The sequence below is a fragment of the Dermacentor silvarum genome, chromosome 10 (assembly GCF_013339745.2).
Source record: "Dermacentor silvarum isolate Dsil-2018 chromosome 10, BIME_Dsil_1.4, whole genome shotgun sequence".
NCBI classification, from domain to species: domain Eukaryota; kingdom Metazoa; phylum Arthropoda; class Arachnida; order Ixodida; family Ixodidae; genus Dermacentor; species Dermacentor silvarum.
This window is the reverse complement of record NC_051163.1, coordinates 19582823-19727001: the sequence shown is the minus strand read 5'-3', so window position 1 is coordinate 19727001 and position 144179 is coordinate 19582823. Positions and strand designations below refer to the sequence as shown.

The 144179-nt window shown below is 46.5% G+C and overlaps 3 protein-coding genes across 5 annotated transcripts; 2 read left to right on the top strand and 1 right to left on the bottom strand.

The window, feature by feature from the left end:
* Positions 1-27172: 27172 nt before the first annotated feature.
* Positions 27173-30802, bottom strand: LOC119430905 (probable phosphorylase b kinase regulatory subunit alpha). The gene is given in 4 exon segments (XM_037698370.2): positions 27173-28685; positions 28744-29984; positions 29986-30114; positions 30116-30802. Coding segments are annotated over 4 exon segments (3486 nt in total). The 5' UTR covers positions 30719-30802.
* Positions 30803-85153: 54351 nt separating this feature from the next.
* LOC119430904 (CUB and sushi domain-containing protein 3-like) lies at positions 85154-90365 on the top strand. The gene is made up of 2 exons (XM_037698369.1): positions 85154-85552; positions 90051-90365. Exons 1-2 carry the CDS (start codon positions 85154-85156, stop codon positions 90363-90365), a joined length of 714 nt encoding a protein of 237 aa, XP_037554297.1.
* A 7817-nt stretch (positions 90366-98182) lies between these two features.
* LOC119466058 (uncharacterized) lies at positions 98183-139236 on the top strand. 3 transcript variants are annotated; one of them, XM_037726553.2, is made up of 25 exons: positions 98183-98277; positions 100189-100303; positions 101707-101813; positions 102683-102744; positions 103607-103752; positions 104605-104858; positions 105459-105804; positions 106819-107033; positions 107402-107596; positions 109045-109107; positions 111357-111456; positions 111945-112073; positions 114280-114364; positions 117293-117398; positions 117962-118008; positions 119604-119721; positions 122278-122399; positions 123716-123972; positions 125907-126058; positions 129597-129685; positions 131789-131921; positions 132093-132137; positions 132819-132864; positions 135181-135308; positions 136061-139236. In XM_037726553.2, the coding sequence occupies exons 2-25, from the start codon at positions 100273-100275 to the stop codon at positions 136136-136138; spliced, it is 3054 nt and encodes a 1017-aa protein (XP_037582481.1). In that variant the 5' UTR covers positions 98183-98277; positions 100189-100272; the 3' UTR covers positions 136139-139236. The 3 variants fall into 3 exon arrangements, with proteins under 3 accessions (XP_037582481.1, XP_037582480.1, XP_049513276.1); XM_037726552.2 differs by having other exon boundaries at positions 119601-119721; XM_049657319.1 differs by lacking the exon at positions 136061-139236 and having other exon boundaries at positions 119601-119721; positions 135113-135201.
* Positions 139237-144179: the final 4943 nt, after the last annotated feature.

The following is a 144179-nucleotide window of genomic DNA, read 5'->3' as shown; positions in this document are numbered from 1 at the left end:
GTATCTCGGGGTATATTTGTACAGCCAGCAACCGCGCTCGTCGCTCGCTCGCACCGTCGCTTATCTCCACACGGCTCTGACCTTTATGCGCCGTGCATTCGCCGCTCAGTTTCCGTTGAAGCGATAGACCGCACGTACCTTCGCCCGCTGCTTGCTGCCAGCGTTTTGACAGTCGTTGTCTGCAGTCATTCAGTGTGATCTATTCATGTTTGTTTGTGCGCGCTCACACCACGCTTGTTCATTCAGTTAGTAATATTCGGGCCACATTTTCGAACGCACGCTACACATGCAATGCTGCCCGGATCGGCAGTGCAGCGCTACAGGTGTGTCCCTTCGCACGCGCTGCCCACGGGAAGCGCTTCTCATGAACACCACCGTTTCACAGGCGCCTTCTCGTGGTCATCGAGTCTCTCTTCATGTCGGTCTACTTACGGCGCAGCACACCTGGTTACTTAATCAGCTCATGTTTACTACAATTCATATTGCTACCAAAGCCGCTAACCTTACTTCGTATGGCATTGCTGGTACACGGGCGAGGGTCAGGCAAAACGACTCGACGCCCGATACTGCCTACAGTACACGGAAGCGGCAATGCAAAAGTCACCCAAGTGTGGCTTCTGTAAACAAGCCCGCGTTGCAAGTGCAGTGCCATGTAAGACATGAGTCGCATAGGGTTGGTAATATCGAGGAATGATTAATCGATTAGTCGATTAGATGCATCCCGCAACACGACTAATCTTCATCGATGTACACCTTTCAGTTAATCGACTTAATCGATTAGGCCTGTTCGACTAATCGTTTTCGAAAGTACTACAAGAGTGGCGAGAAAATTTCAAAATCGTACGGTAACGGCGGTGCACGAACAGTGACTATGCGGCTGCGGCACAGCGACTGTCCACTGTTTTTCCGAGTCCCGAGTGATGCCGAGCGCTTCCCCTCTTTTCCCCCACACGACACACGCCACCGCGCCGCCCGAATCCGGAGGCTTGAAATGCCCTCGCAGTTCAAGGCGTTCATAGCAACCCAGTCGTTGATCGACTCCTAGTCCACTAAAGACGTGGCACAGCATGCGCGCCGGTTTGGAGCATGTGTATATTTGACATATATCGATGGAGTTCGTGTCGATTCCAGCAAATCTATAGCTCCCGAGCGTCTATTCTCGCATGCTGGTTGTGTGTGGCCATTCAGTGAAGGTGTCGGTTCCACCCAAACGTCCCAGCAAATTGACATGCCTTCGCTCTGTAGAAAAGAGCATGTCGTTTAAGACCCTAAACCAGTAGTGTTATTTTCCACCGTGGAAATTGCAATTACTTGCATATTTCAGTTGGACTTCACATTTCCACGTTGCCATTTCTCGTATTTCTTGTTTAACTGTACCGTACAGGGATTCACTAGTGCCGTGTATCTTATTTAATTTTGCCCTAATTCAGTGACATTTTATAACACATATTGTTTATCTTTCATGCAAAAGCCACTAGTGTCAACGATATTTAGCCTTTAACAATAAGTTAACATCATCCTTCATCAAATGTTTATACTCTTGATGTTCAAACTTGGTTGCACCTCTCAAACATTAAAATAGGGTCCTATACGAAAGTAGGTAACTGTGTTTCAACCTTTTTTAAAAGTGCCCGTCAAAAAATTTTGATAAATCAATTAATCGATGAAAAGCCCTCCATCGAAACTGAATAATAGATTAAAGGCTAAAATGATTAATGATTAATCATTAATTGAATAGAAAAAATTATCGAGCATCCCTATAGAGTCGAAGTTTGCTTCGGCGTGCGCTTTCGGACCACCATGGCAGCGTCGGCCGGCCTGAAGCGTCTCCGTCAACGCCTTGACACAGGCGCGTGGCTGGCGTGAAACACTGCAAAAGGACACCGGCGGGGCAGCGGCCGCTGTTTACACCGCGAACGGCGCGCATCCCCTGCTTACGACCTCGAGGTCCTGCAGAGTGCGCGCAACGGACTACGACTCGATAACCGAGCTCGACGGCCCGACGACTCCGGTGGTGTTTACATCACGACGGGCGGATACGTTTCCCTGTGCCGTGCTCGGACAGTGGGAGCACACGTTCGCTCGACACAGCTGTGTACACGAACTATACGAAAGACCCCGCGTGCAAGGAGAAATGCAAAATGCAATAGTGCAAGCGGGTTTTGTTAAGCAAACCTAAGGAGAAGGTCCGGGGAGGCCGAATTCGATCAGTACGCGTCGAGAGGGCGTCTTGAAATAAACCAGCTGCATTCATCCTCGGTTTAAGTGTCCTCTTATCAGAAGGGTGGTTTGCTGGGCCAGTTGGTAATGCATCCTCGACTTAGGCAGCGCGAAATACTAACATAGACGAAGGGAAAGAGAACAGACACTGCGCTGTGCCTGTGCCTGTCCCTCCTATGTTATTTCGCGCAGCGTAAGTCAATAAGGGTCCTTTTATCAGCAGTCTGCCAGAGCTGGATGAGCGGCGTGGCTCCAAACGTTACTACTGTGCAGCAAAACCGTGTCAGAACCTGCGTTGTTCGCAGAACCACGGGCTTCGCCTTTATACACAGAAAGCGTCGATTTTATGCGTGCACACTTGCAATATAAAGTGCTCACAACAACAACCGACAGCGTTACAAGAGGTAATAAATATGCAATCTACATAGTAAATATACTAGGGTACGTGATGCCACCTGTGCAGGCATTCATAAGACGCAGACTATACGGAAAAGGAGGCAAACGGCTGCCTTCAACTAATTCTCCGCCCCTTAAGCCCAGTTGCCCACTGCTGCCGGCGTATACATAGTATATACGTACAGTTGACAGCGAAAGTATATATAGAGACCATGGCATCACCAAAAAAAGTTCTCTTTTTTTTTCTAGCCCAGTCGTGCGACGTGAAATCGTATTAATGCATTATTACGCTGGTCAAAAGGTGCACGTAAGCATTATATACCACTTGATTTCAGCCTTTATGCCTATAGGCTGTGAAGAAAAACAAAATTTTAGCGGCACTTCTGGTCCCCAAACCTTTGTTCTCGGCAGTATAAATATATGCATGCACTTGGTTGGCGGTGTCCTCGTGCGCGTTTTTTTTTTTTTCTTCTTCTTTTTGAGTGTAACGCGGCTGAAAAACAAGTGGAAAAGAGAGAGAGAGATAAATAAGAGAGGCACGCAGCGTTCTCAATTGTACACGTATAACGCGCAGGCCGGCACAGAACAAGTAATCTTGCTTTCTTTCTTTCCTTACATAAAAAAAGGTTGGTAATCCACTGTCTACTGTCGTAAGATGGAGCGCACTTTGCAGACGTCGTCGTCTCGGCAGATTGTGCGGCACGCACATTCATTGTGCACGAAGGTCGCGTATACACAAAAGAGAGCGCCGCGATCCGTCGGCGTTGTGTACCCCAGTGCCCTCGGAGTGGACGATAATCGTCCGTCGGCGCGCAGCGCGCGTTTATACGAAGCTCTCCTGAACCCGGGAAAATGGAGTCTACAGCGAACGCCAGAGTCTTCCTTCCCATAGCTCCATATCTGTTCCGCCACTCAGATATCTGCCCCGCTCGCGCCCCCATGTTGTGCCTCGATCACGTGAGACCAATAAGAAATACGGTCAGATAGTGCGGCAGCCCTCTTATCCGCACGTGACGCAACAAGCGCCCTTTTGTATCGTCTTCCCCCTTAATGCGTTCATGCATCGTTGCGGAAGCCGTAGGCAAGCTGCGTGTTTGTGAAAGTTTTGAGCCGGAAGGCTACGACGCATGACGTAGCGAAGCGCCTTGTCCGAACGCCGCGTGATGCAGTTACGTATATAGGCTGGAAGAGCATACTGTTGCGCAAACACTCCCATCTGCATCCTCTTTACTATAATGCCGATCGCTCCTGGAGATCGCACTTGGCAGGAAACATCAAAAAGAAAAAAACTTAGCACCCAATGTTTATTTTCTTCCTTTGAAGACAATGTCTTCCTTGGCGAGTTACCACCACTTTTCCGTGTCGGGTCTCTTTCTAGCCTGTTTCTAGCGTCTTTCGTGGGCCGATCCCGAAGATAGTGCAGACTAAATGTAAGTGCCCCCGGGGCCACTAAGTATGAGCCAGTGGGTATGGGCAACTGAGGCGACCGTGTATGTGATGGCTATGATGATGATGATCATGGTGATGTCGATGATTGTGATGCTGCTGATGGTGATAATTGTGATGCCGATAACAGATGACGAAACATTTTGAAGGCGATTCAACTTCTAGTTCACCTCGATCAAACGTTCTCGCTTCAGCTCGCCTCTCACAATAAATCACACGGTTCGTACAGCCCATTCTCACTCCCAACTTGCCCAGGAAGACATTGTCTTTCATCGACTTTAATTAGACGTTGAATCGCCTTCCAAATCTTTTTTTTTTTCTCGTCCCAAACAGCACAGCAGGTCAGGAGGTACGCCGTAGTGAACGGATCTGGATTAAATATGACCACCTGGGGTTCTTGAAGTCACACTTAAATGGAAGTACGCGCGCGTCTCCTTTTTATCTTTTCATTTCTTCCGGTTTCAGAGCGGAGCTGTATATGTCTACCCTCCCGTACATTTTTCAATGTCCGCGCCTCACAACTCCCGCGCCCTCTATGAGGAGGCAAAGCAAACCAGTAAGGCATGTGCTGGTAACTGGCGTTGCAAGAGGAAAGCTAAGAAATCACCCAACAAATAGTTTCATACAATAAATATACTATAGGCAACTCTGGAGCCAGCATGGGAATTATGCGATGTACGTGGATTTGCCTTAACTCCGTCCTTCTGGCTTTAAACGTCTCTTCGACTTTGTAATGTCGCCATTTTCAACAAAGTATTTGTGTAATAAACAATTTAAAAAATTTGGCGGATCCCACGCGCTGTGGGAATCGATGTAAGCGAAGCTTTGCATGCCGTTTGCCTTGATTGACGATAATCAGCGGTTATGTTGGGGGCGAATGTAGAATTTCTGTGAGCGTATGGTCCAATACAAGAGTGGTGAGTTGATGTACCTTGCGTGCACCACTGCTGTTTGTCTGTATAGTCCACAGAACACACAGGGAGACGTGTTTGCTTGAGGCGTTGTTGTGCATCATTGTTCACAATCTCTGAGAGGAGCGGGCATTATCATTGCCTTACATGGAACATTGCATCGTGACAGAAGTGTTCAACTTAAATTGTATTACGGGGCTGTACGTAACTCAATTAATTATTATAATTGTACGTATACATTGTACACATACATTCGCGGTCTGCACCACGTTTCGCTTCGTAGCCAACACGCTCCTTTTCCGCGCGACGCTTCTTTCGGGCCTGGGTGTCCTCGACGCTGAGTGCGCGCTTTGGAGCGATTTTGCTGGCGCGTGTATACGTGCTGCTTCTGCATAGTGTGGCCAGCAGGCTGGTGAGACGGCAGCTCAAAGCGCTCTCTTCAGGCTAGGACGATTGTAATGTTTACACTATCACAGCCCAGCGCGCGAACATCACAGCCCAGCATTTTTGTCACATAGGAAAGCAAGCAGAGCACGTGCAATATGCACAAACTGCGAAACGCTGGCGCGGCGGCGCCTGCCGGGATGTATATTATGAGCGTCCACTTTGAAAGGGGGTGGTGGGTTGCACCACCAAGCTCTAATTATTTTGCGTAATGTTCTGCCTATATTTTAACCTCGGAGCTGTTGGTTGGCCGAGGTTGAACCGTGCCGAGCGTTGATCAGTTTTGCGTAGCGCGCGTCAGTCACAGCTAGGTGGTCCGAGTAGAGCACTGCACGGGCCGGGCCGTCCGAAGCGTTTGTCGGCGGGCTCGGGCCGGGCCCGGGCTTAAAGCCGCGGGCCCGGGCCGGGCTCGGGCTTGAGGCCACGGGCCCGGGCCAGACTCGGGCCCGCTCATTGAAGGGCCTAAGTAGGCCTTCGAGCACACGCGCCCGTTATGTATTGCATGGTTCAGCCTATATTTATGTCCACTGCAGGACGAAGGCCTCTCCCTGTGATCTCCAATAACCCCTGTCTTGCGCTAGCGTATTCCAACTTGAGCCTGCAAATTCCCTAACTTCATCATCCCATCTGGTTTTCTGCCGACCTCGACTGCGCTTCCCTTCTCTTGGTATCCATTCTGTAACCCTAATGGTCCACCGGTTATCCATCCTACGCATTACATGGCCTGCCCAGCTCCATTTCTTCAGCTTAATGTCAACTAGAATATCGGCTATCCCTGTTTCTTCTCTGATCCACACCGCTCTTCCTGCTTCTTAACGTTAGTCCTAAGTTTTTTCGTTCCATCGCTCTTTGTGCGGTCCTTAACTTTTTCTCGAGCTTCTTTGTTAACCTCCAAGTTTCTGCCCCATATGTTAGCAACGGTAGAATGCAATGATTGTACACTTTTCTTTTCAACGACAGTGGTAAGCTCCCAGTCAGGATTTGGTAATGCCTAACGTATGTACTCCAACCCAATTTTATTCTTCTGTAAATTTCTTTCTCGTGATCAGGGTCCCCTGTGAGTAATTGACCTAGATAAACGTACTCCTTTACAGACTCTAGAGGCTGACTGGCGATCCTGAATTCTTGTTCCCTTGCCAGACTACTGAACATTATCTATGTCTTCTGCATATTCATCTACAACCCAATTCTCACACTTTCTCGATTAAGGTCTTCAATCATTTGTTGTAATTCGTCTCCATTGTTGCTGAATAGGACAATGTCATCTGCAAACCGAAGGTTGCTGAGATATTCGCCGTTGATCCTCACTCCTAAGCCTTCCCAGTCTAAGAGCTTGAATACTTCTCCTAAGCATGCAGTGAATAGCATTGGAGAGATTGTGTCTCCTTGCCTGACCCCTTTCTTGATAGGTAACTTTCTACTTTTCTTGTGGAGAACCAAGGTAGCTGTGGAATCTTTGTAAATGTTTGCTAAGATATTCACGTATGCCTCCTGTACTCCTTGATTACGCAATGCCTCTATGATTGCTGGTATCTCTACTATAGTTATAATTATAGAACAAGCTAACTGACTCACCAACTAGCTTACTAAAGCAAGCTGGTATGCTAACCTTACAAAATCGAGCAAATTAACTAGCCCGACTGAAGTTCTTGTATCAATTAATCCATGGCGAAATAAACATTGACACATCTAAAGTTATCTCTTTCTGCCGTACAGGACCTACATGTCATAAACATGCTCATACCCTTGTTGAACGCAGGTACAACTCAAACTGTTTGAAATACTCTTATTTTAACCGTGCAATCAGACTCGGAATGGAACCAACTGGACCCTTCAGTCACGAGCACTCAGACTTTAGGAAATTTTCTAGCATTGGTCGAGGAAATAATACGTTTATAGCTGTTCATCACTAATCTTACACCTCATTATGTACATTTTTGAACTGTATTACGTTCTATGTATTCTGATTTCGCACTTGCGTCACAGGTGTGCTCCCTTTCTTTTTGCGGACTTAGATTTGTTTTACTTACTTTTACTGTGTTCCAAGTACTTTCGTCCTTTATATTGTTACAGTTGACTTGATGAATAATTATTGTAACCCTGTATTGCATTGTGTTCTACACAGGCGCGGATCCAGGGGGGATGTCCGGATGTCCTGACCCCCCCTCAGATTTCCGCATCGGCCCCTCGCTGACAGGGGGACGGCCCTGTCGCAAAAAAATATGGCCACCAGCATTCTTCAAAATTATTTTCGCGAGTACCAGTGATATCAGCCATGTATAGAAGTAAAGCTAGCTCGCTCACAAGCTTAGTTGTATTCCGTCGGGTGTGGTGTTGCGAAGTTGCCGTAGTTATTTTTTCTCATGAACACCTCGACCTCCTGGCGCCGGCGGTGCCTTACTCGTCCCGTCGGTGGCGTCGAATGAACGAGGAGACGTCCCTTTTGCCAAGCACGCCGATGTCCGCGCGAGTGCCTTCGCGCCTGATCAACTTAGTTGCCCCTTGGGGTGTCAACGGTTGCCTCATTGGCTGTCATCAGTTCCGCGACCAACCTGCTTGATGAAAGAGATCACTCGCTGAAGTGTTCATATACAGGGTTTGTCCGAAAAGTAATGTCAGTGATTATATTGTGAAGCGACTATACGTCGCAGCGCGCTAAGACCAGTTGGGATTGGTGTAGGGGGAAGTTAGCTTACGCACGCGCGGTCGCTCAGTCGTCTGCGACCATCAGGAGAGTAAGGACAAGGTTTTACAGCGTAAGCTGTTATGGGCTCATTCCAATAGCCGTTTCGGGTCGCGATGATGCCGCCGGCGATGGAACGCGTCGGCTTGCACGCGCGACGTAGTCCCAAGCAGGCCGCGTCGGGCGCGTTGCAGTGCACATGGGAGCGAATGTGACAGCCGTAGTTGCATTGTCCGCCGCTTGGCTGGGCCGAACGGCGCTAGCCATCGGCGATGGAACGCGTCGGCTTGCACGCGCGACGGCGTCCCAAGCGCGTTCCTGACGCATTCACTCAAATTACTAGGCAGTAACGCTCCTCTAGCTTATGCTGTGACTGTGCTGCGTGTGCCGCGCAGGCCTGGCATTTTTTCGTCAACTCATTTTCATTTACCGTGCAAGCCGTAATGCAGCGCTCGTTGGAACAAAGGACCGCCATCGAGTTTTGTGTGAAACTCGGCAAGTCTGCAGAGGAAACTGTTCCTATTATAAATACAGCTTTTGATGATAATTGTTTGTCACAACGTCAAGTTTACCGGGGGTACAGGGTCTTTTTAGAAGGTTGTGAAGAGGTCAGCGATGAAGCCCGCGCTGTAACGCCATCAACGACCATCACCGACGAAAATGTGATGCCCGCGAGAGATCTTTTGTACTCAGACCCTCGTTTGAGTGTCCGTTTAGTGGCACAGACAGTAAACATTCCAAAAAGTACCGTTCACAAGATTTTGACGAATAATTTTCAGATGCGAATGTGTGCGCGAAGATCTCGCGCAAAATGTTAATATTGGACGACCAACAATCAAACCGAGTTGAAACGTGCCAGGAGGTTTGGAACTTGTGCGAATGTGACCCCCACGTTTTGCACAATGTCATCACAGGTGACAAGACTTGGGTGTTTGAATACGACCCCGAAACAAAAAGGCTAAGTGCCAAGTGGCACAGCTCGGCGTCCCCTCACCCCAAGAAGGCCAGAATTAGCAAGTCAAAGGTCAAAAGTGCTCAAGCGAGTCAATCGAAGGATTCATCGCACCTGGCCTGATATCGTGGGCGATTGGAAACTTCACCATGACAATGCACCATGCAGCCTGCACCGCCTTCCTCGTGACCCGCTTCCTGGCCGATTGAAAGATGCCAATGGTTCCCCAGCCGCCCTACAGTCCTGACGTGGCTCTCCCAGGCTTCTTCTTCTTTATGCGCTTGAAAATTCCCGTGAAAGGACAACATTTCGTGACAGTTGGCAAAGTCGAAGAGGCTTGCAACAAGGCTATAAAGGACATTCCTAAGGAGGCCTACCGTTAGTGACGCCTTCGATGGTTGGAAATCTCGCTAGAAGCAATGTAACGACGCAGGAGGAGCCTATTTTGAAACATTTTATTGTGTTGTACCAATCTGATCAATAGTTTCTTTTTAATCAACATTACTGACATTACTTTTCGGACAAACCCTGTATAAATAATAACAACTAACAGCTAAACTAAGAACTACGCATGGGCAACTTTTTTTTAATTGTAGCACTCTTGTGATCACAGTCACACGTTTAAGTACGAGCGCAGTACGCTACAAGTTTTTCATTGTAACTTCGCAGTTTTATTGTCGTACATTAAGCATAGGAGGCTCAAACCAGCCGGATCCGTTTATCTGAGTGGGCGTTCTTGCGGAGCGGGGCGAAGCCTCGAGCAGCGGCTGCGAAGTGGCGGAGCGTGACGGCCAACGCCAGCGCGCGGGCCTAGGATGGCGTCGCGTGGTTAGAGAAACGGGAGCAGATGCGCGCCTTGTGTAAAAGGATGGCGTCGCGTGGGAAACAAAACATGAAGATGCTGGCTCGCGCTCTCGGCTACTACGCCGCATCTTTCTTCTTGTAGGTGGCGTCGTGAGTCTTCATACGCGGTGATTCGCATATCGTAAACAACCAGCGTAGTGGTTGCCGCGTTGGAGCTCCAAAGCAAACGAAGGTGTCTCAGCCGAACACATAGCATCTCCTTAAAGAAAACAAGGTGTCCCAACAGAACTACAAAGACGGACCCGTGCTTACGCATTTATAACGAACCTGCAACAGATCATCCCAAATTTTATTTTAAGAAACATTACAGGCTAGATATACCAGGTGTTCAAAATTAAGCTTTATGGTTTTCTTAAAATGAAGCACTGGGAGGCACGTGAAGACCACCTGCGCAAATAAGTCATGTGGCCAGGGGCGCACAAAGTGAGATCATAATTATCGCTGTCAGCAGCCGAACTGACTAAAATTGAATAATAAGCTTTTTATTGACTGCAGTAATAAACACGACTGCCTCTAAGTTTTCAATACAAACATACCCACTTACTGCAGTCGACAAAAATAATTGTTCAATTTTAGTTAATTGTGCTGCTCACAGCGATAATTATCATCTCACTTTGTGCCCCCCTGGCCACATAACTTATTTGCACAGGTGGTCTTCGTGTGCCTCCCAGTGCCGAATTTTAAGAAAAGCATAAAGCTTAGTTTTGAACACCCGGTATTATCAGGCGCAGCCGCCAAGCGCATGGCTGTATTGGGTAACGTCCTTTTCCTATAAGCTCGGAGAAACCGATACCTGGTTTCGCTACAGGTCTTCTTCCTCTTTCTGGGGTTTTATGTGCCAAAACCAGTTCTGATTATGAGGCACGCCGTAGTGGAAGGATCCGGATTAATTTTGACCACCTGGGGTTCTTTAACGCGCACTACAACGCAAGCACACGGGCATTTTTGCATTTCGCCTCCATCGAAATGCGGCCGCCGCAAATCCCGCGATCTCGCGCTCAGCAGCGCAACGCTGTCTGAGCCATCACGGTGGGCTACAGGTGTTGCTCTAGCCGTATAAAACGCGGTTTTATCGTGAGCAGAAACGGTGAATTTCGGTAAATAAGAAAGGCTACTATCATCATCATCATCATTGACAGAAGCTGACCCCCCCCCCCCCCCCCCCGCCTTAGAAAAAACCTGGATCCGCCCCTGGTTCTACATACCTGTCTTATTTATCTTTTACACTGTACTCATGTATGTGCCCTCCCTGCTATGATCTCGTGTGAGATCAGCAGTATTGTTAAATAAATAATAAATAATAATAGTAATGGATAATTATAGTAATGATAAAAAATGGGTATATAGAGTGGTGAATTAAAGGTCGATGATCATGCCACAGAACACTTATGATACCCAATGAGAGGACACGGTTCTACTGCGCCTTCCACCGTGGAGCCAAGAATAGGTAAGAAGTATGTACAAGAAATCGATACCTCAAAAAGATCATTACAAACCCCATAACGTTATACTTCAATCGATAGGTAATTACATGATGAATATAAATAGCGATAGAGGATCATGATAGTCATTAAATTAATTCTGATAATTAGCATAACCAAACGGGAAATAGTTCGAAAGACCCGAAAAGTGGCCAAGAACCAAGAATTAATTATAGAAATGGGTAAATATGGTAAGGATAAAAAAATGGGTATACAGAGTGGTGAATTAAAAGTGAACTGATGGTGAATTAAAGGGGTAATTAGTTGGGAGATATGAGTCAAACGAAAGGTAATGATGAGATAGTGAGCTAAGATAACCAATAGTAAATGAGAGGGAATGAAGGTGAATCAAGTGGTGATAGGGTGAATCAAGAGGGATGAAAATTGGAAATTTGGAGCACTAGAGCGAACCAAGTGTGATGAAAGTAAAACCGAGATGATAGAATGAACGAAGGTGAACCAAGCAGTGATAGGGTGAATCAAGAGTGAATCAAGTGTGAATTAAGAGTGAGTCAAGGGCTTATGGAGTGGGAAAGTGACTTGCAAAGAATATATGCGAGATTTGAGGGTCCAAGTGAGAGTGGCCCAGCAGAAAAAAAAAAAAAGGTGCTGAGACACGGTTCGAATTTGGTGAATCATAGGAAGGGTGACTGGGAAAAACATGATGACTTGCAAAACTTTTTGGGACTACACCGTGCTGCAGCCATGTGTGTAGTCCAAGTGTGCTTCATAAATGACTGCATAATATGGCTTCAGAGTGACGATGACTCAGCAAGAATAAGTGCTGAGTCACGGTCCGAGTTTGGTGAAATAAGGATGACGTGCAAAATTGACTTTGCAAAATATGGGTTCCGAGTGAAGATCACTCAGCAAAAAAGTGGTCGTCCTGTAACTGAGTTAGCGACGCTCGGGCTTTCGCCTTCAGATTTTTCAAGTTCGCCTTGAAATTTTTTCGCAGGCATTCCATACCTCCACGAATCAAAGTACGCAGCGTAGAGTTCCTCACACGACCAACCTCGTTTAATTATTAGCTTATTAAATAAATCAGTCAGTCACCTTTATTTCCAACTTCAGACATACACGACACTGATGTTAAATGAGTGGTTTGTGAGTGGTGGCGCTGGCTAACACTCCCAGGGTTAGTTCTAGTTGTAAAACATAAAATACCCCAGAAAGTGGATGGGAAAACGGCTCCGCGGAAGAGCATCGCACGCGTAGCGAAAACGTGGGATCGTTCCCTACCCGCGGACAGTTGTTTTTTCATCCATTTTCATTTTCCATTAATTTATAATTTCTTTAATTCAATTAGTAAATACAAGTAATTTCCCCTATGTTGTCCTTGGTGTCATTGTTTGTTGGCTTCTTATGATATGTTTAATAAAAATCGGGCCCCTCGGTTCCCCTTCTTCTTGATGTTAAATGAGGTGCATAGACAAAAAGCCTCAGAAGGCTTCCCATACTGTCGTAATCAATAAACAACAAAGGTTTGGCTAAGGCCTGCACACGGCGTACAGACACAAGGGCATCGTGGAAAAGTTTACCCTAACTCTGTGTTTCTCCTAGCTCCGAAAACTTATGCGGTCGGCTGTGCATCAGCGATACCGCGTGCAAGAATGACTTGAACTTGCTTTCGCAAGTCCTTTCAAGTTCAGTTTTATGCAATGCGACAAGCTTTTTGTTTTGTATTTCATTTAGATTTCTCTCTCTCTTGTTTTTGTCCTGAAGTAAATGTGCCAAATAAAAAAAAAAAGTAAAGTACACATGAAAAGAATGCATGAACGTTGGCAAGGTGCAGGGTTATATTTCTCTCCGTACTTTTATGTCTAGCTGCATACGAGAGTGTCCAGAATGCCCAGAACACCAAAGCCTCTCGAACCGCGGCGCCGGCTGCTTCCCGCACATGTGGTCGCTCCGGGGCTCGCGCACTGCGGTTCTCTCTCGGCGAGGCACCCAGATGGCGGTTGGCCTTGCCTCAGCGGGGAGACGTTGAAAGCCGGAGAGAGAGAGAGGAGGGGTGGTGGGCTGTGGAATCGTGCGCGTGCGTAAAGTACGGGCTAGAAGAATAACGGAAGCAGGCGCGCCGGACAAATACGTGCTCAGGCACGCGCGGCGTCGCCTGTCTGTGACGGCTGTCGGAAAGCCGCACGGCTTGCCGCATCAGGCAGGGTGGGGGGGAGCTCTGACCGAGGATAGCGCGTCTTTGCCGCGTCTCGTGCGGCGACACACGCACGCACGCGAGCTAGGAAGCGGAGGCTATTTCGTGGTTTTTTGTTGTTGTTGGTGGTGGTGGTGGCCTTGCTGCGCCGACGTTGTACTGTTCGTTGCGGTTTCCGTTGTTGTTCTCTGTTCTTTTCGGCTCCCTGAAAATGCTGAATTGTCGTACAGGAATCCTAAACACCATAATTTGGTTGCCATATAAACAACTCACTCACTCACTCGGTCGGTGGGTCGGTCGGCCCGCCCACCTGTTAGCCGGTGGGTCAGTCAATTAGGCTAGTCTAGTCAACTTAGAGAGTCAGTCAAGTCAACTCAGAGAGTCAGTCAAGTCAAGTCAGTCAGTCAGTCCGCCAGGTCAATCAAATCAGTCAGTCAATCAGTCAAGAATGCAAAACTTGGCCGCTGAAAGGGCCGAGTATACCAAAATCAGGGCCAACTAAACCAACACAAAACGAGGTGACAAAGTGGCAAAAAGTGGCAAAGAATTCAGAATCATATGCAGTCAATTCGTCCGTCCGTCCGCCTTGTATGACATGCAGACATCCGCCTGTCTGTCTATTTGTTTATATCTTTATTCATTTGTTTTGTTGCACTAGCTCCGGTGAAAACGTAGCGCTCGTCACCTCCTTCAACCACACAATGCGCGCACCACATTTCTGAGTACTCACCGAAAGCTCGCACAGTTGGTGCACCTGAACGAACAGAACATCGCATAACTCTGGTACTACTACACATTCAGGCTGCTCCCGCCGTATGGCTGAAAAGGGAAGTAATATCGCACTAGTGGGAATAAGACGTGCTTTTCTTCGCTGCTGCCTCATCCACCGGCGTGAATAAGATCCCACGCCTCCCACATACGACGCGCAGTAAAGTGGGCGTAATGGAGTGAGACTGCTTGAAAGCGCGCCGAGTCTCGGGAGACAAGCTCTCACAGTAAAGCTATACAGCTTACGTAACAAACTGCATGCAGGGCCGTCTTGCAAACGAAAGAAAACTGGCGACCCCGACCTTCGCTCGACCTTCTCTCCGTGTGCCACGAGGCCGTGCGCTCACGTTGGATACCGAGTGCCTCGTAAGCGCTTACTTACGCAAGCGTCGAGCGGGCTTACGTAAGTAAGCCTGTAGGCTTGAATGGCCGTTGCGTTTATTCTTCTCCGGGGAGGAATCTGAATGCGAAGAAGCGCCGTAGGATGTGGCTCATCATCCGGGGGCCCCCGTTTCACCAACTCCAGGCTAGCGTACTCAGCCTCACCAATTCCGTGCAGTGCAACGAATGTGAACCTGTCGGCCAATAAGTAACGAGATCCCGCTGCAAGTTTCAGAGCAGAAAGGGCAAGTTTCAGAGTAGAAAGAGCATCGCCCATTGCGCGTCACTAAGTCCTTACGTGAAGCTTAATCCAGTCGGCGTCGCGCGGAGGTAGATTGGTAGCGTGCGACGGAGGACACGCTTCTGGTGGTTTCGGATTGGCTGGGCGCGACCCACAGCCTTGGCTGTACTGCACGTTATTTCGTGAGATGGAGTACAGTTGCATGAAGGATGCATGCTGTTCTTTTGTGCGCTTAACATATATGTACTGGATGACGGAGAAGACGGTGATAAAGAAGTGGAAAGGGGTGAGGGTGTGGCATGATGCCTTCATTTCTCGTAAGACGCGCGGGATATCGCAAGAGTTTGGCACGCACGTGCAGGAGGCGGTACGGGCGAAAGACCGGGTGATAGACGGGATTCCTTCGTTTTCTCGAGGCCACGTTGTTATTTGGGCTTAGTTGGTTTTCCGTACGTAAGTGCGCGGCGCTGCGCAAGACGAACGAGAAAAGACAGGCCAACATGAGTGCTCACGCAATATGCGGTATTTTCGGAGGTGTACAAACAGTATGCCGCGCATTTTTCGCTCTCGGAAGAGGGATGACATTTAGCATATGAAGGTTAGGAATAACTATTATAAGGTGTTTTAATTGGGTATTAAAGTTGGTCTCGAAATATATAGCACCTGGCGTAATCGGCATTCAAGTGACGTCGTGTAGCAATAAGGCTAAGTATGACGCTGTTGCTCATTTAACAAATATACGTATGCTAAGCGAGAGTGCGGTACACGCAGCAATTGCACGAACTGATTGAGCCGCGTATTATGACGTCATGATGCATCAACAACCCGGGTACTAAAATCGAAATTGGTTTAAGTATTTCTTTAAAAATTATTCTACTATTTATGGTCAAATTATTCAGGGCTCTCTGTTGTTTTACAGTATATTTTCTAAGATTTAAAGCGTTTGGGCCTTCATACAGCAAAAATAAATAAATAAATAAATAAATAAATAAATAAATAAATAAATAAATAAATAAATAAGTCCGAAGTGTTATGTCAGTACACTCAAAGCCACCGTGAAAGCCTCTACACTCCGCTTTATGACGTCATGCTAATAGGGCCTACCGCCGTAGCATCTAATGGGAATGCTGCCGAGTAAACAGCGGTGATTTTGACGTCGCCGCTCTCGTCACGTCAGGCATGGCAATGGAAATTTCGGCCGTGACGTCATAAAGAAGAGTGCACAGGCCTTGTGCTATCTAGGTGGCATTGGTATATCCCCTTAAACGTCGTGGTGGGTGAGTGCATGTGCATGACGAAGAGGGGAAATATAATATTTTTTCGAAAGACGGGAAGAAGAGTTTATGATATATATATATATATATATATATATATATATATATATACAAGGGCACATGCTGCAAATTTAACGAACAATATAGACACGGCTGACGTTGGCGAGATGCCGTGGCCGAATCACCAGTAAGGAAAGCGAAATAACCTTCTATGTATGTGCGTGTGTCTGTTTTGTCAATGTGCGAGCGCGTATGTGTTGTTCGTTTCATCCCTTATATTACACCATGCAGCAGCATTCCAGGCCGGGCTAACCTCTCAATCTATCAATAAGCTTCCTTTGTTTCGTTCTTTGTGCGCGAAAGATACAATAGGGCAAACTGAGACGATCACCATTGACAGATATACGAACGCAGTAATCTGGGCCTGTTGGTATACCGTGGTGAAGGATTTCGAAATGCGCAAGTACGTGAGAAGAATACAACGAGAAGAACATAGCGCTCTGTCTTTCCTCGTATTCTTCTCACGCACTTGCGCTAATCAACATCCTTTACCAAGCTATACGACATTAGGAGCGGAGTGGCTCTTCTAAATTTTTTTCTTTCTTTTAAATTACTATTTTTTGTACGTGATCGTATCAGTTTTCGCTTTTATGTCTTACCTATATGCACATAAACTAGCGCGCCCAGCAACGAGTTATATTAAACTGTCGTTTCTATGCACCGGACGAATAGCGCTCTGCCTTTCCTTGTATTCTTCTCATGTACTTGCGCTAATCGAAAGCTTTTACCAAGAGAAACGACATTAGGTGCCGAGTGGCTCTCCTATGTTTTTTTTTTCTTTTAAGTTATATATATTTTTTTACATGATTGGCTCAGTTTTCGCTATTATATCCTTGCCTAATATACACACGAACTAGCGGGCCCAGCAACAAGTTACATTAAACGTTCGTTTTTTATGGGTTACGTTTCAGGATCTCGGATGATGAGAAACGCGGTTTTTTTGGCAGCTGCGACGCGACGAAGCGGATCCACGGAACGAGTTATAAGCAGAGAATGGAGGCCTCGATCGCTTATCGCGAAAGCGCCATCCGGGGACATTCAAATACGGACCCAGTCTGGCGGCGGTCCCGAACACCGAGTATACGAATTTAGCTCCTCAACGAACCCGGACGCTTCCTCGGCATTTCAGCCGCTTTGCCAGGCATTACGCCGGAACCACGTGTTCAAAACGTTTCATCTTTTTATTTCACGTAACCATGGTCCGTCCGGATTTCCAGAAAACATTATTTGGACGGCGCATAAGAGCTTCCCGGTTAACGCACATAAGGAGAGAGAGAGAGAGAGACAGAAGAAAGGGGAAAGGCAGGGAGGTTAGGCGGAGGGGAAGAACCGGTTTGCTACCCTACGTTCGGAAGAGAGGGGAGGGGGAGGTTAAGTGATAGGAAAGTAGAGAGAGATAGAAAGAAAGGGAGCGCAGATACACAGTCGCAGTCACTGTCACCGCATGCTATGACCGCACAGTACATAAAGAATCACGCAGAGTAAACGGGGCCCTGTTTGACAATAAAGGTGTGTCACCTTATTTCGAATACATACGTATGTAGAATTAGTCAACACTGCTGTTCGTAGTCTCCCGCTGACTCCTTGTCTGCACAATAATTGTAATTGTGACTTGTAATTTACCCTCATAGTTACAAGCGGTGAACGAAAGTGCCGGGAGCCGACGTTTGCTTCAGGAGATCGGTGCAAATCTGAATCGCGACCATGATAGCCATGACGTTCGAGATAAATTACGGCTTGATCACCTTCCTTGCAGAATAATTAATAAGTTAGTCATTAAAATACAGTACATAATTATTCAAATATTCAATGGTCAACTACTTTATTTGTCATTTAATTCAATAATTATTTGCCCTCTTGCTTGTTATCTAATATAATTAAACCAGCAGCGCCGTTTCCATTAACATTCTTGTGAATGTTAACCGGGCACGAGATTGGTTAAACCCCCCTGATTTTTTTTATTATATACATCTCTATCACTCTCTCTCTCTCTCTCTCACGCGCTATAAAAGATAGAATTTATATGGGAACTGGCCTCACGTGGAAAAGAGGACGCTCCGAAATTACTTGCGTATAGCTGCTTCCGAGTCTCATTAGCATTTTAAGTCAATTAGGTATGCGCATATACGCGCAAGCGCGCACAGGCGAGCCAAAGTGCGGACACTCATCGCAAGTTTCGCAACGGCAAAAGAAAGAAGAAGAAAAAAATCGAAAGCAGGAAAGTGTCAGAACGAATGGCCCCGCATCATCACACACCCGCGGGCTCCTGCCTCAAGATGAGTTACAAAAAAAAAAAAAAAGGGGGGGGGGGGGACAGAAAGAATGAAAGAAAAGGAAAGAAAGAAGAGAGAGGGGGGGGGGGAAAGGACGATGAAAAAAACACGGCGCCGGCAGCATTTCAGAAGCGTGAGATCAACTCGACGCGAGTTGGGCAGGCGAGTCAAATATTCAGCAGCAAACGGTTCGCTTCGCGCTCGCTAAATATATGTCCGGTCGTTGAGCACAATCTGAAGCCGTCGGCGAGCCGTCCCTACGTTCTCGCAGACTATCCCACAAGAAACGGTGCAGTATGATAGAGGCTACATATACGGCGGGCGTCAAAAAAACGCAATGAGAACGTGTAGTAGCGTAGATCAGATATATATACTTCTCTGCAGCGCGAAATGACGTATTTTTGCCGTCCACTTCTGGACGAGTCTCACACGCACCTACTTCTCCACTGACGTCATCGACAGCACGTTTCCATTCCTTTTTGCGCACGTTCTGCCATTTTAACTATAGACAATTGGTCGTACACTTTACGCATTGCGTATACAAACTTCACTATAGATGTGAAAACCAGCTCTGCTATAGCCGTGAATTCAAGCACCACGGGGGTGGTGATGGCAAGTTCAGGCCTCGCACATATATAGACGACATCTTGACGATGTTGAGCTTCGGACGATAGGATTCAATTTGCCGGTTCAGCGAGTCCAGTTTTCTTGTTTAAAAATGGGGAGGAGGAGGTAATTTCGCTGCTCCATATAGTGGGAGCTCGATGGTTTTGTGTAGCCGGCATGAACTTGCGCAAAAGTTGTCGCTCGGGAATTCTGGTTCTATATATATAATGCTCCTTGCGACACAATCTCGTAACGGTATATATCCGTATAGCGCCGCCGCCAACGATACATTCGCCGTCATCGCGCAACAGCGGACAGTTTTCATTACCCAAGAGTCCAAAGCCTATAGAACTCCTCGGTGCGTTTCTAACCGTTGCCCAACGACCGTAATGGGAGAATGTTTCATTAGCGTGTTGTCGCGGGTCGTCAGAAAAGAAAGTTACGCAACTGTTGTCGGCAACGCCAGAGCTAAGTCATAAGCCGAGCTGAGCTGAACGAGACCCCCCCTATATTCGCATATGTATGTAGATCAGTCGGGCCATGCCTGTTGCAAAATAGCGCCAATGAACAGCCCACGTAAAAAGAGCCAGTAAAAATACCGGTACGCATAGCAACACTTTCTTTATCGGTCAATGAGGGTGTGTGCTGGCCAATCGCAGTGGGGAAACTTACATTTTGAACTGCATTAGGATAGAAAACTGAGCGAGTTGGTAAGCGTTCACGGTGAATTTCTGTGCAGCGCTCACAATTAGGACGAACAACAAAATACAATTACGTATTGAAGTAGCTTAGTTGGTTTTCTATATGTATTTTATTCCCACCCGGGAGCTTCAACAGATCTATCAAACTTAGAAACCGTAAAGCAGTCAGCCAAATCTGTTGGTGGAAGATATTTTAATGCGAAGCGTTCTTTGCCTCATTTCCTGACACTTTGCAGCGCGTAGGTAGCTATAAAAGATGGCGCGCTCATTGGTGGAGGCTCGTGTGCATCCGGGTTGGAGGGGCAAATGTCGCTGCCTTCTAAAGTTGTACCCTACTACAGGTGGGTTCCTGTCTCGAACATAGTGCGTGACCGACGGTGGAGTCGAACTCTTACATCGAGTGCACAATCCGGGTGCTCTAACCATTAGGCCATGATCGCTTGTTTTCTTTCTTTCGTGGTATTCATTACAAATTAAAACAAACATGCATAAGGCATTTACATAGTGGTCAGAACAGCCATAGCCGCGTCTACAAGCACCAAACACTTCACAGTACAATTATTAGAGCAATCAGTTCTCTAAAAGGGAGGCAAAAGGATACACTTTATCAACAATTGATACCAGTCCGGTTGGAAGTTTCTTTGTTCATAAAATATCTTCCAGGTGGGAAATCATCTGAATGAAATGTGACTGCAAAGATACAAATTGGTTCTGTGCGCATTCTGATCTAACATACGAGTTTCCCGTAAACTGTGCAACGCCATAAGTAGCAGCATGTCAAAAGGCACATCTTCGTATTTAGGTGTCATAAGATATCGTATGGTATGATGATTTACATAAAAAAACTTGGGCAAGGCTTAAGCTTCGCTTTAAGAGTAGAAAGCGATAGCATTGAAATGTCCCTGGCTGCTTCTCACGCTTCCCGGCAACTGCAGCTCATGCAACCGTAATCGTTACCGGGAAATGCTTGTGGCGAACACTATGCACGAAGGCGAGCTTTCTGGTTCTTTTTATTCCCGCACGGCCGGCGCCGCCGCTGCCACGGATGCGCGAAGGCGAGCGCCATCTGGTGGTGCTGCAAGAAACCGAGCGGCGCGCGCCGTGGTGTGATTGGTAGAACATTTTCGCTGACAATCAACGCACGGTCGACGCCGGATTTTCTGCTTAAGGGGGCCCTTAAAGCTGGGGATTTAATATCCTTTGTAAATGTCCCCCATTAGGCCACGATTGCAGGCATACTTCTCTCGTTTCAAAGCCAGCCAGCTCTCTGAAACGCTGGCTGGCTTCCTATATTATGGCGCGTACCCACCACGGGGGATTGGCCAAGACGCCGGTGGTTAAATGAGTGAGCGGAGATAAAACTTCATAATCTTTTTCTGACAGCTCACGCTTTGAGGCGCCATGTTATACTTCGCTATCTCCGGGACCGGCCCACTTACCTCCGCACTTTTTCTCACCGACTTCGTGATCGGCCATGTTAATCATGCGTCAACATTTCTTCGTCACAGTACAAATGCCATCGTCGTTTTAACATACAGCGCATCACATAGCCGTGCATACATACAGCGCATCACATATGTACGTGCGATTGCATAACACCCAGTCGCTGATGACGTCACAATCCGTGTTTCTCTCGCTTACGCACGTCCACTACTTATATGTAGAAACCACCATTTCCCGTGTCGTATAAGCTCACGTCGAATGGCCGGCGTAGAAGTCATGCCGTTGTCGCCATGAGATCGTCTTCAACTTGGTTGTCGCCGTGCTGCTGTGGCCACAGACCCGTACGCTCGTCACCCGCACACATAACTACTCAATTTTCACAAACACGTTGGTCCACCTGGTATCGCTTTGCGGTACACTAAACAATGCTGGATATCCAGGTATACCTGCAAAATGCTTGGCATAACATCTATTCCCACAGTGCTTGGGATCCACAAATTTTCTTTTTCTTTTTGTCTCGCATTTGATATCAGCCTATCGCTAATATCAGTCAAACGGATAATCACGTAACTGTGGCAAATTTTCGCGATGCTTTGCTTTTCTAAATGTAGCCGTATCAAACTTGCTAACAAGAATTGTACTCGTATAGTCATTGCGCTCTGAACACAAGGCGTTTTCTTTTTACTCGCACTATAAGGCATTCAATTGCGCTTTTATTCCGCGTACAACAATAGCTTTGAAATTCACTATCCTGTATTGTCCGCTCCTGACCGTTCGCTGCGTTTTCAGCAGCCATGGGTGAACACATTTCGCATTTGTGAGTTGCTTTGCCAGTATTGACCTCATTTTTTTTTCTTTGCTTGCGTTCACTAGCCTAAGTCGATTTTCTTCTGTTATTGAGTGCGATTGCATCGTTATATACATTTGCGGGTCTTGCTGCACATTTGTTACATGCACTTTCTCCCACTCCTAGCATAACCCTAATATACGCGTTTGCAGCGTGTACAGATAACTAAGCAAAAAATAAGTAAACGAATAAGTCAGTGAATAATGGGCCGCTGTGCAAATGTGCGCTTTAGCAAACTTCGAAAAAATTCAAAAACGTTATGCCGCGTGGCAACCCGAGCGAAAAATTGAAAGAAAAAAAACATTTCAAGCACATCGTCTGCCACGTTTCACAATAACTTAGTACCCCCAGTATGTTACTCTCGCCGTTTTCAGGTTTCAAACTAAATAAGAAATGGTACCACGACGACAAAACGCCGATCACATGACCTTTCGTATCGCGTAAGGACATCCGCGCGAACCTCGGTATCAGCTGGCGCCTGCAGCCCTCAGCTTTTCACAACGGTGCACATATTTCTCGAGGCGCAAGCGAGCTTTCGCGCCGGCAGGAACGAGCAGCGATATCAGCGACGCCTTCCGCTATAATATAGCGTCAACAAAACAGAGATAGATGCACCGCTCCACTCAGCGACTAGATCAGCCTCCCGGATCGCATTATATATCTACAAGTACATCTCACCTCACTGCTCTTCTCCTTCGTCTCACCCGAACAAACACACAAACACACACCGTCGATTGCGTGTCGTCCGTTATTTTTTTTTTTTTTTTTTTCCGCTCGCAATGTGCTGGGCTGTCGTCTGGCGGGCATCCTGCGCTGCAACTTTGAGCGCCTTCCTTCCGCTTTCTCTCCATTTTTCTTTTATCCTTTTTTTTTTCTGTCTGTTGTTCCTTCTCTGCGCTCGCGATGCTGGCAATGCTGCAGGCAGGCGAAACAGGTCGCCGCTCGGGGAGGCCTCCCGTTCTTTATGAAGTGTATTTTTGAACGGCACCAAAGGAGCGCGTCATAGCATACGCCAGGAGAGTGGCAAGACCGTTGCTCCGTTTTGTCTGACGGAATGAGGCTGCTAGGGAAACGCGTTTCCTCTTGCCACGAACCCTCCCGGCGTTTGCTCGCTGTGGCTGCTGCTGTTTTGCCAAAACCCTCACACGCACTAATGAACAAAAAAAACGAAAAAAAAAACGTGTCCGATGATGGTATCTAATCTCGGTCTCCCAGCGCAACAACCCGATGCTCTTATACCACTGGACCACACTATACAACGTGACAATATGCGCAGGGCTGGCTCACACTCTGCAATTCCGGCGCAGTATACAGAGCACAGCCAATCGACTTCGCGCGCATGCATGGAACGTTGTCGCAGTTGTGACGTCGCCTGACCTCCGTTAATGTGACGTCGTCGGGTGTAAGCGTAAGATCAGCTCAAAATTATTTGACTTTGATCGAGGGGCAAACACCTTGCGATGACGGTCAGAACTTGCACAACCGCCTGGATAAGCCTGCGGTACGTGTCTCCTGTGTTCTGATTGGGTACGGACTAATTAACAATCTTCTTTATTTATTAATGTAATGGTCGCGGTGTTAATACGTAGTTTGTAGGGCACGTTTTGAGAACGTCACTTTCAATTGTTTGAGACGCGTTTCGTAGCCATGTGGTTTGGCGAGTGAGTGCATATTTAGAAAGTGGGAACGAGCACAAAATTCAACAGAGAAGAGCTAGGACACACGAGGATAGGTGTTCCGTTTACGGAGCTCTTTTCTTTCTTTCTTTTTTATTTCTTTTTTTTTTATTTCGTGCTTAAAAGAAAGCTGTCTTTCAAAGCTAATATGCTCATGGGGTCTTGGGGTCTCAGGGATATGTACTACCGGTTCGGTTCGGCAACACCTATTCAACGGTTCACCAGTTCACATATTCACCAATTCAGCAGTTCACCAACACCGACGCTACAGTGAAAAGGTAGCTGAATGGGCTAGTGATTGGACTGACAGCTCGGAATCCACAATACGCCAAATAGCGCCTGCTAAGGAACCGCGGCTGCGCTTACAAAGCGATGAGCGGTTTTCGGTCAGGGGCTCCCATTTCACCTCCCCTCGTCATCTTCTAAGTATAAACACGCTGTCGTCAGCGCCTGCCGGGTTCCCTTCCTCGAGGAGGGGAAACCCCCGAGACCGCCCCGCAGTCGAGTGACGTCATTGTTTCGCCTCCTCTCCTGACGCGTATAGCAGCATAGGCATTCTTCGAGCGTCGCTTAGCGCCGGGCCAGGAAATAAATATCCCCGTTAGCGTCTTTGTGACAGAGAGAATAGCGTTGCGGATCTTGCCTTTGGCTCTGAGCCGTGCCCCCTCAAAGGCTGCGGAAGATAGCGCCAACCTTTCCCTTCTTCATAAAGAGCCACTTCTCTCTCGACAATGACGTCATCTTAGTCGTCAAACACCGTCCACACACCCCTAGCATTATGGCGGAGAAAAGCAAATCTTCGCCCATCCTCAACATTGATAATCGAACTGGAAACCCACGGCAACGTGCGGTTGAGAGTATAGGGCTGCCAAGCGTCCCGAATTCAGCGGCACAGTCTCGACTTTTGAGTGAATGTCCCGAGTCCCGACTTGACCCAGTCGGGACATGGCTAGATGTCCCGACTGTTGCTTTCTTTTCCCGCTGAATAACAAGAGACCAGATTTCCTTTTCATAGTGACTGACAGTTTGGTTGCGCATTCTTCTCTTTATGTCTCCTGTTGCATTTTCATAAACGTAAAGGCGATTTCATTTTTTGTCGGTGGTCTTACTTCGCCGTAACAGTACGTAGCACCTGTATCAGTATTGGTAGGCGCGTTAGCCAGGCAACTACTGCACCTTTCTTGTTGTAAATCACGACATGGTAGGACTAAAAAAAAAAAAAAAAAGATGGTTAATCTTTTTTCCACGTACGGACTACAGCTGCTGGCCCTGACAGGGTCGTTCGACGCCAGCCGCCCCACTCTGTAACGCGGATTGAAGTGCTTGCGCGCAAAGTTTCAACTTCAACCGCAAACACAACTAGTCTATAACCTTCGCTATATCTCTGCTATTATTTGCAGCTGTTCACGCAGCAGCTAATCTACTACGTGAACAGTAGTAGATTAGCTAAATCTCTACTATGATTTGCAGCTGTTCACGCAGCAGCTTATCTACTACGTGAACAGTCGTAGTTTTCAGATTCTGCATCGAATTACCATCGGCACAAACTGAGACGAGAACAGAAACATCCTGATAAGAACAACTATTAGCGCGTAATTGCATATAGGAGTTCTCGAAAGAAAATATATAGAGAGAGAGCCTTAGGTGCCAGAACAACGGTCTTATTATGAGTCACGCCGTAGCGGGAGACTCCGGATTAATTTTCACCACCAGGTGTTCTTTGGCGTTCACCTAAATCTAAGCACACGATCGTTCTTGCATTTCGGCCCTATCGAAATGCGGCCGCCACGGCTATATGTTCGAACCCATGACACTGAGCTCAGCAGCGCAACAGCATAGCCACTAAGCTATCGCGGCGGGTTATTACATATACGAGCGCGAAATGCAAGCACTCTGTATCCGATTTCTAAACATGGTGTTCTCCCAGGGGTTTGGAACCTATATTGAGCAAAATTAACATGTTCTCGTTTTAGACTTGCTCGCTTTTGAATTCATACTGACAGTACGATTCCGATGCCGCGTAAATGCATTGCAACGAACGCGTGGTGCAAGTAATATTACTGAGAAAAGAAGAGACTGCAATGTATTAAAGGCCTTGACCTGAAGGTAATCTAAACGCGGATCGAGGAGACGGTTTCAACTTCATTTCAAGATGCGAATTTTGTGTTGCTACAAAAATAGGTTCACAATATTTGGAAAGGGAATATTTAGCATTACATAAGAGCGTATTTGAGCATATTTAGCATATATTTGTAAGCAAATTATTTTTTAAGTTAGAAAATCCACCGCACTAGACTTGCAATCTAAATGCAGTGAAGCTTTTGTAGTGAATAGGTTAGATAAGTTTTATACATCAATGAATATGTCAGTTCTGGGTGAAAATAAATCCTGCAATTAGCGCCGGTGACGGTAAAGTTCAGATCATAAAGCGCTTGGGTTTTATTTTGCGGTACAAAAATATATCAGTACAACGCAGATTCAAACGCACTCGCCATATCTCAAAGCTTACTAACAGCGAAATCAACTTTAGACCGCTAACATTACAATAGCCCTCGCTAGGTTCACTAACATTTGCAACTGTTTAATGACTCCTGAAAAGCCACACTAAAGCATAGTCAGCATTAACACGCGCACCTGCATGAGCGTATAGTGCAAGCCTGCATGCGCACGTTTACATACATGCCAATCCGGCGCTACCTTTCGTAAACGCGAAATATACAAGTCTGCCGTCATCACCCGTCACTTCACTTAGCGTTAATCCGTCTATACAGACTCCGTTATTTGGTTTTAAGTGGTTAGACATACAAAGAGCTAATAAGGAAACTAATTTCTCGGCCCGCACAAAAGATGGATCTAGCTCGCCGACCCAAAGCTCCCAATGGCCACCATGAATCATGGGCCAGTTCTGTGCCTATACGCATGGTGCATGTTGTTGCGGGTCGCCATTATACAATTGGCGACTTGTAATGATAGGCGTAGTTTAGCGCAATGCATTCACGAGTTGGCGCACATGAGATGCCCGTCGGGTTACGTTTTTACCTCATCAATTAGCGTGCGCGGTACATTTCAAATCCCGTGGCGCAACCACAATGCATTCGGACGAGAAATCCGCGGTAACCACGTTATACAAAGCGAATTAAGAGCCGGCTAGCCCTTCTATACTCTGACGCATTCGTGTCCTCCTCGGTCATCGTGATGGTGTAGGGATCAAAAGCAAATCGCGGAGGTGCGTCGTGGCCGGTTCTGTCAAACAAGAGGTAGTGAAGTCCTGGTAAGGGTGTTCTCAAAATATACCTCCATCGTCCTGCGCAAAAGGTGGTCAGTGCTTCAAGAACAGAAGGGCGAGACGGCTAGGACATGGTGCAGTCCGTCAGACCCGTCAGCTCGTGCAACGTCCACGCCAACGCGCGCACCAAGTACGTCATGGTGCCGAAGCAGCCACTGGGCGCAGAGTCGTAGAAGCGCTCGCAGATCCCCACAGTGGCCTGACAGGGGACCACGGGCGGGGACACGCAGCAGCAGAGCGTCGAGTCTCCCGTGCACAGCCGCTGGTCCTCGAGGTACAGCGCGTGAGCTCTCTGCACGATCCCCTCGATGTCCAGGGGCTCGTGGAACTTCTCCACGGTCTCGTTCTCGACGACGAGGCTCAGCACCATGAGCGCCTCGACCAGGAGCTGCCGGTACTCGGGCTCCGGAATCCTGTTGAGCATCTCCTCGACCCGCAGCGCGAACTTGAACTCGCCCGGAGTCATCTCCCTGGTCAGAGCCCACGGCAAGCACTGGCCCCGGATCCAGACGCCGGGACAGCGCTCGAGGATGGCCCAGACGCGGGAGTAGAAACCCACTGGGACGCGGTTTAGCGCGCCGTCAAGCCGCCTCCTGCGCAGCCACTGGCCGTGCTGGTGATCGGCCGGCGCTTCAAATTCGCCCTCGACCATCTCGGGTCCGTACACGAACGTCTGCGCGACGGAGTGCTTGTACTTGTAGGTTGCGAAGCTCGCGTGGCTCGAGTCTGGTGCCGAGATGGACCGACAGCCCAAGAGCTCGCGGCCGCTCAGGATGGCCAGCAGCAGGGTCTGCGTCTCGTAGGGGCTCAGGTTGAGCAGCAGTTCGGCGGTGTCCGCGTCCTTCTTTCCCACGGTGCGCGCCAGTTCGGACGCCATCAGCTGGATGATGAGGCCCACGCGCAGGCGCAGCATCTCGTGGAACAGGTGTGGGTCCGTTTGGATGAACATGGCCAGGTAGGCGAGCAGCTCCTGCGTGAGCATGGCCATGCTCTGGTCTCCCCTGTGCGCCTCGCTGATGATGTTGCGGAGCTCCTTGTTGGAGAGCGGCCTCGTGATGACGTGCTCGTTCTGGGGCGGCATGCCTACCGTCACCTGCTTCTGTCGCACGAGCAGGTCGGTCACGGACTTGGCGAGGTCCTCGACTCGCTTGCCGAGGGCGCCCGCGAAGTGGCGCACCAGGCCCCAGCGATGGTCCAGGCAAGCGCGCTCGTAGAAGTCCTGGAAGAGGTTCCAAACGGTGACCACCGATTGGGGATGCCCCAGACCGGTGTCCCAGTAGAAGCCCTTGTGGATGGACAGATAGTGGAGGATGTCGCCCTGCTCCTCCATCGAGTCCGTCTCCTGGAGGGTGGTCAGCAGCTCACAGTCGGTGACCTGTTCGAGTCGGAGCTCGGAGACGGCACGGAACGGCACGGGGCCGTCGTCGTACGAAGACCGGCGTGAAATCATCCGCGAAGGCGACTCAGAGGACAGATCGCTGTGAGCCATCGCGAACATGAATTCGCTGCCGGGTGTGTCCTGGCCCGTCAGCGATCGCGACCGCCGAATGAGACCCGAGGCGGGCGACTTGCGTCGACTACCGCCGGGGGTGCCGGCAGAAGCCGCCGCCGTACAGTGTCGTCGACGTCGCCTGCCCCAAGAGCGACGACTTGCGAGGGCTGCTCGAGTGCGCGGAGCGCATCATCTCACTGTCCAGGTAGTCGCGGATTGGTACGGGCACAGTGTCCGGCTCGCCGTCCTCGTAACTGGCGAGGAAATCCAAGCTGGCCACGCACGACGTGCTGATGAACTCGCCAATGCGGCTCACGCAGACGCGTGTACCGTGCACGTAGCCGCCCAAAAGCTTCTTTAGAGTCTGGCGCAGGCTGACGGGAACCTTGCCTTGGATGAGCTGCCGCGTACCGAGAGTCACCACCATGGTGGGTCGTCCGGGCACGTTCCAGTCGGCGCGCAGCATGGCCACGTCCGATCGAAGCGTGCTGGCGAACAGGTCCACGTCGTTGACCAGGTGGAATTCTTTACTATCCAGGTTCTGCGGCATGAAGACGCACGTGCGGTCCTGCAGCTGGTATATCTTGCTGGTGGCCACTAGTCCGACGTCCTTGGACAGGCGACCGGAGAAGTTCATCTTGCGGTTCTGTCCGAGGTACGAGTACAGTTCACCAAGCACGCGAGCCGGATGGATCTCGAAGGGGTAAACTTCGGCCACCGTCTCGATGTTCGGGTAGATGCTAGCAAATTTCTCCTTCACGTCGGAGTTCTCGGCCAACAAAACTATCTGGACAACCAGTTCGGGCCTCCGCAGCGACTTGAAGCGCCGGTTGAGCGGGTCGAGCTCTCCGGGTGCCAGAAAGCCTTCTTCCAGCAGCTTGCCTAAAACGTAAAGTGACTGGGCCCACATGAAAGGAATCTCCCCGACGGGTATCCTGGTCTGAGTGTGGGGATTCTCGAACTCCCGGCTGACCGCATCTTCCGGAACTGCGTACATCTCGGGAACCAGCCTGAGGCCATCGTCGGTCTTGATCAGCACTCGGTCGAGAAGCTCAGAGTACTCGTCGACGGTGTTCCGGTCCTCGCGGAAGCAGGCGTCGATAATGAAGTAACAGAAGAAGAGCGGCCACTCGCACTCGATGTTGTCGAACACCTGCAGCTCCCACGGCTCGTAGTGCAGCCTCCGAGAGTCCTCGCGCGGCGTCTTGTAGCCGTCCCGGAGGAAACGCTTGCAGCCGTACTGTCCCTGCAACTTCTCCGTGATGGTCACTCGGGTCTTCTGTATGAGATCGGGGTCGTCCACGGCGAACGCGGGGAAGCCCACTACCGTGAGAAGAGCCGCGTCCACCTCCTTGGAGTTGGACTCTCGCGGAAGCATGGAACGGCAGCACGGCGTTGCACTTCTGCGTCTCGTCAGAGAGAACGTGGATCACGGAGGCCGGCCCTCCCCGGACACCGAACAGGTCCAGCTCGCTCATGGCCTCGAGCGCGGCCTTGGCGGCGCCCACCGAACTTCGCGTTCAGCTCCCGGATTCCCTGGTTGGTCTTGTCGCCCCGTTCCCAGACGCCGTAGTCCGGTATGCAGTACGCGTTCTCGATGTAAAAGACCAAATTCTGGATGAAGGCCACTTCGTCCAGGTTGAATATGATCTGCTGCCCCGCGGCGGTGAGCTGGGCTAGTACGAGCAGAAAGAGCGACGTGGCGTCGATCTGCAGGTGGCCCCAGTCCTGGTCGCCGACGCAAACGCCGCCCGTGGCCGCGTCGTACTTGGCGTGCAAGCTGTCGCTCGCGTTCTGCGTCTCCTTGAAGCGCTCGATCTTGTCCTTCTGGTTAATCATGGCGACGAGCAGACCTCGCATGAGCTTGACCGACCGGTGCTCCAGCTCGTACGCCGTGGCCCGGTCGTCGTCGAGTTCGGCGTGCTTCTTGTACGCCATGGACAGGGCCCACATGGCGAGCACGCAGTAGACGTTGTCGCGCACCCAGGCGTGGTGGTCGGAGAACTTGTGGCCCGGTATCAGCCCGGTCACGGGGTTCTGGTGCTCGATCACGGTGCGGTACAAGAGGTTGTGGTAGTAGTCGAGCCGCCTGCCCCTGAAGCGCTCCCGTCGGTACATGGCGAAAGGCGGCGAGGATCGGCTGTCGGGCCAGGGCAGCTTCGAGACTGGGACGTGAGACGGCCTAAAGTACACGTCGGGAGCGCCAGGTTGAGCGACTGAGGGCCTGCCTCGTCCAGGCGCTGCTCGAGCAGGCGCGGGCCGAATGCGCGAGGTGCGTGCTTGCGATCTTCGTCTCTTCTTAAGCGTGAAGCAGTCTCATCATCCTTTGGTTACAGACGAAGTCGACGTCACGCAGGAACGGCAGTAATCTAAATTCATTTGACAGATAATGAAGGGATGCGCGGACAGGAATGTGTATGTCGATTATATATGTACTATGACACATAATTTCGGCTGAAGTTGTGATAACGAACTTGCTGAAACCGCAAGAGAAGAGGAAATCAAGATATAGTGTAAGCAGTCAGATTTCAAAACCGTTCAGCTTTTCGTAGTGTTCCTCGGAGGCTACAGCATAGAGTGAAGACAACACAGTGCTATAGTTTTCAGGAGTATACGAGGACATGTTTCTTTTCTCCTTTCTTTTTTTTTTCTTTTTGCACAGGAGGCATAGGTAAAATCACATGGCTCATTGTGATTCTTCTTCTTCTAGGTGTTCCCTCTAGGTGTATACACTAAGCTATTTCGCGTGATGAATTCTTTCCCATTCATTCATTTCCCACGAAAAATTGGTTTTCAGCATCACGAAAAGGAATTTTGTTTTCCGCCGAACTATATGACCTTTTAAGCACGAAATGCTTTTATCTCCGGTTGCCGGCGACCTTCAAGAGACCTTGAGCCAAAATTAAGAGCCGTTATCCGGGCACTCAAGACGAAAATGAAGCGAGAACACCTGGGCATCGTTGCGAGATCAAAACGAGATCATCCGGGCAACCAGTCAAAACTTAAAATGCGGTCTCTATACCCTAATCCCTTGTACAGGACCGCATTACATACGCTAGTTACTGCCCAAACAAGTTTTTAAAAATATTGTTTCCGATTTCTTCATTATGTTCGCTCACAAAATCACTCAAGCTGTAACGTCTAGTACGCTGAAGTTTAATTTGTCATCTCCCTGGCAGCGTTCGAAAGGCAGATACAGTGCACCATACACTTGATTGCCATCTTTTGGCGCTGAGGAAGGGTTGCCTGTGCTCTTTTCAACGCCAGTGGTCCGTGAGTTCCGCGGCGCGGGTTTTGCGTCGCCTGCTTCGAGAGATGGCGCCACGCTGCGTGACCAGGCCGGCAGCGTCCGGCGCGCTGCGGATGGTTGTTTGGCCTAAAGTCCCTCCATCCAAACGTGTATGGAGCGGCTTTATTTTTGCCGAGACGAGGCTTGCAACGAGGTTCAGTTCGAAACAGGTTAATTTCGGCTCGGTAAGCTTTCAGTCCTGCGTCGCGCCACCAATCTGTTTTGCCGGTAGTCATTTCATGCTTACATCTACTCTCGATTACGGTAGAGCCAGAATTTTCTTTTCTACAAATGCCAAGGTTTTCTTCAGAAACCTCTGTTACTTTGTCGCGGTGCGCAATACAGCTGGGGCGCCGTAACGCAAAGCTATTCCCAAACTGTTTTTATTCCAATCTCCTGACGTCAAATTTACGTAACCACCGACGCAAGCATCGGACGGTGACCCGCAGCGTTGTCTGAACGACCCGATCAAACACTCTCCTCGTTTATGGGAGGTCACCTTTGTTCGCTTTCAAAACGAACAATTACATTGCCTGCACTGAGAGGTGTTTGTTATCTAATTGGCTGACAAGAGGCGAGGAGAACGCTCTAGTGGAGAGGGTTTCGATGGACCGAGCCAGCACAGTGAAAATAGATAACCGCATGAAGACGGTGGTGCCGGCTTCTCCGATTGGTCCGCTTCGCCTTACTTAGCTTGCGGTGGCTGCAGTCGAAAATCGCGGCGGCGGGCAACGGAACGATAAGAATGCCGCTAAAACAGATCCTCAGCAAGGAAGAGTTGGCAGAGCGATGTCGTATACGTGCCGAAAGGGCTTGATAACGTTTTATTGCCACGCGAAAAGGTTTATCATGCGCAAATAAAGGCATGCTCACCGGCAGGTGCGAGTAGCGAGGGCCTGAGCGATCGGCAGGCAGCCATCTTCTATTCCTTTCGGAAGGGGCAGTCTCTGGTATAGGTAGGTAGGTAAAAACTTTATTTTTGCCCGGCAAGGTTAATAGGGTGGTCTTCACCCTGCCTAGGTGTCTTATTCAGAAAAAAATGTCAGTTTTGTTCGGCATATTAATGCGTTTTTTTCGTGTACACGTCACATTGATGCGGTGAGTTTTCGTGGTTTTGTGAGGTTGAGTGAGAGACAGGCGAAGTGGGCGCAGCCCGAAAACATTGGACCAATAGCAGAGGGCTAATGGTGAAAAGGCATCGAATCACAAATAATTATTTTCCTTTTGTGCAGTTTAATCATGCATAATCAGTGTGTACACGTTATATCAGATGGAGAGCTATCGCGGTTTTCGTGACGTCGCGTGACAGACAGGCGAAATTGTGAGTGGTCCGAAATTTGTTTTGACCAATCGTGGTGGGCTGATTGCAGAATTGAAATAGAAAAGTTTGGAATAACTTTACGTTATAGCGCCCCTGGAACATAAGTTTTCGGCTTAGTTACACCGGCGCATTACTTTTTTTCATACACTCAAACCTCGATATAGCGAAATTGAATATTACGGAATTTTTTTTATTTATCGAGCTGTTTTCGATTACCCCCGCATATTCGAAGAGCGTAATGCGTTGAAAATCTCGAAGCACGAAGTCAACTAAATGTCTCACCCAAATCGACTTAACAAAAGTTTCGTGGAAAATTTTCGCCAGGTAACATGGTCACACGAACCTAGTTGCGTCCAAGATGCCTCGAAACGTAACCGACGTATTGCTGCCGCAAACTCATTGCCAGCATCGCAGTCTCAGTTGCAGCCGGGTTAAGGCGCGAGTTTGTTTTTAAGAACCAGCTCTTGTCTCTTGTTCCACGCGGCGCGCGCAGAGTGCTGTCTGCACCAATGCTCAGCCAGCATGACGTGGTCGCAATTCGCATTTACGATTCAATTTGCGAGTGTCGCATGCCGCGTGTATTTTAATTGGGCTTGTCGACACCGCATTCGGATCAGTTTCGCGTGTACTAAGTACTTAGCTGTCTAAAATTAGATGTGTAGGAGCGCCACCGTGTCCTGGGTGAAACGTACAGGAAGACACATATTCCGCTTCATCTGCGTCTGCACGCTATTCACATCATAAAGAACATCCCTAATGTCTGCACTAAATATGCATAAAATACTGTCCTGCCTTCAGTTACAACACGCGTACGCTGGGCCATGGACTAACGTTGCTTGTGCGTCTCGCGTAAAGAACGTTCACCACGAAGACACTGGTGTTAATTAGATACTTTAGATTGTTGCGTGTTGCGGTTTGTTTGTTTTGGGTATGTTGTGTATCTGTGACATATGCAACTGTTCATACTAATTTCTTGTCATAATTATCTGCAGTAGCAAGATATAGGCATGGCGCCAGGCAAACCTCTCCCGGATACATTACAGAATTCTATTTCTCTCTCTCTCTCTCTCTCTCTCTCTCTCTCTCTTTATGTTCTCAGTGCAACCTTTGTGCGCAATTATTTAGTCCGACAAAGCCAACTCAGGCAAAAATCGCATATTTTTGTCGCTGTTGCATAACTATTGCGCCATCGTACGTATGAGCATACTAAGTGTTTATTTTTAAATTTATTTAACTATGTTCTCGATATAACGAAATAATTATCGGATCCCATCGGCTTCCTTGAATCAAAGTTCATCTGTATAGCTTACATAAAGTGTTAGTCGTCATTCCCAAAGTATCGAAGAATAATGTATTTTCTCGTGAGACACCTTGCACATTATAATGCTCATCGCGTTCAATCCGGGTCAAGATTTACTCGGAAACGATTACGCAATTAATATATTCTTCCCAAGTATTAAGTCAGATGTATCCGGACCTGCATGGAAGCCGTTCAATCATAATGTTGCCGTCAGATTTCGCAAAAAAATATGTATATGTGCTGATTTAATGGAGACCGTTGTGTCGTCACAGACGACGAAAATCACCCGTGAATTGCGTTTGGAATACGGCGATATTACATGAATATTCAGGACGCAGCATACCAACCTTGACGACGGGAATGCAACGGCGCATTGACGATGTCTGAGGAATCGGAGAATATCGCGGCCGTCTAGCCGTGCGAGGGGTGCGTGATCCCCTGCGTGCCGAGCCATGGCCTCAGAGATTGGAACGGCGCGCACGCGCCGCCAGATCTCTGAGGCCAAGCCCGATCGATATTCATCATCGTAGCCAGCACATTAACGGTGGCGCTACTGCTTATAACGCCTTCATGATTCAAAATAGCTCTCGCGTTTTCTGAAGTGTCAGGAGCGTCACGGGAACCGCACCACACAGCCGAACGACATATGCAGTGAAGCCCGTATACGTTCGACAAAGACTGTACACGGACCCCCCAGGGATTCCGCAACGAGAGAAGTTTCCTTTTCCGGCTAGGAAGGTAACTTGAAATTGAGAACTGCACTCAAAACTTGGCAGAGAGAGAATGATACTTGAAGGGCACGGAGGTTAGCCAGTACTGAGCCTGGTTGGCTACCTTTCATTAGGGGAAGGAAAAAGGGGTGAGAAAGATTATGAGAAGAAGAGAAAGTCCGCAGTGCATATCGCGGACGCGGTAGCAGTTCTCTGCTCTATATCATAGACGGTCACTCAGTTCGGATCCCAAACGGTCACTCAATCCGGTAGCTTTCAAAAAATCGCAGCAGCGCTTTTGTGACCATTTGTAGCTGTGATACGCGAGGTCACGGTCCCAAGATCTTGTTCAAGGTGAATGGTTTACTATCCAACTGATTTAGAGCTGTGCAGAGGTCATGTCTTTCATTTTCAAAAGATGGGCCGTAGCACAGCACGAACAAACTTGCAGCATTGCGAACTTTCCAGTGGACTCGTCAGTTTCGGACTTGTGCGTTGAAGTACGAATAAGTTCTTTTTTTTTCTCTTTTTCTTTTTTGGAGAGCCTGTGGTCCGCATACTTTTGTTTACAGGTGTGCGTAGAGGTACTGCTTGCGGCGTCTAATCGTGCTTTTAAACGAAAAATGGTTTTCACTCGTTAACATAGCACTCGGTAATAAGAACAGGCTGCAAAAGCGATCACATCGCTGAGCTGCCTTTGGATTTGAGGAAGGTATATTAAGGTTGCACCGCGTTAGTACCACATCTGACGGAGATCGCATCCAAGCTATACGCAAGAAGTTCGGTCACAAAAATTTATCTCTCCGCGCGTTCCGTAACTTCCGTCTATGCTTCGCTGCGCGTAACCGCGTCTATATATGCTTCGCTGCAGGCACTAGCGACGTTTGCTCGTGCGAGCATGCACGTGAGTCATATACTGCGACATGTTGCAAAACATAAAGAAAAAAAAAGCAAATTGACCTAGAACAGCGTATTAGCAACCGTACAAATACACAGGTTGTTCCAGGTTTACAGCGAAGTTGTTGTATATGCCGAGGCCGAAACACTCGGGGTCCGACCACAGGAACCCTCCGGCAGAAACTCGCGTCTCGTTCCCTCGGTATATGCCAAATTGGGCATGGAAGGGTACGAATGTATGACTAACATGACTGACAGGTCATGGCATCAATAACATCACATGCTCGTCAGTTACGTCACGATTAACGATAATAAAATCACGACCCGCCGGGGTGGCTCACGTCAGCTAAGGCGTTGCGCTGCTGAGCACGAGGTCGCGGGATCGAATCCCGGCCCCGGCGGCCGCATTTCGATGGAGGCGAAATGCAGAAACGCCCGTGTGCTTGCGTTGTAGTGCACGTTAAAGAACCCCAGGTGGTCAAAATTAATCCGGAGCCCTCCGCTACGGCGTGCCTCATAATCAGAACCGGTTTTGGCGCGTAAAACCCCAGAAAGAAGAAGATAATAAAATCACGTGTGGCGCATACCCTCGGGTATGAGCCAGCGACAAGAAAGAAAGAAAGAAAAATCACGTGTGGCTCATACCGGGGCCACACATTTCAGCTTCACTGATTTACCATCTGTACGGGTTGCACGGGCGGTGAATTTTGTAAGCATGCAATAAAGGACGACTTTCACCTAACTACTGACAAGAACACCGAGCTATTTGTTGGTGCGAGCGCAGCTACTGAAGAAAGCCTCTCTATATAGCCTCCACAACGTTGCACACGATGTATGAAAACAGAGTGTGGCTGTCTCTACGGCGGCGCATCCGCAAGGGGTGGCAAACACACACACACACACCGGCGTAGCAGCTGTGAGTGCTTCTATGTATAAACTGCCGGACTCGGCGTTCTTGAAACGCTGCCGAGTTGAAATGAGGGGCCGGTACAGCTTGGGCACACATTGAGCAACAGTTTCATTCTGGATTGCTCTCGTCGTCGCTCGAGCAAGCAGCAGCAGCAGTAGTAGTTAGTAGTAGTAGTAGCGGTAGTAGTTAGTAGTAGCAGGACTCTCGTAGTAGTAGCGGTAGTAGTTAGGAGCAGTTGTACATACAGTGGTAGTCGTAGTAGTGAAGATCGATTCGCGTAACATCGATTACCACGCCCCGTGGTAATCGATGTTACGCGAAGCAGTGTGGGGAGCCTACCAATTACGTAAACGAAACGACCATGAGAGCACCAAGACGTAGGCGGCTGTTTCAAGACCTACATGACACGCATGTCATGACATTCATGGCATGACCTATCATTTACGTTCGTCATACACTCTTGTCATACTATGCCAACGGCACCGTGGTAGCTCAATGGTAAGAGCATCGCACGCGTAATGCGAAGACGTGGGATCGTTCCCCACCTGCGGCCAGTTGTTTTTTTTTTCAATTTTCATTTGCATTAATTTATTAATTTATAATTTCTTTAATTCAATTAGTAAGTGCAAGTAATTTCCCCTATGTTGTCCTTGGTGTCATTGTTTGTTGGCTATATATGATATGATTAATAAAAATCGGGCCCCTCGGTTCCCTTTCTTCTATGCCAACTTTGGTACATACCAAGTTAACGAAACGACCATGAGCGCACCAAGACGTAGGCGGCTAAATTAGATAGACAGATAGATAGATATTATTAAAGTGGCAAATGTGCGCCAAGAAATGCTTCGCATTTAAAAAGGTGCGTGCATGCGTGCCTATGTGTGTGTTCTCGATAGAGTAAAAGAATAGCAATGCTCTAGACTGCCAGTTACAACGTCATACATAACGTCCATGCGGCAACATATAGCGAGTTTCTAGAGGATCAGTCACAAACCAGCACAGCCGTCGGTACTTCGCTAAACCTGACCGATCGCGCCAACAGAGGCAAACTTCGCATCGATCAAGCAAACATATCTATAGTGCGTTATGTCATCTCAGGTTGCTAAGCAAACCATCGATCGCTCGACCACTCGCCGTGGTAACCATCGCGTGCTTGGCCATTCTCCAGGCAAGCACGTATATGTTGCAATAACGCGACTAGGCGAGCTGTATGGCTGGTATACACGCTTTGAAAGCAAGTTCAAACATGCTCTGTCCCGTTTTTAGCGCTGCTTGCTTCCAAGGCATGTATGTTCCGGGATACTCTGTTCAGGTCCGAAACCTAACATTCGGAGAAATCGGCGGGTTTCTCGAATCCAATATCTTTGTTTGAAATGAAAGGGGTGGATTCATGCAATAACAGAATTCGTTGTCGGACGATTTGGTGTTTTGATCGTAGTATACATGTATCAGGGGGGAAAATTATACAGAAGCAACGGACACGCAAACATCTACAAACAGCTTCTAGCGCCTTTTTTTGTGTGTGTAAGGCGTGCATAAGGAAAGCTACGGGGTCGAACTTAAACCGGCTCAATGACAATATGATCAGGCTTTCTGCCGCAAGTATATTTTTTTTAATCTGTTTACTATAACTTAAGACACCTGGTTTATGTCTATTCATTACAGTTTCATATATTACCACAATAAAGCTATCTATGAATTACACAAGAGGTTGCAATACAAACACGCTTAAAAGCAGTTGCAAAGGGAAAGAAAAACACAAATAAAGCGAACACACACACACACACACACACAATGTTCATTTGGTACAAACTTACAACAAGCGATGAAAGAAATCTGTGAGAGTAAATAATAATGGCGGCACATACATTAAACGGACAGTGCACCAGGTCGCCGGGTTAATTGACATAGGTAGAGCATGGACAATGATTTGTAATCGAAACTATACGAAAAAGGCCTGTTGAGGCGCATAATAGATCGACTCACGCGGGTCTTCTTTATAAATCTGAGCCCGTATTCACAAAGGAGGACTTACGCGATAGGGCTCTTCGTAAGAGCAAATGCCAGCCAATGCTGACGCTGGACATATCATTAGCGAAGGAGGCCAGCCAGTAGCAACAGAGCACTTACGAACGAAAAGCTGTGTGAATACAAGCTCTGAAGCTACTTTGCTGGTGTAATTTACTGAACCATGCATCAATGGAATCAGTTTACCAGAGTATAACCAGCAGCATATATTGAAAATCTAGAAGGCACAGGCCGCCTTAGTAACAGCGGTTGAAGGCGATTGGCTGAAACGCCGACGACGACGCTCGACGCCCTTTGCAACCGCTGTGAGAGCACGCCGCGCCACCTAACGCCTTTTACGCTAACCTAACCATAACCTAACCTAATCTATCGTGGGCTACATGCAAAGGCGTGACATCAGGGCGTTGCTGGTGGCGTTACAGCCAATCGCGTTCAACCGCGGTTGCTAAGGCGCTGTCGCCTTCTAGATTTTCAATATAAGCTAACCTTGGGCATCCTTTCCGCACGAGCATCTACGCTTGAGCCAGTATGCAGTTCCGTCCGTGCAAACACCGTCTACTTTCGATTGTTTGTTCTTGCAAAGTCAAAAAACGCGCGATCTTTCGGCTTTTGCAAGCACGCAAAAACAAAAAGAAGAAACGGCGGACGCTTTCTTCATGCTTGCTAGTCCGTTACTTCAGACTACATAGTACAGCGAACTCGTCTGCCACACTGTAAAATAACTTACACCCATAAAAGTGAAAAAGGTCTAAATGTGTCTATCACTCACACCCTTACACTCTCTTTAGGTGTACGCGTGTGGGTTACAGAACGATTTACACATTTTTTTTTTTCGCTTTTAGGGGTGTAAATTATTTGAAACTGCACCACGCTGCAGTCTTGGACTGCGGAACTGTTTGCCGCGGGCTTCACTCCGAGTTCCTTGCTCCTACACTGCAGCTCTCGTTTCTTCGTTGCATTTTCAAGGCTAAAGCACAAAGCAATGCAAATTTGGCAAGCCGAGTGAGATTAAGCGGAAGGCATGCACAAAAAGATGGCAACGGTAAGGTTAGCCCAAGAACGCGGAACGGAGAACGAAAGGGGAGGCGGTTTGTTTGTGTCTCTTCCTAGTGCCGTCGTCTCTTAACGTTGAATCCGTTGTTGTTTTTGTTAACCCTGCCACTGTTTCTTCTGAGATCACTTTCCGTGGACGCCGGGCACGCGTCTGTCTGATGCAACAAGAATGCCGGCACGGAAGCGAGCTCGCTTTTTGGCTGCTGCCACAGCTGCAGCATGGTTGCCAGCAACACTCGGGCAACGCTGTCACCTCGAACGCGGTGAAGCGCTTGGCAACTTTTCCGAGCGTTTTATGACTACTTACTTTCTTTATTTTCTTTATCTCTCGAAAGCTCAGGCTAGAGGATACGCCGGCGGTGGCGTTCTCTTGCGTAACATATGCTCTGCGCGGTGTTACATAATGCACAGCGCAAAAGACAATTATTTACGGCTGACGCAAGGTCAACGTGTTTCAACACTGGACCCCGTTGTAAATTTAGCAGCTCACTGTTTTTTTTTTTCTGTCCATTAGCATTTCTACGGTGTCTTACGCAAGTTGGCTTCGTGCGGGCCGAATGTTATAGCATGAAAAACAGGGGTGCCGCATTTTGTAACAGTCTATTTCAATTTTACTTTTTTGGTTTTCTTGGCTTTTATTTTTCATATTTATTTCGATAAAATTCTGCACTGGCAAAAAATGCAATCGCCTGTCGGACCAATAGCCGAGGTTTAGTTGACGGCCCTATCCAGATATAGAAGGAAGGAGAGAAAGAATATGAACATATACATAATGCACGCAGATGCACGGCCTATACAGCGTCCAAAGCTCTGCCGCTATGGCGGCGGTGGCGAGGCAACAACAGCATCGACAACGACAATAGTAGCGACGACAATGCCCGCTTCCTTTAGCACTGACTCACACTACATCAATACGTTGGACAAAAAGTACAGCAAAGAATAGACATAACACACGATCAGGGAGACCATCAGATTAACACTATTACGATCGCCGCCGTGTTATTCCGCACGCAGTCACGTTTATGCGCAAACCCACCTTCTGGGGTATTTATGTCTGTCTACTATAGTGGGATGTTCCACATCCACTGGCTTGGCCTTGAGTGGTGGCGCTGGCTAACACTCCCAGGGTTAGTTCTAGTAGACAGACATAAATACCCCAGAAAGCGGATGGGAAAGCGGCGCCGGGGTAGCTCAGTTGGTGAAAGCATCGCACGCGTAATGCGAAGACGTGGGTTCGTATCCCACCTGCGGCCAATGGTTTTTTCATCCACTTTCATTTCCATTTATTTATCATTTCTTTAATTCAATTAGTAAGTACAAGTAATTTCCCCTATGTTGTCCTTGGTGTCATTGTTTGTTGGCTTCTTCTGATTTGACTATATATATATATATATATATCGACATTATACTAATCCATAAGAACGGAGACGTTAACGCATTATAGACCCATTAGCTTGACTTTCAGTATTCTACAAAATATTCACGAAGATAACTTCCAATACAATCAGTGCAACACTTTACTTCAGTCAACCAAGAGAAGAGGCCGGCTTCAGGAAGGATATTCTACGATATATCATATCCATGTCATAAATCAGGTAATTGAGAAATCTGTGGAGTACAATCAACCTCTCTATATGGCTTTCATAGATTATGAAAATGCATTTGATTCAGTAGAGATACCAGCAGTCATAGAGGCATTGCGTAACTAAGGAGTACAGGAGGCATACGTGAATATCTTGGAAAATATCTACAAGGATTCCGCAGCTACCTTGGTTCTCCGCAAGAAAAGTAGAAAGTTACCTATCGAGAAAGGGGTCAGGCAAGGAGACACAATCTCTCCAATGCTATTCACTGCATGCTTAGAAGAAGTACTCAAGCTCTTAGACTGGGAAGGCTTAGGAGTGAGGATCGACGGCGAACATCTCAACAACCTTCGGTTTGCACACGACATTGTCCTATTCAGCAACAATGGGGACGAATTACAACAAATGACTGAGGACCTTTACCGAAACAGTTTAAGAGTGGGGTTGACGATTCATATGCAGACAACAAAGGTAATGTTCAATAGCCTGGCAAGAGAACAAGAATTCAGGATCGTGAGTCAGCCTCTAGATCTGTAAACGTGTACGTTTATCTAGGTAAATTACTCACAGGTGACCCTGATCATGAGAAGGAAATTTACAGAAGAATAAAATTGGGTTGGAGTGCATACGGCAGGCATTACCAAGTCCATGACTGGGAGCCTACCACTGTCGTTGAAAAGAAAAGTGTACAATCATTGCATTCTACCGGCGCTAAGATATGGTGCAGAAATTTGGAGGTTAACAAGAAGCTCGAGAACAAGTCAAGGATCGCACAAAGAGCGATGGAACGAAAAATGTTAGGACTAACGTTAAGAGACGGGAAGAGAGCGGTGAGGATCAGAGAGCAAACGGCGATAGCCGATATTCTAGTTGACATAAGAGGAAAAAATGGAGCTGGACAGGCCATGTAATGCGTAGGATGGATAAGCGGTGGACTATTAGAGTTACAGAATGGATACCAAGAGAAGGGAAGCGCAATCGACGACGGCAGAAAACTAGGTGGGGGGATGAAGTTAGGAAATTTGCAGGCGCAAGTTGGAATCAGATAGCGCAAGACAGGGGTAATTGGAGAAATCAGGGACAGGCCTTCGGTCCTGCAGTGGACATAAATATAGGCTGATGATATGTGCGCGCTGTAACTCGCAGCATGAAGTCATTGACTTCGTCGCCAGTTCTCAATTTATCGCGAGTCATTGACGTCAACGACTCGCGCGAAGCCGGGCCCCGGGCTAGTCATCGAGATCAGTCGGCCCACCTAGGCAAGAAGCCGACCGAGCTTGCGAGCCAAATTCTGGGAGAGAAGGCGTACGGAAAGTTTCGCTTTACTAAGGGAATTATCCGATTTAAAGGCGCCTGTTTGTTGCCCTGAGGATACTAACGTGATAGCGTTAAGGGCACCGTGTCGCAGAAAATCCGGTGTCAGCGCTGTAGCCGGCGTTGGCGTCCCGTGAGCAAAAATCGCCGCAGGCATTCTAAACGGTATTAAAGTTATTCTACCATGAAATTTTCTCATACCTTGTCTTACATTCTTCACAAAGTTATTCCTCGGAATTTTGAGAATGACAGCCCACAAACAAATGTCACGAAACAAAACACCGACATCTCATGCCTTTTATGTTAAATCTTCTCAGACTGAAATATTAAAAGTGCGATACAGAAGATCGGCCCACGCAAGAGGCCGCGTTTCCATACCATGCAGAAAGCTCGCCTTCGTGCATATAGCGTTCGCCGCCGGCGTTTCCAGGTAAACATTACGGTTACGTAAGCTGCAGTTGCCGGGAAGCGTGAGAAGCAGTCAGGGATCTTTGAATGCTATCGCGTTCCACTCTTAAAGGCGAAGCTTAAACGTCTTTCAAATTTTTTTTAGGTATCGTGCCGGCTATACCGGCACGCCGTCTGTAGGGTTAGTACAGCAGGTGGAGCTACATATATATATATATATATATATATATATATATATATATATAAGCCGATTTTTCCTTATGCTAGTGTTGCCCTGTGTGTGGGTAATTTCGTTTGAAATAGTAAACGAACTGTGTACAAACTATGCGCCATAACACGCACGGCCGTACACGTCTGATCGTCGCCAACAGGACGTACATATCCGGTGCCCTACTTTCAGCTGCGCTAAGCCGAACCTCGGTGTACATATACCTGAATTCTGTAAAACGTGAATAGAATAAGAGCGAGTAGAACAATACGAAGAATATCCCGCTGTGAACGACGGCGCGCAGGCAAGTGCGTGCAGTCTGGCTCGCAAAGGCATTGTTCGGCGAGGATCGCGTGTCTAAGTCCTGCGCTGGTGTCTACGGCTTGTTGCATAAATATAGCATAAATTGCCTTGGCAATTTATATACTGCAATAATTGTGCTGATAAACCTCATCAGCATCGATTCACAATCATCATGGCTTTTTTTCGGGATATTTCAAAAGGGGAGGGCCCCTGTGTTGAACAAAGAGAAAAAAGAAACATCTATATATGGTCGCATGAAAATGTAAAATAATTAGACATTTATTTCATAAGAAACAGTGAAGATATAAGCTGCGTAATACTGAATACTACTTTCTGACATGAACAGCCAAAATTGGTTATTGTAAAAACGCAGTGTAGTGCAAAAAGTAGACAGGTAAATGACTATCTATTACTTGACTCAAAGTTTATATATGCACTTCTCGCGTAGTGCTTTTCGTGTTTTAGCCAATTAGCCCACAAAAACATAGGAACAGTACTGTCCTATAGTATTTGTGTACCCCCACTAATAGGCCTACAATGGAATACCAGCAAACCTAAACTATAAAAAAATTCGAGAACGCTTAAGCTTCGTCTTTAAGAGTGGAACGTGATAGTGTTATCGGGCCTCGTTCGCATCACATTTTCTTTCAGTGGGCTTCACTTCAACACCGAACGTGGGAAAGCCAGCTTACAAAGACCAAGTTTACACCGATCCCCTTAAAGTCGGCTTCACTTTTAAACAGAATTGCATTGCTGGGAAGACGTTTTTCCAGGGGCAATATAGTCGTCCTACATTAAAATGTGAAGGTCATAGCACCTTTTGTTATTATTTTATTCATTGTTTGATATTGCCCCGACGCGCGCGCGTGTCCAAAACGCATTAGGCAGGCGAAGTCCATTTTCGCAGTAGGCGAAGTAGCATTTTCGCAAGTAAACTATCCGAGCGCGCCGTTGTTGGTATGGTAGAAATGCTGGAAAAGGGGTTTGTGTTTACGTTTCCTTGTAACAGAATTATGTTTTCTCGTACATTCAAATTACAATCCGACGCCCACCATGTCTGTAAGTTGTGGTTAAGTGATACTTTACCATTTTTCTGACGGATTTCACAGTGAGAAACTTAATTTTTGTTCCCCATAACCTTGCAGCACGTGGAGGGCCTGCACGGTCGGGGTGGTTCGGGATGATTTTCTCCTTCGCTAACACCTTGCGTTACGCGGAGGGCCTGCGCGGACGTGGTGGTTGGGGATGATTTTCTCCGCCACGGACGCCGACATCCGCCGACGCTGGATTTTCTGCGACACGGGTACCTTGACGCTATCGCGTTAAAATTCATCGGCCCTTAATTCCACTCCGTGAAGATGGTTAACCAGCGAAGCTGAAACGTGCGGCCCTGATGTTTATCACGGGGTAATCCCGACGGTTCATTAAAGTGTTTCTCAATCATGAGGTTACACACATGTTCGGCTGCGACGGAGAGAATGACGTCACTGGCGGTATGCCCGCAGTCCGCCGTTGTCGCTTGTGTTCGATGTCTCGAGTTTGCTCGGCGGCGTGGTTGGCCGCATTCGCCCGCCATTGCCGCTTGCAATTAGTCGAAGTGAAATTGCTTCACAATTAAATTTGTCCGTCACGGAAGACAATGCATGGCTCATACCCCCCGCCCCGTAAACGCGGCCTCCCCATTACGAAGACGGAAAAGTCAAATTCTGCGCTGGTATGGTGAGCGGCAACGTATAGCCATCAGTGGAAGAAGACGACGACGACGACGAACGCGGGAGCAGTGGCACGAGCGCGTGCCGGGCACGAGCGCAACACGAGGGGTGCCACCGAGCCAGCTGCGGAAGAAGACGACGGCGCTCGATCCAATGCTGATGATCATAGTTTTCTGTGGACAGGCGACGCAAAGAGGTTTTTAAGCGAAGCTTTATAGGCCCACAAGTTTCGGCGGTGGCGGTGGTGGTGGTGTCACGCTGAAAAGTGGGCCGATCCTGGTGATAGCGCAGAAAGGGTCCAAGCTCAATGGCGCATACCCCTGTGGGCTCGGGGACCTGTAACGCGCCCTTGAACTGCCCTTGTCACACGTGGGACCCAAAGAGACGAAATCACCAGCCAATCCCCTGTAGATAAAATGGGGGTGAGCGAAGCTTGTCCGTCCGATTCTAGCGTGAGGGCTTCCGAAGCCCTGGCGAAACGCCAGCGAAGAGCCGCCGACCCCGAGTTTAGGGCAAACAAAGCGGAACGCCTGCCACAGTGTCGTCTTGCCACAAGCTTCGCTTACCCCCCTTTTCCTCGACAAGGGAAGGCTTCTAAATATTTTTTCGTTTCGCCTAGCCATGTAAAGCTTCGCTTTAATATTATTTGAAACTGTTTCTTTAGTAACCGCTTGGCGAACGAGTGCTACAAGGTACACGCCCTCACACTTGGCCCGAATTCGCTCCATTGAGCGGTGTAAGCGCGCCGCAAAACCCTCCTCCTCGTTTCGATCGACTCGTGAGTGAGTCAGTGTGTCTTTCATTCAGCTGCCACTGCACATAGCAACCGGCGGGTCCTCCCACGTCGTCATAGGCTGGTGGTATATAACTCACAGCATGCATGAGTGTGCGCTGTCACTGGGGGAAGTGGCGCGTCAGTTGGGAGCATCACGTTAGGTCTAGGTCAAATCAGTGCCGCGGAAGCCCGCAGGATGGAGCGAGGTTCCTGAGAGGCAAGAAAGAAATTAGCAAGGAAAATCTGTACGACAACACAAAGGGCAATGCCTTGCTATTTGAGGCTCGAGCCGGTTGCCTAAGGACAAAGACATACCGGAGCAAATATACGGAACTAGATGAGGCGTGTGTATGTTGCAGTAAAGATCCAGAGACCACGGAGCACATCCTAATGGAATGCGAAGGGATTCACCCAGTGAGAAGCGTGGGTAACGTACACCTCCCAGAAGCGCTGGGGTTTGAAGTGGACGGAAGCGTCAACCGGTCAGCAGTCGAGATAAGCAAGAGACGTTTAGAGTATTGGTGGAAACAACGCAGGTAAGAGATCGACACGACCTGATTTGATCTTTAGTCATGGGTAGAGGTACAAGGTAGACATTGAGGGAATAAAATATTAAGGAGATGTATACAAAAATGATAGATAAGAAACATGTATAGCATACCTGATTGAATCGAGCCGGCTGCAGGGTGACTATTTGTCACCGCCCGGTTTCAAATGGGATGCCGTTAGATTATCGTCATCATCATCATAATCGGCAAAAGTGTCATCCACCCGACAGTATACAGCAAGAAGCTACAAAGCACACGCATAACTGTTTCTCTGGAAGGAAACTTGGCAGTCGATTAAGAATTCGTCCTGGTCTGGGGATCGGGCCCGGCGACAGAAACCCGAATGGGTTTCCTTTCTAGCTTAGATCGTGCTATACTGTAGGATAGACGACACTACTTTCCTATCGTGAAACTTCCTCCATCTTACGGCCTTGTGGATAACTAATTTGCCATATTCAGTGTGCCTGGGCTTCGAGAATTAAGTCGATTAATTCGCCCTCGCCCAACAGTCTGACACACTAGTGGTTACAGTTCAGATGGCCGAGTGACCGCCCCGGATGGGCGTTGTCTAAAACAATGACCTCAGTGTTGTCCGGTGCGCAGCGCCGCCCGGTTACAGACGCTATTATTAAACTGCAGAGTTAAAAAGCAGTTCACTCGAAAAGCAGGGAAACCGAAAACGAGGACACACACACACACAAAGCGCCCGAGCTTTTGTGTGAGTCTTCGTTTCCTGTGTCCGCGTCTGGCGAGTGCGTTGCTCTAAAATCATGAATAGCTAACTATATTTACATTAACAGTTAATAATAATCTTTAGCACGGCCGCTCTATTGAAAGACCCGAACGTCTTATGAATGGGGTTTTCAGATCCGCGCTTTAGTTACGAGAATTCTACACCGCAGCTTGCTGTCCCATTCGTACCGTGTTTATGACATAACGTGCATATAAGTGACGAGTTCGTAGACACTCGCATTCTTGTATCATGGACCACGTGTACACATATATGTGATGCGCTCATAACCCTTTAAGCACGAGACATAAAATACCCGATGAAAATGTTTATTTTTCATCGAAATGTGCAAAATACGCTAAGAATAAGGCGTAATAAGACGTAGACGAAAAGAAAGAACTATTTTGTGGAAACATGTTCAGCAATGAAACTGTTTGTTGCTGCGCGCAGTACCGGGAAGAACAGTGGAAGTGAACTTCGCCCAAAGCCACATATGGCTTCGGGCGGAACTTGTAGACACAGTTCGCGTCGGATGTGATGATAGAGGTGTACATCGCATTTTTTATACGTTGTCTGTGATAGCACCTGAAGCCGGGAATCCTGCACCGGTCTTTTCCCTCTGACCGTGCCTTCACACGAACACTTTTGATGCAGCGCGACACAATACGGACACAACAAGGCACAAGTAAAAAGACAACACAACTTGTGTTGTCTTTTTACTTTTGCCTTCTTGTCTCCGTGTGACGTTTCCCGCTGCATCAGAAGTGTTCCTCATGAATCACCAATCAACATATATCATGTGACACATGACTAGTGGCCGCAGGGGACACACACCCGGGCGGCACATGTCCAAGCTGGCATCCACGAAGTTCACTGAAGAGCGCGGCGCGTACCAATAGTGGTACATTGGCACATACGCAGCGGCACATATACCCACACGAACGGCCCACATTTTTAGACTTCACTATCATCGGGATCGGCGCGCATGTTTCGGTGAGATAGGCGGATAGCTATAGACAGCCGGAAGAGAGACTGGTCTGACAATGCCAAGAACGCCAAATTCGCGTTAAAACATGTGTTTCTCGGGCACGTCGCCTGTACGCGTGCAACGCTCGTCCAGGAATGGCTAACAGACGATTCTGCCAAGAGTTTAAACTCGGGCGACCAGAGGCTGACAATGGCGGAGCCCGTTTTCCTGGTCTCTCTTTTCGGGTTGGCTCGGTTGGGTGGACCCATAACGTTCACGGCACAGCACGGAGTTGGAGAGAGTGAGCATAGAGAGAGAGAGAGAGAGAGAGAGAGAGAGTGACAAAGGAAAAGGAAGGAAAGGGATGTTAACCAGATAATTGAGTGTAGGTAGAGAAACCATTTGCTATCCGCTATAAATAAAGTGGCGCTGAGCAGTTCCTAAACGAGGGGGCTTTAGGTGTTCCGCGTTCTCGGGCCTCTGCTTTCTACGCGCGTAGACGGAAGAGCTCGTTCTACGAGTGGGCCATTTCTGAGCACCTGCCGCTCGGCTTGCGGGCGTCCTCGCAAGGTCTGGTCCCGGGGAAAAACAAGCAGCTGCGGCGCGTTCGCGAGACCATGGCGTGCGCGTCGACGTCTCTGGGCGGTCGGCCAACTCGCGTAGGCGCCACTCGGCGGCAACAACTTTCTTGCAGCGCTGCGCGGACTGCGTTGGCGGCGTGGCCCCGTCGTTCGTGGTCGCGTTCCGTTCACTCGCAGCGGGGCTGTCGCGTGGCCGTTATGTTTCCAAAACGGTACTTCAGTCGATCACGGCGCGCTCGTGGGTGTCGCCACCACCGTTTCGGTCAAAGTAGAACTATAGACGCGACGTGTGAATGGCTGACTGACTGCGTGAGTGAGTAGCAGGTATAAAAAGTTGTCATCAGAGGAGAAAAACGCCTAAAGCGCGGTGTCAGACGAAGAGGAAGTTTGTCTACGCCAGGGCGTTGACTAAGACAAACGTTAGCTTGATAACGTGCGGGTGCCACCAGGCTACACACTAAACAGACCACGTCAGGAAATCGACAGCGGTGGCCAGTGAGTTCATTGAGATGCTGCAGCACGTCGCTGGGCATCTCAAATGTGCTGTGATCTGGTTTCCACAGTCGCCGATACGCGGCGCTGCAAACGCTGAGAGGCTGAGAGCCTAAATCTAGTCGTGGGGGCCTAATGGGAGCCATGCGAATGCCTAGTACCGGGTTTCATTCCGTGGGACAGTAATAGTACGTTTGTTGACTTTATGTAACCGGCTGACTATACTATATCATCAAATGGGCTGTGGCCTGCCTTACACCTGTTTTAGGAGGGATCCTGCGCTGCGAATTGATATAAGAACGCCGAATGGAAACATAACCGTTTCAGCAAGTGCACACACAGTCGACCTGTGCAGTAATCATCATCAGCAGGAATGCGTCACCTGCAGGACCAAGGCGCCTCTCTCAGCGACCTCGAATAGCCCATGTCTGGCGTTAGTCGATTTGTTTACGCCCTTACTCCAGCAGGTACTGAATGTAATGACTGCAGGCGTAGTTGGTTAAACGCTTACACTTGTTAGTGTAGAATTTATATCTCGAACATCTTAACTACAGGGTAGCCAGGATAGCTTCCCCGTTCTTTCCCATCCCTCACTGTCATCTATCTATCTATCTATCTATCTATCTATCTATCTATCTATCTATCTATCTATCTATCTATCTATCTATCTATCTATCTATCGACACGGCACCGCACGTATGCAAACGTACTACTACGGCAGACCGAAAGCGTCGCTGCCTGGCGTTGCGGCGATGGCTGAAGCACTGTTTACGATGAGCGCGCTTCACCGTGAAGCACGCGAGCCACGACAAACCCTGACCAAAAAAAAGACAGAAAGGAGAGAAAGCCACTCTCCGTCGGTCGCGCGGGTCATAAACTTCCGGGTATCGTCAGCGCACGCCCGCCCGCCATCACGCACAACGCACGCACACGCGTACGAGTGGCCTCAAAAGGCAAGCCGCTCGGCAAAGCCGCGGGCGGGTCGGCGCGGAGGCAAACACGACCGTGGGTGGCGGCACGCTGTCATGGCTGTTGGCTCTCGTTCAGTTCGTCTCTCTCGCGCGGCGGCGTGCACTGCGAAACACGCGAAAGCGGCCGCCAGGCGGCTCTCTCTTTCCATCCACCGACGTAAACACATTGCCACTACAGTAGGAATTCCCGCGAACGTGCAATCAACGCTTGGACGCCCGCCAGCCGATTTGTGAGCTCGGCACCTTTCCCTTACGCCGTTCCGAGTATATTCCACGTTTCTTTGACAAGCGTTGTAGCTGCGAACCGAACGTTAGGGCTGCTACACTGCCAGTCAATCAGTAAAGTAACGAGAGCTGGCAAAAGCTGGCAAAGCTGGCGAGAGCCGGAGTCCCCCCCACCATACGGCATCCCTCATAATCAAATCGTGGTTTTGGCACGTAAAACCCCAGAATTAATTCATTCAGTCTTCGGCTCATTTGGAATACAATCTTTGTGGATATAAGATTGTAGCTACGCCCGAGTAGACACCGGCAATATACACGACGCCACGAGGTGAGGTCATGCATTTTGGTGCGGGTACTGGTGATGGAGCTGGTGCGGGAACTTGAAGGCGGGGTCGCAACCTCATGCTTTTGCACCTTTTCTCTGTTACCGAGGCGCTTTTTAACAGTAACGTTTTGGGGCATTGTATGCGAGTAATTTACTAATACTGCTTAAGTTATATTTCTGTTTAGTGTCCCTATGAACTATGTAAAGATTATTAAGGAAGAAAAATGCCTGCTGGCCACACTAAGTGTCTAGCTGGAGGAGTGCTGGTCTTCCCATTGTGCGTCACTGATTCTTCCGTGGAGATTCCGTAACCGCACATAGTGCGGTCATTGGCGGGCAATGGGGGAGAGCTTCTTCCCGCTGACTTACACAGCCCATATATTTCTCGCACGCACTGCATAAAGTTGGTGAGTTGTAGCATAATACGTATATATGTGGTGTTCTCGGGAGCAGACCAATTAGAGGGTCGGCGCCACCCGCTCGGATTGGTGGGCGTTGCCTGGCTTCCCCTGACGTGACACGCGTCTGATGTATGTTTCCGTTGTGACCCCTTGTGACCTTGAGCGTCGGTCGCCGAACAGAGCGCGATGCTGTTTACGGTGAACTGTCGAAGGGACACTTGTTATTAAGGCGAAGCTTTATATGGCTAGGCGAAACGAAAAAGCGTCTGTGCGTCGCCTGTCCACAGAAAACTATCATCATCAGCATTGGCTCAAGCGTCGTCGTCTTCTTCCGCAGCTGGTTCGTTGGCGCCCCTCGGGTTGCGCTCGTGAGCGCGTGCCACTGCTCCCGCGTTCGTCGTCGTCGTCTTCTTCCACAGCTGGCTTCATTGCCGCTCATCCTTCCAGCGTAGAATTTCACTTCTCTTCTGTCGTCGTAATGAGGAGGCCGTGTGTACGGGGGTATGAGCCATCATTGTCTTACGTAACGGACAGTTTTAATTTTGAAGCAATTTAATTTCGAAGAATCGCAAGCGGCAATGGCGGGCGAATGCTGCTAATCACGCCGCCGAGCAAACACGAGACATCGAACGCTAGCGACAACGGCGGCCTGCCGGCATATATACCGTCAGGGACGTCGTTCTCTCCGTCGCATCCGAACGTGTGTGTAACCTCATAATTGAGAAATACTTTAATGAACCCTCGGGATTAACCCAGTGATAAACACCGAGGCCGCACGTTTCAGCTTCGCTGGTTAACCATCTTCACGGAGTGGAAGGGTCGACGAAGCTTTTTTGCTAAATAAAATCAATGGCAATGTTTTCTTCGCGGAAGCCGTTGTAGCGCAAATTTGACCGACGCAAAGGACAGAAGACAGCACAGTAGTGGATCTGCCCTCTCTTCTGTTCACTGCGTCTGTCTTATTTTGCGTCACAACGGCTTCCCCCAAGTATCAACCAACCCGCCCGACACCCAACTACTTCTCTTGAATGTTTTCTTTCTCGAATTTCGCGTCCGCATCGGAGCTAGATAGCGTACTAGAAATGTGAGCGCCTTTACGGCAGTGGATCAGCAGCACAGATATTCAAAAGTATTTTTCTCGTGTTTATACCATTGTGGCGCATGAAAGAAGTTCTCGAAACTTGCAAGGTGGAGTCCGTAAATCGGTTCTTTCAGAACACACTGCAGCCGTTACTTAGCACAAAGAACGATTAGTCAGGCATGCGCAGATGCCGCCAAAATCAGTGACGTCACAGCGAACTGGCGCGAAAAATTCAGCGCGGCGTCGCCACTGGTATTTTGTCTGGCGTCCTTACTGATGATACCAAGCCGCCTCTCACGGTTAAGAACGGCCGTTTTCCTCTTGCAGAAAGCGTAATTTACTAACAGAGCTTAACTTCATATTGCTCACTAGTGTTTGTTAACCTGTTAAGGGACCTTGACGACCTCAACTCCTCATGAACGATCGTCACTTTTTTTACTTATGACGAGTCCACCTCGACATATATGTGTTTCGCCCCCTCCCGAGTGGTTTCTTGCGTGCAGGCGACGCCAACCGGTGTTTTCTTTTTTTCTCTGGCTACAAAGATGGTAGTAGATGTTCCATCAGAATCACTTCGTTCATGTCAGTGGCGAATTATTAATTACAACTCCAATCATCGTTTCCTAATGAATTAGATTTTCTACACCATTTCCATTTACGCGTTCTAATTAGGTTATAGAAGCATATGAAGTAAGAAAATGGGTCATTATAATGCAGTCCTTCTGAACACAACAAGCCATCGAAGGGTTCAAACATCATTCGTAAATTGCGGTTACATTCGCGAAGAGTTCGAGGTCACGTGCGCGTACCCTCGTGCCGTCGTCCGTGAAGTGGTTGCGTCACGCAGGCGCGTGCACATTTTCCGTGTGAGAAACCATTAGCCTCCCGGAATGCACTTTCTTCTTTTTATTTTCTCACGTACTTTTTCTCTTTTTTTTTTTTTTTTTTTTTACTACTTTCCTCGGTCGCTGGTGTGCACACTACCCGGACAGTGGCGGCTGTCGTAAAATATTGCCGCTTCGTCGTGACGCGTCGAGGCGCAGCGGTTCGTTCGTTCGGCTGGCCTACTTCAGTCGACTTTCGCGTTTCCTCGCTTGTTCAAAAGTCGCCGCTGACTGGAAACCGCAGGAGTCGCAGAGGCGCTTGTTCGTTAGGCTCACCTCTAAAATACCGCTATAGCTTGCATATAGCGCTATAATATTGAGTGAGCTCAAACGTATAAAACCCCGAGTAATGCTGCGGCTCATATTCGAGGGATACAACAAATTAATCCCCGAAGGCTCTTCACATAAAATTGCCGGCTAAAGGGACTTGCGAGGGCAAGCGACAGACCCCGATGGGGCTTATTCCACGTACATTTTGTACGAGACTTGAGATATGGCTAGTTGGTAATTACCTAACTGGTAAACTTGAAGCGCCAAGGAAATATAGTGACGACAGGATGACGTGACGAACACCGGCGTATATATGTATACTTTTATGTATACGGTGAAATCTCGTTGATACGATCTTCACGGGAACCGGAAAATAAAGCGTATCATCCGAAAATCGTATTATCAAGGAGAAAAGGAAACCTATTATCCCGAAAAACGTATTATGCAGAATCGTATCAACAAGATTCCACTGTATATATATATATATATATATATATATATATATATATATATATATATATATATAAAATCAGAAGCACAACTTCGCGGTTATCTTAGGTTCATTTACCCAACAGTTTCGGTCGGTGGACCGACCTTTTCTGTTTGGTAACTACACCTAAGATAACCGCGAAGTTGTGCTCCTGATTATTCAAAATACGCTTGGCCCATTGAGAAATCCAGTTACTATATATATACATATATATATATATATATATATATATATATATATATATATATATATATATATATATATATATCAACTCCCCTCTCCCGTGTGCATACAAGCGCGGTCGCTGGGATTCATAAACTGCCATCGCAAGTCCTTTGCGTCGCATATTTTTGTCAGTGCCTTCAGTTACGTAACAACTTCAAAAATATGTGTTAGTGCACCTTTAAATCTTACTGGTAATATGACCCCGACGTGCACTCTTTTCTTCTCATAATCTAATTCGCTCCAACATTCCCCCTTCTCCGTCCAGCTCCTAGGATAGCTGTAACCGCTCCACGGCAGAGCTGGACTCTGGACTGGAGAGCTGGAGACAACTGGACTTGAACACCACAACCGGAAACCAAGCTGGACGACGGCGACGACTTTCTCTATAGTCAGTAGACCTACAGTATTTTGTCTTCCTCGCAGGTTGCGCACTCCGAAAGCTTCTGTGGCCAGTGTTTGTAGAGCCTCGCGTTTGAGCCTCGGTTGTTCTTACCAATGACACATTGGAAACAAAAACTGGTTTTCTAAGTCATTATATTTGTTGTAGTTGCTCGTTGATTTCATTCGCATTTCAAGTTCGTCGGGTGTATATGTAAGTTTGTGTGAATGATATATGCGCGCAACGTGCTTGTAGAAAGCATGTCACCACATGTATGCAGAATGTACTTCAAATGACCCGTGTCATATGTATACGTATACCTCCACTCTCGAACGTCAAGATAGATAGATAGATAGATAGATAGATAGATAGATAGATAGATAGATAGATAGATAGATAGATAGATAGATAGATAGAGATAGATAGATAGATAGATAGATAGATAGATAGATAGATAGATAGATAGATAGATAGATAGATAGATAGATAAAGATAGATAGATAGATAGAGATAGAGAGATAGATAGAGATAGATAGATAGAGAGATAGATAGAGATAGAGAGATAGAGAGATATAGATAGAGAGATATAGATAGAGATAGATAGAGATAGAGATAGAGATAGACAGACAGACAGACAGACAGACAGACAGACAGACAGACAGACAGACAGACAGACAGACAGACAGACAGACAGACAGACAGACAGACAGACAGACAGACAGACAGACAGACAGAGACAGACAGACAGACAGACAGACAGACAGACAGACAGACAGACAGACAGAAATAGATAGATAGATAGATAGAAAAATGAAACAACATTTGTCGTCTCTTAGCGTAAAATTTGTCTAATCAGAACCATTGGAACCTGCCTGTATAAAAATGACATGTCATTATATGTATCAGAAACAATAAAAATTGATTGATTGATTGACTGATTGATTGATTGACACGACACCGTTCCTTCCAGTTCAGGCGGCCCGAAGGAAATTCAGCAATGTTCGCCGCCGAGCTATATAGCTAGCACGAATGCATCCCACAGTGCAAGGAACCGCGCAGGCTACCTCCAGCTCCTTCACGCCAACTGGTAACGCGGCCTCATACCGGAGACAGTTGGCATGCGGGGAAGCCCATTCCAACCTCGCCACGCCCCGTCACAGGATTCTGCGGGGGAGCCACACTTGGGAGCACGCGGTGACAGGAGCGACAGAATGATTAGCGACGTCTCGTCGGCTGATGGGTGTGCTGAGGAAAGCCAGGGGTCGAGACGCGACCCTCTCATCCGCTGGGGTTCGCCGCGACCCCGCGCTGGTGCCGAGTGAAACGCGGCCGCTGGTGTGCACCACGGGGCTGCGCCGGCGAGAACGCGGCTTAATAGCTCGGAGGCTCTCGCCGAACAAGGCCGCGCGAACTGAGCCCCTCACACGACACCGCTGCAACGTCCTTCTCACCGAAGCCCTGCAGCGCTTCCAAAGCTATTCCAAAGCTGCCAAGTAGCGCCGCGTTTTGAAGACGCTTGCGGCAGGCTTGCGTTGCGTAAAGGTTCACACAAAACTCACTAGGGGGCAATATGGCGCTAGTGTCTGCGGGAGCTGCAAGTGTGATTCAGTCGGCGCGGAAATGACGGATTGTAATGCATGGATTTGCCTGAACTTCACCCTAATTGCGGCTGCAGACGACAACGGCGCGCTGCATATGTGGAACGTGCGTAACAAAATATTGCGCTATGAATGCAGCAGTTCTCAACGATTATTCGTGCGTGCAATTATTTATTTACTTCGTGCATTTAGAAATACGTGATTGTCTGACATACGTCTGAAGCTGCGAGCAGGAGGATTAGACAAATTCACGCGCTGTATACCCATCACTCTCACTGGTCGGAGAGTGATCGCATTGTCAGAATTCCCCCTGGTAGTTTTAGTAGGAAACTCCGTGTTGCGTTGAATCCGGGAACACAGCAAGCTGGCTATGTGTCTTTAGCAGATAGCCAGGTTAGCATAGATAGCCCTTGGCATGATAGCCAGATTAGCCAGATAACCAGCATTTGTCTCACCCTCTGGCTTCCCATAGAGATAGAGAGAGAACAAACTTTATTGATTCTTGATTACAAAAACAAAGTCCTAGTCAGAGCCTTTACATTGTGTTAGTGTATACATACTGCACAAAGGAGGTATACAGACACATGCGGTGACTCCTGCTTTCCTTACACGCATAGTTGTTGTCCCGCGGCACCTGTTTTCGTAAAAGGCCCGAGCCGTACAGCTTGCGCTGCTTGCTGATAAGATTACGATAGTCACCGCGTTATCACGCAGGACAGCGATATTGCAGTGGCGCTATGTGGTGGTGTTGGTAGCATGTAGCAACTAAAGTCCCTATATAAGAAAAGTACCGCCATCCTTTGATCAACGCCGCTTCGCTCTCTCCTGTATCTCCGATTGGACGATGATAGCGCGCGCTTTGACTTCTTTATATTTGTTTTTTTTTCCGCCTCAGAGCCATGTTGAAAGTCCTCTGCGCAGCCGCAGCTGCCGGCGGCGGCGCGCGCCCGGCCTGAAAGTTTCAACGTGGTCTTTCTAGGGCCGCCACAGTCGACTTGCTTTCGCAAGCAAAAAATAAAGGAAAAAGCACGCGCTTTAGGATAGGAGACGACGGAGGAAAGAGTAGATGGCGGTACTTTTCTTATATAGGGACCCTAGGCCTTCCACGTTATGCTAGCACTGACAAAATGTTCGAACTAGGAGTCTACAACACGCTAGACGAGCTTATAGAAGCACACAGAACATCGCAAAAAGTACTCGGGGGAAAACATCGGGGAAAAAGTACTCAGAGCTCTGTCTTCGATTCGTCTTCAAAACGCGGCGCTACTTGGCAGCTTTGGAATAGCTTTGGAAGCGCTGCAGGGCTTCGGTGAGAAGGACCGTACGACCTGTCCAGATCGGAGACGGGTCGATGCATCCTAGGACGGCTGGGAGTTGACGCCGTTGCAGCCTCAGCGGGCAGAAAATGAACAAAGAGATCACATCAAAACAAACCAGGCATTCATCATCTTCGAGGCGTACATACTATCCACATACCTGCACCAGATTATATCACCCCTCACCGGAAAGACAGCATCCCACGTGCGCAACCCCGAAAACTTCATCAAGCTCATATCAAATGTACGCCTCGATGTTCACCAGAGTACCCATTCAGTTAGCTATATCCGCAACAAGGGATGCCCTGGAACGCGACGACACACTCGACGAGAGAACCCCCTTGAGTGTAGACGAGATCTGCCGCCTTCTCGAGCTATGCCTGTCAAATACCTACTTCACCTTCCGAGGCAGCTACTACAAGCAGGTGAAAGGAACTCCCATGGGGGCATCAATTTCCGATATGGAAAATATTGAAGACAGAGCTCTGAGTACTTTTTCCCCGAAGCCAAAAGTTTTCCTCAGTTACATGCATGATTGCTTCTGTATCGTGAAGGAGTCGCAAGTCGAAAACCTGCAGAGCCATTTAAATTCCATAGACTGCAAGATACAGTTCACGTCGGAGCGCGAACAAAACGGATCGTTACCATTCCTATATGTACAAGTTACACGAACCAACGGCGATCTAAAATTCTGAGTCTACCGAAAACCAACCCACACAGGCCGCTACCTACACTTCGCATCCAACCATCCGGCAAACCACAAGGCATCGGTCGTAAATTCTTTATTGAAAAGAGTCGAAACTCATTGAACATTGGAATCAGATCAAAAGAAAGAAAGGAGAACGGTTCTCAACGAACTCAAAAGGAACGGCTATACAACGGAATTCATTCGAAAAACAGCCCGACAACAAAAAAGAAAAAACAAACTACGAGACCTCCAACCGTTGACTTCCCCTCGACCACAGAAACGAGTGTCCATCCCATACGTCAAAGGTACCAGCGAGGCTCTCAGCCGAATATTGAAAAAAGAAGGCCTCAAAGTCGCGCATAAACCGATGAATACTTTGAATATCCTCATTCCTAAACCAAAAGACCGTCCACCAAAAGAAAAAGCCCAAGGCGTCGTCTATAAAATCAGCTGTGCCGACTGTCCGGCGTCGTACATCGGGGAAACCAAAAATCTAAAAGAAAGAATCAGACAACATGAAAATGACGTCAGAACATTCAACCGAATACGCAGCGCCGTCGCCGAACATTCCGAAGACGCCGACCACAAGATTTCTTTCCAAGAAACCCAAATCCTTCAAACAGATACAAACTGGCGAAAAAGGCTACTACTGGAGTCATGGCACATTCAGAACACGGCGGGTAATATAAGCCGCGTGAAGGGCATCCTTCCGTCTTTGTATGTTCATGGCCTTGCAGACGCGACGAAGGGAAGAAAGGACCCCCCCCCCCCCCCTCTAGGTCAGCAACACCAAAACATCTCGTCCCCCTTCCCCCCCCCCCCCCCCTGTCCCTCGGCAACGCATTCCCGCGACTAAAGGGCGCCCAGCATCGGTAAACCCAGCCGACCAGCGACGCCGAAGCCTGTCTAGAACAGGTGCCCTGTCAAGTGGCTCCGCACCTTACGCTCTCTCCCCTTCCTCTCCTTTCTTACAATGAACTTTTTAAAAGCGGCATACCGCCACCTCCAAGAATACCCCCTGAAGAAGGAGCCGAATTGGTTCCGGAACGTCGGGCTATTAAATTTCCTTATTTGGTTGGAGTCAATCTCTAAGTCTTAATCAATTTTCCCAACCAGACAGGTTTAGCTTCAAGACCTGGGCTCTGCAGGTCGCCTCAACCGAGGCCACCTAGAGGCCAAGGCCTCTAGGCATCTACTGTCTGAAATCTTTTAATAAAGTTTTTTTTTCCTCCTCCTTTAGTAGCAACGGGTGTTAAGACCTTCGATGACAGCCGTGAAGATGCTACTGAAAAGCGAGAGCAGAGGCGCCTAACAAGACCTTCGATGACAACCGCGAAGACGCTACCGAGAAGCGAGAGCCGAGGGGGGGCCCCTAACAAAACCGTCCGAGCAAGTTAATTGCGAACACCACCGTGTCCCCAGCCGACCCAACAGTGGCCACTGCACCCTCTCCACGACACTGCAGGTGCCTCACTCACGCCCTTTTACTGTGTTTCTTTACTTCTCTCTTTCCACCCTTTCCTTTCCCCATTCTAGTCATTTACTGCTGCACAATAAACCAGTCTCGAAACGGATCCCGAAGAGTGAACTTATTCCTTCGTGGAAGCAGTCGTTCAAAGGCGACAGTGATTAGATTCAGTCCATCGGCGCGAGTATTCATCAACGGGCGGGTTTAGCATGGCGAACAAGGCCGAAAATTGCTCCGCCCGAGCGTCTCTTACAATATCACTGCGGTTTCACCACATGTCCATCAAACTAGTCTCTCTTAAGAATGCGATAAGGAGACGTGAAGTTTCTCTGCGGGCTGTAGCTAATCCTTCGGGGAGCGCAAGGTGTTGTAGGCAGGCATGCGGAAGGTCCTTTTTTCGCAGATTCTCCTTGAGAGCGTTACTTCTATCTTGGAATTTCGGGCACGACCCCAGAAAGTGTTCAATGTCTCCTGCCTGGTCGCATGCCGTACAGTTCTGAGAATTGATACGCCCCGTCTTAAATAACCATGTTAGTTGCGAGCAGATCCTGTCCTTATATTCGACACAGAAGTGAGGCTTCCTCTCAACGAAATCTCTTGGTTGGGCAGGGCATTTGTGGTGGAACGCAAAGTGACCCAAAGTGATTTCGAATGTCAGATTTTTTTAACTTGATTACTCTTTGGGGCATTGACTCTGGGAAAATGATAGAGCGCTGCGTATGCACGAGTATCAGCGTTTTCGTTGCCAGCAATACCAATATGGGAGGGAATCCACTGAAACATTACTGTAAGGCCTTTGTTACCGAGTCCTTTCACGAGGTCCTTGCGCGGGAACTTGATGGACGGTAGACCGCGGTAGAGTTGTTGCAACGCGGTCTTTGAGTCCGTAAGGAGAGGCACATTCTGTGGAGGCAAAGCTAAAACCACGGACCACTAGTTTCTGGCACCAAAGGGATGCAAACAGCGTACGCGTGACAGCGCTCCTGAAAACAGTCCCAAAGTGTCATCCACGTTTGCTCACGTTGGGCAACAGTAAACATAAGCATCTTATTCGCTAACGTATATACGTTAAAATAAGCAATAATATTAATGGAACTATCCGTGTTAAATTGGATTTTTACTTTTTCGGTTGGCCTTTGCGCGTTTCGGCGAATGCGAAACTGTCGCAAAACAAGCTATACGCGGATTCAGTCGAGAAAGCGCTGTCGAACTACAGTGCCCTAGAAGGCTTCTAGAACACTGTAATCAAACTCTGCCGGACTACTCGGCGCAGTAATACATGAGCTGAAGGTCCAGCAGCCCTGCAGCTTTCTTTTCATTGCCACTTTTCATGGTCCGCAAGTATAGTGCACAATTAGGTGCATTTAGGCGCATGCAGTGCAAAGGCTCACATGCAGCATGTTGCAGAACACGATTGCAGCGGCGCGCGAACAGGAGGTTTACACACCGGATGTCAGTCACCTGTGCTTTGGGCTGGCCGCACTTTCCACTGGATGCAACGTGTGCTACATGTACATTTCATAGACGGAGGCAGATTCCCGCCACTTGACCGGCCTTATAGTAACGCTCCCGTTACCTTTTGCAAGGCTGTCTCCACTATATTTCGCACAAATATTGTTGGAGTGCTGAACAACCAAATGCATGGTACTATGTAGCGTCGATTCGTATAAGCGTGAAAATGGTAGTACCATGCTTGTACGGCTGTGTTCGGTGTTTCACGACCGCGTCAGTTTGACGAACTTGCCCACAAAATTGAAATTTCTTCGTGCGATGGTTCAACATGGCTGCGCCCATGAAGAGAAAATAAAATCGTCCATACATGCAATGTCACGTCTATAGTCGGGAAATAGTCACGCTGACGCGACTGGACCCAGCTCGAAGCGCGGGCCGCCATGTTCACCGGCCGTCCGGCTCATGACGTCAGTCTAGAGTGCGCGCCCATTGGTGGAAGTTCGTGTGCATACGCCTTTGAAGGGCAAATGCCACTGCCTTCTAAAGTTGCACCCGACTATAGCTTCTACGATCGCTGAGAACGCGACAGCAGATACCACAAAGCATTCTTATTTGAACACAATACAAGCCTTACAGGCGCCCATATCGCACGTATCAAACAATACGCCTTATGACATGCTTCCATCGAAGCATGCCCATAAGCTGACTTTCTTCCCTCTTTTTTTTTTTCATGCTCCCTTCTTTCGTTCTGATACAAAAAAAGAAACAAAGTGCCCCTCTTTCGTTCAGCGTCCCTCTTTTTCCTTCTGGCATAAACTTACTACAACCCGGCCAGACGAGATGTCAACCGATTTCACTAATCGCGCCAATGTCGAAGCGTGGCTTCGGGCCAGACAGCTTCGACGACCCACAACTGTATAACCGCAGGCAGGCTGTCGTGTTCTAAGAAAACAAACAAATCACTACACAACACCGCTGCTTCTGCGTCGCCTCTGGCCTCGCCGTATCTTTCCGTTGAAGCTTTCTGCGTTGTCTTCCTTACCCGGATACACAATATGTAAGGGTATATACGTGTATAACATTACAGATAAGCCGTGAATATACGATTACGACCGGTTCTTGAGGCGGCCCATGCGCGCGCAAATATTCTCAGTTCAGATGAACGGATTAACTTACCCAGTAATTGTGCTAGCTCGACTCTTAGTTTCTATTCTAAGCACGAAGGGAAAAAAATGGCACGATGACGTGGCTGCGCAGTTTTTCTGGCTAAAACTAATGACGTCAGCAGGATTAACATAAGGCACCGTCTGCTGAACGGTGTAAACACGCGCATGCACCCATTAAGTCAAACAATTCCCCACCCCCTTCTATTCTAGCGAGAGACACACAAACAAGCGTGCGCACGCGCACTTAATACCTGCTCACCTTTTGCAGATGAAAAAAAAAAAAAAAAGAAACGTTTCCTGTGACGCTTGCGTACGTGGTACGACAAACGCAATTTGGCATCAGAACACTGTCCTAACCAGCACACAACATTAAAGCAGGAGAGATACAGAGTATTTAACTTAACTTGGGCAAAACCTTAAAGATATGCAAATGGCCACGTAGCTGGACAGAACCAAGGTAATGTTGTCTGGCGTCGCTTGGAGATACTCGGATTATTTTTTGCATTCCGCCTAATTACATAATTAGTCTTCATTGATAAGGGGTGGGACTGCCCAAAGTCGTTTGGAGCAATTTTTGGAGCAAGTAAAATTGCGTTGTGGAGCAGTTTGGGGGCAGACAAAATTGTATTTTAGAGCAACTTGGGTCAGAGTAAATTTCATTTTGGAGCAGTTTGGAGCAGGCCAATCTGAATTTTGGTGGAATAATGGTAATATGGCAGTGCACTTCGAAACCACGATGAAACAAAGAATAAACCATCTCAAACCGCGTAGTAGATCGAAGCACGCTTTGTAACTATAGCGTACTATAATATGGAATTGAGACTTAGAGATTGACTCCAACCAAATAAGGACAGGTGCCCTGTCAAGTGTCTCCCCACCTATGGCTCCGAAACGTCAGGCTAATAAGTTCCCTTATTTGGTTGGAGTCAATCTCTAAGTCTTAATCAATTTTCCCAACCAGACAGGTAATTCTGTCGAAATGTTTAGCTTCAAGTATAATATGGAAGGGTGGGTCGAGCGGCGGCGCGGAGTATGTTCTCCTGTAAAGCCGAAGCCATCGGTGGAACTACAATCGAACTATATATTCCCGCGCTGAAGCTCATGATGATAGCGGAAAATGTTTTCAAATTATGCAGTCCAATCGTCGCGCTAACATAATTTCTGGGTCCCCATATGTGAACCGCAGACCCAGAGAGACGCAATCAACCCTGGTCTGATATAACGTAAGAAAACGCAAGAGGAGCGAGCGAGCGCGATGAAAAGTATCTATGCCGGCGCCGCAGCTATACCACTAGCTCCTATGCACGGAAAGAAATGAAGAAAAAAGAAAGGGGAAGAACCTAGGGGGAAGCGTCTCTGGACAGTTATGACGCTTAGTAAAAATACATAATAAAAGGAGCAATTGTGGGAAAAGCCGACAAGCAACTGATGGCAAGCGCTCGTTTCTAGTTACCCGCGCGTGTTATGAGCTCGTATATCGTCTGCTCCACCGCTCCGTCGTGGTAAAACCGTGGCTAATCGCACGGACGTTCCGGAGACGGCGTTTCCGGAGTCAGCGTTTCCGTTGCAACGGCAACAATGTTTCCGGATATCGCGAGGGCCCGGAACGAAAGGCATCAAATGCGGTGGGCAGGAAGCGGCGGCAACCACAGCGTTTTGCTATATAATAAAATTTCTGCAAGGAACTCGGGCACTTCCATCCTTCAGCTATACCACGGCGTGGGTCTCCCTATCTGTGGGAATGATGGTGAGTGCATAGATTCGTCTGTGGCGGCTTTGTTTACTACGCTGTATCTTACGCCGTTTACTACGTTGGCCTAAATTTTGAAGCAATTCTACTTTGGTAAACGCAGGAGGCAATAAAATTTAGCGCGTCCATGACTTACTACAAATTTTTTTCCACTTGTAACTCAATATCTTGTTGAAAGTGGGCAATTTTCAGTCGCAAAACCGTTCGAAGCCATGCCGAAGGTCGAAACTTGGGCAAGTCCATGCACACACAAACCATTATATCATTCCCATGGTAACTGAACCAACATGCTTGCAGATCTGAGACACTAATATATATCGTCAGAGTGCCCTCTACTAATATTTTACAGGAAACTCTATGGCGATAACTACGGCGGCCAGCGGCACTCAATTATAGCGCGATAACGTCCAGCGGAAGCTGGATACGAGGGCATTCACTTCAATCCGAAGGAAGCCGATGGAAAAAGCCGGCAGATCCCACGCCCTGTGGGAATAGAAGCAGTGTGCGGGGAGCTAGCCTACCAAGTTAACGAAACGACTACGAGAGCACCAAGTCTTGTAGGCGGCTGTTTCATGGCCTACATGGCACGCATGCCATGAGATTCATGTCATGACCTATCATTTATGTTCGTCACACACTCTTGTCATACTATGTCAGTTTTGGCACATACCAAGTTAACGTAACGGCCATGAGTATAGGCGGCTAGATAGATAGATCATCATCAGCCTGTATTTTATGTTCACTGCAGGACGAAGGCCTCTCCCTGCGATCTCCAATTACCCCTGTCTTGCGCTAGCGTATTCCAACTTAGATAGATAGATGCTGTCAAAGTGGCAAATATTCGCCAAGAAATGCATTAAAAAAAAAAAAAAGAAACTCCACTCTAGCACACATGCTCTGGGAGTGCGGGTCGAGATACCCGAAGTTCAGCAAGGATGAGTGGGACTCGCGTCTGCGTAGCCCCGCTCTAGACAAGAAAATCATGGCTGTCCGGCGTGCCCGCGACCGGGCCGGTGGGCTAGACCTGCCGGTCCCGACGTGGGACTAGCCGGGTGCGCGACGAGTTCGCGTCCTCGCCGGACCTCTAATAAAAGTTATTTCACTCACTCACATACCACGTGTGCGTATATGCTTGGCATAATGGCGCTGCGCTGAAAGATACCGATCTTTCGTGCGTATGGAAGCGTGACCGACTCCGTCGCGGCCAGATATTGCAATGGCGGCTAAATAGGGCATAATAAGGCTACAACAGGCTGGTGGCAGGCGTGCTGCGAGTAATATCTAGTATAATACACGTGCGGGTGAAGTGGTGGAAAACGTCCGCCGCGCTTGGCATCTTTCAGGCGATGCCCGCCGAGGTGTGCGATGTTTTTGACGCAGCAACCGTTTCGCTGAGGGCATGTCACTTCGTAGTATCGGCGGAACTGCGAGCGGTACTTCGAAATTTGTTGCGATCGATATACGCGCTTCTTTTTTTTCTTATTTTTTGCAGCGGCGCGTCGGGGTTTTGTTGGGCCTTACTATCCACACTGGCAGGATGAGGAAATATGGTCCATGGCGGAGCCCAATACCAGTGAACGCGTATTATGCCGGAAGCTCGCGCTGTACCGTTATAGCAGGCGCACTCTCTCTCTTTTATTAAGAAGGGGGCACTCTCCTGGGCACTGAGTTGATTAGGCCAATCAAGCGACTTGGTCTGCGCGTCAGCGAACCCGGTGCCGTGCATTGACCTCTGTGGTGCCGTAAACCGAGCGTGAATTGAACAGACCTGACCTGACGTAACAAACACATGTGGGTTATACCAACACCACCTAGATAGGACTATCTAGGTGGTGTTGGTTATACTGCTTTGTCGTCTTATACGTCGCTCTCATTCCAAACGTGAGGCCAGTACTCGGGTAGTTCACGTATCGCTTACTCCCTTTTAAAAGCTATCTCTGCCTCTTTCGACCGTTTTAGTGGTTGGTCGGTGGTGAAAGAATATACTACGGTTTATGCAAATTTTCTGTTGTTGTTGTAACGTCTTCATTTGCACAAGCGGCGTCATTCTGGATGCTGTCAAATGCTGGAGTTTTCAGCCAGTCAGAGAAGGCTCAGCCGCCCTGCGAGCCAATCAGCGATGACAAGATGGCGAATTGGACCGTCCTGTAGAATTTGACAGTATCCTGGAGTAACAGCCGAGGTCCGGACTCGTTCTTGGCTTTCACCACAGACGCTGAAAACGCTCCACCTTTCGCCTTCATGCACCTAAATGGTCTTCGAGCGAACCCCGAAGAAATGAGTTTTCTTTATCGACGAACAAAAACACAGGGCACACACGGAAACTGGGACCGTGGCAGAGAGGACACCACAGCATCTACTTCGTTACTTAGCCAGAACTAAGCCGTGCGGTAGACGCCCCTTATTTAAAGGAATCGGTTTGGAAATTTCGAACTCACCGACTCGAGCCGACACGGTGACAAAGATGGCAACGCCCGATGAAGCGCGAAACAGGCAAACACGCCATCACGTACCGTCGCGTAGCACACTGTGACTGAAGTTCGCTTATAGGCTGTTACAGCGGCGCTGCAGTGACCGACTCTGGATAGGGACACTGGCTTACTTTGAGATATGCATGCATGCACAGTTTCACAGTGCTAAATGACACTCACGAGCTGCTACAGCAGTAGCATGAACACATACAGTGATCCTCGAATGCCCTGGCTTTCGAGCCTTTGGTTGACTTGAGCCCCGCGATTATGTAACGATTATGTAACGATTACAGCGAAATTATTTTCTTTGTGACGCGAAACGTCTTTAAAAAACGGTCAAATGGGATAGCTTGCTGAAACCGATGTAACGAAAACAAGGTAGCGCATAATCGAGCATATCTTTTCAACCATACTTTCCACGCAACTCACTTCGGTATCGTTGTCTAAACGAAAAAAAAAAAAAAATCCGTTACTCGACCAAGCACGCGTCGCGTGCGCAGATGGCGCAGTTGTCGCGCCACGCATGACGTCAATCAGTGCTAAATTCATTCTCGCGCGCGGCGCTCGGAAGGGCGTAGCTCGGAAGCACGTTTGTTCATCCGTGCAAAGGAATGATCGCGTTTGAGAGAGGACACTATGCCACAGAAGGTATAAGGTATCAAACTCAAGCTGGTGTTCATCGGCAGTTGTAAGGCCTACGAATGTGCAATATGTTGCAAAATTTTCACTCTTGCTCGGCTCGGATTCAGGCAAGCGCTGGAGTACGGGCTCCCTAAACAACCCTGAGCTCAAAAAATTTGACATATTGTGGCTGATGCGTATACTACTCTGCACTGAACATAGAGCCGCAGAATTTTTTTTTTTAATGGCTGATGAACGAGTACGCCTTTGCCGCGATTTCTCGCTCTCGTTCGCTACCCTCCCAACTTGCAGCCAATAGTGGCGGCATACGCTCATCTACGGTGGCAATCTAGCCACCGTAGCTCATCAACTACGGCTCGCGTCAGCTAGCAAGTAGAAATGCTCCTCCATTGTCCGTCCCTAATCACCCTCTGCGCGTGACGCTGACTGAACGGGGAAGCACAATGGGCTAGCCCCGCTCTATGCTCGAAACACATAATTGGCCTCCACCTGTTGGCGCTGTCGACCCTCGACGACCGACAAGCAGGCCCACTATGAACAGGAAGCGAGCACGATTGCAAAATTACACCGTAATACGTAAGACCCCCACCACAGGTGTAACATAAGACATGCAATCTTTCTAATGCTCTATAATAAAGGAAACTTGTGTATTTGGTTACGTCGTTTCTGTACGCTAGTGCGGCCCATACACCGTCTTCAGCACCCAACAGTGACCGGTGCGTCCCTATAATACAGCCTACACCATTTCTTAGTCCTAGTTGCGCTTACGCAGTAGAAACATAACACGAACCGTGCATGGGCAGCACAGGACACGGAACGAAGTGCGCAAACAACCAAGTTCGTTCCTCGAACGAAAAAAAACAACAAAAAAAAAAACGGGCTTGCACACGTGAAAAACATGGACGAGAAAGTACAGAAAGGGTGATGTGATCAAAACCAGAAACGGGAGAATTCGGATATGCATAAAAGCTGTTTAAATCGCGCGACACCGGTGTGGCTCACTATAATTAATTAAGGTATGCGCCTTCCCTGTCCGAGACCATATACATGTAGAAAGCCTTCCATGCATGCCTATGTTTTTCTCAATAAAACCAACTAGCCTCTTTACAAGGCTTATTATAAGTTCTCGGGCCCGAGTAGCGCTCCGCCTACGTGTACCTGATCATTGGGATCAGACAGTCGTATGCGGCGAGCGCCAACAAAGGAATACTGCAACGAAAGAAAGCATAATCGTGAAATTATGAAAGGGAATAGGTTTGGGCATCTATGTAATTCACGGTCAAGCCAAACACAAAGCGCAAAACGAACAAAGGACAGGTCGAGGACAGGACAAGCGCTTGTATATTGTCTCGACCTGTCCTTTGTTCATACTGCGCTATATTCTGTATAACCATGAAATTGTGCCGTTCGCGATTTGTGCACGACCACTGCGCTCACCAGTCGCGAACTGAGAGTCGTTATCGCGCGCTCAACTCTGCGTGTTTCCATTGCTGATTGGCTGGTGCACTTGGCTGTGGTGCAAACTGCAGCTGCACATGTCGCTGTGCGGTTCCAGTGAAGCAGTTGTGCCCCAACGACACGCTTCTCATGTCAGCGACGGACAGAAAACATTGACGCTGTCCGTGTTTTCGTCAATGTTCTTGTCTCTCTGTTCCCCCCCGTGCGTGTCCGTTAACGAGCGGCAGCTGTGTGCGCGGCAGGATTAAGCTCCGCGTCGAGCCACGTCATGCCCCGCCCGCAGTCTTGATGCCTGCTTCTCATGCATGCTCATAGTATAACATAACTAACGTTGGCCGCTTCGCCAACCAATCACTTTCCGATGATATCGATCCTTATTCCGCGACAATCAATCAATCAAAGAACAAATGTTTATATTATAGCGCCCAGGAACATACATGAAGCATTAGTACTGGTGCACTTTTAAAAACTCATACGCTAAACCTCATGTACAGAAAAATCAAATGTAATATACCACTGATCTGTACTATAGGGGGCTGGATGGCGCTTCGAGCGCGCGCAACTGAAGCTACCGGAAGTGATAGGCCTTGTCCCGGAAGTCGGCCGTTTGCGGCTTTGCATCGCTTTGCAGCTCGCATGCGCTCGACGTGTTTTCTTTTTCTGCCCAAAAATGCCTGCTTGTTGTGCCGTGAATTGCACACGCAGGCCGGAGAAGTCTTTTGGAAAAATGTTTCACGCGTAAGCATTTTTCAAATCAGTGTAATTTGCATTGTGCGTTGCGTAAAACCAAGGCTGTACCGCTGGCATTTCGGCGTGCATCCCAACACTGCAAACCACAGGCACTACAAGTTGGTTCATTTTATGCAGAGGTTCCCGTGGTCTCGGAGAGATTTTTGCAGTCGATGGTGACTGTTGCCGGAGCCTCTGATATAAATATAGGCACTTGGTGCCGCAGCTAAACGTCGCCTCCCCGCCAAGGCCTTTCATGCGTCGGAAGAAGGCACGTTTGCTCTACATATATGGTGATTGTAGAGGAGGAAAGAGATGCCTACTTCTGCAGCCCTTAAGGGAGCACGGCACAGAACGCGCGTTTGTTCTCCGCCGTGCGTTCACTACCCGTGAAAGCGCGCGTCCCTCGCGCCCTTTCACTCGCACATACAGCGTTCGGCGCGCGGCGACGATTTGCCTCCACCTGGCCGTCGACCTACTCTCCGAGGAGCTTCCTGGGGTACCAGCGGCCATCCTCTGCGACTCCAAGGCAGCCCTCCTCGGCCTGCAGAGGCCAGAAAGCGCCAGCCTTGGAGTCGCACTGCTGTCTACCCGGCTGACAGCGCTGCAGGACGCAGGCCACCCGGTGTCCCTGCACTGGATCCCCGCCCACGTAGGGATCCCGGGCAACGAGGCAGCCGACACCCTGGCGAAGGACGCCCACCACACCACTGTGCCCCTCAGTCGGGCCGTGACGGAGGGCGACTTCACTGGACTGAGGCTGCGGCGACACCTGGCGACCCACCACCCAGACAAACGTGTGGCACTGGGATGCCCCCCACGACCACTCCCCCAGCGAGGCCTGGCTCGCAGGGAGACCTCGCTCCTTCTCCGGCTCCGCATCGGCTGCAGCTGGACGGCAGCACGCAGCTACCGACTGGGACGAGCGACGTCCCCGGCCTGCAGCTCCTGCGGGGAGCCGGAGACGATCGAACATCTCCTGCTGGCCTGCCCGGCGTACCTCCAGCAGCGGGGCCCACTCCTGCAGGAGTTCCGCCGCCTGGGCCTCCCCTCTGGCAAGGAGGAAGATCTCCTCTTCCCCGGCCGACACCACCTTTCTGCACTTCGAGGCGTCGTGGAGTTCCTTGACTCGTCAGGGCTCTCCGCACGCCTCTAAGGACATTTCTACAAGCGGGAAGGCCTCACGGCCTCCCACCCCACCCCGGGCCTGACCGGCCTGGCACAACACCCCTGCAGACTCTGCAGCACACCAAGGCCTTCCATCTCGGCCTGATACGTGCCGCCTATGCCTGCCGGTTTTGCTTCGCCCAGCCATGGCGACTCCACTCTATCCCTTCTTTCGCTCCCACTTACCCCTCCCCGTTGGCGCTGAGCCGTGCTCCCTCAAGGGCTGCAGAAGATAGCGCCAACCTTTCCCTTTCCTTCAAGAACCACTTATCATCGGCGACGATTTCATCTCCATTGACGTCATACGGAACCTCACGGCAACGGCGACGGCGACGCCGACGGCAGAAATCTGCTTTTGAGTGTCCAGATAATTGCTATCGCAATAATAATAATAATAATAATAATAATAATAATAATAATAATAATAATAATAATAATAATATGGTAGAAACCATACCATAAAAAAATATATCGCTGATGTAAAACATGGTGAAAAACAATGAAACGAAAGATTAAATGAATGGGGGCAAGCTGACAACTGCCACGGGCACAACGTCTGCCTACTCTTTCAGGAGGACGGAATAGAGGAAATGAAAATAGGAGGAAAGAAAAGAGGAAACAAAGAAATGACGGAGACACAGACAGAACAAAACAAGAACACAAATAATATCTATAAACGGGAGGCCAAGGCAGTGTCCTTCAGAAATGTTAGCAGGGCTCGATGGGCCTGGTCACGTCGAGCAGCGCACCCCCCTTCGAAACAGGCAGTCGTCAAGGGTCGCACATTGCAGTCAAATAAGTCTATATTTCTTAATTAGCAATGCGCGTTGCGCAACAAATGCGGGACACTCTAAAACGAGATGTTCAAGTGTCTCACGGGAGCCACAAAACGTACACGACGGGCTGTCCACAACAACAAGAACTAATAAAACATTCAGTGAAAATGTCTTTTCCCTAAATGCTTTATTAGTTCGTGGTGGGCGTTTCCTTTTTCATCCTGCCGCTTCCCGACCAGGCGAGATTCCTTCAAACCCTGGAATTCATTATTCAAAGACGCAGCGCCGGTCCAATCAGATCTGTTTCCAGACGTATGCGAAACACTTTAAGTTAGACTATTTTCATCAGTGTCCTTGCTCTTGGGTGAACTATCGTGGCGTGCACATAACCTGTGAAGGGGTCCGGTGGGCTGTATTAATTGCTTAATGCTATGAGGCATGTGGGTGTTGTGACGTTGAACCGCCCACAGAATCGACCGGCGTGCACTCGTATCGGGTGGGGCTCGCCAAGCCATCATATTTGATTACACTGTCACCAGGATCGGCCAACACACCCTATACCCTCCTAAGACACCTTGTAAAATACACTGCACATTGCCTTCAACATTTTTTCGACATTCACTCGGAAGTTGTTACGCAAAATATTCATTCTGGGTATGAACTAAGGTATTCTGGGTATGTGTAACTAAGAAGTGGTTTACTGATATTCTTGTCCCCAACAGCTTTCAAGAAATTTGTCACTAAATTGATCTAGACCTATGTGTCGTCCCAGATGGCCGGAAGCAAGTTTTTTTCCATCATCCACCTCCATTTACCACTCTTCTGTAAGTGTGTGTAAATGAAAATCAATAAATCAAATCAAATCAAGGTGTCTTTTGAAATCGCTAGAGATTGCGCAAAAATACCGGACGCGGCAGCAACGCGGCAATGTACTACACCTAGTACCATCTTCATCTCTATGGTCAGGCAGTGAAATGCAGTTTTTACCATAGCAAACATGAGGAGATGATGATTTCTCACATACACGGAGACGCAGCTTTCGACATTTAACTGTGGTATCTAAACTTTTAAAACTGTTTTTCGTCTTCATATACCATAAGCAATAAAAACCACCTCGAAGAGCGACTATGTCCCATAGCTGTATTCGGGTCTCGGGAGGCTATAGTTGGTGACAACATAAGGATAAAAGGTTATATGTACGCTCTCCAACGGAAGCACAACTTGCATAAATGCTCCAGCCAATCAGGTTCGCTTACTTCCGTTACGTCAAGCGTTTTGCTTGCTCAAAACGGCTGCTTTTCTCTTCGTATACAGACAGATCTGTCTTTGTGTCCCTGGTTTTTAGGATGGGACCTGAACTTCCTGGCATTTTTTTTTTTTTTTGTGTGTGATCCTGATATCAGTGTTAATTCAGCCAAAAGGCAATACATTAGCTTGGAGCAACCAGGCTTTCTTTTCCTATTAGCCTTTATAGCATTTATATTAGCAAAAGCAAAATCATTGAAAGCAGTGAGCGAGCTCCAGTTGACTCGGCTCTTCTTCATAAGTGAGGGGCAGATGCACTGTGTTTTCGTGGGTGCAGCTTTTAGTGAATTATAAGGTTTTCACCGACTGTACTTATGTCCAGGACGTGTTGGATAGATCCAGTCCAAAGACCGGCCGCGCTGGAACGCGATCACTGTGCATCACGTGTCCAAATAAAGCCTTAGAAGAAACGCCCCAAGCCCCAGATCCCTCGCTCAGTGCACGTTCATCGCAACAGCATACGTTCACGCTGGGAAAAAGAAAGAGAGAGAGAGAGAAAAGGAAGAACGAGATAAAATGCGTTCAGACCACGCGTGACGCCTCGTTTACGCAATCGAAATTAAGTATTCGAAAGCCGACAAAAGCATCTCTAGCCAAGGTCAACATAGCTTAAAGCAAGTCGATAGGTCTTACTACATCCTGTTTACCGTATAGATCGCGCCTTAAGTACGAGAGTTCGAGTGCCTGTCGAGCCGAGTTTCACATGGCCTATCTGCTGCGCAACTGCGGTCTTGCGCCGAATCGCTAGTCACTACACCATAATGGCAAAAAGATATATCGGGTTTTACGTGCCAAAACCACCATCTGGTTATGAGGCATGCCGTATAGTGGGGGACTCCGGAATAAATTGGACCACCTGGGGGTTTTTAAACGTGCACCTATAGGTCTAAGTATACGGGTGTTTTCGCATTTCGCCCCCCGTCGAAATGCGGCCGCCGTGGCCGGGATTCGAACCCGTGACCTCGTGCTTAGCAGCCCAACCCCACAACTACTAAGCAACCACGGCGGGTACCCTAATGAACGTTCGTGTAGTGAGAACTTGTGCGAATCGATGGCTATCCGTCCGGATAGTATGTACGTATGATGATACGTACAATGCAGTAATACGTGCAATGTATCACCTACAAACAACGACCATGTATGTATGTATATATATATGGAAACCTCTGGGAAACATGGGAAACCTCTCGTTTCTTTGTCCATAAGTTAAATTAGCTAAATCAGAACTTAATCCCCACATAGGCAAGCCGAACACGTGTGTGATGTCGAAAGAATGCCCACAACCCCAGTGGGGGAGCGGACCGAACCACCCACATTATTGTGCCTTGATTTTTAATTTCATGCTTATTTCGCCACGCTGTTACTATTATATTTGCAGGTTATTTCTTCTTTTTTTTGTGTTTCTCGTGTTTTGCCCTTTTCTTTGTGTGGCACCACCAGGTCTTGGTGTCTTTCCTTTTTTTTTTAGCAAATTCAACTTAATATGACAGGCGTGCCCGTCAATCATGTATGTCAAACACGCTTAACAGCGACCTTGTCAATGAAATGTCCACTGCCGCTGTTGACGGCAATGCGCCGTGCATCGTCGTCAATCATGTAAAAGCGCGTGTAATGGGGACCGTGTCATAGGCGTGTCCGCTGACAATGATTATTCACGTGTAAAAGCACGCATAATGGGGACCGTATCAAGCACCTGTCCACTGCTAATAATGACTAGCACGCGTCGTGAAGAACCCCGTTACCAAAAAGTAATCTCCCTGCCATTGGCTCTCTCCCTGAGATTTTTTTTTTTTGCTCTCTCTATCTCTCCTTTCTCACTTTTTTTGGCGTCTTCTCTCTCTACCTGAAGATATAAAAAGACTGTTGCGAGAATTTCCTGTATCCCTTGAAAAATGTAGGTCCACCGACCGAAACTGTTGGGTAAATAAACCTAAGATAACCGCGAAGTTGTGTTTCTGATTTTTCTAAATATGCTTGGCCCATTGAAAAATCCAGTTACTACTATATATACACCCGGAACTCCAATCACGGCTACCGCAATGCCTACCACGACATTTGGAGACCCTCTATCACCCGTCAACACGCTCTGCGTGAATGTCCTCGATACAAGTGTACAGAGATGCTCGCTCGCAATTTCGCTAGCTCGCCTTGGTCAAAGACCATTATCAGGCCAATTTGGAATGCCGACCTCACTATACCCAACGCAGCTGAGGGTTACGAAGGCACCACTATATTGTGTTCAAGGACAACAGACATACGCAAGCGGCTTTAGCCTGGATTGTTGTTCGTTGTGCTGCAAGTGATCCTGTGCTCTGATATAGTCTGCGGTGATAGTTACCCGCTGTGAATTCTTATTGGACATTTCCCTTCGTCCAGCTCCCTGCACAGTATAGCATCTAGACGAATATACACCACCTAAACACTCCCTAAACACTCTGCCTTTTCAATAAAAAGCTTTCTGTCTCCTTTAACGAAGAGCCTTTACTAACAATTGAATATATGTATAAGGTTTCAGCGTACAATATCCGAATGGAATAGCTTATAACTGAACCTCACGACACATTGTATGAATAGCTTCTGATAATTTGTGTTATTGTTAATTCATAACACGACAATATCTCCACAATGCGCGCATTTTGTTATTTGCATTGCCTGTTCTGCTCGGAAAACTTTGGTCTGCAGTGTGTAATAAAATAAATAAATACATAAACTGTTGAGTCAAACGCCATAATAACACTTTATAATCATCAACCTACAGAGCCGCGCGGGAGCGCGCTCAAAAGCAAGCTCCTTTTTTTTTTTTTGGCGAAGGGATGTTTTGAGCATTTGGTTCCTTTAGGCTGCAATGTAGTCCTTCATTATTGATAAACGATCACGTAGACCCGACCTGACGCGTCTCAATATCCATGACGTCACAGCGAGGCGGGAACGTCAAGGCGGCCTCGTCACCAGTCTTAAGTTTTCGCGCATTTTCGTGGGTCACCCTATCCGCCTATCACGGTAGGAGTCGTCCTTATCGTTATCTCATAAGCGTAATTGACTGATAAACTTCAACTTACAGGAGCGCGGACTCGTATTTTTTAAGTTATATAGAAACTCTGCCGCGCTTACGCTTCGAGCACGTCACATGATGGCATTTTTATCAAATTGGGAGCATTTATATGGGATTCATCTTCTTCCTTTGTACATAAGCATCCTTATCACTCCACGTCTTCTTCGGTGCTCTAGCTCGTTCTCCATGGAATAAAGGTTATTTAATTTATGTATCAAAATTTAAGGTATTTAATCTTATGCCCCAAACACGTATCTAAAATCTGCCCGAGTCTTGGGAATCCCCCCCCCCCGGGGGGGGGGGGGGGTATAGGTACCAATGGCTTTAAAGTCATCATGATCATCATCATCATCATAAAGCATCGGTTCAACCGTTGCAACCGTTACATTATGAAGGTGCCCTGCGATCCTTTTGTCCGGTGCCTAACCCGATTTCTCGTCTGAAGCTGCTGCGTTCGCCTGACGCCGCTTGCACGTATACACTACCGACATGTCACAAGACAAGCCCGCAGCGTCCACCTGCCGGGTTCAAGCGCCACCCACCCCGCACACACCTTCACCCCTAGGAATGCAACGGTTGAGTCAAAGTTGCAAATCTTCATTAAGGCGAAAGCCTTATATGTCTCATCGTTCAGTCGACCTTCAAAGTCCTTGAGCGAAAAACGCTTCGACGACACGAAAGGTACTAAACTTTTACGTCGCCCCTCGGGCGAGTTAAAGGTAATGGAATTAAGATGGATGATAAAGAGAATTAAGATGAATGAATAAGCGAATTAAGAGGATTAACTAAGCGAATTAAGTGGAGATGACTCAGGCGAGTTAAATGCACTAGAATTAAGAGGAATGACTAAGCAAATTAAGTTGATGACTCAGGCGAGTTAAAGGCACTAGAATTAAGAGGATGACTCAGGGAATTAAGAGGGATGACTAAGCGAATTAAGCGGGTCAGTCTTCAATGCATCGGCACTCGGGCTTTCGCCTTCAAGACGTCTAGTGATAATATAAGAGACCATGTGAATTTTTTTTTTAATTGAGTGCAAAGTATTAAGGCGCGATCGTGCAAGGGATTATAAACACGAGGCTTTCTGCATCGACGGGAAACGTGACACGTGCGCCATCGACATCGCTCCTCACCGAGGAAATGGTGTTTCCTGCAAATTGACGATGGTGTTCATCTAGGAAATTTTTGTGATCTTGATTTCAATATTACATGCCTTTCTTTCTTGCCATGTGTCTTACACTGCCCTCTCCATCTTCCCTTTCACGCACCTGCATTTATTTGCCGGGTGCGCAATAAATAAATAAATAAATTCTTGATAGTGAGCGCTTCGTCCGTCTTCTTCTTATGTCCTGTGTCTTGCGCTGCCACTCGTTTTCTTTCTTTTTTTTAAAGTAAAATATATCGAACAAGCTTTCCGTCGCATCATTAATCATTTAAGGCGCTCTGCCGCTTGTCAATATATATAAAATATTCTAAGGTATTGAAGGCACAGAACTTCATTTACCCCCCCCCCCCCCACACACACACACGCACACGCACATACACACACACATGCACACACACACGCACGCACACACGCGCGCGCGAACTGGCATTCGAAAATGCCATGTCAGGAGTCTAATATATACCCCTGAATTGTCACGTCAAGCATTCACCGGAGCGTGAAAAATCGCGTGGCGTAAGACAGGCGCAACCGAGAACGCGTCGCAAATAATTTCCGTGCGGTTGCTGCAGTCATGGGCCGCCGGACATCACCATGGCCGCTGTCGTTGCGCGACTGCTGCAGCAGGCAAGCGAAAGGAACTTCCGTGCTCTCCTCCACACACGCAGTGCGCGCGGCTGTGCACTTCCGCTTACGAAGGCGGAAGTGGGAGACAGCTTCTCTTTCACGATAACGAGTTGTCGACGTCCGGTTACAGGTTGTTGTTTTCGGGTGCCACTGACTGCCGTTTCGCAAAACTGGCAAGAATCCAGAAACTGGGCCGACACCGCCCTTCGAAGCTGCACCGATGCTGCACAGCCTTCCGTCGCTCGCTCGCTCGTCGAGCCTCGGCTTCTCAAATAATTCAGTTTTTCTTCGATAGAAACAGTTACAACTTAATTACAAGAACTGTTCAGATCCGTAGCGACCACGAATAGAAATGCAATAGATGGCTTGCACTGACGTCATTGTAGCCATGGCATGTTGGTGCACCAACACGATGATAAGCTGGGTCCGTAACGTCACGTGAAAGCTTTCAATAAGATCGATTGGACTGAAGTGCTCGTAGTCGCCATGTTGCGTGGTGCCCCAAAACGGTGATAAGGTGGGTGCGTGACGTCACGTGAAAGCTATCAATAGACAAGTTCCAAACCTCTAAGCCAGCTTTCCTGCACTGCGAAAAATTCATGCACCACGGCGCGGCGCGGCTCCTCCTCCGTTGCGATAGTTACGTGCAGCGCAAAAAATCTTCCAAAAGCGCGGGTGAATTCATGACTGAAAAAACAGTTTCACTCTGACTTAACGTAACAAATTAACAACAGAAGGGTATAGACGTTTCGCCACCTATCCAAGTGGCATCGATCTTCAGTATGCACTGACACAAATGAGGGGAGGTCCCAGTCTACTTATCAGACACTTTAATTTGTTACGTTAATTCGGAGTGATTTTTTTTTCTTCAGGTACGCGCAGTGTAGCCCATGCAGTGACTTGCGTGTTCGGCTTCTGTGAAACCCCCTGTGTAGCGGCGTTAACACGAATGTGACAAGTGGCACACGACATCGCCTTTCTTAACGCATTACATTCAGGTAAACGGTGGTAAAGTGCCGGGAACTACTCATATTGATGTGTTATAGGAGAGGGCGGTAGTTCGAGACGGCGTAAGTCGGGTAAACACTGGCGTGTCGCATTGAGGGAGAAAGACGGCTGCCACCGTGTAGTGCAACCCTGCACTGCGCCGGCGGAATGCAAGTTGGCAGAAACATGTTTGCGGTTTGCTTCGGACGAACACGGATGCGCCACGTACAAACGCTGTCGCATGGTACTGATTACCGTGATGCGCTAAAAGAATGCGACACGCTTACTTGTCGCATTCAAGTTAACACGGCTTCTCCTGCGCGCCAGAAGCAGCTGGCGACAGCGCCATCCAAGAGCAAACATTGAAATCCAAAGGGCGCGAGAGTCAGTGGAGGGCCAAAGGGATCCAGCCGCAGGTATGCAGCCGTCTATAAAAGCCGGATACGCGCCAGCACCATTTCGTTGATGCGATCTTCACGGGAACTGGAAAATAAAACGTATCATCCGAAATACATTGCTCCTATAAGACACTGGCCGGGAAATGAACAAAAAAACGTATTATCCCGAGAAACGTATTATGCAGAATCGTATGAACGAGATTCCACCGTATAACATTTGCAGCTGATGATGATTCATTGGCATCCCCTTGGAAACGGGGCGGTGACAAACAGTCACCTAGCCTGGTTGATTTAATCAGGAATGTTATACATGTTTCTCAGCCCTAGCATTTTTGTGTACATCTCCTTAATCTTTTTTTTTTTCTTCCTCAAAACTTCTCTATCTGCCTTGTACCACTACCTATGCCTTTAACTGATCCGGTCGTATTATTCTATTCCCTGTTTTTCTTTTCACCAATACTCCGAACGTCTCTTGCTTATATAGACTGCTGACCGGTGGATGCTTTCGTCCACTTTAAATCTAAGCGCTTCTGGAAGGTGTCCTAAAGGTAGATTATACAGTAACTCTAGTGTAGGTTACCTATACGGCTTTCATTGGATGAATCACACTCAGGTTGGGTTGCACCGCCAGAATTTTTGTAGTGCAAAAAAGCTGCCTCGCAGGTTTTGCTCAGAATTGAAACGGACGTGTACGTGAAGTTGTGATGCGTGTAGTTCTAACAAGACACACACACGAAGAAAACGCGATCAATCACACAAGACGACTTCGCATACGTGATCAAGCGCCAACCACCCTACACTCAACCCTCTATTGAAACAGGAACCCAGGCTCCCGAAAAGTAAAGCCCCATACATCCACGCGCCACCCGTGTATGGATATACTTTACCGAAAATAAAAGATCTGCCATCTTGTATACCACGTGCATGCCGCCGTCTTGTATACCACGGCGCCGTACAATTAATCAGCGTCAAAGGGTGACACGAGACAAGCACGCGACAAGTCTGCACACCCATTTGCCACCTATCACCAACAATAAAAGAAGAATGAGCAAAACTTCTAAGGATTTTACACCCCCCTTGACACCTTCACCTATCTAAAAAAAAGAAAGAAGGTGCGGATCCTGTCAGTCGTCACCCCTGCATGGAGAAGCCAACCTGACTGGTCGTTATCACAATGCCCTCTAGACGGCTGTAATTACTCGTTAGCCTCCCGCAAAAAGCTATTTCAGAAGCTGCAGCCCAGAGTGGAGATAACTAGCATGGTAGAGAGATAAGAGAGGATGCCAACGCCCCGATGAAACGGGTGAATAATAGCCAGTCTTCGCTCGTGGCAACTTGCATACACGAGACGATCGCGGGAGAGGGGAAATGCGCCGTCAGAAAGCACACTTCGTTAGGCGTCCCTTCAAATAAAAGAAACGCTATTGACCGCAGAGAGGGGGTGCCTAATTTGTTATCTACGTTTCGTCGATCACCCTGATTTCCAGTTACTTGGAAAAAAAATTTCTTGGAAGCAGGCAGCCTGGGCTCGCCCATTGTTTGAACTGCGGGCGCGTTTTATCTTGTAAGAACGTCACCGAAAAAAACAACCAACTGCGCACTTTGACGATTAGGCGGCAAGTTTCGGAATGCCATGTGGACTCGAGCGTGGCGTACGATAAAAATTGCCTTTGGCACGGCCGGAACCGCCTATTTCTGGTTAACGTGTTGTAGTAAACATGGCCAAACACCCTTTCGCTCGTTAGTCTAGTTGATTAAAACCGTGCCACGTGCTGCGTCAACAGATGGAGGGCGCCCGAAAAAAAAAAAAAAAAACGATTGGTCACTATGCGTAACTGGCCGCGGCGCCGAGCTGTCGTGCCCGTCAGGGTCAGGAGAAGCACAGCTGGTGGCTCATTGGGCATGTGATCCGCCTAAATTTCTGTGTACCTGGCATAGCACGGCGTACGGCTGCCACCCCCCCCCCCCCCCCCCTCCCAAAAAAGATTCCTGGCTACGCCATTGCGTACACGTAGTGCAACACGAGAACACGACCCATGATACAGGATGTCATCGCCAGCAGCGCTATTCCTGGATACGCCTCGGTTTTTGCGCGGTAGCACGCCTGAAGCTGAACCCCTCTAATGCACTTTGGCTGGCGAATTCCCCGCCGACTAATTAGCAGCAACAGTCTTTAAGCGCTCTTAAAAGGCGGTCTAGTTAAGTCTCCCGCCGGTTTCGGGAGGCACCTCCGAGGCTCATTAACGCGAGCCTTATCGCTAGTAGATTTCGGCGTGAATTGATTTCCTTGCTATGATTAAACACTCACGTTCCTGGACGTCCCTAAACAGATTTACGAGCGCTAACGGCTAGCGCACTGCGATAAATGCATGAACCGTTTGAATTGTATGCGACAAAATATTTGCTGTGCCCCAATCTCCCGACAACAAAACACGCCGCAAACTGTTTTAGAGTCGCACTATACGGAGCACAAAGTCATAAAGTTGCCGCCGCCCTTGTCACTTAAAACATCCGGCTTATTAGCGAGGCCGCAGCTGTCGTCCGCGCAATCCAACTCTCGAGCGGTTACGGCGGCGCTCGAAAACGCTTTATGAAAAGCCGCTTAGAAAGAAAGCCCTCGACAAAACGTACGCAGGAGACAAAAGACCGCGCGGAATGACATCGCCACACGTGCACCACTCGAAGCCAACGACGAATGGGGTGGGTGGGTGGGGCCCCGCTATTTACTCAACTCCCCAAGTTCAACGACTTCCGGAACGACGCCGTTAAGGGTCGCCAGGGGACCGGGTCTTTTTGACAACAGACCCACCGGCATAAATCTTCCAGCAGGAAACTACGCGGCGGGGGCGGCCTGCTAAACACGCTAGGCGGCAGCGGCGACGCAAAGGCACGCCCGAACCTCTCAGCTCACTTTTGTTGTACTGTCCGCCTTTCTTACAGCCGCGCCAGAGCGCAACCTTCGGAGGGGAGCGGGAGGGGGGGGGGGGTACCACACAAGCCCGTATTCTTTCTTGGAGAGGCGCCGAGCGCGCGTGACGTTTTTTTCAGAAACGTACAGTGAAGTCTCAAAGGCGCCGACTATGTCACGGCGGAGTTGCAATGCTAGCCTACATGCAAGCGCTGTTTTACTCGCCAAAGTAGCGCACGACCCCCACCGAACATGCGTCGTGTGAATCCGTGTTGACTAGCGAAACGGCCGAAGCGTTGGCATCGGCTAGAAGCGCGCCGAACGAAAAAAAAAAAAAAAAAGAGAGAGAGAGAGAGAGAGAGAGAGAAAGAGAGACAGAGAGAAATCGCACCACAACATCACTTCCACCGGCCTAGCGATCGTTTACTCCCATATATGGTACGTTCTTATCACTGTATCACTCTGTTTGCACCCACTGGGATGTTGTCCTCCAAACCGTAATCACCGCATCTCGGCTGCGTCTCCTTTATTTAGCGCAGCAGCCGCTCACGTCACTTTACATCGATTTGGAGATCGTCTTCGTTTTGAATGTAACGCATGGAAGTTCGTTTTAACACGTAAACACCGCAATTACTGAAGCGTACAGTATAAGTTTACCGACGGGACAAAGAAAGAGGCAACACACGTACGACACATGGCTGAGGCACACGTGACACTCGTGTTGCCTCTTCTTTGTCCAGTCTTTCAATTAGGTCTGTACGGCCAACGCCTCCTATAAAGGCGTTGGTACGGCACAGTAATCATGAACCTAATTGAGACGAAGCCATTGTTGATGTAAACACCAAGTCCACTTTTATCACGCCTTCTCTCTCTCTTTTTTCCTCCTTCCACCCTCTCTCGCTATCCTAGGGCTTTTCAATCCCACCCTCCTTCATAAAAACTAGCACGTATAAAAATATACTACGCGAACGGCATGACTAACCACCCTAACGTAAGCGTTCCGGCGTGACGTAGCGTCCTCGCCAGGAAAGTAGCGAGCGCCAAGTGCATAATACCGGTGTCACACGGCGCGCTTTCGATCGCGATCAAACCCGATGGGGATGGAAGCTCACGGTCGCGATTGACACCCTTGCGCCAGCTGTAGGAGGAAGCCAATCGCCATGGAAAGTGGCCCTGTGACAGCGGTATAAAAAAATAAAGGAAGTGTACGCAATATTAATGACGGATATCTATGGGAAACAAAAGCCCCAAAGGGTGTGAAATCTAGGTTGTAGAATATTCACTAAAGAGTGAAGCCATTGTAGCGCAAATAAAACAGACGCAAAGAACCACGGACGTTACGTAGTGTCCAGTCTTGGTCTTTGTGTGTTTTATTTGCGCTACAATGGCTCAACTGCATAGTACAGTAAACCGCGAGTCGTCCAAACGTAACTTATTATTAACTTCATTATGGGAACACCGCAATCAAAAGAGACCCTGTAACCATCCTGCAACCATGCAAACCGAAACTCCTCACGCGATCGTCTCACCGTTGCTATGCCGGTTGCTGGGAGCGGTTGACAGGTTCAGGCGCGCCAGCCAATCCGGACACAATATCTAGACTGGCTACAGTCAATGTTTTGACGCGCACTATAGAGTTATCTACGAGCTTGTCAAGGCTTCAGCACGTGCGCCCCGTAGCTGGTGTTTTGTGGTAGTACAATCTGGGATACACCAACTACACTGCGTTCGTTTTACGAGTTGCGTACATCACTTCTGCTCTCTGAACGTAAGTATACTTCAAAACTTCAAAACACCCGGCGAGTTGATCAAGTCCTTTCAGTCTTTCAATTCGAAAACAAACATGTCAGCTCATGGGATCACGGCTTCCTTAAACGTGTGAGACTTCGCGCCTTTTTGTTCCGTCTCTCGCTATCTCTCTCTATCGCCGCGCGCCGTATGCTGTTTGTGCGAGTGAAATATACCAACTAGTACGCTGTATCTCCGGGGCCCCTAAGCGTTGACGCAAGTGACGCGCCACGAACGTCTATTCACAGGCGACTTTTGTATTTGCATGCGTGTGGCGAAATAGGTCGCGTCGCTAGTCAACCGCCGGGAGCAACCGATGCGACGCATGTCTGCTGATCCAACGATAGATGTCGCGACGGGCGACGACGGGCTGGCGGAGCGCGCGCGAGCGAGCGAGCGTGCGTTCTGTGTGCGCAAGTGCGTGCGTGCGAGTGTTCCGCGCGGCTGCCAACGAAACCAGCGGAGCGCCTTGACGTAAAAAGGGCGTCTGCTACGGCGAGGAACCCGCGTTCCGGAGCCCGCCACGGCTGTCGGAGCCGAGCGCCCGAACCCAACGCCGAATCCGGAGGCGTCGATGAGGCGAGGCGGTGCAAAGTTGTCTCAACACTGCAACCGGTTTTGCCTCGCCGGACTGTGCGTCGTTTTCGGAGCGGGCCGATGGAACGACGAGCGGCGTCCATTCACTGCGCGTCCGCGCGCCCTGCGGCGCTGGGGTTAATGCCGACGTCGTCGCCACCGCTGCAGCCTCCCATTCCGATCCAGCTAGCCCGGGCCTCCTGCTGCTCTTGCATCGATCGTTCAAAAAGGTGGCGGTAAGCGGAGAGGCGCGCTAGCTAAATCCCCATTCTCTCCGCACGCGCGCGCGCGCGCGCCGAGCAGTGCGCCCAGCCGCTCGTTACACACGGGCTGCAGTGCACAACGTATCCTCCGCCCGGTTGCCACTTTGTTCCAGGAGCAGCGTTCCGACACAGCTCGGATCCGATGGAGGCGAGCTCGGGAAACCGCGCGACGTCCCTCGGTGATCGATTCGCTCAGCGCTACTACTACTGCTGCTGCCCAGCGAGGTCGGAATACGCGAAGGCCAAGAAACGTCGCGGACTGCAGGATACACCGAAGCCGCCGACTCACATCTGAGAACCCCGCCGCTTCCGCGGGAGGCAAGGAGTGAAGACCAGCGAAACAAGTGTGTCTCTTTGTGGTTCAAGTGGTGGTGTGGTGTTTTCCGTGTACTAACTCGCCGGCGCGGTAACGGCCGTGGTTTTATCATGACAGCTCAGTGTTGTGCCGCAGCTACCGTCGTCTGCTGCTGCGTGGTGCTGCTCGCGGTGGTGTCGGTGTTCGCGCCGCGCGCCGAAGCCGCAGAAGTGTACCGGGACTGTGGCGGCGTGTTGCGCGGACCCCGGGGTGTGATAAGCACTCCGGGCTTTCCCCGGCCTTACCCCGTCCCCATCGCGTGCAGATGGGTGCTCGAGGCGGCCCCGCGGCAGCGGGTGGCCCTCTATTTGACGCAGTTTTACATGCGCGAGGGTGTGACCGTCTCGGAGTACCTCTTCTACTCGGACGAGCAGCTGAACATGGGCGGAACGTTGATCGGGTCCATCACGTCCGAGTCCGAGCCCACGCATGTGTTGAGCAACAAGCCCGTCATGGTCATCGACTTTCAGGTGATTGGCGGGAGTTTTTGCTCATTCGGAGTGTTCTCTTTCACGCCGCAGAGGATATATAATTCGAATTATCTGAAGTTTCGTTTTCCGTTACCGCACTTCGTATTCATCCACTGCATGATCTGTGCCTCATAGTTATTTCGTTCAGATATTACTGCTGAATCTTACATTCGAATCTTATATTAGAAACTTTTCATTTTCATGCGAATATTGATTTTTAGTAAAAGGAGCAACTTGGCTACACTTTTTATAGCGATCACTAGCATGCAAAACACACATATGTTTGAAAGAAAACGTTGTTTATGTATTCTTTTGAGCGGGTATTTCTCCTTATAGTAGACTTATATAAATTTAATAGGTTGCTGACTGTTCTCAGGATAATGAATTGACATTTGTAAGGCAGAACCATATTTCTTACAGCTGGTCCATCTAAAACAAGGTGCGCGTGCGATGTATTAAAATCTATGACGTAGTAATAAAACAGAACATACTTATATTACTATACCATATCAGACAAAGTATTTTGTATTCATTACTTACGTTGAAGCTCCAGGAGATTATTTATGAACATATACAGCCCTGCTTAAAGTTGCTTTCTTTATAGTCTTCCATAATCATGCAAATGTTGCGAATATCTTTCCATCTAATGATTCATCTTGAGAGCAAGCTATGTGAGGTAATTTTCATACAGAATTCTAGAATATTAGTCACTCAAGAAGTGCTCGGTAAATAGTTACCAGGAGGATTAATTGTCAAAGTAATGTACTTAACATATTGCAGATGTGTTTTATATAATACTATATAATACAGCATAACATCTCCCACTACTTGAATAGGTTTTCAAGTGCATACAAAACAAACACCTGATTGTTTGTAGGACATTTTGTAATCATAGACATAGGACACTGTGTGAAAAAATATGTTATGTGATATTACATGAGCATACACATCGTGCAAAAGATGGATGGCATATGCATAAGCTTGCAGTAGGCATTGATTTTAAATGTTAGCAGTTGCAGTAGAAGAACAAATGGAGGTGCTGAAGGTACCTTAGAGTTTAATACTAAAATCAACAAATGTCTTAACTTTTATTGCCAGTAATTTAATTTTTAATGGCATAATTGTGCAGTATATGCAATTCCATTTTGTGTTTAGTGGCACTGTGTTTAGATCAATTTGAATATTAGAATTTTATATCCATGCTAGAATTACAGCTCAAACAAACAATTGACCATTGTTCCATGCACTATACGTGCTTGACGTCAGTTAGCCTTTCAAAATATTTTCGTTGAACCCGAGTGCATGTGTTGAAATGCATGTGTGCATTGTTGTCCCAAGGCTGATCATTTAACCTTAGTTGTTGTGATTGAATGGCTATAAAGCACATTCCCTTTTTCATCTATGTTAATTTGGTGCGTCTTCTAAAGCCTTGGGAGAACTGTAAGAAGGTGTTGAATAGGTTATGGAAATGTGGGTAATTGAATGAGTGTGAGATTAAAGGATGATGTTAGGTTATGTAAATCTTTAAACATGAAAATTTGTGTGATGTTAACGTCATCATATGTTTTTTTTTTTTAAGATTTATGTTGAGGAAAAGTGCCATCTGTAAACACACGTGGGTATCACTATCGCAGAAGAAGAAATACTTTATTCAAACAAGAAGTATACACGTAAAATTGATTGAATGTGGCATTTACAAGAACAAACTTGCTGTTCTACAACTGGTCTGTTAAGTGGTCAGCTGGCATAAAGCCTTTACTTGACAGCATTCCCTTTTTGTAACAGGGCCAAGATAACACGACAATTTAATTCCAACTGTATATTCCTTTTACCATTTCCTATAACAAAAGCAGCGTCTTGCAGATGTTATCACCAGAAGTTGCCTGTCAAGAGAGAGTGGTTAGAATGAGTTAAAATCTGGCTGGGGAAAAAAAATTTACTTGATACTGTTCCTGATGTCTATAGAATCGCAATACTGTCCTCGGAATTGATTTTCTGGATCCTCTACCAAATAGATCTATCCACTTGACGGTGCAGCATAGGTTTTATGAAATGAGTGGCATTTGCTGAAGTTTAGATGTTGTTCTAGTTATGCTTAACACAGTTTTGTATTTCAGTAAGTTTAAAGCTCGTAAAGTTGCAGTTAGTATTAATCTTCAGCTTAAAATTATTTATAAGTTGCGTTTCTCTTAGCTTAGAGCTCATGAGGCTGCTGCTAAGTCTAATCATTATGTAATGAAGAAGAACTGTCGGTCAGCTAGGCACATCACCGCCATTTTAGATCTAAAGAAGAAGTGCCGGCCAGCCAGGCATGTCAGCAGCTTTTTACGTACGGGCTGGTTCTGGCTGCTCGCAGGGCAATAACCTCTGAAAGGAGTTAGACATTTCCCCTCTTGAGCACCCTGTAAATAAACACCTTTACAATGACTTAAAATTATTTCAATTCTCAAGATTTTCACAAACTGCAAAACATGGTAAGGCTGGCAATTTTTTTTTTTTTTTTTTTGCAGTACGTAAGAGCTAAACTTTGACGCCACTATTTGTTACACATGAAATTGATTGACAGTATGCGCCGTAAAAATTGTTTTTTTAATATTCTTTTTTTTTTCTTTTTGCAAAACAGCATTTTGAAGGGAATATGTACACCCCCCCCCAACAAGTTATCTTAAGGGTTATATTTTTTGTGTTATAGGCTCCTGGCTGTAGAGTGTTCATTGCCAGGTATCGTTGTTGCGCCTTCACAACTGAAGAGAGAGAGATCGAGCAATAGTTTTGTTCTGCTGGAGAATATTTAAAACTCTGCATTGAGGCTTATCTGCAGTGCGTAATGCTGTAGGCAAAGTACTTCTTAAAAAAAGTTGGCAAGGCAACATCTCCTCTCTATGTCATCATGCCACGTGGCAAAAGTTGCTATGTTTGAATACTGGTCACTATTGAGGACGCAGAGATAAATATGGTATAAGTGATGGGAAACTTAAAAATTAATTATCGTAATTATTATCTTTCTTCAATATGAAACTCGGAAGGTGACACATGGGGTGGAAGGGGGGGGGGGGGGGGGGGCTTAAACATGTGCTTTTAACAGCTTGAGTGTTAGCTTGAAAGTTAACAACATTGAATGTTAATGAAGTACAGGCATAATTGCACTATTATTCAGAAATAAACAGCTGGTTATAATTCACATTTACATTGTCTATGAGAACCTTTGCTTTGTTTTTGTGCCAGTGTTGTGTTCTTCAAATCAGCCCGAAGATGAGTTCTTCGTTGAAATAATCTTGCTACTTTCAAGATTAAATGACATTCTGTTAAATTAGAATAAATAACAGTATTCAGTCATGTGTTGACGTATCCGTCAGTAAGCAGGGGTGTTTCAATTAAATTGCACGCAAACAAGGGGCTGAAACAGATGAAAATTGATAGCCTTTAACAGTGCAGCACATACACCATACACACTAAGGTTAAGGGTAACAGAAAGAGTGAGCTGTCAGCTGGAGTGCTGTGTTGATTAATTTGCTTTTCATATTTACTTGACTATTTTCATCTGCTTGCTCTTGGTGACAAGTAGCTTTGTTGGACAGCTGTTGTTATTCTTCGCACTTGTAGTTAACACTCACTGCCTCGTCTGCTGTTTTATTTGCATTGAAAGCCTGCTAAATAATTTAGAGGAAAGGTGTACTGTCATGGCATTTTCTCACTTCTCTTTTCTAATTTTTTTAATTGGATCTGCATAATTTTTTTTTTCACAAAATGAACGTCTAATCTCTCTAAACTTTAGTAAAATGTACTGCTTGCCAGGGCAAGAGTACTCTAAATAATTTGCTGTTACGCATTTTTCTGCAAACCAGTTTAAATTTCGGTACCTAAAAAGTAAACGGCGTCATGAAGGCGTGATACACTGGCTCACTCTGTCCTTGCAGTCGCTACGTCTGTCACACAGCTAGAAGGAACGCGCAGCATTCTTGTTTATTTTATTATGGACAGCGTCAACACAGCTAGCCTTAGTGCTACAAGTTGGCAAATCTTGCTCTGTGTCGCGTCATAACGGTAATGTCGACGACACCAGGCCCTGTCAGCATTTTGTGACCTAGTTAACTATCACGTTAAAGCATCCTATGTTTCCCAATTCTTGAACTTGATGAGTGTCATCCTTTTATGTGTGATAAGTGTGTGGCACAGTCTCTACAGTTTCGAAAGTATGTGTCGATAATCCTTTAACAAAGCATATGCAAAAGAAATTAGAATTTCCTTCTATTAGCTGTTACTCACTTTACAGTCAGGATCATTAACAGTATGCTCAAGCCTTGCTATAACAAACAGATCCGCCACAAGAATGCCTTGATTATATCAGATTTTTGTAGTAAGCATATATATCCGTTACACAGTTATATTGGCAAGAAAAAAAACTTCATATTTATTTTGTCAAATTCGATAATTAATTATATCACTGTTTGTTACATTGAGGTTCAGCTGTATAACAGTAAAATTATGTTGAGCGCAGGTTCGCGAGCCTGGCAACATTCATCACCGGGTGCTGGACCTCTTCCTGGACGTGTACGGCTTCAACCTGACGTACGAGATGCTCGAGGTCAACGAGAGCATGCGTGCTGACCCCTGTCTCGAACACCACTGCTCCTTCACGGGTGTGTGCCTGGCCGCGGCCGACTGGAGCCGTTACAGCTGCACCTGCCTCGGCGACTTCTACGGCGACGAATGCCAGTTTTCGCCACGCTGCGGTCCCGACAGCAGCGGCAGTGCCGGTCGAGCGTCCTCCTCCCTCTGTCACAACGGTGGCACCTGCCGGTCAGTGAACTGATGTCGTAACACATGCAGGATCATCAATTTAACTAAGGAAATTTTGTACTTTAGGGGGCGTATCTTGTGCCCCAAACCATAATCATGAATTTAGAGCAGCAGAATACGAGACAATGACAGAACGGGATGCACTGAGCTGTGCTTGTCCCCTTTGGTTCCTGTCTTGTTTTGCACTGTTTGAAATTCACGATGATCTACCAACATGCCCAAATTGACGTTATCAAAACTGACCCAAACAGGAATCATCATCTGTCTTGCGTGAGTTTTCTTTCTTTATAATTCCGCGCTCACTACTTTCCTGTCAAGAGCGCTATGTCACGCTAAAATTGTCACATGGTAGTGACCATTACAAACTTCTGATAGATGCAGGCGCGTCCTGCGCTGAGCGATAACACTTGTTAGACGGTGAAACGCGGTCACAAGAAAAGATAAACAAGTACACGTGCCAATGTGTGCATATTGTTCCACGACCTGAAAGTCATCCTGAAAATCTCAGTATAATGAAGTCGCATCCAACACGAAAATCCATTTGTTATATCTAATGTTCGTTATTAGCATATATTCGTTACGTGATTCACAAGAAATATCATTACATGATATTGACAAGAAACATTAAATTTACTTCGTGATATTCATTTACAAGATTTACATGTTATATCCATGTTTCTTATATAGAGATTTGACTGTATTGTCGTGAATTTGCAAATTTTTACTGTCATAATGTTTTCAGAATGTTACAGATAAAAAGAACTCTATAAAATGTATAAAATAGTTGCCTACGGAGAGTGTCACCAAGCACAGGCCATCCTGATCTAGCGGCACGCATAGTCTGCAGTGTCGAAACTTACTTATGCGTTTGAAATTTCTTGGCAAGATCAATTAGCTGTCAACGTAAAACACTCCACTGCTATGAAGAAACATACAACTTGCACACAGCACAGCTAAACCATACAAAACAGCAAAGGAGGCTGCACTTTGCTTACTCAACGAAGCCATGCCAAATTGTAGAAAAACCCACGCATCGTTCCCAAAGTGGCTGAATGACTGTAACGCCAGATTTATTTCCAGTAACTTTAGTAGGAAACTCTATGGCTGATGTTTTGCTGTAGAGAATGATCAGTGAGCCACTGTCATAACAGGTGCACACTTATCCATTGGATGACAGACGTCGCGACATGCCTCCACACCAAGCACACCCATCGCGCGTTGCACGACACCCGACCAGGCACACCACAGGGGCTCATTGTCTTATGATGTTCTTTGTGATGCAAAGCACAATGTCAGACGTTTTGCACTAGCTTAGCCTTAACCACAACATCTGTGCTCTTAAGGGGCTGAACGCGTTTCGATGCACATTGGAGAATGCCAGGTGCTCATAATTAATGGGCTGATTCCGATTGTGCCATCGCTTACTGCCCAGGTGTTGAGGTACAATACTCCATAATGCAATCAGTGTTTTTATGCAATATATCATATTGCAAAAACGAAAAGAAAAAGAAAACACAGGAAGAAAACATGTCCAACATAGCATTGGATTGTGGCTCAATGCAGCTATGGGTTCTCATATGTGGAAGCTTCCCCAGAGCAGGTGTGATAAGAGCTTTTCATAACGAGAACTGTCATATTAAAATTTTTTTATCGTCTTTTTTTGTCTAGGTCGAATAACTTGCTTGTATGTTTACTCTAAATTATTTCATTTTAATGCTGTGTAATCTGTTCTAACAACACTTTATTTACTTGAGTACAAACATACATTTTCTTTTTTTCGTCCTTGAAAGCCAATAGATTCAAGGCAGATAGAATGATAGCATGTGTGTGCAAACATGCACACACACAAACATTCACATACCTATACGCTTTTTTTTTTCTTCTTTCATGCTCTTCTGTTCTGAAAAGTGCTGTGCGTCTTCCGTCTGCTTTCTGTAACTGAACGAAATCCACTCTTTGTGATAGCTTTTGAAGCACCACTTCATGAGCTATGAAAACACTGTAACCTCCCTGATTGGATGTCATCTCGGGTGAACATACAGTATGTTCTCAAGTAAACTTGAAAGACGCAAGCTTTCAGAAAGAAAAAGAACAACGAAAAAGACAGTGTGGACATACTGGCATTGTACATTGTGTGTTAGTAACCTCCCTTCCTCGAAAGCAGCTGGCCACCATCTGGGCCTCAATTCATCAGTTGAGAATACAGGTACCTGCAGTTCTTTTGTGTTACGCTCAGCAGTGCTTTGTTCCCTGCACCGTTCCAGTGACCTCTGCCACGTCCAAGACACAACTTGTTTTCCTTTTTGCCTTTGTGCAGCATAACGTGTGTTGAAAAATGAGTTACAGAAATAATTTAAACAAAAATAACCCGAGACAGGTACCACAATTCTAATCCTGGGCTTTGATGTTGCTAAGAGGAGGCAGGCTTTGATTGCACAAGAGAAGTGTATAACTGACTATTTAACAAGGTTGCTCCAGTAAACTTATTACTGTGAGATACATCATCATCATCATCAGCCTGTAGATAAAGTCCACTGCAGGACAAAAGCTTCTCCCAGCGATCTCCAATCACCCCTGTATTGCGCTAGCTGCCGTATGCACTCCAGCCCATTTTTATTCTTCTGTAAATTTCCTTCCCGTGATCAGGGTCCCCTGTGTTACATATGGGGAACCAGCTCCGAGGATGACACCAGTTTTGAGATATGCATTCTCAAAGTGGACGGTGAACTGCTTTAGTGTTCCAGTTATATTCGACCTGCTATACATAAGAAGGTGTTCGTTGGAAAAGTAAGTGGAACAGCGCATTTTGACACAACATTCATGGTGCTTATCCAAAACTAGGGCTATTTTCAAAACTTGTTCCAAGTGAATGTGCTTTAAGAACTCATTGGCTCTGAATCATAAATTGCAATATGCACTATAAAGTAATTAGCTAAAAGGTTGATTAGTGAAAACTTGCTTGTAATTTGGGCATTTCGATTTCTTGTCGGTCCAGCTCCAATATTATTGGGCTACCTGGCACGGATAATTTTTAAAAATTTCATATAACTCATTCTTAAACAGTAAATTATCTCTATGGTTTGCATTGCTTATCGAGAGCATGGCTTGTTTTCTTGCACTGCATATCTTACTTGCATGCATGTATACATTCTTTTGGTATGCCACTTTATTTATTTGAAAAATATTTTTCTGTTAGTGTTATATGTTACTGCATTTTTCCCCCCTTTGAATTGTTTTCAAAACCGTCCTGACAACTCCTTGTGGGAATTGGTGGGCCTGGAAACTATTGGAATTAATGTCTTCATCTTGGTTCAAGAAAGTCCACTTGGTTCAAGAAAGTTTGCATAATACCGAATAAGTTTATTTTAGCTTCTTCAATTAGAATGTGGGCTATAATATGATAAAGTAGTGTTTTTTTTATTTCTTTTGTTTATTTATTTTTTGGTTTCAACATCTCTTATGCCTAGAAAACACATTAGGAAGTTCAATACAGTTATGCTGATCTTTTATTCCAATGTCATTACTTAGCTCCAATGCAACGCTTCTACCAACACTCTTTTCCTGTTATCCCCCCCCCCCCTCTTTATTCTTCCAATATATGAAGAAGCCATTCCTGCTCATACCAGGCCACATGTTGATTTGCGAAATTTGCCTTTTGATTAGCAGTTTCTCATACTCGCCATATTCATGTGTTGTTTAAGATATCTTGTTTATGATCATATGAGGGCTCCTATTACGTACATGTAGTAATCAGCTTGATAAGTTACAACTGGAAGATAAAACAGAGTGCGCACACTTCCTGACAGCACTGCATGCATATGAAAGTGGGGCTTTTAAAGGCAGGGCTGATAATGATTGTGCAACGTGTGCTGTTGTCCCCACGCAAACAACTCTTTTCACGTCTCTCCACCCGTCAGCTCCTATCTGGTGCACTCTGAAAGCACTTGGTGTCAGGTTTCAAGGCAAAAGCGATAACAAGAAAATACCGCCCGGCCAGTTGCCCAAGCCCAGATTGTGTGGCTGCCTGTGTTAAGGGATTGTGCTTCTGAAACCCTTTGGTCATTACATTAAAGAATGGTTTTCCTAAAATGTTTGTTCCAAGACATAACAACCCTGTCTTGTAATGAACATTTTGTCATGGGAACAGCGAGTGTCATGAGACTTGCCAAGACTGTCATGTGGTGAACATTCTGTCCTGAGAATATAGTGAATGTCATGAGACATGACGAGCCTGTTCTGTCACAAGCATTGTATCATTAGAACAGCAACCATCATATGTCATGTCAATAGCATTGTGTCAAGAAAACAGCAAACATTATGAGACATGACATTTATGAAATTATGTTATGGGAACAAGGAATGTCATGAGACATGACATGCCTGTAATGTTGTCATTGACATGTCATGGAATGGTGAATGTCATGAGACACAAAACTTCTGTCTTATAAAAAACAGTTAAACAGCGAACTGGTGAGCTGAAACAGAATATTCCAGTCATAACAGGCTTGTCACAGGCAAGGCAGCTTTGTAAAGAGAGTTATGTAAAGTGTTTACTCTTACTGGACTTGGGGCTGGACCTGTACATACTTCATATTCAAGTAAAAGATATATATATATATATATATATATATATATATATATATATATATATATATTAGTCATCCTATCACATGTAGTTGATGCTGAGAGAAGCACTTTATCATTGACGCTTTTGCACATAAAAAAATTGTTTTGCTTTCTTGCTGCATTGCCATTCTTTAATGCAAAGCATTCTTTGTCTACTTTAGGCACCTTGAGTCTATCTATCGTATCTAGCCTCTTACACTGTCGTGATGCTGCCGCAGCCATTTCTTTAACTGGCTATATATCAAGATGTGCATGACTTGCATGTTGAGACATGTATATATCATGACATGAATGACAGAACATGCATGCATGATAGGACATGAAATCTCATGATATGAATGACATATATATAATATGGCATGATTAACACAACCTGAATGACATGTCATGCCATGACACGCGTAACATGACATGATGTGATGTCATCTTTCTTCCATTGTCAAGTCGAGGCTTGCATAACACACACAATTGCTTCCTTTAGACAAACACATTTGTCTATCTGATAACTCTTTGGAGAGCCCCGACGGCGTCGACAACAGTTCTGCGCATTGCTGGCGCTGCTACATGTCCAAGTTTATACAGCTGATAAAACTGCTATCCTTTCTCCGTATAGCTCTCTAGTAATCTGCTGTTGCAATTGATGCTTTGCCTTTCAGGTGAAACTTCAACATTTTATTAGAGAGGAATCTTAGTGGCTTGCAAGTATCTTGCTGGATAGACTTTCACATATAATCCTGCTGAATGTGCAATATTTTTTTTTTTTTTTGCCATCTCCATGCTGTATTTTTCTTTGCTGTTGAACTATGTAATAGTATGATGAGAAAGTAATGGTTCTTGTAGTTTGAGGGCTGTCACTTTAAGATGCATTTTTATTAACATTTTGGTTCAGTAATACTTTATGGCAGCTTCAGTTGTCGGTACTTTGTGGTACCCCCAGAAACCGATCCCTTTTTTTTCTGCCTCCTAGCTAGCTGTCTTTCAACACATGATACATTGAACTTTTATGACCTTCTTGTGTGTGCTGCACCCTTTTCGTTACAGTGCCCGTGTGTGCTCCACGATGACTCTTGACAGGTTTTTTTTTTTTTTTTTTTTTTTTTTTTTTTTTTTTTTTTACAGAAGCAATTTCAACTTTCTCGCCAAATGAAGCTGGAGCATAGAAAGGGCAGCGCTGCGCACAAGCAAGAAAACGTTTACCTATATGGCAGGGCCAAGCTGCATTAAGAGCTACAATTAAGGCAAGACTTGCATGAAGGCAGCAAGAAAAAAAAGTCTTCGAGGGATCAAAGAGATTAATCATAAGTTCTTGCTTTATCTAATTCTTGCTGCTGGAAAAAAAAAAAAGCTGTGGTAAAAATCTACAAATTCACAAAATAATCCTTTTAGTGCTAGAAGATTTTAGAAGAAATTATAAATGGTGTAGCCTTACACCTGTGCTGCACGGTATGGTTTTTTGTGTCTATTCTAGCATTGTACAAATGTTCCACGATGTTTTTCACGAGACCTCTGAATCACAACGTGACGTATCTGGGGCACATTATGAAAACATGCCATTAGCAATAATGGGGATTAGCATCATCATTAGCATCAGCAGCTTCAGTCATTTTATAATTGGGAAAAATGTATCAGTGAGAAACATATAGCTGGGAGTGAGCACTACACCAAACAAGAAAGAACTTATCTACATGCCAGGGCTGAGCTGTGTAAAAGCTAGGATTAAGGCGGGATGTGCGTAAAGGCAGTAAAAAAAAAAAAAGCTCGCAAGGGATTAGAGGGATTAATCGTAAGTTGATGCTTCACCAAATTCTTGCTGCTGAAAGAAAAAAGAAAAATACCAGCTGCTGAAACAAAGATGTGTGTGTGTGTGTGTGTGTGTGTGTGTTGTGTGTTGTGTGTGTGTGTGTGTGTGTGTGTGTGTTGTGCGTGTGTGTGTGTGTGTTGTGTGTGTGTACGTGTGCGTGCGTGTGCGTGTGTGTGTGTGTGTGTGTGTGTGTGTGTGTGTGTGTACCAACTTTGGTAAATATGAACAAATCTGCAAAACAATCTTTGCAGTTCTGCAAGATTCTAGAAAAAATGATGAACCTTGCACCCGTTCGCCTGTGTTGCACGCTATTGTTTTTTGTATTGATTTTTAATATGGTAGAAACCCTCCAATGTAAGTTTTTCTCAAGACCTTGTAGACAGGACGTGGTAACTTGGTTGGGGGACATTGTGCAAATATATGCCGTTAGCATTATGGAGTCGGGCCTTATAACCAAGAAAACCTATCAGCAAGGAACATAGTGGTGGGATTTTGCGGCATACTCACTGTTTTAAGAGTTATTTGGTGCGTAATTGTTTCGCAAGAGCTGACTTTTGTTACATGTAAACCTTGTAAACCTGTTACATGTAAACCTTATAGGTTTACTGTAACTAGAGGCAGCGGGTACATTGTGAGCTGCGTGTTGAATTTGTTTCCACATGAATCAGCTCGACGTCACTTATTCATTGCTGCCCCCCGCGGTTAATGAGTGGCTATGATCTGCTGCTAAACATGAGGTCACAGGTTCCATTCCCGGCCGCCATGGCTGCATTCCGACGGGGCAGATTCCAAAAAAGCTTGTGTACCAACACCATGGCGAAACAGCGCAGACGATGGAACAGATGAAGCAGACGAGACAGTGCATTGTCCTGTCTGTTTCACCCATCCCGTCATCTGTGCTGTTTCGCTACGGTGAACATAAACCCCCCCCACCACTCAGAACCCTTGGGTACCAAGCATAGGGTGCACAATAAAGAACTCAAGATAGTCAAAATGAGTCCGAAACCTCCCAATCGCATAGCCTCATATGAAGCTCCCCAACTCTCATAGCCTCACGAGAGTTCCAAGTTGGGCTAGTTTGTTTATGTCCAACATGGGCGAACGGTACAGACGATGAGAAAGTGATGTACAAGCAGGACAAATGCGATGAACATCTGTCCTGTTCGTGCATCACAATCCTGTCTTCTGCACTGTTCACTATGTTCATCAAAGCCCCAGTGCTGCTTTGGAATTGTAAACCAAATGAACAGACTTATTCATTGCAAGAGCAGTGGTGCCACTTGGGTACCACCACTTACTTTGTTTTTGTTGTTTTCAGGCTGTTCTCTTTTTTCATCTCACTCTTTGTGCACTAGCTAGTGACACATGCACCCAACTGTCCTGTGGTTTCACTATTGTTGCAGGTATTACATAGGCAGCAAAACCCAAACCTGCATTTGTCCTCCAGAGTACAAGGGCAGTCGGTGTGAATACCTGGCGCGCCCGGAACAAGTTTTAGGTGAGCACGAAAAATCTTTGTTGTTTAAAGTGAAATGTGGTTGTTAACATGTGGCACCTGACATGAATAGAGAGCTTTAGCTTGTCCATATGTGCATTACCATCTATAGGCACAGTGACCTTGACATACCTAAAATGGTTATACCGTATGTCATCATTTAGGTTCATCAGGAGACGCGAACCGCAGTGACAACATTGTGGGACAGCTTGTCCATTGCATTAGAAATGTTTTTGTGTAACATAGGTTCTCTATGAAAAAAAAAAAAAAAGGAATGGGCCTACCTGTTAATGGTTAATGTCACTGCTGATGTTTTATGCCAGCAGCTAAGTAGAATATGTCTGGTTGCTGCAATAATACTTTTGTTTCCTATCTGGTTAAAGAAGTATTGACATAAGATTTACAACTTGTCATCTTTGTGCATAAGTGAAGATCCAAACCCTCTAAATTCTAGAAGAAATACATACTGGCATGCATCAGGGTGCCCTAAGTAGTTCGCCATGATGCACGTTTCTACGAACCAGTTTTGGTTTCATAACCATGGAGGTCGACGTGTCATGACATCATGGTACACTGGATCATTCCATTCCTATGGTTTATGTGGCTGCCCCTTGTGAGCACAGCCAGAATACTCATTCACAGAGCTCTTATCTATATTTTTTTACGAGCAACGTCACCATACCTTGCATTGTTGCTACACAGAGAACAGTAACCATACTTTAGCAGTCAGTTGTTGTAAAACATTTAGTAATTTTTTAATATTTGAAAATACTGAATAGTTCCTCTTCGAATACAAATACAAATATAGTTAGCGTGAAATACTCAATTCGTATTTGAAGCTTCGAATCTTCGCGCACCCCTAGCCTGAACGCATTGATAAAGTTCTCTGCATTGCCAGTCACTGCGTTGATTTGTTTTCTTTTTACTTCCCTTCTTTCTATCTTCAATCTGTGAACTTCTATGTATCTTCAGTTACTTCATATCTTCAATTTATGTTTCAGTCCCCTCCTTCCTAAAGTGTGGGCAGGTGTGGTGCCCCTTTTGTTGACAGTTGCCAACCTACTTTCTTCAAATTGAATACCGTATTTATTCGATTATAAGGTGAGGGTGCAGTAGGAGGACCCAGGAAAAAAGGTATGCACACTAATGTAAGGCGATATAGAGTAGCCGACGGATTATTCAGACTCGGCGGGGATTGCCTGAATCACTGCATTACTAACACAGCCAGAACGCAAAATGACGACCATGAAATAGGGGGAAGGGAGATTCAACACGTGGAGTGCGAGTTAATTATATGTGAATTTTGCCTTTGGGTGTTACTTCACGGCATCGCATCGCGCGCTGCCGTAAAGCCACACTATCAGGCAAAATTCGCACTGCCGTGAAGCCACACCTAAAGGAAAACTTCGCGTATAAGGTGGGGGGTGACGTCGAAGCTAAGAATTCTGGGGAAAAACCTCCCCTTATATTCATATAAATATGGTAGTAATAATAATAACAATAACAATAATAATAATAATAATAATAATAATAATAATAATAATAACTACAACAACAACAATAATCCTGAATAGCAATTCAACCTCATGGCATTGAAAGTGTACTCTGCAGGTGTTTTTTTGTCAACAGTAGTGATATAGTGGTCTCCCGCCAATTTTCATGGAAAACAGTGCCCATGAGATGACTGAATCATTGATATAATCATGGCTTCAAGCTATAACAGAAATATTGTAGATTATAGATTATGGTTCAACATTGAGAAGTATATATTTAATACCTTATGTGCCTTATGTAATAACCTGCAAGGTGCCTTGGAGAGTACAATAAATTATTAGGACTGATGTTGATGAGAAAGCTATCTGTAAATTTCAGTGAAGTGTCTCTTCAATCTTGTTTCTTTATATTGCTTTGCAGACTGCAACCAGCTGAACTGTACCCAACACTGCACCGAGGCTGGGCCACAGCCTCACTGTGAGTGCAATCCCGGCTTTAGACTGGATGATGACTGGCCGCACCTGTTCTCCCGCAAGTGAGTGGTTTTTCCTTCATTGTATTGTTTGCTTCTTCTCAGTTACAACCATGTGCAGCAAACAGACAGTGAGGCCAGGGAAAGCAAAGGGGAAATTAACTGTTTGTTCTAAATTGAAGTGTAGAAATAATAAAGAAAGGGGAAATGGAAGCGGGCGAAAAAAAAAAGACAACATGCTGCAAGTGAAAGCTAAACTCGCATTTTATGTGGCGCTTTACCATTAAGCTACCATGGCACCCTGTGCTCCCTGAAACTTACTTGGGTGTTTGTGCGTACGTGTACAAGATCTTCGGAGTGTTAGCCAGAGCAGGTGTCACATAGTTAACCGCAGGCGTCACACAAAAATGTCACAGTTTCGCCCTGAGGGCGAAGCAATGAATGCGATAGCAACACAGCAATGTCATACGAAGTAAGGTGAGCGGCTTTGGTAGCAATATGAATTGTAGTAAACATGAGCTGATTAAGTAAGCAGGTGTGCTGCGGCGTAAGTAGACCGACATGAAGAGAGACTCGATGACCACGAGAAGGCGCGTGTGAAACGGTGGTGTTGATGAGAAGCGCTTCCCGTGGGCAGCGCGTGCGAAGGGACACACCTGTAGCGCTGCACTGCCGATCCGGGCAGCATTACGTGTGTAGCGTGCGTTGGAAAATGTGGCCCGACTATTACGAACTGAATGAACAAGCGTAGTGTGAGCGCGCACAAACACGAAGAGATCACACTGAATGACAGCAGACAACGACTGTCAAAACGCTGGCAGCAAGCATACGCCGCAGCGGGCGAGGGTACGTGCGGTCTATCGCTTCAACGGAGACTGAGCGGCGAATGCACTTAAAGGTCAGAGCCGTGTGGAGATAAGAGACGGTGCGAGCGAGCGACGAGCGCGGTTGTTGGCAGAGAAGTGCGCCCCCCCCCCTTGCTCCCTCCGGCGCTAACTTCCTGCTTCCTTGCTTGCGCGTGGGAGATTGAGTGCGCTCGCTCTCCGTGATAGCGCGCGTCCCCGCACGCTTCCTCTCGGGCATACGGCGCGCGGCGAAGATTTTATCTATAGAGAACCTCACGGCGACGGCGACGGCGACGACCACGGCGACGACCACGGCGACGACCACGGCGACGACGACGGCGACGCCGACGGCAGAAATCCGGTTCAAGTGTCCATATAATTGCTATCGCAATAATATGTGAACTTAAGAGCAGACAACTGGCCAATAAACCCTTGTATGTTACCTCATGACGTCAAGGCCCTAGCTAGATTCTGGCTAAGAGACTTAATTGGAGAGATGAGAGATGACTTTTTGAGAACATTTATCCACTAGTTTTTTTTTTTGCTTGACTAAAGATTGTATCATTAATCATGTTTCACTTGTCATGGAATGGTTCTGTAATGACATGCTCTCATACACAGGTCGCACCCGTTTTCTTGTGCAAGTTAAACTTTACGACCGCAATGTTGACCTGGCACGGTTGGATTCAAAGAGCCGTTCACAGCTGCAGGCAGGCCTGGAAGAGGCGGTGAGTTCATTATCCCCCACGTTTTTAAATTGAACTGCTACGCTTATGTGCTCTTTGAAATTATATATGCTGACCCCTAAACTAAGTAGGTTTCTTTCTCAGCTGCAAGAACATTACCTTTATTTCAAATCAATGAGATTCGAGTCCGGCGTCTTTTTAGTGGGTCTGGGCACCCACCGCGGACGCGGTTCCGAGACCTTGTCCACACTCATTAATCTTTTCATTGTGTTTAAGCTTATTCTTGATAGCTTAAACTCAAAACATTATCTTTAACTTAAAATTGTTCTGTTTAAACTTGAGTACTGTGCTCCCACTGAAACCATCACTTTTGAAAGGTGTCATGACAGTCTTGTTTGCCATACCGCATTTCAGTTGGTATTTATAATTTCATGTATAATTTCATGTAGTAAAGGGATCACCAAGAATGTGTGTGTGTGTGTGTCAGGTTTATTGGAACAAAGGCAGCTGAGGTTCAAATAAGCTATCACCAGGTATTCTTTATGTTTCTGTGCTGATTGGGGTATCTTAATTTTGGAACCTACCAACTTGGGAAAACCGAAAACTTTGTTATAGTGCACTAACAGAACTCTATGTCGGTAGATATTTTAAAGTTTTTGCATTCTGTGTGCTTGCATGAGCAAGAATGCACAACCTGCATGCATCTTGCTTGGTCACGTAACATTCGAAACCACAAGGTGATTAAAGGTCACTTCTTGGACCTCAAATCAAGTGTCATAACGGTTGATAGCCGACAATTGTACTATCATAATCAACTTCCAGTTGTGAAATGCTTCCATCTTTGGCTGATTATTTTCATTAAAACTTTACATAAACATTCTTTTTTGTTTTCTTTCTTTTTAACTGCACAGTTGAAGTCCCTATTTGCCAGCCACACCAAAGCATTGGACAACTTGGCTGTGCTCGAGTTTATGTAAGTTCACCTCGTTGCCTGCAAGCAAGCATTTCACGCTTTATGTGCTTTGCCCCGAGACAATTTTGTTGAACTGCAGGAATGCCTTAATTCCTCAGAGATGTAGTAGGCAGCCCTTTAGAACATGACATCTCAAAGGAATTTTTGGAACAAATTCCTTTTCTCCCGTTTAACTCAGCTCACATGCAAGCTCTGAAGAAAAGGTCACTCTTTGGGGTTCAGAATGCCAATGGAGCATAAAATGTCTTATGTGTGATGAATCACGGAGCAAGCCTGATGTAGTGTGGTGTCAAAGAACAGGTTGAATACGGAGACGAACTTGATGACAGGTATACACTAATACTTTTTTTACTTATTAACACCTTAAATTCATTGCTGTTACCACAAACACTATGACACATCCAACATGGTTCACTGCGTTTTTAGAGATCTCTCTATGGAACCATACAAGTAAAAGACCCAGTGATGTATAGTAGATTAAAGATACACTAAAGCAGTATATTAAGTTAGGTTGTATTAGTAAATTCAAATAAGCAGGTGCCTCTGGTGGCAATTTGAGCAAAGAGAAGGTTGACGCGTGCAGATGATTTAATGAATAATTACTTGAGTGGGGAGCAAATGCTATTAATGACATGTTGTAAACATGCAGAGTTACACATCCTCGTAGAGTTGCCAAAGGCATGCCAACAGCACTTTGAACATTTTGAGAGATGTTGGAATGAAAATTTAGATGATGACGGCTCCCAAGTGCTAAACACTGGTACGGGGTCTATGACTGCACATGCAGTGTGTCTTTCTTTGGACGAAATCGAAACAATCGCGCATTTTCTAATTGCTTTGCCACCGGACTGTTCTCTTTAAGGGCAAATGCTGTGGTCCAGTTCCACCTGTTTGGCCGTCAAGAAGAGCGATCCACCGTCGAGTCAGTCCTGGAGGAAGCGCTCAAGGGAGGCAAACTTGGTCCCTTTGCCGTTGACCGGGAGTTCCTGCAGATCAGCCAAGAGCCTGGTGAGAGTGTAAACAGTTGGTGTTAGAGGCTCATCATTCAATTTGGCACATCACCAGACACACAAAAATGACATATACTTAGACTCGTGTGGCATCTTCAAGTCATTTACTGTGCAAAGCCATGAGAATGGCATAACAATTAAACATGACGATGATGGCAGTGATGACAACTGCCATATGACAACAGCATTGCAATGATGATGGCAGGAAAAGGTTGGCAGCAAGCTGCGATTTTGGCATTGACATGACAATGAAACTTCATTGACTGACATCTAAGGCACTTAAAAAAAGAGAGATAGTAATGTTGAAAACCACACTGACAAGCGCACTTCACTTGGCCAAAGGTGTCTATTCAGTGTCTATTAGCAATTAATTTTGACGACGCTAGTTATCCCATGAACTTGATATTTTGCAAACCTCATCTCCAGTTCTTAGACTCACTCTATGCCAAATCATACCTTTGTGTCTCTCTTAGCCTGCATATGAGAATAATTCAAAGTTTGATACTCAGCATGATGTTACAGATGCTCAGCCTTGGTTTTGCAGGACATTACTGCTTTGCACAGTAAAATACTGGCAAGGCTTCAGGCATGTACTCACATTCCTGCCATACAAGAAGTGTCCTCATCACACGTTAACGTCAAAGAAAGTCAAGGCACTGATGATGCAGGAGAAGGGATAGCCACTCCCTTGAATATCAGGGTTTTAAAGTTCTGGAAAAAAGAAAAAGACGAAAGAAAGAAACAGCGGCTTTTAATATGCACAGAGGAGCCTTGTTTGTGCAGAGGAGCTTCTGTTTAATGCTGATGCTGTATCTTCTTCTGTGTCGTCCCCTCCTCTCGTTCAAAACAGCAATGCACATAGAGATGATGCAAGTGTCTCCACGCACACCCCGTGTTGGCGAGGAACTGATGGTGGCCTGCATGGCGGTCGGCTCGAGCGCCCTGTCCGTGCACTGGTTCAAGGATGGCTTCCCCGTGGATCCCGACGTTCCATTCCGCTCCCTGTGGACCTCTCGTGTTGCCAAGAACCAGCGAGACCAGTACACCCTCCTCCTGGGCATTGATCGTGCTACAACCCTCGACAGCGGCGTCTTTACATGCCAGGTATTCCTCCTGGGCTGTGGCTCAGTGGTAGCTCGGTGACTACAGCTTTTTGCTAGCAAATGCGACGAGGTTGTGGGTTCAGAGAAAGTGAGACAGCTGAACTCTGCCTGACTCTTTGAAGAAGAATATTGATTAAAGGTCTAGTAGTTGATACAAGAATAGCCAGGAATCAATAGGGTAAAAATTTTGATGCATTATGTTTACAAATCCATTACTTTGCACCAAATGCAGATCGACTCCATTATAAGCGGTATTTTGTTAAAGGCAGAAGAACATGTGAGAGTCGTAGTAATGCGAGAATACAAAAAAGCGTTGAATAACGCATTATTTCAAATACAGTAAACTGATGTCATTATAGTGAAAATACAGTAAAGTCACGTTATAAGAACTTATATCCTGTAATCATCTTGCTGTGTTTTGTTACTTTTGTTTCATTTGCGAACCATTCCTTTAATCTTAATGTATCCCCCCCCCTCAATGTGATGCCCTACCAAGAAGGCCTTTGGGGGTATTCCTAAAAAAATTTTTTTTTTTTTTAATTAAGCCTGACGTAAAGTTTCATATTATGTGCCACAAATCTCACGAAGTTTTGTTGCGCAGGTCAGTGACTGGGGAGCGGTGCAGAACAAGAGCATGCGGGTGCGCCTAGACGTAGCGCCACGACCCCTGGTGTCACCGCTGGCGGTGACACTACTCGAGGGCCAACCGCTCGAGCTGAGCTGCCTGTCCCCCCACGCGGGGGCCTTGGGTCCCCTGGGTTTCCGGTGGCTGCGCAACGAGCGTCTCTTGCCACCCCGAAGCCCAGAGCTCACCGAGGACCTCTACCCAGCTGGCTCGCGTCTCGTCTTGGCTGAAGCCCGGTCATCAGCCACTTACACCTGCGTGGCGACGGGCCCCCTGGGTTCGGGTCGTGCCGATGCATTCGTCACGGTGCTTGCACCACATGGTGAGCGAGATGTTGGCGTTCTGGCTTTTGGGTTCTCTTGCTTCATGTTTGTAAACAGTCTCAGGTGTGCTACCAACCATAATAGTCTTTCTGGAGCATGGAGTTTGAGAGAAATCGAAATTGTGTTGCGATAGATTCATTGTCGTATCAAAAAGTTCAGTGGATACTTCTTGCATTCCAGGCTGAGCGACGAAGCTGTGAGGAATTCTAACTTTTCTTTAAGCCACTCTGAAAACTTTCGTAGTAGGCTGTAGTAAAACAGAAAAAAAAGAAGGAAATTTAAGGTACTGCTAAAAGCAATCTGAGGACCACAAAAGGCTTTGTCCCTATCGAGAAGATGATGGAAGTTGTTTGAAAAGCACCATATTTGTACAGATATTAATGCAAAAAAGAATGTTTAATGACTTAAGAAAAAGAAATGTGACAATGATAATGTGAACTCTCAGTGCGTAATGCAGGCTGTAGCTGTGGTGTGAAAGTAGAACATTTTGGTGTAATATGACAGGTAATAAGCTACAGCAATGCATGCCTTTGTGGGGACACAGGCATATGTGCTTGTGCCTTCAGGGTTGTATTGCCATAGTCTAAAAGCCATGATTCTCCACGTTGAGGGGCCAGACACGTGCATGCCGGCTGGTTTCCTATTGAATGACAAAAAGTGGCATAGGACGATGAGGTCAACTGAACAAATTGACAGGATGTAAGTTTTGTGTTGTTGTATTTGCCATTTTGCACCACCCTTGTAACTTAGTATGAACGACCAGCTTGCTCAAAGCAAGGTACGGCTGTTGTGGTAGCCCTAAGCACGGCCGCCTGGCGCTTGAGCCCATCGCACTTCAAAGCTTACAGTATAATTGCCCTTAGTTTCTTGCTTGGATTGAGAAAAAACTTGAAATTCGACTATTCTTTTGAATATTGTCGTTGGAAGCATGCACGACTGCAGCTATTTTGTGCAAGAAAGAAAATTAGAGGTCTTTGGCTGAGTAGTGCTGCGCCCATTTGGGATGCCTGCAGTGTCAACGGAAGTCTGTCCAGCGGAGGAGTCGCACAATGTCCAGTGGCAGCGCACTGCAGCCCACTCGCGGGATGTCCAGGCATGTCCACAGCCACTGTACGTGGAGGGTCGGCTGGAGCGCCCCTGTCGTCTATCGCTGGACCGCCAGGCCCTGTGGGGGAGCCCGGATTTCTCAGGGTGCACTGATGCCAGGCTGGCGCAGCTCCAGTGGAAGGCAAGTCCCATCGTCATCACCACCATCATCATCATCATTCTAACTTGACGAGTCAGCATGCATGCAAATAGTGACCCCAGTGGCTGTGGTCTTCGGGGACAGCGAATCTGTCAAAGACAAGCTCACCAAAAATGCAGATATATGGCTTGCTTTCAGCAGAGATTTAAACAAATATGACAGATCAGAATGAATGATTACTATGCTTACCCTATCATAATGCATTACCTGCGTGTTACAATCAAATATGAAACGGAAACCATGTTTGCAGCACTGGCAATAGTCTTTTCTCAGAGCTAGCATCATCACAACTGTCGCCACAAGATGGCGACAGAACAAGTCTTCACGTAGATCATTCATTTCTTCCTCAGCTGGAGAGCATGCGCATGGGCTACCTGGTCTCCTCGGGGCAGCAGCTGTCTCTGGAGTTGCGGCAGTATCTGCAGGGGCGGCCACTTCAGCCTGGTGAGGGGCGCCCTCTGGTAAGGTTCCTCGGAGGCCTCGTCGACTACCTGAGCCACCCAGTACTTCGGCATGGGGGACAACCAGCGCTGGCTGCGACTGACGTACGTGTGCATCACATATTTACTTCCATTTGCTGTAGGCCACATTAGCCAAACGAAAGAAGCCTCAGTGAGAAGCTAATGTTCCGACGAGGGCCCTTTGTCGGAACGTTGGCTCCATATTCCAGTTACATCCCTTGTTGGACCACTGTTGATCACTTCAAGTCATCATCTTCTTGTGAACCTCTGCACTGTTTAGACAGTTTTAGTTTCATGTGTGTAGGAGCTCTGTGCACGTAAAGACCTGGCAAGATTGAAATGCGCAATTGCAGAGCACGGAGAACCTTCCGCCTCTCATGGACATGTTAAATCTATGCACTTGTGTTGCACATAGTGTTGGTCATCAAAAACTGCATCACTTTCATCTCATGAAAGCACTGATAGGAAACGAGAATCAGAGTCGCAGTGAACTCCATGAGTCATTTTGCTGCTCAATACCATAGAGTGACCGCTCCACATTATTGAATTAATAGAAGTTTATTTTACCACATGGCATAAGTACACTGATGTACATAAGCGGTGGGGATGGCAGGATAAAAGCTGCATACCGGCAGCTTGACAGGTCCCCATCTCCCCACTAACGAATCCCCCCGTTACACAGTGCAGTCGCTCAGTTAGTGCACTTAACAAAAGCATGGCTCTGACTTTGACTTGTCTCGGACAAACTTGGCTCCCGTAGTGTTCGTGTCTGTCATCAGATGGTGCAATAGACACGCAGAAGCAATCACCACATCATTTGCGAGATCTTCATGCACAAACATTTGCTATGTGATAGCACTATATAAGCATTTTGGGTACGTGACACGTAATGTACCTATAATGCTATGGTGTCGCCAAAAAGCAGAACCCTAAAGAATTTCAGTGGTTCATCACAAATTCCACCGCATTGGTGTAGCAGCAGTAGTTGTACTGCTGCCAAGTGAGGCTGCAAGTTCATATACTTGCCATAATGCCTGCCTTCTGCCATGCAAAAATTGTAATAGGCTGCAATTTCAGCCAATGCTTAAAGCTCCAAGCAATTGAAGTTGATTTGGAAGTTAATTTTTTGTGTTGTCATTTTCGAAAAGGTTATAACCAAGGGTTGATTGTGTCAACTACATTGTAGTCGAATGACTACAATGTAGTTCTAGTATTCTATGATGCATCAACTACATTGTAGTTGACACACTACACTTAAGCATGTCCACCCCACCTTCCCATCAGTTTCTAAAGTACAGCTAGAAAGGCTGGTATGGCGTAGCAGTATTTTTCATGCATGGTAGTTATACTAGTAATCATGCTTCATAAACACTTGGTTGCCTGTTAATTAGGGCATTAACTGCGACCACTAAATGTGGAGCTAACCACAGCGATCACTTGTCCTTGAGAAGTTTCTCTTGCTGTGCTTGTATTTGAAAAAAATTTACTTGTAGGTGCAGCAGACTGTGTCATTTTTCCTGTCTCCTGCACAGGCTATTTGGGACGTTGCTTCACATTTGCTGGCCCACAAGCCGCTGTTGTTGCAAGATCACACGGTAAGTAGCATGCTGACGACACAGCCAAAACACAAAGAACACGTATCATAATGCAAATAGTATACAATTGAATAATCTCGTTGATATGATCATGATTTATATTGAATTTTGGGACGATACGAATCCTGAAAATCTCCTCACAAAAGTGCATCATAATATGATGCATTCTATTTTGGGATTTTGGAATGGTCTGTCGGAACACAATGGATTATACAAATTTCTGAGCCACCACGAAACCTCTCAGAACGAGAGGACTACGGCTGCGTCATACTGCTTCAAAGTTGTTATATGAAATCTTGGACTTCCGTGATCTTGGCAAAAGCCTGAGCATTTGAAAAGCACTCACTTCTGCCTGCAGTGAGCCCTGGCTATGTAGGAAGTGTGTACTCGATGCCATTCAGATAACAGAGGTTCAGAAAGCCACCAGGGCCATCTTCACCCAAAAGTAACCAGCATAAACAGGGGGTTGTTTGCCGGAAAGAACCGTTCAGTGTTTCTTGAACTGATCACTTTTGTTAGAAGAGTCTTGCACTGCTTGAGTAGCTGCAGCACCATGCTTTGCTTTCCTCATGACCACTGGTGGCCTTTACACACTTTTCTGGCCTGCCAGCTAGACCTTCTGTGGACCTTCGCTGTTCTATGCTAGTCGCATGTGTTATTTGCTCTATTTGCACCCATCTTTGAAGAGAAAGCGCATATGCACCATTCAGCCTGTGCTTTCTTGCTTCAAGAACTCGAATCTGTTCATGTGTTGAGCCAATTGCAATGTCTTGATTGTGGTTTGTTATGGATCATACGAATTTCGAATGCAGTGGACTTCCGTTAATTCGACCCTGACGGGACCGATGAAACTGGTCGAATTATCCGCCGGGTCAAATTAAACAAGACGCAGAAAAAAACATTACTACATGGGGAGGAGGGAGTTCGCACCCCCTCACATTAGACTAAATAGAGCACAAGCAGTTACACTTAGGCAATTACAAACACAGTCATATTATTCACCTGCACAAATGAAGGCATGGTATAACATTGATAGACATGAATATTATATATGCAAAGCATGCAAAAAGGGATGTGCACACTTGAACATATGCTCTGGGAGTGTGGGTCGCTTGGCCCTGGCATTTCCCGCGATCGGTTTTCAGGAATGATTAAATCCCACGACCATACTCCTGAAGTCCTGGCTGTCCAGTACGCCTGTGATAGGGCTAGGAGGCTTGACCTCCTGGTCCCAACATGGGACTAGCCAGGCAAGTGGCTACACCCTGTACAAGACTAGAATAAATTTTTTTCCATCCATCCAGAAAAAAAACACCTAAAAACACCACTGATTCATTTGGCAGTAGTTGCCCTATTCAAACATGCCTCCGAATCAAGCACGCGCCCACTTTCTATGTGTACAAATTAGAAAACTAACGTAGGAATGGCATCAAAGCTCCAAAACAAAGTAGAAATCTAACGAACCTCTGATTTTTGAGAAAGAAAAATTGTTACATAAAGGTGCCAGTTTCCTAAAGTCAGCTTCGCCACACGGTATTTTTAAGTCAGCTCTGCCGCAATACACTTGTGTTATGAGGTAATGCATACGACCGTTGCGAAGGAGATTTGGTTTCGTGCCCGAATGCACCGCGCAGCCAATTTCCTGCCCAATTTTCTTTAAAAGAAAAAAAGGCGCGTATTATAATCGATTAAATACTGTAAATAGACATTGTGAGCTGCGATTATTGCTTGAAAATCTTCCTAAGGCGGGCCAAAAATAGGCGTTTTCGATGAGAGATGACGTGTTTTCAATGCATTCACTGCACCCTAAGCTCTGCCAGTACAGATGCTGCCACTAAAGGGGTCGCTATTGGGGTTACTATGGGGGTCAGGCACGTGCGTGCTGACTGGTCAAGTCTGAATTATCCAAATAACGAAAGTTCGGGCCCGTAAGAATGCATGGGCCAGGACTTCTGCTTGGAATTGAATTAACTGAAAAATGATTCAAAAATCGAATTCGTATTCGTAATCGAATTCAAAGAGATTCGTATCATTGAAATCTTGCTGTATTGGATGCTGTACATTTTAATTCGGAAACTCTCATGAAATATGAAGGAGATACACATACAGACATTAAATTGTCGAGTTTTGTTGCGCTGTTTGATAGAGAGCTGGTAAGGTTTGAGCACTTTGTCATACGTTGCGACACGTTTCAAGAGGCTTTAGAAAAAATGTCCTCCTGTGCTTGTCCTTGTACGTTGTTCTTGCAGGTAATAGATCAACTTCAAGATCACATCTTGCGGTTTGGGCTCCTGGCTGCAGCGGCGCTCAGCCCTGGCCGCTTCAAGAATTTCGACAGGCCTGCTGTGGGTGGGTACAGCTTGGAAACTTTGAACACTAGCTGCACATATGTTTTACAGTCTAACCTCGATGTAACAGACAGGGATATAATGAGTCATCAGATACAACAAAGCAAAACAAATATGTTTCTTTCCGATATCAGCCTGTAATGAACATTTGCCTATAATGAATATTGGATATAAATAAGGTACTTTGTTGTCAGACAAGGCTTCGTTATAACAATGTTCAACTGTATTATATATGTTGAAGTGAATGCATACAGTTACTTGCAGTGATGCTCTATCATTATTTTTGTTGCCTTCTTTTCATGTAGTTTCAGGAGGCTATAGGTAGCATGTGTGTTTTTTCCGCACATTGAAGCTAATGGTTTTTGTGACACATTGTCTTGTCAATTTTTTTTTCTTTGTCTTGTTGCAGCTGTGCATTACGCTTACGTAACCTTGCACCATGTGGCTCAAGTACGCACCATTCTGATACGAGCCGTGTTACACTTTCAGTGGTGTCCCTCGGACGGATAACTCGGCACTCTCCAGATGCGGCTGTGGTTCGTGTTCCTCTGCCTGGCGCTGCAACTTCCGCTTGGGCCGGGAACTCCCTGGAGCTCAGCATGAAGCCTGAAAGCCAAGGTGATCCTTTGCCCGCAGTTTGAACCAAGTTCGCTGCACGAGATGACCTACCACCATGGCTGACAATGGCTGTAGCTTTCTGCTCCCGTGCACAAACTGGCGGGTTCGACTCACAGATTCTACAGTCGCATATTGATAAAGGCGGAATGCAAAAACACTCGTGTACTTCTAGGTTTGGGTGAAGAAACTCACGTGGTCAAAATTCACATTTTTCTACTATGGCACTTCTTGTAGCCCCAACATTGCTTTGGGAAATGAAGTACAAACAATCAATCAATAAATCACATCGTGTCACAACAGGCCATACCATATTTATTCAAGTATAAGTCGAACTTCTTTTTTTTTTTTAATTCTACCCAGAGTGAGCTATCGACGTATGAGGTGTGTTCGAAAAGAAACCGAACTTTTATAATAGCACTTCAACCGGCAGAGGGAGTGCACTGCGGCTACTGAGCGCATGTAGCGGCAGCTTTAGACAACAAACTGCCGTTTGCTGCGTTTTGCTCTGACCGTTAGTTGGCAAGCTACAGCCGCTGAAGTGAGCACATGAACAAGCTGTTCTTCAGATTGGTGCCAAAGTGACAATGAAGAAACTGGAAGTATCTTTCTCTCTTTTTGTCTCCGCTAGCACGCTGGAAGCTACACAGTGGAGAAACCAAAAGGGCAAAGCCGTTAACAAATGTTGAGTGTCACGGTGGCGAAAGGGCTGGTCACGGTATCCTGTGGCGGTCGCAGTAGACTGCACTACACAGCACGCCGCTGCCATCTCAGAGGCCACGCACAGCTGACATAGCTACATGCATTTTAAATATGAAATGATTTTTCTTTTTGAGATTGCAGACATATGTATCTTTTATTTATTTAACTCAATATTAGCAACTGAGAATGCTCTCGGGATCACGAAATCAGCCAATAGCATTCATGGGCCAGCTGCTTTCGATGACAATGCATGACGGCATTGCGGAAGCGAGAGCAAGCGATTTTTCCCTGTTTTTGACACGAGACTGCAAGTTCCTGCTGCATGCAGTTCAGTAATATTTGGCTCAGATGTTCGCAGCAGCCTCCATGGCAAATAGGCAACGTTTTCTTACAATGTTCCAAAAGTGTTTCAGGGCCACTTTAAACCCTTGCCCATTTTTCTTGCTATAAAAATGGGTGCATGTTAGATTGCTAGCTTTGTTTAGGAGCTTTAACCCTTTAACTGGCAAGATAAGAAGGACTTGACCTAGAATGGTTTTATTGTTTTAGTTCTTCTTTACTTTGCTCAAATACATACCAATTGAAATATTAAATGGTTTCTCTAAAAACTAAGCGAGATAGGTCAAAATTATTGTTGACCAGGCGGTGAAAGGTAAATGTATGGTCCAAAACTGGTCCCTGGCACTTGCTTTGGCAAGGTCAATGTGTGTTCTTGAAATGTACCTTTATGTAGTTAAGAAATAAGAGCTTGCTTAAAAAAGGAAAAAAAAAATTTGCATTGGCAAGAATATGACCCCTACGTACGCTAAGACGATAACGATGAAGCCTTCAGGTCTTGTGACCAATACATCTGCTGGTGCTCACGCTCGACATTTTATTGAATACCACTGTTGAGCAGGTACATAAATAAAGGTAAATTGAAAGGCACAGATTAATATTTGGATTTGTCTAGATTTTGCAGATGCTTTCAGTTACCAGTTAAAGGGTCATCATTTCTACATTAGTTTTCTACTTTGGACACATAGCAATTGCACGCGTTTGATTCGGGGGCATGGTAGATTCGGGCAAATACTGCCAAGTAATTAGTGGTGTGTTTTGGCGTATTTCCTGCATATTGTTTAATTCTACCCACCGGATAATCTGATCAATTTCATTGGTTCCGTCAGGTTCAAATTAACGGAACTCGATTGTATTATGTTGAGCATGTCGTCATTGTTTTTTCTCTTTTCTACTGGCGACCACTTTGGCTGCAGTGTTGCTTTGGGATGTTAAACCTAGTCAATCAATCAAGTCATGTCACAGTACATTTTTTCGCATTATAATGTGCTGAGCCAGTGTTCTTCAACAGGCGACTCGTTACTACATCTCTCATAGCTGCAGTGTTGTTGCTTTGGGACTTACACAATCAGTCACTGAATTAGTGAAATCATGCCACAACTGATTTTGTTTCTTTTTTCTTTTTTCATAGTGCACTAAGCCTGTTGTCATTCTTTGCTCTCTTCCACAGGTGATCACAAGGAACTCCTGGTTGTGGTAGCTCTGTTCAAAACACTCAACGAGCTGCTGCCTGAGCGTTTCCTCGCACAACAAGGGTATGTAGAGGCTGCCCGGCTCTGAGGCAGTTAAATCAACATTGCCCATGAAGTCTTCTCACTTGCATATTAAATCACTGATGACTGCTTAGCACATGTTTAGCAGATATGTCACACGACCCACCTTCTCTTGTGATTGAAGTAGATTTTAATACTGTTACTTCGCACTGATCATATATTGCACTTTAGCTGTGTGTGGAGAACCACATTTATGGAATGTCTTGCACGGTCTAGGGTTGCTTACCCAATACATACTTGCCAACTCTCCCGATTTCTGACCTATCCTCCCGATTGTACGGGCACGGCCATAAATCTCCCGATAACGTGCCCCAGCCCCCATCTCGAGGAAAAAAAAAAAAAAAAACGCGTCATGCAGCACAGCCGCATCAGGATTTCCAATCGTGAGCTAGGTAGCTAGTCGAAGTCAGATTGAAATCCAAGCTGTATGAGTGCACAACTCAGTTCGCCTCTGATCGGAACAATCTGTTGAGGAGTGCGCGTGATAACATTTTGCTTTTCACAGCTCTCTTGACATCTTGGCGTCGTCGAAGCCCAAGAAGTATTTACAGTGTTCCTTGAAGTCTTATACTTTAGAATTCCCGTGTTTCGTACCATCCAGGAAAGGCGAGCAGTGCGGATTTTGCACGACTTGCGCATGCGACGTGAGCGGGGCACACGGCGGTAAAGGAGACATAAAACTGTATTTGGCGACTAAGCACCAAAGCTTCCTTCGTGCTGCTGAGAAGCAGAGGGCAGTGATCAACTTCTTTGGCAACAGCAATGAAGACAGTGTTGTGCTAGCGGAGTGCCTTTTCACCGGATTTCTCATTGAGCACAATTTACCGTCGAGCGTGAGTGATCACGTTGGGCCACTTCTGCGCAAGATGTTCCCGAAGTGCGAAGATGCGAAGCACTACGGATGCGGCAGGACCAAGACAACAGCCATTGTCGGTGAAATGGGTACAGAGGCACAAGGTGCAACAGGGGAAAGCCTGAAGCGCCGTGTTTTCGCTCTCACAGTTTTACCCTGCTTGCCGCTTTATCCTGTCGTGGCAACCTACTACGTAGAGAAATGTGGGCGGATTGAAAGCAAACTGTTGTGCATGCCAGCACTTCAAGGAGAGGCTACTGGCTGAAAAATTGACAACCTTGTGCTCGACGCATTGCACCCGCTTGATATACCTGCGTCAAATTGCAGACAAGATCTGTTTAATCTTGTACTGAACAGATCGCATGCGCTGCGTGAGATAAAAAAAGAAGAGTACCCGTCCCGCTCCCGACAAGTGTCTAAAACGGCGAACACGAGGTGCGCTTGATCCAAAGAACCTCCATTACCCATGCCCGAGTGTCAAAAAACACATCACAGGGCGTAACAGCAACGCGCGAACTGCGCAATACATACGCAAGCAGCTTGTAGCAACCAAACCTCTGAGAACGGGCAGCGCGCCTAAGCTTTCGCACTTGAATCTCGGAGGCCGTAACTTACCGCCATGCGCCTTTCTCCTATTTGTAGATAGGGTAGGTGCCGATAGCGTGCGCACTGACCTATACGTTGAAGGGAAAAAAAAAAAAAAAAAAAACGCGGAGCACCGCAAGTGCGCGCCGCAGAAGAGCAAGAACGGCGTAGCGTCCAACCGAAACAAAGCGGCGCAGTCCGCATCGCCGTGGTCCTCAGCGGCAATCGTACGCGGCACGTGACTGACAGCAACGCCGAAGCGCTTCGTGCCTAATTGTGCCTTTAAAGCCTTTATTCTTGCGTTTATCGCCGCGCGTAACACCGCGTTGGCGGCTAGCCGCGTGCCTCCGTAAGTGCGTAGTCGCTATCTCTGATCGCGTCGATAACCACCGCAGTTTCGTCCGCAGCGGTTGCGGCAAATAGTAGTTTCGTTTTCACTCGATGCGCGCGTCGGCTGCGTGCCTTCACAACTGCGTAGTCGCCTCCCATGGCAGCGTCGATAGCGAACGCAGTTTCGTCCGCACTTCTTGCAGCGAAAGGTAGTTTCGTTTTGACTTGGTGCGTGCGTCAGCCGCCTGCCTTCTGAACCGCAAGATCGCCGTCCATGATCGCGTCGATAGCGGCCGCGGTTTCGTCGACAGCGGTTGCGGCAAGCAGTAGTTTCGCTTTTACTCAGTGAAAAGCTGTCTAATATAAAAAGCACCGGCTACATCGCGATGGACGGACAATTTGTTGGCGAGCAGCTGAGTGGCGAAACAATAATCGGGATGTGCGCCCGTTGGTGCAAAGCGCGTCTCAGATGAAAACGCGCGCCGCGAAGGATGTCGCGAGGCCTTCGCCGCTGCTAGCGCTAATCAGTCATGAGATGAAGAGAATTTCAGCTTCCGCACTGGTCTTGTGCTAAATAGAAACAAGATTTGACGATGCATTGAGTAAATAAAAGCGTGTTGACGCAGTGCAGCATTTGTTTGTTTTCTTGATACCCTCGATCATTCGGTTAAACCGGGGGGGGGGGTTCCTTGGCACTTTATGGAGCTTAGCAGGGTTCCCTGGGATGAACGTACCTGAGAACCCCTGTTGTAGACTGAACAGATCGCATGCGCTGCATGAGAAAAAAAAATTATTACCCCCCCCCCCCCCCCCTGTGCAGTGAGTCTCCCGATTTTAGCACTCCCCAGGTTTGGAGGTATGCCAATACACTTATCCAGGTTCTATGTGTAGCATTATACTGTTTGTAAATGGGGTCCGAATGTAACTTGTAGCTGAATTGTAAGCTGCAAATTGCAGCAAAAGAAGCGCATTGTATTTATACAAATGTGGCACTTGGAATGGCCCTTCAGTTGGATTTGATAGCGTCATTGAACCAACCTATTTAGAAAATGTATACGTTTGCTGGCAAACCTAAATGCCTTTCAAGCTGGGATGGTAGTGTGTTACGGCGATTAATCCGTTTGTCATTGTTCAACTTTCAGGAACCTTGAAGAAAGGTCTCACGAACTTCACTCACACCTCATCAGCGTGGCCTTCAGTAGCAGTGAAGGAGTTGGCATTCGAGTCCAGTTGGTTCATGTCAGACCGGTGAGAACGACTTCTCGACTTAAGCCCAGGTTGAGACATATGAAAAACTGGAAGCGTAGCGAAAACCACTAGCAACGATGTGCTCAGATATGTGCTTTGAGAACTGTGTATTGCAGCTGAGTCTACGGTAGTGAATTGTCTAATGTTGCGACTACATGGGGCATATTTTGGATGCATTTTCGGTGCAGTGATACCTGGTATTGACACGTCCCTTTTAGACTTTGCAGTGACTACATCGTAATTTTGACTTAATTATGTTTTGTGCAGTTATCACTGAAAGCACATGTCCCATGCATGCATAACACATTTTGTTGTTTTAAGTGATACCCATAGTTAACACAAATATTTTCTAGCTTTTTTGGGGTCATAGTATGTGAACGCTGGCTTTCAAATAGCTACATTTCTGTTAGAAAGTGCTTGTTGTGTGCTTCCTAGTAATAATAAATTTATCACATGTGGATTATGTTAGAATTGCTTTCAGCTTTTTTTTTTTTGTACGCCTTGCTAAGGCAAGTCGGGATATGAGCTATGTTCCTCATTCTGCTTTTGTTCATATTTTTCAGCTGGCTGACCAAGAGGTTGTCTGTGGCATTGCTGACCTTTCACACAGGTGATTCTACCTTCTCCGTTAAGCACACTGTTTCCTTCAAGTTTACATATACTGTATGTCTAAATACGTGTTTAGCTATTTACACCGAGTAACATATCATGTCATAGTGAACTTGTTACCTCTAATTTTTGATGCAGCTGAAACTTTGTTTCATGCTCGAAGTGGTGGAATGGGGAATAGTGCCTAAGCAGGATCGGCTTTGAATGTTCACCTGCTTTGTGTGGCCAGCGATTCTGGACTGTTGGGTTCCTAACATTCTTACGGTCCTTGTGCTTGTAATAGCTCAGTCACACAGGGCACTTTCGATAGCCATCAAGCCCGATATGAACCAATTGTGATTGAAAGCGCCCATGTGACACCGGTATAAGAATGTAGGCAGAATGATCTGCTTTGTAACTATAGCTAACCTTTTCCTTTTGACACTGTAGCGCAAACTAATGCAATAAGAAAAAAATGCTATAGCTTCTGTGAAATTGGGTTGAATTAGGCTTGAGCAGACTTATCTCGCGGTTGGTCCAAGAATCATTTGTTTTACACGCATGTGTCTTTCCACGTGAGAAACCTCGGTACTGCTTTCAGTTAATGGCAATCCTCACTTGGTACTTGAGCTATTCAGCACCCTGCATTAATTGAAAGTTTTTCTCGCCAGTTGAACCAACTGATGTCTTTTTATGCGTTTCCAGCTTATTTCCTGTTGAAACAGCATGCATGCATGCTTAGCATACTGACTTTCAACTTGCCAGTTAGAGCTAAAAGCAGACAAAGTGAGATCAATTAGAGAGCTATTACGAGAATAAAAATAAAAGCCTGCTGATATCCTTCCAAGGCCCAGCAATGGAGCATTTGCCCAATATATTGGGCATTTGAAAGCTGGGTGCAGCGGCCATAGAAATACCGCTCACCCAACAAAAAGCAGTTTTTTGGTGTGTTCTGGGACCTGTGTTGCCATCTGGAGGGTATGATCCTTGTGCACTTGTTTCTGGCCAAAGCAGGAGCTTTAAAAATGGCGTAATAGGAGCTCTGCCGAAGTGCGAGCTTCTGTTACAGAACTCATCCCAGAAATAAATGAATTTGTGGGTGCTCTGGTACGGCACAATTTGTTTTGAAGTATTTCTTAGTATTTGGGATGATTAAAGGAAGATGTAGAAACTGCTAATATCTGGGTGCTGAGTGTATTGTACAGTCTTTGGAATATCGGCAATGTCTAATTGCCGTGTTCACTTGCAAATATTCGAAACGCTATAAAATGTGGTTGTCTGGTTTTCTGAAAGCCGAAATAGCATAATTTAGAAGTATGAAACAAACCCATGACACAAAATGCACTCTGGGCCCCAGGAGGATATATAGGACTGCAATTGAAGCACATTCTAACCCGTTTCTCTCTAGGTGCTGCAGCTGTGACCCATTAAAATTAGCGCTATGGCGCTCTTTTGCCAAAAGTGGCCCTTGCACCATCAAAACCCAATCATGACCATCAAAACTAGCTCCAACTAGTACTCGCAGGATTTTTGCTTTAGCTGGAAGTCGATTGACCAGATGGCGTGCTGGTTGACCAAACTTGTGACACCACTCGCATGGTTGCACGCTTTCAGCAGGGTCCACTTCCTCCTTGACGGGTGCCGTGCTGAGACGCCAGGGCTCAACAGGAGCTACACCTGGTGTTCGTGCGACCGGCCGGGCACGTACGCGCTGCTGGTTGGAGAAGAACCAAAGGTAGGGCAAAGATGGATGCATGCCAGTAGCTGTCATGTGACTGTTCTGTCATTGCATGGACCTAAACTTTCTGGCTGTTGAGAACTCTGTTTCTTTAGAAGTGCCGAGAAATCAACCCCTCCCTTTTTTTTTCTTGCCTTAGGCTTGTGCATGCAGGGTTGGGTGCGGATGGAGGGGTAGTCAGTGAATACCCATGCATTGAATAATCATTACGCAGTGTTCATTAAGTGGTAATATTAATATTAGTAGTACAAAGTGCTGGACAAGTGGTTTGTTGCTTTGCAGTGGTGCAGGAAACGTTCGAGGGTTACGAGTTTAGGTGCTCTTAAATTAGAGCTCTTTGAGAAATGCATTGGTCGAACTGGTGCTGCAATTGCTCCAATCTGCTACATTCCATTAAAGCTGCTACATCGATGCTACAGATTAGAGAAACTGCACCAAAGCTGCTCCAAGAAGAGCCGTGCCGCACAGTTTCGGAGGTCACGGCGCAGAGTAGTGGTAGTGAACGTCAGGTGGCGGTCGCCACCACCTTATGCAAAGAGGTGGTTGCATCACCTGCCATACATAAAGCTAAATTAGCTGTAGGGTCACTGAGCTAATCTAATCCAGTACACGCTCGCGCATGTTCGTGATCAGCCATTTGGAAACTCTATGCACCATATTCGTGGCTTGTGCATAGTTTAGGATGAAGTTCTGTTGGGCCTAGTAGTGTGCCCTTTGCCCATTATGTGTTGTTGGTGGGTCCCACATTCATACTTCGTACCGGCAGCGCGTGGTCTTGATGGAGAGGTGTCCCTCAAACAACAACGCGCACTTCACGCGTTCGGCGTGGCAGATGTGTCCCCCCATAGTGCACTCAGCAAACTGAAACTTACTCCCTTGCATGTTGTTATGTAGCGGCTTTGCTGTGTCGCATTTATCTGTGTGTGCTTGTAATGCAGTGGACTTGTAGCTCGAACATTTTACTAGCTAGACATCTTTAGGTGTAAAATAAAATTGCTCAAATAAACATCCTGCATACCACGCAACTATTGCCGTCGGTTGTTTTCGCCTTTGTATAGGCTTGACTTACCGCTGGGGACAAGCAGTGTTTTCTTTTTCGAGCATGTTGGTTGACTCAGTGTGACCGCATGATGTTTGTAATTTGTTCGTGAGTAGCCCCTTCCTGGATTATCTTCCTCGAGAATATTCGCATTGATGTGCGCCGGTACTCTGAAACCATTTTTGATGTGCAGGAATAGCGTTCAACCTACCTACAACCATTTAGTATCATTATTGTTAACTGCTACAAAATGTGCTCCAAATCGTTATTTTTCTTGCTACGAAATCTGCTCCGAAACGTTCTTGGCCATTACAACCACTGGGAATGATTACGTCCTCTCGAACTCGCTTTTGCAACCTTTGGACCCACAGAATTAATTACGCGTGGATGGCTGCAGGCATGTACTACAGTAGCCTTCTGTTAATTCAACTCCGGTTAATTTGATCCCGACCGGCATCCGTGCAATTCTATGGGCACAAACTTTCGTTATGTTGACGCAAAAAGTGGCCTTCTCCGAATAATTCGAACTTAACCTGTCAGCATGCAATCGCCTGAGCCCTATTGTGACCTCAATAGCGATCTGAATATGAGCTTGGGGACAGTGAATGTGTTGAAAGCACATCAATCTCTCGTCAAAAACGCCTAGTTTTGGCCTGTCCTAGGAAGCTTTTCAAGCAGTAACCGCAGCTCACGTCTGCTGCGGTTACATTATAATCGGGTTATTTACCAGATTATAAAGTGCGCCTTTCTTTTTCAAGAAAATTGGGCCGAAAATTGCCTACACTATGCAATCAGACGCGAAACGAAAACTGACTTCGTGGCATATGTATGCTTTAGCGTATAACATGGATGTATTGCGGCGATGTTAGCTTTAGGAAACTGGCCACCGTGTAACCGCAGCTCCGTCTGCTGCGGTTACATTATAATCGGGTTATTTACCAGATTATAAAGTGCGCCTTTCTTTTTCAAGAAAATTGGGCCGAAAATTGCCTACACTATGCAATCAGACGCGAAACGAAAACTGACTTCGTGGCATATGTATGCTTTAGCGTATAACATGGATGTATTGCGGCGATGTTAGCTTTAGGAAACTGGCCACCGTGGTGCAACACAGATTAGATGCTTACTTAGCTTTCTTGCTAAAAAATCGAGTGCGCGTTACATTTCTACTTTGTTTCTACGTTAGTTTCTACTTTGTTTCTACGTTAGTTTTCTGCTTTAGATTCATAGAAAGTGGGCACGAGTTTGATTCGGGGGAGTGCTAGAATTGGGCAAATAGTGCCAAATGAATCAGCGGTGAGTTTTGTTTTTCTGCATCTTGTTTACTGCGATCAATTTTGTCAGTCCCGTCAGGCTTGAATTAACGGTAGTAAACTGTATAAGCATAAATTCAAACACGAACTGATGCGCACTGCCCTGTTTGTTTATCTCTTGCTCTGTTGTTTGCACAGTTTGCCATGTTGCAGTTGTATAGACCAACATCAAATTAATGGCAGCTAATCGCGTTTTTCCAGGCCGAGTTGCTGGAAGGCCAAGTGGTAGATGTGGTGGCTGGCCTCGGCTGCGGCGTCTGCCTGGTGCTGGTGCTGCTCACCCTCGCTGTGGTTCTGGTTCGGTGCTGCCGTCGATTGCGCAGGTGATTTTTTAATTATATATTGTGACTTGGTTGAAAAGTTCCGTGTGAAGCCAGAAAACCCCTTTCCCAATACAAGGCCTAAATGCGCAGTTCAAGCCAGTTGTGTAAGTGGTTGATAGCTGCCATCTGGAGTACAGTGACAAACGACCCATTTTCCGCGATAACAGTAGGTGCGCCGGTGCAGAACATTCTACGCACCCGTCTGCTTCTGCCGTTCCCCATATGCCATACATAGAAAGGAGGCGTTGAACCTATGCCAGAAATGTCAGCCTATACTAAAAGAGGGATAACAAGCAGTATGGTACGGGACGCCCTGGTAAACACCCGTCCAGTGCGGATGGAAGGTGGCTAAAGGGGACCCAAAACAAGAGGATGCACCACTCATGCAATAATTACGCATGCATGCACAGATGGTCCCACCTTCACTCCCTATGACAGCATGAACGCGTTAGATACATCGCGCCGGGCATCGCGCATACAAATTAAACAGAACTTCTGTGAACAGGAACTGTCAAAGATATGCATAACATTATAGGGCTGTCGGCGTGTTGCTGAATGTATATGTTTGGCAATGTAAATATATATGTGCATCTCTCTGCTCATACTCCTCACGCATATATATAAATAAATAGCGCATACGAAATCAGCATTACCCAGACACACATTATTACCACGCACAACACAGTGTGCACCCCGCCGACCTCCATTTAATGTTACGCATATCTTGGACAGTTCCCGTTCAGGGAGGTTCCGCTTAATTTTTCTTTTTAATTTCCCCGCGCACCCGCAAACTGAGTTCGTCCGTAATCTCACCTGTTGCTGTACCTCTTCTAAAACTTTTTGTGGGAGAAAATGTTCATGGAACTGTTCTGTCCTTTTTTTTTTTTTTTTTTTGAAGCAATGCTCTGACTCATCTCCCTCACTTTGAAAGGGAAAATTGTCATCCACTCAATAGTAGCGAGAAGTTGCAAAGAAAGCCCACACGGGTTTCTCGGAAAGAAAGCTTTGCCGTTGAAGACAAACTTGTCCTGGTTTGGACCAGGCTACAGATTCTTGCAGAACTAATTTGCCTTCTTCGCACATTGTGTGTATGAGTGTCTGGCCAAGTAAACTAGGCCAGTCCCACAGACCGTGTAATCAAAGGTGTGGTGTTTGAGTTGCAAAGTCGCTCCCTGCATATCGCTGTTGTATCCGAATGTGAGATACTAGTGAGGTAAAATCCAGTTGGAGATTGGTCTGTGCATTGGCTACGGCTCAAGTTGTCCAAGAAAGGGGCAGTTGTCTGCATCGCTTCTCTCCGCTCTTGTGGTTTTCAGCCAGGGCTCTTGCTGCGGTCTGGACACGCTGCACGCCCAGGTTTGCCTGGCCCTGTGCGGTGCGTGCGTCGCGCTGCTCCAGGGTGTGCAGGGAAAGCTGTCCGCCAGGGCGTACCCCTACATCATCTCCATCCTGCAGCTTTGCCTTCTGGCGGCCTGCTGCTTGCAGCTCTGCATTGCGCTCGTGCTGTACGTGCAGCTCGTGGACGCCCGCACTGTGCACTACGCTGCATTCAAGGTTGCCGCCCTGGGCTGGGGTAAGCCAGCAATGCTTCTGTGAAAATGTTGTGCAGATATACTGTGCATGAACAAGTACAGTCTAACTACAATACCGTATTTATTCAAATCTAGGCCGATAGTTTTTTTCAAATAATCATATACGAAACTCTAGGGTCGGCTTAGATTCGAGGATCTTGAAAATGCGCCAGTTTTAACTGAAACTTGAGTTAGCGCCATCTAGAAAAGTCAGTATCGCAGCCGCTACTAGCCGCGCCAGTAGCAAACTGCAGTACACGAGCGACGTCGCCATTTTGACCTGTGTCGTATCGGTAGTATCGGTATGGTGTAGCACCGGCGCGCGGCGTGGCATTATCGTAATGGCACCAAACAGGCGATGCCACTATAGTACCGCTTTCTAACGAACAGTTGTGCTAGCTGCAGAGGCATCGTCAAACGTTCAAGCCGGACGGGACTTCGGCATCGATGAGAAAAACGTCCATCGTTAGAGGGGGCAACGGGAGACGCTTTTTGCGTGCGCTGCAAAGAGGATGACATTTACCCAGGAACTTTGATTGTGCTCTCCTTCAAAAAGTGCAGCATCTCTAATGTGCTTGATGGTACTGAATATAGTGCACTGTTTGAAAATGGCAGCGATAAGGAAGATAGCGACAAGGCTAGCAGCGATAATGACGTAGAATGAGCTCGGCATTCAGTAAATGCTGTCTTCATTTTGTGAACCCTGTCCTCGCTTTTTTGTTCGGCCTACATTCGAGGTAAGTTTTTTCTTTTTTTTTTTTTACTGGCTTCGGACTTTGGGCGGGTCAGCTTAGAATCGGAGTCGGCCTAGATACGAGTAAATACGGTATACCGAACACGGATACTAAAACAAAGTAAACGTGAAACTTGGTTGATTTGCTTTATTTATTAATGTGTTAGCATTCTTAGAGTATTTCACACACTTTCCGGGGGCAGCGTATCTATCTGTCTATCTATCTATGTTTGTAATCTATGTATGTTTGTTTGTACCTGACCGTTTTCCCGCCTACCCGGGCCACTGGATAGTCTGTGGTCGAATGGGTTGTACATCGGGCTGCTGTGCCGACATAACACAGTTCGAAAACAACCAGTGGACCAATTTGGGTCACCGAGTATATGGCAATGTGTGCGTACATGCCGCCCTTCAACGAACCTCTTTCACGTCGACATGGGTCACTGTAAGATGCGGGACCCGGGTAGGCACCGCTGTTCGAAAAAACTCTTTGATGCCGACTTGGAGCCAGTCAGCCTGTGCTGGTCTTCAGTGAACATCATTGACGCCAGCTTGGGTCGCTGAGTATGTGCCACTGGGAATGTTCCGCTCTACAAATACGAAAAGGATTCCTTAATTTTCTCCGATGCCGAGCAGAATTGAACCCGTGTCACAAGGGTTCCTCAAGGACAGCAACCCGACGCTTTAGCAGGCTGCGCCACAAATGCACCGGATATGTGCCAGCATTTCAATGAACTTCTCGCCAGCTTCAGTCACTGACTGTGTGCCACCGAGTATGCGGCAAGCGAGGGAACAATTCTCAGCATTCGCAGGCACTGGAATGCCAAGCTTCTCGTCTCGACAAAAAACTTTTATTGAGCTGCAGATGCTCAAATACGAAAGAAATACTTCGAAACCTGCGATGTTACACTGACATGCTATTGCTGGGGTTTCAGCGGGAAATTCCAAGAAACGAAACTTTGACCGTCATTTTTCTCTACTAACAATAAACCTATTACTGCAAAATTAATGAAAACATAATTTTGAAAGAATGCCTTGTCAGTTTAAACTGAACGTAGTGTTTCTCTTTAATGCTTCCTGTAATGCAAAATCTTGTGGAGCTTTAATGCAAAGAAATGTGCGGAGCTTATTACATGAATCAGCACAAAACTACTGCAGCAATGAAGTTAATGCTGACGCTACTTCTGATGTCTTCTTTTGCAGCCGTGCCAGTGATTGTGGTGGGAGCCAACCTGGCAGCCCAGGTGCTGGAAGGTTTTCGCCTCGAGAGCTGGTGGCTGACGTTGCGCACACCCTCTGGACATCTGTCCAACTACTTCTGCGCCTACGTGGCCTCCCTCGCCATCATCACAGCTGTGAGTGCCGTGCTTTTCTGCTAGCAAAGCAGAGAGAGCCACTAAAGAAGTACAGCACAAGTGTCCATAGTCACTTGTGTTCCTGTTAGTATGTTAATCTGGGGGTCTGTAGTCATAAATGGCATAGTATAAAGGTATCTGCATTTTTTTTTTTTTTGTTCTGTAAACATCATTTATGTGCTCTAGACTGGTTGATGTTTGCTTTGTTCACAATGCTCAGTGTTCACAGGAAATAAAAAAATGATTAAGGAACTGTATTTAAATGCTGGAGCCAATTGCAGGCTCTATTCACCTAGCGGAATGTCAATTTAGAACACAGGCAGCTCAGACAGAGAAGTTTTCACGAATGCCTACAAGTTCGTCAAGAATCCTCTTAAGGGGGGACACTGCTATTTACATAATGTTATTTCCCCAACAATATTAATAAAACTCTCCAGTCTTATTTGTATTTTTGCGCTGATTTCAAATATGTACTTAGTTCTGGTGTAGGTCAATTAGTTCCTAAGATAATTAACATTTAATTTCCTTTGTTTGAGGCCACAATTAAAAATGAATGGCCCAATAAAAAACTATTTGTAAGGCATGGTTAGATAGCATAAGGGGTAAGGAATGAAGTATAGGAAACACTTTTTTGTGTGACCATTAATAGATACTTTACAGCCCATTGAATACAAGCCCACCAAATTTGGCAAACATATAGCACAATATGTAGCACAATAATTAATTTCTGAAATGAAAACTAAGAAATCTGCTTGCTATACTTCATAGAGTACACGTTAGACTTCATTCTGCAAAAAGAATTTCAGTTCTAACTGTTCTAGATCTTGAGATATCAAGGCCTCAATGTTGCATGGAGCCAAAATTTGAGTTTTGAGAAAAGTGCAAAAAACGAACAGCACAAAGTTTAATGAAAATTAACAAATGTTTTACACATATTTACACAGGTACATTCCTAATAAGCACCAGAAATGTAGTCAAACTGCCTGCTGCTGTTCAAATGTAGTCTTTTCAGTGCCCCTTGAACACTGTCAGCCAAAGCATGCTTCCGAGCACATTCATTTTCCCTGCGTTCGTCCTTCTCAGCCATCCGTTTGTTGCTCATTGGGGTGGGGTTCAGGCTGAGCTCGTTTAGGATTGCTGCTGATGTCCTCCTGTTGCCTGCGTTGAATCGCATCACTGCCTCTGCCACAGCAGCTTCCACGGTGAATAGTGATGCATGGCGTTGCTTTGGTGCGAGTGACCAGATTATGGAATGTAAGCTCTCATTATTGTTTGAGTTTTACCTCTCTGGCACCGCTCAAGGAGCTTCCTTTCTGAGAGGCGCTCATAGATGGGAAGCAACGCTTTGCACAGAGGTGGCAAGTTATATCTGTGTTTGGGAGTAGGCTCACCTCGGGCTGCTGCTGCATTCTGCCGGCACCAAGAATCTGGGCCTGTTGGGCACAGACTGTGATCAGCGACTTCATCATTGGATGTAATGTGACAATATGTTGCCATCACAGCTTTGCGAGTTGCCTCTACATTTCCTTTGTGCGATTTCAGTGCCCAACCATAGTAGGAGCTTAACTTCGTTATAAGGTCCCCTGTGAGCCTTCCTCTGCCACCAAGGTTCTCTGTCCCCTTGTGTTTTGTGATCAAGTTGCGCAGGGCTGTGCCCATACGCTTTTGTACGTGATTGACGCAATCTTCTTTTTCAATCTTTATGTACCCATAGACATCAGCCTCTTGCAAAGCAAGAAAAGTGCGGCTGTCGCCATCGGATAACACTGTAGTGTAGCGAAGGCCAGTCTTCTTGAGGGACCTCTCAAAAAGCAGAAGGCCTGCTTGTACCTCCATTTCTCCAGCCTTCTTGTCGGTGTTTTTTTGGCATAAATGGCTAGCCCTCCAAGCTGCGTACTCTGGGTCGTCCTTCTTTGGTCCCCGCTCACATCCAGCACAAAAATTGCTCAAAACAACATAATCTAGCACGAGGCCCGAGAAAAGTTCCACAACTGCACCTACCCCTATATGGGATGTGTGTCCACGCGTCATCCACGAACCATCAAAAGATACGGCGATGTTATTAACGTTTCCCAAGTTCAGTACACTGTATAGTTGCTGAACCGACTGGGCACTTTCGGTCATCACTTCTTCGGCCGCGCGAACTGCTGCAGGCGTCAATTTTTTTTTCACGTAGTTCTGCCACGTCTTGTTGTGGAGACCGCGTTTGGAAATGTTCATCACTGAAAAAACATCATTAAGCGCTGTCTGCTGGTTCCCAGTGCTCTGCATAGCACGCGCTGCTAGAACATTTACCACGAACGGGTTCACCGTCTGATCGCCGCTTACGCGCGGCGAGCTCCACCCGGACGCGATGTCGCCACAGTTGGAGCACGAGAGAATAAGTTTAACAGCGAGGCCATATTCTCGCTCACCTTTCTTGAATGCAACGTCGCCGCTACCACACGTTGTGCACTTTGTAAACTTCAAAAGCTGGTTTTGCAAATCCAAACTGACGATCGTGAAGGCCGTCTCATCTGGCGCGCTGTCGACCACGCCGCTGTCACGATGCAAACAATCCGATTTCCGCTTCGTCGCTGCCGTTGACGCGAGTTCCCGTAGTTTTTCCTCGGTTCTGATCCTCCTCTGCTCCACTTCGGAAGGCTGCAGCATCACCGTGTCACGGCGGACGCGGCCGCTGTCGGGTTCGCGAGCTGGCGTACACGCTGGACCCACGCCGTTGTCGCCAACTTCGATGCCTTGTCCACTCGATGTAGCGTCTCGATCTCCCTCGTCGCGTCCTGATGAAATGCGACGACCTTTAAAATTATCAACCATTGATTTCTTTCGCTTTTTGCCGAACTGGTTCCGCGAATGAAACTTCCGCGCTGACCCGGGCATTGTTCCGTGCTTATCAGTCGCCGCACGCGATTTTTCAAAATGGCGTCTCAACGCGACGGCGGGGCCCGCCGGCTCGCCTAGCAGACGACACCAGCCGGCTCCGCCAATCCGGTGGCGCGGTCTTCTCACGTGTGCTCGAGCAGCCAATAGGAAACAAATACTGTGCTTTTCTTTATTGGTTTATTTTACGTGAACCAATGGACGAAACTGAGCTGCAGTGGCGGGAAATTTAAGCAGGAAGACGGCTCTTTCAAACGAGACCAAGATGGCGGCGATATGCAGCGTGAAACGGCAGCTGCGCGATGGGAAGAAAGGGCCGCGTTGGGGTTAATTTTGGCCCGAATTCAGCCGGGACTCATCGTGAAAATTATTATTTTGGCTAAAATACTGATTCTAGAAACGAGAAACTTGGCGAATAGGTGGGAAAATAGCTGCAGATTTCGAAAATAACACTTCCAAAATCTTGATTTTTTCGCGATTTTTTGGTTCTAAAGACCCGTGTCCCCCCTTAAAGGAAAGATTCGAAGCTATCATATGTTTTTTGTCTTTATTTTATTTGGGTGACCATATAAGATCATTGAAATAGTAATTATGAGTCTGCTGTAGTGCTGAATGTGCTGTGGCCTTTACGCAGACTTTTGTCAACACCTGTTTTCAGCTTCATTTCCTGCTGTTTCTGACCGTGCGTGGAGAGCTGCGGCGTCAGCGGCTCATGGGCATTTCCAAGAAGCAGGCTTCCAGTAGTCGGTAAGTGTGTGCTGCCTAGGCATTCTCGTCCTATTGCTTTTGGTATCACCTACACGAGAGCTCTAGCCAGTTTGTATTTGTATTATCATTTACGGAATGCCGGAACAAAGAGGACAGACACACCAACAGCAGTGCCTGTGGTGCCATCTTGTGGCATTGAGTTCAACTAAGTACTACAGAAAAGTACTACAGCAGATCACACTAAGATGTAGATCTGAAATGATAACAGTGGTTGAACAAAGGATGTAGGTTGTAGCCAATATTTCAACAACGTGGACTTGTCTTCAGTCAGGGCAACAATTAATTATCTTCACAGCATTTATGTAGCCCATCCTGCAGCTAAGAAAAAAAAAAGAAAGAAATGCTAAAAGAAACAGAGCACACAAAGCTAGTATTGCAGTAACACGCTAGGTGCAACTTAGCTGGATGTGTAAAAGATGTAAACAGCAGAATAATCGTGAATTATATAGATTCGAACCCACTTATAACGATCCCAGATATAACGACCACATTTCAGTGCACCTACAATTTTCCAACCCTGCCTATTGAAACTGCTTGCGAACATTTTTTGATAACGAACATTTTTTAAAATAGCTTCACTGTTACAACGAACGCTTCGAACCCAGTCACAGTAAACTTCAGAACATAGTTTCCAAAGTTTATGCTTCCAGCCAACTAGAGCTCTTCTCTCTCTTGTGTAGAATGCTGTCATGTCCCACTGGTAGTAAAATATAACGCAAGCTCTCGAATAAAAAATAGTGGCTGCACTTGCAGTTTCTAAATGATGGATGATGGGAACCGACCAACGTTTTGAAAGAGCTATACGATGACACATTTCGTTCTTTAGATGGACGTTTCCAACAGAAATTTGCATTAGGGTGCGAAAACGTACTGGAAACAGAAATGACACTGAAAATTCGGTTTTCGGACGAAAGTGCTACTGAATTGTAACTGCTGAAGCCAGCTTTGGTGTGGCTAACTTTTGAGCGTCCATATATAAGCGTCCATATATTTGAGCGTCCATGGGCGAGTCCATATATAAAGAACTACTGATATAGCAACCACTTTTCGTGGAACTATCCAGTTCGTTATAATAACGGGTTCGACTGCAGTGGCTGTTTTCTTTTCCTTCAACTAGAGCAGTAGGAAACCCAGAAATGTTTCTGACGCTTTATGGTTCAAGAAACTACCACAAGGTGTCGCTACTGTTGCTGCTGCTACCATCCATGTCTTCAGAGTTCTGCTATTGATGCAGAAAGTGAATTGACATCACATTCTCCATACATAATGTCATAATGACATAACATCAAACAGATTTCGTCACTCTAGCACTGGGAATTCATGTCTTGGCATTTCTATTGGCCATCCTGTAAGCACTCCTGGCAATGATGCGATATGAACATAACACAGAAGGAATGCATGCCTGCCCAGAAGTTTATTTTGTCATCTCTGCCTTCACTGATTTAACCAGTAGGTATTCATTGAAAGTGATTACACTGAATGTGATTGATCAAGAATGGTGGGATCAAGGATCAGCTTGGTGCTGACCCACTCTGTACTTTTACGGTGAAGCTGTCTGTGGCTAGGCCATGGTGTCCTGCACGGATAAACTATGATCATCAGCAATGGCTCGAGCGTCGTGGTCTTCTTCCACAGCTGGCTCGTTAGCACCCCTCGGCACAACTGCGTGAATGCGCTCATGCCACTGCTCACGCATTCGTCGTCGTCGTCTTCCACAGCTGGCTGTTTCCACTCATCATTCCAGCATAATATTTCAATTCTCTTCTGTCGTCGTAATGGGGAGGCCGCGTCAATCAATGAGCCATTGATTGTCTTACGTGACGGACAGATTTAATAACAGAGGTGATACGCGAATGTGTGTGCGTACCTATCGTCACGATGACCACCGATCAGGACAATAAATATGTTCGTACCTTTGTTCAAAATTCTGTGTCACCTCTGTGTCGTGCGCTAAACAGCTTCGCTGGTCATCCACCTTCACAGAGTGGAATGGCTCATGAATTTTTAATGCCATCTCACAAAGAGAGTGAATGAATGAGTGAACGAAATTAAATATAATACGCCGCACCCATTATTGCGCAGGTCAAGCGTCCTGGTTGGTTCCATGCTTGTGCTGGTGGCACTGCTGGTGGTGTCACTAACCAGCATCTTGTACATCAACATGGAGGGCTCCCGTCTGCGCTCCTATGTGCTCGCCACTACCTTGGGCCTTCTGGTCAGTAGTCGTAGTTCAACACAATGCTGTTAAGCACTTTCTCTAGAGTGACACATTTCTTCTTGGTAGAGGTGCCCTGTGTGGCAGTTTTACCAAACCAACTGTGTGTAACTGTGTTCTGCCAACTCTTCCAGTCCACCCGAAAGTGATTCACATCTTTCAAACTTTCAGGGCCTGCTAGTGTTCTTCCTCTATGTGGTGGCAGCCAGAGAAAAGGTAATTCGATTTTTGTGCACTAATACGCCTGTCACAGGGGCAAGTTTAGTGACACTTTGAGCAAGTGCTAGCAAGTGCACTTTGCTGCAGTGCATGTCCTTTTTAGTGCAATGCCTCACGGGAAATGAAAATGTCATTGGGAATTGATGGCATTGTCATTGAGTAAATCAGTAGGCACGTTTAAATTTGTTATCTTAGGCAATGTTTGCAAAATAACGCTGTATTATATAGTTAAGAATATTATTTAGTTTCGATTTTAGTGTAAACAACGCTATTCATTGCAATCTCATTAACATGACCAATTGTCATGAGCAAAGACAAGAGAAATGTTGCTTACCATTACAGATGGCATGGCGTGCTTGTAACATCTAAAATCACAAATATAGTGTATTTAGTATTAGTGCCATCCCTGCAGTGAGCATTATTTTATTTATGATTTTTGAAGCACTGCTGTTCAGGTTACACGCTTTGACGCCACAAAGTGAGTGCAATGAACGCTCTCATTGGCAAGTGCATTCGCGGGCAAGTGTCACTAAACCTTTCCATCTGACAGCCTGCAAATGACACTAATGACGACGTGCACTCGCTCAAAGCAACGTTAAGTTTGTTGTGTAACTGTGCCCATGTTTGTGTGATGTCTGAAGCGCTGCTTCATCTGTGCACTTGTGTCTGTCTCTCCAGCAGGCACCCTCGCCAAGCTTGCCGACCAGAAGTAGTGCCACCAAAGGTGCGTCCCTTGCTTTTGCTGTATCACTTTAATTGAAGTCCTCATAATAAGCATGGGATGTTGAAAAGATTGTCATCAAGCTTTTCCACAGCATAGGGCCATGGGCAGAATGGAGTTTCACCTTTTGGCAACACTCTTAGCACAACCATGCTTTAACCTTAACTCTTTCGTTACCGTACCTATAGAAATCGATCTCTTTGATCGGCAGTTTTTCTACGCATTGTTAAACATTTATGTAGGAATTATTCTACTAGGCAACATCATGCACCATCTGAAATGACGACTGAACTATTTGTCAGAGTTGACAGTTTCTAGCAGATTGGGGAGTCTGTAAAGCTACAGCTGGAAGTATCGTCGGAGCTCTTCAATATAAAGACACAAAATTGGCTCTTTGGTCGACTCTGCAACATAATTTTTAAATGATAGCAGCAGTGAAGACACACAAGCTTTTACTGGGTTGTCATTTTACCAATTCAACGTATAGGTAGTTTTAACGATGTATCAAACAACCGTAGATGCTCATGAGTGCGTGTTATTTTTATAATTGTGTTCGGCTAATATCAAGTGCAACTTTATTTTCCCCACCATGGGTTTCTTTTATCCATCAGCACTTCGACAGTGTATGTACACAATATTATGAGCAATCCTTCCCGTCATGTGTGATTTTCACTCGCACAAGAGCACGCAGTCGATTTAAGACCAACCTTTGCCCGAAGCTTGACTAGTTGCCTAATACCTTACATTTTGAACACCGCCTGTGCATGCACCCATATTCATTACTGTACAATATTTTGCAACCCTCCACATTACTGCATTATTTTCACAAAACCATTGTGTTCGTTTTTTTTTTTTTTCACCCTTTTCACCCTTTATCTCCTATTAGGGCCAATAGAGTTTGGTTGTAATTTCTCAGCGACACACTTTCAGCACTTAAAAGTACGAAAGTTTGGAAACATAAGATATCTTAATTTGGTCAAAACTTGGTCGCAGAGTTCCGGACCTGGTGTCAATGAATCAATCAATCATTTATTTCTTTTTTCAAAGTAGGATTACGACAAGAAGGATATGTAGAAGAGGGCCCCAAGGTCACAAATCGTACCGGGACCCTCTGTACATTTAATACAAAATACGAGATTAGCAGAGAAATATAGAATTAACCAAACCAACAGAAGAAACGGGTACATAAGGTACAAAAATATTACATTGATAAAAGACATTAATAACCAAAGTTTATATATACATAAATCTGTTTTGTGATGGCATAAATATTTGGTAGAGAAATACAAATTCACACTAACACTGAAATTATGCAAGGAAAGTGAACATGAACAGTAACAGTGCATCGATATCATGTAAAATAATTACTAAGCTAAATTAGAAATAAAGAAAGACACAACAAAAAGACAGAGTACATACAATAAAGAATTCATAACAGAATTATTTATTTAAAAGATGGCTTTTAAGTGTTTTTTTAAATGCACTATGAGATGATGTTTTGATGGGGTTTCGACATTTTCACTCCGTCATGACACAGAGCGAAATTTGCTTATGTCATGTGTCAATAAGGCTATAGTCGGGTACAACTTTAGAAGGCAGCGGCATTACCCCCCTCAAAGGCGGATGCACACAAGCCTCCACCAATAGGCATGCACTTTAGACTGACGTCATGAGCCGGACAGCCGGTGACCCCGTCGACGGAGGACATGGCAGCCCGCGCTTCGAACTGGGCCGAGTCGCGTCAGCGGGACTATTTCTTTAGCCGCGGAGGCAATCGGCTGCCGCGCTTCGGATATCTGGGCGGGGGGCCTCTCCTGCCTTTTTAAGTTGTACCCGACTATAGGTATGATAACATTGCTCTTAAATAAAGTAAATAGCAGCATAGCGCATTTTTTCTGGCTGCGCTGGCATGCGACTGTGGCAGCAATCGCAGGAACAGAGCATGGCAGTATGCCACAACGTTATGAAACATCCACTTCCCAATACCAAAACCGAATCTAATTCATAGAAGCAAGTATTCTAGTAAATTATTTGGGGCAATTTAGCATTCCTTCTAGGGATTGGAAGGTTCCAACTTTCATTTCGCACAAAGGAAGAAAGACGCGTAGGAAATTCTATGTTAATAGTTATTTAAGGGTGACAGCAACATTACAGTAATTTAATTTAATTATGGGGTTTTACGTGCCAACACCACGAGCTGATTATGAGGCATGCTTTACGGTAATGGAGAAAATGTGTAATTTTGATGCAGCACTACTTTGATGCGTCTCACGAGACACGCGTGCGGCTCACCCCCTGGTACCGTAACGACATTCACAGGCTTGGCAGGTCCAACAGTCCTGGCGACCGTGATGGGTCGTGATGAATCAGAGGGGCTGCTGGCTCAGGGAAACGCAGGGCTAGATCTGCCACGGTTGGAGGAGAGCCCCCATGGTTCTCGGTCACAGGTGAGATGCGGCTTTGAACTTTAATATGTCCATTGGAAACTTACTGGTTTTGAATATGCTGTCTACTTGGTACAAGACATGAAACTAGATTTTTTTTTCCCAAGTTTCTTATTATTATTGTTATTTGTATGTGAGCTGGCTGGTACCTACACATAATCTTTTACCTGAGCACACCTCACAGTCTGCATCCTCCTGTGTACATGTTTGCTAACTTGGAGATGTCTTGCAAACAATAACAGCTGTTAAGGAATTGAATAAGTTGGTATGTGTAGTCCATTGATGCGCAGAGAATGCGCAGTCCTTTGATACTGTGCAAGGCTAGGTGCTATTCTACATGAAAGAAATGCTGTTCATGTGCATTTTTGTTTCTTGTTAAGGTTCACGCATAATTCTAACATCTTATAAAATGAACAGCATGAAAAAAAAAAACGAACAACAAAAAAAATTGCACAATAGTGTATGTGTTGGCTGATTACGCTGATTACGCAAAAGCGGTGTGGCTTTGGACTAGTCGGTTTGTATAGGTGTGGGAACAATGCAAGAAACACGAATGAAGACAAGAAAGACACCAAACAAGTGTTGCACTCATTCTCATTGGGGTGTCTTGTCTGCATCCACATTTCTTGCATCGTTATTACACCTTGTATGTCTGATTCTTTCATCCTGCACTGCTTTTGCGCTGTTTGCTTTCTTCAATGTTAACCTACCAAATCGCCATAGCATGCCAATTTGATGACTCTCCTCTCTTCCAGATCTTTGAGGCCAAAAACGAGGACGAGGAATCATCTCAGCAGCAGTCGGATCCTTCCTTCACGGTGACCGCTGTCTGATTGCCGTCCGCCATGTGTGTGTGTTTGCGCACCAGCCGTCACCGCGGCCATCGAACAAAAGAAGGAAAAACATTCAACGCACAGAACAGTCCTTCCCACAACTAAGCCACATTTTAATCACTCCATCGTCGTAAAGCATTACATCAGAAAAGTCATTTGCTCACCATTCATCGAAAACACTGCAGTCTTTGCTGACGGCAGCAGTATGCATTCGCAGTGTTTTTTTAGCTCAGTGTATGGAACTGCCTTTTTGTTCATTAGCACCCACAAAACTGTTACACCTTTCAGAGTGTCTGTTTGTTTGTACTGCGACAATAATTGCCATCATCTGAGAGTTGTGGGTTGCTTTCCTTTCAATAATGTTGTGTGTATATGTGAGTGTTACTGACAAGAAAGGAGTAGTCACAAGATGCTTAAGAAGGGAGATGCGTACAACTACAGGGAGGATCGAGTACACCTCAACAGATGCAACATCTTTTAGATTGTGAACGGAGCACTGACACAGTTGCGCCTTGCGGAAAGGTGCCCCTGGATAGTAGCGTGCAGAAAGTATACTGCAGTGACGAGCTGCTGCAAAAGCAAGAACTTCGATTTCACTACGACGGTGAAATTTTTAATAACTTGTTCTTAACTTCATAACTATTCTACTCTAGGTTTTATTTGTATACGGCAAGAGCAGGCCTCACGTCATTTTTTATCAAACCAAGACTTTTTATCCCACTTAAAGTTTACTTAAAAACATGCAAGATGATATCTGCAGATTCTTGTTAGTTTTCTTTCCAATATATTTTGTAACTAGTTTTTAGCTTTTCCATCGTTTTCTAGCCTAGGCCTCATTCTTACGGCAAGAACATGCCTCTCACTGTCTCTTAATCAAATGAAGACTTAGTTTTTCTCATTGAAGCTAATTGAGTACACATTGCATAACACGCGAAACTTTTTTAAGGCAGAGTTACTTTCTCCTCATATTACCACACAGTTCACACTTTTTCTTAATGCATTAACATTACATTACATCCATTTAATGCATCTTAATGCATTAGCATTAAGTAGGTGTCATGAGCATTCACACTAATGCATCATTGTCAGCGTCTAGTCTTTATCGTTTGGCCACCTCGTGCTGTTGTTAGAGTGGCCAGCTGAGCGACTGTGTCAGTGTTCCTTCTGGCGTTAGCGTTACCCAATACCACTTGTCCGTGAGAAACAGAGACTTAAGGCTCGACTTAATAATTACCACAGTCATGACTTTAAGTCAAGGTAGCTGGGTGTGTGGTTCAGCGCCCGTGTTTTTGCAACACAACTTGCCACTCTGGGGCCACTAATTTTGTGCTCAATTTAGTGCACACTCATGTAATCACCATCAAGGCTGACACCCCCACCTTTTGCCATATATTCATCAGTGAGTGTTGTTAACTATTGTGTGCGCCCACTTTGTGAGTTGTGAAGGGGGGATGAAGACATCTTCATTTTCATTGAGTGCATTTTATCCATGCAAGTTTGCACGTGCAAAGTCTGTGGAATGCGCAAACATTTGCCATCCTTCAAGCGAAGTGGTTGTTATTAATTCCTGTGCGGCTTTAAACACCTCTTGTCTATTCATTTCTTGAGAAGCTCTTTGGCTGTTAGTTTTCATGTTTGACAGTGCTTACTATTTCATGTCAGTTTGACAGACTTGCCTGTTCTGGCCTTTTAAGTTCCTCCAGAAGCACAGTTGTAGGCCGTAGAGGTTGTTGGCCGTGCTGTTTTCTTTCAGTGCTTTTTGAAATTGTGATTGTTCAAAGTGATGTCTCAAACTACTTTGTGGAAGAAGCTGTTTGGGTTGTTTTGTTCGCCAAAAACTACTGCAGCATCTTTTGCAACTATGTTGACTGAAAGAAATTTGACGTCTCTTCAGTCCTCCCATGTAGGCTTGTCTTATCACAGTGCGAGTTAGCGTTGTTGTATTTATTATACTGCCATGTTATTTATTTAAGGCACGTGCAAATCGCAGTTGCCCATTATTTGTATCCAAGTTGTTCTCGCCGATTTTATCATGTACTGTGATGCTTTTAAAAACATGACGGCATCTTACGTAGTGTCGCTTACTGGTGGTATGTAACACAGTGGGGGGGGGGGGGGCAGTTGAGATGCATTGTTGCTGTTTTTCTCTTGCGCTTTACTCGCTGCCCACTGACGTAACATTGGCATTGACTGCGCTGAACGAACCACTTGTTATGTTTTGTGATTAGCTGTGCAAAGAATTGTTTCAAAGTTATCATTTATCTCTTCTCAGGGAGGGCCTTGTTCACTGCTGTACAGTACAGCCCACTGATAGAGGGAACACTCAGTTGGTATTTCGCTACAAATTACAGCTCAATTTACTGAAACGTTCCGTATGCAGTCCAGCAATTTCATATATTTTCCGTTCGCTTTCTGTATAATTTTTACGGAATCTATTACTAAATGCTTCAGTAGGGAGATTATGGCATGAAGGCATAGACTATTTTTGATGCATAGATATCAGCTTAATGAGTCCTGTGAGAAATGTTTTTCTCCACTAAAGTAGAAGTGTTCCAGTTTCATTGACTTCATTACCAGCTGGGTATTCTCATTAGCAGTGGACTGGGCTGCACCAGACTACTGCTGTCCACATTGGAATGTGTTCTCAGCTTTCACAACCTGGAAGCACGTGCATTGTGTGTTACAAGACTTTATTGAAAACATGGCCATTTTAACATCTCATTGTTCTCCAGCTAAAGTACAGAACGGTAGAAATTGAGGGCGAGTGTGTAACGTATGTTTTTAGGTGGAGGATTTCTTACACAGTGGTTTTAGTTGCTGTCTTTACCCTGTTTTAATGGCGTATTTATCTGCTAGACCACAACTCCAGGGGAATTTCTTTTTTTCGTAAATGTCTGATCAACCATACTATGTAACGTACGTGTGTGATCACTTGTGCAATGTTGGTGGGCTGCCAACTGTTCCACTTTTTTTTTCGACGTGAACAATCCTTTTACGGCTGCTGCGGCTCAGCGGAAAAAATGTCTAGTCATGTTGCGAATGCAACTGCATTTTAAAAAGTTTTTTACAACCATCAATAAACGTAGGTTGACAATGAAGCAGTCGTCTGTTTTATTTTAAGCACAATAAAAATAATGACAAGAAGCCCACAGATCCAATGCAATGTTGGAATCTCAATGACATGAAGCTTGGTGGAGCTAGTGATGTAGTCGCGGTACTGGATGACACGAGGCTAGTTTCAGTTTATTATTCTATAAAGACAGTGAATGGGTTACAGATAATATGCAGACGAGGGTCCCAAAGTCAAAGACTGCGGCGGGACCCTCGGTTAATAATAACATTGAAAAAATGTATGAAAGTTGAGCAAGCAAACGCAAAGCAAACAAAAACAATTGCGTGAAATACGACGTAGAAAAAATTAAACAAAACAATTGTCAGTATACAATCCTATAGTGCATAAAAATACTGTCAGTACATATAAATGGCAAAGGTAGTGTAACTATGTAAACTTAGTTAAATTAAATTAGCTCAAGGGCATGATTGAATGCATGAAAGGATGAAGATTTAATGGTAGTGGTTAAAGCATTCCATAGTTTTATAGCCGCGAATGACGATGTCATATTTCCATAATTATAATGAACCATAGGTAGTAGAAAATTGGAGTTAAGTGCAAACCTGGTATTATTATTAATGAGATTCCTGGAATCATTGATTGAAGCTTCGCTGCCTGTAGCTGTATTGTATGCTGAATTAAATGAAAATACGAAATTCTGAAGTAGAAGCAACGCTGCATGGGAAGAAAGCAGACGCTGCCCTGCTCACTGAGTGCACAAACAACTTCCTAGTTTGTATCAGCGACCATAGGGGGGGCGGGGGGGTCCAACCCCCCTTTCCACCTTTCCCAAGGAACAGAAAATTTCAGGGGGCATGCTCAGAAAATGCGACATGGATGAAAGGGACAGCTTGCATGGGAAAGCAAGTCAAGAGCTAGTGGCGCTCCGAAGTAGTGGGGGGTTGTCACGTGGGGATCCCCCCTCCCATGCACATGGACAAAACGACTTCGCCATTGCGCCAAGAACAGATAGGCAAAAGGTGCGTCCGCGTCAGCTCGTGTCTGATTGGAGAAAAAGCTACTACATTTGTTCTTGTTAGAAGAAAGAAAGAAATTTGCTGGCCGCACCGGCAATGGCTGACACCTGAACATTGGCAAGGAAGGGGGATGGTGCAATGAAGAAGGAACAGAATTAGAGAAAGCATAGAGGGGGGAGCAAGAAAGTACACAGGACCTACTTACAACAATTATAGTGACAATTGTGAATGTTAGGGCAATTTACTCAGATATTTCGCCTCCCATGCAGAGTGGACATGGCTATATAGTGGGCAATTAATAGAGCCCATTTCAAAAAACGTGAAAGTGTACTTATGTATGTATTATGCACAACACATTTTATAAATCGCTATTGCAGTATCTCTATGAAACGGGCCTGCATGCTTATATTTTGTTTCATACTAATGTTATGCCGCGTGGCAACCCAAGCAAATGAAAAAAAAGAAAGAAAGAAAGGGGCGCGAGTCGACGAGCTATCGTGTCTAGTAAGATTCCAGACATTTTCGGGGGCCTTAGCTTCGTTCATGGTTTTTGAAGTGAACACACAAGTTCATCCGCGTCGCTGCTCTCCAGGCGCGCATGCCTATCACAGGCGCATAACGATTATGAGAATGGAGAGAGAGAAAGGCTTTATTGAAGAGAAAATCGACAAGCATGCAAAGCGCTGTCTCAAGCTGCACATTTTTCTTTCCTTTAACATAATGATAACTTGGCTGTTGTCTGGTGAATGACTGCAGCCCTTGCTTTGTGTCTGTCACATGTTGTGCACACAAAGTGCATCATGGGCCCCTTTGATTATCCGTTCCTTACAGTCCCGGACTGCCCGAGACGGTGCTTTTAGCCAATGAGCGTTGCGTACGCAGTCCTTCGGACAGGACTTCCCGAGACGGTGCTTTCAGCCAATGAGCGTTGCGTACGCAGTCTTTCGGACAGTCCGGGACTTTCAGCGACGGATAATTGAAGAGGCCCACTGATGAGATCCTCCGTGGATTAGAGATGCGCAGCCTGACCTTGCTGCTTGCAAGCATATTTGAAGCTTGGACACAGAGGCGACGAAAGAAAACTTCTGCTGCAGAACTCCTCCCCTCTCCTGAATCCAATGTTGAGGACCGCTATGTTTAGGACCACATTCATTGTGCCAAAGGGGCCCAAGGAGTGCGCTGCTTTCAGAGAGAAAAGTAGGAGAAAGGTGTTGCCCGGCGCCTGTTCCAGGCAGAACATTGCGGCCCCACTCATGGCACGCCTCTACCTCATTCTGGATCCTGTTAACCATAACTGCTAGGGGGGGGGGGGGGGGGGTATCAGCGCTAAAAATTCCACACACAGAGAATAAAACTTGGGGGGCATTGTTGCTCCCCATCAGGCCTTCGTTTCGTTGAAGAGCTTCTCATTGCTGGTACTTGACCGAATTGTTGACCACGCTGCACGGAAGAAAAGCATTCCGAAAATATTGCGATTTGCTTGTCTAGGAAAGGCATGATAAGTACCCCCCCCCCGCCCCATTTTTATAGTGCAGCTCTTAGGCGCCCGTTCTTGCGGCGAGCGTCGGCATTGTAGCTCGTAACCAAGCGAACGAGCACAGTGAAGGCGGCCCATTTAGTGACGCAAGCGGCGAAGTGAACTGTTCGCTTTCCGAACAGTTACAAAATGTCGACCCTGGGCTGCAACAAGCCTGTGCTTCAAACAAGAATACACATGATAGTGCGCTGTCTTGTTTTTGTTTGGCCCCGTTTTCAGCGCTGTTCATTTTTCCAAGTCATGTACAAAGTGATCATTTACCAAGTACCAAATTGATGCATTTATACAATGTATGTTGATGAACATGCATTATATAAATGCATCAATTTGTAAACGAAATGTTATAGTTTTCTTAAGATCATAATTTTTTTTAAATGGCATAAGGATAATAGCATAATTTGATGCGAAGTGGCCGCACGCCTTAGCAATGAAAAACTTTTGTCAGAAGTTAAAGGGGCCCTGAACCACCCCTCGACTTGGTGGAATAACATAGTGCGCGGGTCGCACACACTGCTGTGAACATCTGAGCGCGTCGTAGGCACAAAAATCGGAAGTCGTGGCGTCTACGTTAACATCCAAAATGAAATTTGAACTGCGCGCCACGGTGACATTTCGAAGGCTGAGCGTTGTGGGGCGTTGTGGCCACGCCCCACTCCGCCGTAGCCTTCGCAGTGCAAGACATTAAAGAAGGAACAGGAGCACAGCGGAGGCCATGTTTGGTTGTCATTATGCTTTCATGCATAGGACAAGAGTGAAAGCATAAGTAGGCTGACACACACGTCACATTTACACCTTACACATTTACAGCACAGCACGCCTCACATTAGTATTACAAACATGCTAGCACACGAACACGCACAGTGCACGCGCAGATTATAAGCATCCGCGCGCGATGCCACACATATTACACGTATCACAAACGCACGCACACGGCACTCGAGTTGCACTGGACACTCCAACGCTCAAATATACTTTTCTCCACGAAAATGAGCGACACGTGCAATCAGACGCGCACGCTTGGCACGAGAAGCGAAAGGTCACCTACACGTAGCATATATGGCACAACACGAAACTGCCCCGAGTCCAGCTGCGCGGTTGGCCGTATGTAGGTCTTTCCCGACGACACTAGGGTCGAGTAAACAAGGGGGCGTTCGCTTCTTCACAACATATTTTTACGCGAAACGGATGACGCATCGCGGATTCCGTCCTCTCTAGCGACACCCTCTCGAAGTTTATCTAGGGGATGAGCCGACCTGCGAGTCGGGGACGTTCCCATCGGGAGAGGGGCAAGAGGGGGAGAGAGAGAGAGAATCTCCTCTGGACTACTCTGGACCACTGCGCAGTGCGCGTGGGTGCAAGCAGTGTTTCTGCAAGGGGCTCACGCATGATTACAACGGTCCAGAGGGCATCGAGGCGGTGCTCGGACAGCTCTCGTTGGAAAGGTAGTAGTAGGCGAAAGCAAACGGGCGCTACGAGCGTCGTGGAGAGGCACGGCTCGGCAGAAGGAAAGCATGAGGGAAGAGAGAGCGCGAGACACGTGATGCGATTTTGCGCGCGATCCGCCGTACGACCATCCCTTAGCGGCTACGTCTGGCGCTATCTTCTACAGCGGAACAAAAGAAAAGCATTCACTTCGCAGCCGACGGTCGACGGAAAGCGAACGCGCTCGACAAGGGCTATTTCGCCTCTTGAAGCATTGCGATCAGCGCCCCGTGTGAAAACGTCGAAGCTTCTCACGTCGTCAGACACGAGTACATGTGCGATCAGCACGAAATTACAGTGGCTAGAATAGTAAGGAAATTGCACTTAATGATGACTCATGAATCATGATCTTGCTGTTCTGGCGACCTTAAGGAACTTTCTTTATTCGTTATGGACGTGTAGCATTGCACGTAAAGAACATGAACAAAAGAAGGAACACGGTTACACACAGGTCTTACACACACGTTTTTGACGCGCCATGAAACCTTTTGAGCCCAATTTGAAACCTTTACTAAAGGTAATCGTACCGTAGCGCACCCAGGATCTCTGCCAGGGGGGGTGACAGTTTGCCAATACCATCTAAACAGCACTAATTTCGATTTCTTCGCGGAAAATTGTCAAAAAAAAAAGCGCTTTTTGCGAGTGTGCAGACGATTGCGCGTCTTACATCTTAGTTGCAGTACTCAAATGCGCAAGGAATGAAAAGGGGTTAAACAAAAAAAAAAAAAAAAAAAGGGGGGGGGGGTTACAACCACCGAACCCCTCCCCCGTCGGTGCGCCACTGTAATTGTATTTTAGCATTTTTTTTTTTTTTTGAATAAACCTTCAGTTGATAGACGCCGCGCGTGACGCGTTCTTTCCTTCATCCTCGTCCGTTGGCGCGCTTTTCCCGATGGACTTTATTCCTTAGCCTAGCTTTGTGTCAGTTGCCGT

Bases quoted from the DNA above. Each gene is read 5' to 3' on its own strand.
- LOC119430904 (XM_037698369.1), top strand. From the start codon at position 85,154: ATGACAGCTCAGTGTTGTGCCGCAGCTACCGTCGTCTGCTGCTGCGTG. The intron at 85,553-90,050 runs GTGATTGGCGGG...TGTTGAGCGCAG, and splicing joins TCATGGTCATCGACTTTCAG to GTTCGCGAGCCTGGCAACAT.
- LOC119466058 (XM_037726552.2), top strand. From the start codon at position 100,273: ATGATGACTGGCCGCACCTGTTCTCCCGCAA. The intron at 102,745-103,606 runs GTAAGTTCACCT...GTTCTCTTTAAG, and splicing joins TTGGCTGTGCTCGAGTTTAT to GGCAAATGCTGTGGTCCAGT. The intron at 109,108-111,356 runs GTAAGTAGCATG...TTGTTCTTGCAG, and splicing joins TGTTGTTGCAAGATCACACG to GTAATAGATCAACTTCAAGA.